Source organism: Amphiura filiformis, chromosome 19 (assembly GCF_039555335.1).
Source record: "Amphiura filiformis chromosome 19, Afil_fr2py, whole genome shotgun sequence".
In the NCBI taxonomy this organism is placed as follows: Eukaryota; Metazoa; Echinodermata; class Ophiuroidea; order Amphilepidida; family Amphiuridae; genus Amphiura; species Amphiura filiformis.
This window is the reverse complement of record NC_092646.1, coordinates 17,323,944-17,468,122: the sequence shown is the minus strand read 5'-3', so window position 1 is coordinate 17,468,122 and position 144,179 is coordinate 17,323,944. Positions and strand designations below refer to the sequence as shown.

At 38.0% G+C, this 144,179-nt stretch overlaps 5 protein-coding genes and 1 long non-coding RNA gene across 7 annotated transcripts; all 6 read right to left on the bottom strand.

Moving 5' to 3' along the window:
- Positions 1-4,527: 4,527 nt before the first annotated feature.
- Positions 4,528-12,000, bottom strand: LOC140140341 (uncharacterized). The gene is made up of 3 exons (XR_011857260.1): positions 11,826-12,000; positions 6,139-6,270; positions 4,528-4,639 (listed from the first exon to the last, which is right to left on the bottom strand). It is a non-coding gene; the product is annotated as an uncharacterized lncRNA (long non-coding RNA).
- A 20,519-nt stretch (positions 12,001-32,519) lies between these two features.
- On the bottom strand, positions 32,520-34,829 carry LOC140140416 (uncharacterized). Its single transcript, XM_072162176.1, has one exon. The coding sequence runs from the start codon at positions 34,827-34,829 to the stop codon at positions 32,520-32,522; it is 2,310 nt and encodes a 769-aa protein (XP_072018277.1).
- A 19,447-nt stretch (positions 34,830-54,276) lies between these two features.
- On the bottom strand, positions 54,277-74,480 carry LOC140141009 (uncharacterized). 2 transcript variants are annotated; one of them, XM_072162785.1, is made up of 7 exons: positions 74,243-74,480; positions 69,800-70,056; positions 66,345-66,407; positions 64,502-64,693; positions 61,668-61,811; positions 60,389-60,491; positions 54,277-57,235 (listed from the first exon to the last, which is right to left on the bottom strand). In XM_072162785.1, the coding sequence occupies exons 2-7, from the start codon at positions 70,037-70,039 to the stop codon at positions 57,051-57,053; spliced, it is 927 nt and encodes a 308-aa protein (XP_072018886.1). In that variant the 5' UTR covers positions 70,040-70,056; positions 74,243-74,480; the 3' UTR covers positions 54,277-57,050. The 2 variants fall into 2 exon arrangements, with proteins under 2 accessions (XP_072018886.1, XP_072018885.1); XM_072162784.1 differs by having other exon boundaries at positions 69,800-70,076; positions 74,243-74,479.
- A 2,428-nt stretch (positions 74,481-76,908) lies between these two features.
- LOC140141007 (uncharacterized) lies at positions 76,909-126,646 on the bottom strand. The gene is made up of 7 exons (XM_072162781.1): positions 126,523-126,646; positions 124,573-124,849; positions 123,195-123,257; positions 88,038-88,232; positions 87,282-87,425; positions 78,918-79,035; positions 76,909-77,988 (listed from the first exon to the last, which is right to left on the bottom strand). The coding sequence occupies exons 2-7, from the start codon at positions 124,810-124,812 to the stop codon at positions 77,708-77,710; spliced, it is 1,041 nt and encodes a 346-aa protein (XP_072018882.1). The 5' UTR covers positions 124,813-124,849; positions 126,523-126,646; the 3' UTR covers positions 76,909-77,707.
- LOC140141594 (uncharacterized) lies at positions 109,107-122,417 on the bottom strand. The gene is made up of 5 exons (XM_072163506.1): positions 122,376-122,417; positions 121,925-122,113; positions 120,885-121,028; positions 117,269-117,386; positions 109,107-110,732 (listed from the first exon to the last, which is right to left on the bottom strand). Exons 1-5 carry the CDS (start codon positions 122,415-122,417, stop codon positions 110,584-110,586), a joined length of 642 nt encoding a protein of 213 aa, XP_072019607.1. The 3' UTR covers positions 109,107-110,583.
- Positions 126,647-130,282: 3,636 nt separating the features above from the next.
- Positions 130,283-141,387, bottom strand: LOC140141008 (uncharacterized). The gene is made up of 7 exons (XM_072162783.1): positions 141,274-141,387; positions 135,058-135,340; positions 134,096-134,158; positions 132,912-133,121; positions 132,313-132,456; positions 131,011-131,137; positions 130,283-130,693 (listed from the first exon to the last, which is right to left on the bottom strand). The coding sequence occupies exons 2-7, from the start codon at positions 135,295-135,297 to the stop codon at positions 130,545-130,547; spliced, it is 933 nt and encodes a 310-aa protein (XP_072018884.1). The 5' UTR covers positions 135,298-135,340; positions 141,274-141,387; the 3' UTR covers positions 130,283-130,544.
- Between the last annotated feature and the right edge of the window lie 2,792 nt (positions 141,388-144,179).

Sequence of the window (144,179 nt, the reverse complement as noted above, 5' to 3'; positions counted from 1 at the left end):
TAATTTGTTTTGTTATGTTGCTCAAAAGTATGGATCAAAAAATGTTTTTTGTGTCTCCAGAACTGAGCAATTTTGCCCAAATTTGACCCATTCAGTTTCATCAAGTCTTTGCTATTCTAAATATGTATACTTTTATATACTTTAGAACAACGATTTATAAGGTATTAGGCCCAAAAGTTTTTATAATTTCAGAGTTAAGATTAACTTTACGAAACACAACATATACAAAGAGTACTGTTTTTTAAATGACTTGCGTGGAAATATACATGTATTTGGTATAAACACATAACAACTTTAAGTAATCATTCCATGAAACTTGCAAACTTATACTATAGTACCACCATTCATATAAAACAGAATGATTCCTTTCTGTGAGCGCAACGATTCCGAAACTTGATTTAAACCAACACTAACACCTCAAACACGCGACATATTTTTATACACTCTAGGAGTGTTTTTGTTTGGGCTATATAAAAGGAATCAGTAACAGTAGCAACTGATCAGTGATATTATATATTGCAACTTATTTACATATTATACAGCTGTATTGCAGACTATTGAGTGACAGTGATTGTCTTGGTTTTGGTTATCAAAAAACTTCCAGTCCTACCGGAAATGTGATAGGAAAGGGGTCTCTTAAAGGCCACAAACATAGAGGCTGACAGCTTGACGAGTTATCTATGGCAAGTTATAAAACACGACACATTCGATAACTCAACGGACAAATATAAAAGGGTCAGTCCATGTCGAAACAGATTGAGTGTACACCCACCCTCTTGGATTTTGCTCTCCTTTGGCTCAGGGGTACCTTTCATGGATCCCTAGGTGAGGTCACAAGAAAAAAATTTCGTTTGCGAATGGCGGGCAATCAAAGTTTGGCGACCTCGACCAAAATTGTGAATTTAAGGGGTCCAAATGACAAAGTGCTCTCTTTGAGGGGCACTTTCTTCTTAATTGAATCAGTTGTGATCCTCTTTTTGAATGTGGTCACTCACTGGCTGTGTCTGAAATACCTAAAAAAAAAAAAGATAGATTTCGGAATTTCGTTGGGATTTCAGAGGGGGTCAAAATCAGCACTTCGTACTGTTCAATCAAATTATCTTGATTTTGAAGGACCCATGATAATGTCACAGTGCACTTATAGGTCCTAATTATGTTCAGAATGGATTAACCATATGCCAATGTCTATGAGCAATTAAAAAAAAAGAAATTTCTAGACCCTACAGAATTTTAGGCCACCCCTAAAGTGGTTCAGCCACAAATGGCACTTAAAGTCGGCAAATTTTGACCCCTAATAACTTTAGGTGTACACCAGATATGAATTTCTAGTCTTTTGCATCTGAAAGAATGTAGTTTAATGTTACTAGGAACATAAGATTTGTTTTGTATTTTTGTGTTTTAGTATTAAGTTGACGCTTTCAAAAATAGTCATTTTTGCCTAACATACCATGCATACAGGATACGGTACAAAATGCCAATTTTAGTATATATTTTTAAATATTTTTGATCACTTTATAGCCATTTGTATTATTTATCCTGATATTTCAAGTTGCTCTTGAGTCAAGTAATAAGAAAAAACTACTTTCTAATCCTCTGTATGGATTTTTAAGGGGGTCAAAAATGCACTTCCTGGCAACGATGCACATGCAAAGTACAGGTTATGTGGGTCAAATTTTCAGAATGCTCCCAATTATGTCAAGTAATATATCAAATTACTCGTATGGTCATGAGGATTCCAAAATGTATAGTTTGTTATGTGTCAGACCTTTCAGGAGGGCGCTATGACGAAAAATGTTCATAGGTCAATGACCTTTTGAAAGTATCAAAACACAAAAAATACAAAACAAATCTTATGTTCCTAGTAACATTAGACTACATTCTTTCAGATGCAAAAGACTAGAAATTCATATCTGGTGTACACCTAAAGTTATTAGGTGTCAAAATTTGCAGATTTTAAGCGCCATTTGTGGCTGAACCACTTTAGGGGGGCCTAAAATTCTGTAGGGGGTCTAGAAATGTCTCTTTTTTTTAATTGCTCATAGACATTGGCACATGGTTAATCCATTCTGAACATAATTAGGACCTATAAGTGCACTGTGGCATTATCATGGGTCCTTCAAAATCAAAGATAATTTGATTGAACAGTATGAAGTGCTGATTTTGACCCCTCTGAAATCCCAACGAAATTCCGAAATCAATCTTTTTTGGCATTAGGCATTTCAGACACAGCCAGTGAGTGACCACATTCAAAAAGAGGGTCACAACTGATTTAATTAAGAAGAAAATGCCTCTCAAAGAGAGCGCTTTGTCATTTGGACACCTTAAATTCCCAATTTTGGTCACGGTCGCCAAACTTAGATGGCCCGCCATTCGGAAACGAAATTGAATTTGAATTTTTTTCTTGTGACCTCACCTAGGGGTCCATGAAAGGTACCCCTGAGCCAAAGGAGAGCATAATCCAAGAGGGTGGGTGTACACTCAGTCTGTTTTGACATGGACTGACCCAAAAAGAAGTCGTATAACTCGTAGTTTATCTCGGTAATTCGTCAATCCGTCGAGACCCTTTTGAGCCACCGTAGACTGACTTTAAACTTTAACAAAAGAGTTAACGAACGGTAAAGCACTGATTTTTAATCTGATTTGCGCAGACGCATTGTGTATAGCATATGTCTATATAAACATTAAACTATTTCTATCAAATCTTTTTCGTCATGGAAATCGTCAGAAGCTGTTTGGCCGTAAGATATTGTCACTTGACCGGTATCCGATATCGTTTGTTTCTCGTCGGGTGTAGTTAACGGCGTACCATCGGCATTCGCAGCGGTAAGTGCTGTGACGTTCGTACTTGGTGAAACAACTGTATTTTGGTCAGATTCAAGTATTGAAAGAATGAGTTAATTGTACAGTGATAATGTACATAGTTTAATCACGGAAATAATAAAATATTATTTAGTGCAAACTATCCTAATATAAACCCTACTATAACACGTTTACGGGACCTTTGGACCTTCTAAAACAAACTGGGATTTCCCTCCACATTTTCTTTTTCAAAGAAAGTTTTCAAGCTGGAAATAATGTCACAGATATTTTTGCTGCCAAGTTTAAAGATATGAAATACCTGTGTGATGGTTGCTGAAGGCTCTGATATCAACTATAGGCACATTCTCCGATAAAGTGTTCAAAATGCCAAATATGTGTCGCCTATATATATGATTCTTAATTACAAAGTATTGGCGATTGGCGTTAAACATGTTTAACGCCTGCATTTGTAATGCTTGTTGGGAGTAAACAAAATATTCTGTGTGCCTGGCCTGAACTAAAGGCCTGTAGTGCAAATCTGTCTATTTATCCAGCGTTTAGAGAATGTGTACTCAACCATTGCTGTCAAAAGACCTTTGATTCGGGATACTCGTCCGAGTGTTCAATGACATTGTACCATAATGCCTATTGCGGATGAGGTGGCATAGCATAATTCTCCACTGACGTATATAGAACATCATTAACAAACTTTAGTACTTCACGGACCTAAAGATTATAAGAGTTTATACACTTGGATGATGTTGTATTCATACTTCCATCTACCAGCATCTACTGCGACGTCGCCCGAAGCTAGCCTTTCGAATATGCTTCTCGTGTGGCGTGTGTAATTAAACGAATTAGGTATGACACATGCACGCAAGGTTAACATCGTCACACGTCTGCGCATGTCCGTAGGTGCTAGGCCAAGTATAAACTTTCATTTAACATTCTAACCAAGCACATGCACCTCAAATCTAGCCTTCTACCTCTCTTCCGGTAAACATAGTCCAAGGGTCCCTTAAACGTACTATAGTAAATATCGATTTTTTTTTCTATGGGCGGGATGGGGGACAATCGAAGTCGATAATGGGAAATTTAAAATTAACGTCTATATTATATTATCATGTCATTAAATTGTTGATTTTTAAAATGTTGTAGTGCTTCCGTAATTAAAATGTTGTAGTGCTTCCGTATTGGCCAAATTAAACGCATTCAACGATCGTAATCAGAGTTAGTGGGTCATTTCAATTAAGATATGTTACATGTAAATTTACGTCCGCCATCAGCCATATTGACTATTACATGGCATCTCGCTTTTCAATAGCTATAACACATATTGTACAAAAGACCTTTTATTTAAAACTCCTTGATGCAATCTATGCCGACTGCATGTATATAACATGCTAAGTGCATTGTATCTTTTCTTACGTAACGAGTCATTGTGACCGAACGCCCCGATGTGTCACTTTGTATATACTTGTGCCCACCAATTACTTTTATCTTTTAATTTTGTAAAAACTTTTCGAATAAGTCTAAAAATTCTTAATCAGTTTGCTCCAAATGGCCAATTGCAGTTGTAAATCCCTACACCCCCTGTGGAAGACGCGACCTCAATCTCCCACATAGGGCTTGTGAAATTTAAAAGTACATAAACAGGTGTAAGGATTTCAATTGAAATTGGAATTTGATACAAATACTTTTTCTTATTTCACCATTTCTTACTTAGTCCTGCAGGGGCCTGCTGTACCATCATAAGGCTAACTGGTTGATATCCAGACGGTGCATTGTAACCACTAACAGATACCAGTTGACATGTTCCATCTTGAGCTGTGTATTGCATCTTTGAAGATATAAAATATTTATTAAAAGATACAATTATGGTAAAGCGTGTTATCATTAAACTCACAGAGGGAGTGAAGAACGAGAGCAAATTATTAAATTACGGAATGAAATTAATAAAAAGAAACTATCTATCTATGCCGTCATTACTACCTAACTTTTATTATTGTCTGTCCAAATAACTTAGACACCCGGTTTTTAGGATATATTTCGAAAAGTTTTCACTTTGGCAAAAAGTCATGAAAGAAAAGTTGCTAAACACGGTCAGACCTAACAGAAATTATTAGTAAAGAAATAAAAAAATATTCTTCCTTGTCTACTTTTATTCAATTTTGACCGATTTACAGCAAGATATCTGGGTCCAGCCGAATATTCCTAATGACTTGAAACTTTTGATGGGATAATCTATTTACAGTAAGGGGTGTTTGAACATTGTAGTCATGCATATTGATCAGTGATGACACCCTTTTTCTTTGATCCTTTTACTAATTCACAATAATGGCGGTCTACTCAAATGCATCCAACAAAAGCATGTTTGCAATCACCGCGAGAGGTCGTCTCACACGCATAACAAATACACTACGATCAAATAGGTTGATGACAATATTTGATTGAATGGACTGTGGATTTCGGTGAAGGACACCGGTTCAAATCCTTTGTTTGGAGCCAATCAATAATTTCATGCACAACCTCTATAACTCAAAAGATGTCACAGTTGGTGCATTATAACAAATGATAGGGCAAGTTACTGTGCGTCTGGAGTGTATTGTGAATTATACTCCTCACCAATAACATCGGAACATTCATAGGGCATATAATTTGTATTTTCTTGGAATTGGGCCAAGCCAAAAGCATGCACAGAACAAGATTCAAATACCGAGCCGAATTGGTTGAGGGACAACTGGGATCACTGCGTTAATACACTAAGAATAAATATACCAATAAGAAACACTGTCTGCATTTTATGAACTGAATTATATTTTTCATTTTTATAAAATGTTTTTGGTGAGGAGTATAATTAATTTACTATTCATCCATTCACTATCCAAAATCACAATACCTACAAATCTGTATAATGAGACCTTCCAAAATAATGGTACCCAACTTCTACCGGATTATTTTTAAAGTGTTGAGAAAAACCTTCCAATTTCAATAGCATTTCTGGTAAACTCTCACTCAATGCTTTGGAAACACAAAAATCCCGTTAGGTCTCAGCGAATGTTAACGCTTTTCTTTCATGACTTTCCTTGAAAGTGGATATTTTTTCAAATAAGTAACAAAAACTGTGTGTCTAAGTTAATTGGACAGACAATAATCCATATTTTGATGTGTAACTGAAGATGTATCGCTTAACTAAAGAATATCTTCAAAATGTGACACAAAAATAAACCGATTTCATTTGTCCTCGCAGTTACTTTATGTCAAAAGCCATATAGCCATATTTCGTTATACATGTATGTAAAACCGAGTAATATGTGTACAAATAATTAAACCACTCACCACAACTGGCGGGGGTACAGGGCGACAGCACATACACGTCCCATAGCAAGTGAAACCCAAAGACACGATGGTAAGAACGAGTTGCACGAAGGCTAACAGTACTATCATGACATCCACTGCTATTCGTCCACTCTGAAATCATAGACAATGAATGACCAGGGATATGAGGTAAAAGTCAGTACCATAGAGTATCTATCCTTGAGAGGGCACTCTATTCACGTGGTTTCTTTTCCAACGCAAAAAGATCACAAATTTTGATGGTTTGCTAGTGAAGAGTGTCCACACACACTATCGAATGATTACGTAACGGTTATGAATAATTTATTAGGGTTTTCAATGCAATCGCCTCGACCAAAGTAGTATACGCCGTAGAAGTGACGTCATAATCGGATTAACTACCATAGCAATAGATGAATACAGTATTTGAATATACCGCGCTGCACTGCAGCAGGTTGCACTCATCACCTGTCTTCAATCACATAATAAATTGAATACAATACCGCTCTTTTCAAAGAGACTAATCTTACAGGTGCAAGTGATTAGCATTTCTGTGACATCTATGGTTCAATGCACCGGTACCGCATGAACGTTGTAGTGCAGGGCGATATAGCCAAAATTGTATTCATCTATTGCTATGGTAGTTAATCCGATTAACTACGTCACTTCTACGGCGTATACTGGCGAGTAGAAACGTTCAACTCGCCACATTCAATGATTTGAGACATTAAGGTATCAATTAATATCGAACGAGCACGTTCGAAATTAACGAGGCGTTCAAATTCCACGTCCGAAATTAATGTTTTGAATTATTCAGATTCTGGGACGCTCACTCGTCAGATCGATACTGAGACGACGTAATTTTTTAAAAACCGAAAAAAAAGTTTTTTCACGATGGACCGACTTATCTCGGTTCTGGGGAACGTATCCGGAGAATAAAGAGAGCCACAAACGTAAGATATGTACAATATTTTATTTTTTTATAAACGTTTCTACGTAGGATATTTTTACAATACATACATACGGCATAAATGTATATAATATTTTATAAGATCTACAAGCAACTCCCTATGTACGTAGGCCTTTATATTTACATTATTTTACGGTATAAATCAACACCCTATGTACGTATATACGATATTTTGAATATTTTACCCTATATTTCCAAAAACAATTAACTGGTACGTTCGAATGTTTCGTGGTGTTTCCTAGAATTTTTTCGACGTTATTTTGTCGATTAATTAAATACAAACTCCTTTAAAAATCGATACGAACAAATCCGACAGGTTACCATTGACTTTACACACGACGACGAGGAGATACGAAACGTTCGATAATTATAGAGTCATAAAAATCGATACGAACAAATACGACAAAACTCCATTCGCCACTTGCACGGTTCCGCCATTATGCACTATATGCGGGAGAGCCTCGAACTGGCAGCATACATGAAAGGAAGAATTACGTAACCTTACACAGAATGTTATATGACTGGTTCAATTCCCATTCATGTATGCTGCCAGTTCGAGGCTCTCCCGCACATAGTGCATAATGGCGGAACCGTGCAAGTGGCGAATAGATTTTACACGTGTCGACGAGGAGATACGAAACGCTCGATAAATATAGAGGTACAAAAATTGATACGAGCTAATATGACAAAATCCCATAGATTTTACACACGACGCCGAGGAGATACGAAATGCACGACTGGATGTATAGAAATCGATAAGAACCAATACGACTAAATCCCATAGACTTTATACACGCTGGCGAGGAAATACGAAGAGGCATGAAAATCGATACGAGCGAATCCGACGAGTTATCATCGAGTACGATAACGAGAGCCACCAGGGAAGTGAGCGAATGAGCGAGATTGCGTGTTTTTTTTTATTTTCATTTCTTTTTAATGAAAGAATTAAGGGTTTCCACTGCACGTGGGCCACAAGGGTGATACTAAATTAATGCTATATATATTTAAATGAATACGTATTCCGGGTTGGCTCTTTAGCGATTTCACAGAAAAGGTATTTCTAGTACAATGCGGCGTCGGACTCTAGCTAAGAGTGTAGCCTAAGTCATTATAGACTCCAAGAATGGCTCTCCATACACAAATGAACAAACACAAAGGAGGGTAGTCTCCTCCGTGACCAGCTTGATTTCGATGGAGCGGAACCAAATTGGCTGTGGAGGAGACGGATCATTTTGCCATGCAAATTTTCCAGTGTCAACCGCCTGGTCAGTACAATCAATCAGGGATATCCCTGAATCAATTAAGACGGTTAAAGCCATAACGTGTGATTTGCTGCACAGTGACGCCCTTCACAAATGTCTACTTTTTGCACGATTGTAATACTCGATATAGTACTAAAATACCATGTGAAAGACTAAGTCTGTAAAGGTTTAATTATAGTTAGGTGAAAATGTCCCTCGCGAAAATCCCGGCATTTTTCGCTTGAGGCCAAAATCCAAAATGGCCGCCGCCACCATTTTGAAAATTTTAAAAGCTTTGGACCAGAGCACCTATAATCATGCACAAAGACACTTTTTCGGATATGTCGAGTACAAGGATTCCGATTCTGACATTAGTTTGACATTACGGCATCATTTTCACCCAGAAATCCAAGATGGTGGCCGGCACCATCTTGAAAAATTTAGTTTTGAACAAGAGGACCTAAGATTGTGTACAAAGACACTTTTTTGGATAAGTCGACAAGGATTTCAAACTTGACATTACTTTGACATTACGAACTCATATTTACCCAGAAATCCAAGATTGTGGCCGCCGGCGCCATCTTGAAAAAAATAAGTTTTGAACCAGATTACCTAAAATCGTGTACAAAGACACTTTTTCCGGTAAGTCGACCCCAAGAAATCCGAATCTGACATTAATTTGACGTTATAACATAATGTTTGCCCAGAAATCCAAGATGGCCCCTATTTGGTAGAGCGTAAATGTGATTTTTGAATGAGAGCAGAAGCATAAGTGTGTCATTTCCGCCTTATCTGGGGTTCATGTCCCTTATATGGGGTTTAAACTGCCTTATCTTGAGTTTACATCCCTTATCTAGGGATAAGGCGCCTTACCTGTGGTTTAGACGGCCTTATCCTGGGTTTACGTTCCTTACCTGTGGCTAAGATGCCTTAACCTTAGCATATCGCAGTCTAAACCCAGATAAGGTATCTAAACCCCAGATAATGCGCCGTAACCCTTTTCTAACCTTTTATATTTTGCATTTTGTCTTTTGTAAAATGAAAACACCATTACAACAAATTCGTTTATTTTGGCTCGCCGTACATGTAAGATAAACGATTCAAAACAGACCATTACCATAGATAATCGGTGTCTTGTTGAGGTATGGTTCACATGTTAGTCGCTTGATGGGGTCTCGCCTTCCGAGCGACTAACCTGCTCACCATACCTCCACAAGACACCGATTATCTATGGTAACGGTCTGTTTCTCACCCTTTATCTACTACATAGAGGTCAGTGGTGCGATTATCTTGACTAATACATTGCACTCAATTAATTATCCTTATCTTAGTCACTAGTACACGCTGGAGAAGTGACGTAATAAATCGTATTAACGCCCAAAATGGCGCCACTTCCGGTTCAGAGGTCGCTTCCGGGTCAAAGGTCACCTCCAGGTCACGGGCCACAGGGCCCGGATTACTTCCGGGTCAAAGGTCATGTCAAAGGTCACGTAATGACGTCATAGGTCAAAATTGTCCTATAGTGCCGGGTATCACTTCCGGTAATTTTTATCGGCGTGACCTCTGCTGTTACATAACAAAATGTAGCAAATAAGCTGGCGTAAGTACTGTGTTTTGAAAAACACTCAAAAATGGAATACACGAGCCATTTCTCGCTTAATTTACACAATGAGGCCATAGATAAGATATGAAACATGAGTATAAAGCAAACAGTAAAGTGTAAAAGTTGAATTATTGCGGCAAAATTAATGTTTAATGTGCCCGAAGTAGCCTAAAATGAGGGAAAATGCATGTCACGATCACCAAAATGGTTATATCTACAACTGTGAGCAAACGCTGGTCGTCAGAATCGTTCGGTGATGTTTATTTATACATACAAAATACTGTCTTGTCTAAAGTGATATCAGCTCATTTGACTGAGGTACAAACAGTTTTAAAAAGAGTATTGTTGACTTAGACACTGAATGACAAATAAGTTTGAACAGCGTACGAATATAATCTAGCATTTTGATTTTTTCTCTTTTTTGTTAGGCCTATGAGTAGCTATGAGTGTAAGTGTGTAGCCCAGGCAGTTATAATTATTCGTAAAATATCTATCTAACCCGTTTGTTTTACCCCGGTCCTCACTGCAATGTTTTTCTTTATGCATACATATCAAATCACGAGATAGATTCAGCCATAATGCACGAATTTCAAACCTAATTTTTGGCATATTTGTAATTTGTACACAATGCCCAACTTACACCCCGTTTTTATTATATTTGAAATAACTAAACTTAAAATTTGCCCGAAATCGTATATTATAGAAAAATAAAAAACTAAAACTAGGATTTAAAAAAAATGAGTTAAAAATAAAATCAAAAATCAAACAGGGGTGCTAGCTTGGTTCGCACAAATATCGAATGTCCAAATATTTACCGCTAAGCCATACGAGTGATTCTTTATTAATAGCAATCTTATTCTCACTCAGTGGCTCACTCGTGCATTCTATCTCTGGAATGATATTAACACCGTCTAAATAATGTAACTCAAACGTTTATGCTGACTTTAAAATTATTTGAACGTTGGTAGTATTATTTTGAAGGTAAATAACCAACAATGGACAATTGACAATGAAAGTGTCTTTATACATGTTATGGGAAAAACATCGGCCGTATAATATATCGCGTGACAGTAGTCACGCACAAAGATAAACATTTCAACGTGTTCAATTATACGACTAGGAATATACCCCAACCAAATTTCATGAAATTCTCAGGCAAGCTAAGTTTCGTTTTTATTTAACATAACACCCATTTTGGCGCTTTTTCTTGCTTGATGATATGAACATTATAATTTACCTTTACACGTTATTTTTTTGCTGTAAACAAATGTTTGATATGTTATCTGTTCCATGGTACGTAAATGGAGATGGAGCAATATACGACCCGTGTCTTCCATTTCTGGAGCTATTTTGATAAAACGCGTTTGCCGGCTAAAATGTCAACATTGTGTTACGTAACACCGTGTTCACCAACCCGTATAAATTTTCTGTGGAACAAAAGAGGTCACGAAGTTGCCGTCGTACTGTATCGCGCTGCAGTACAAGCGGGTTGCACTCATCACCTGTGTATGTCTGCAATCATAAGCTGTGTTCACACATGCAGTTATTACCGGTAATAATTATTTTGTCTAGGCTCACATCACTTCGTCAGCGTATACGTCTTTACAAGTCACAACGTGAAGCCTCGCTCATTAACGATCGACAGGCTAACACGCATTGGCGGTAGCATGAAATAGCGATTTTCTTTGTTTTATCTAATTTTTAGATTCGAAATTAAAAGGAGACATACCCGGAGACATAATGTGATGGTGAAAACTAACATTTTCTGGAAAACATAATAAGAATCTATGTTTTATAGAAATCGCACATTATAGACTACGTAAATTTGTAAGAAATGGTCTGGTTTATGAAAATTCTATTAAAAAAAGCAACATACCGGACCGTATTCGCATTCTACAAAGTCCTCATCATGGTGATCGACCCAGTTATATCCGGCAGATGGGTCACACTTCACGACCCCAGTGTAGTAAGTGGAATGATGATCACGTACAGCGTTTAGGCTTCCATAGATCACCAGATGTCCGCACGCAATACATGTAAAGACGCTTAGTATCAAGTACATCACATTCTGAGAATAAGGAGAAAGAAGCTTGTGGAAAATTAAAGCCATTTTGTGGGCCATTTTGGTACTATTATTGCGTACAATATTAGTTTGAAGAAGCCGAAAATGGTGAAATGAAGGTCCACATTGAAGCCATTCGTTTTCTATTGTTTAAATTATGGCCTTTAAACATATAGCGTTGGGTTTCCAAAGCAGAAGTGAAAAGGGGGATTTGTTTATCCATACACAGGGGGGTTACAACTATTTATCAAAATAAAGGTCATATTGCAGTCACACTGCACAGCAAACATAATTCGACCTATTCCAGCAAAATCAATCGACTCTAGTCTCTCCTCCACATTGAATGGGGGACTGCACTTATGCCCAAATATGGCACTTGCCAATCAATAATCACCCACTTGAAATCCCTGACTCGCTGCACTGACCAAAGTTATGGACAGATATGGGAGCTGTTTTTGGGCGAAAAATGCGAAGCATTTTTCGTCCTTATTGCGATGGGTTTTGGCCTACTTATTTCCTCACAGCGTTGCAGAATAAAAATAAAATAATCATGCTGTCTATGTAATCAGGAAACTACAGAGGCGATAGTGTACATTTAAATTTGTCATTACTACTTCATGTTGATATTCAAACAGTGCTATAAAGTTGTCTTACCAAGGAATGTGTTTGTATTAAAAGAAATAATTGTTTTACAACTTGGATGAACTAGAATTACTTTTATGCAAATCCGAAAATTGCAACAGATATTTTTCATTTCTTTAAGATTTAGCGGTATTGCCAGATTGTACGTACAGTTGGGCTACATTAATAGCCTCATTATGGTTTTATTGATACTGGCAAAATACTTGCCTGTATGTGCTTGTTGGTGTGCTATAGCGTATAGAATCTGTTAATGATAACCACAGTCAATTAATTTATGTCAACATGTCTTTTTCACGAGGCTGTGTTTATATAACTGAATTCATTTATACAAACACAACCTTGAATAAATTAAACAGAGTACTTAAGGGATCTGGAATGGGCGTTTCGATAGTATTTTTTGTGGGACATGAGAGCACATCAGACATACCGAATTGCATTCCTAATACGAAGAATGTCTCTCTGATATCCAATAATTTTCATTTTTTTTGAAAATCACGATGTAATACAAATTTATGACAAATTATTAAAATTTGATATTTTTGATATATAACAGTCCTCGAAGTAAATTTTATGAATCTAATGACATATTCTTAAAGTGTATGTAGCTGGGAGGAAAAGCCGATCAATTGAAAAATTTTGACCTTCATATTGAAAATATGGATTTTTTTCCCTAAATGACCTAATTTTTTTGTGTTTTGGGGAAAAGATCCATATCTTCAATACGAAAGGTCAAAATTTTCAATTGATCGTCGGCTTTTTCATCCCACCTACATACACTTTAAGTAAAAATCATCATTTGCGAATTTCAAAAATCAAAATTATTTTATATCAAAAGGACATTCTTCGTATTCAGAATGCAATTCAACATGTCTGATGTGCTCTAATGTCCCACAATAAATACTGTCCAAACGTTCATACCCCATCCCTTAAATGGGGAAACTTAGGCAGGCGATAAAGAGAAAATATATTTACTTAACCAATCCTGCCAATTGAGACTTAATGTCTGTTAAGTGAGGGCTGTTATTTGAACAGTTATGGGATTAGTTAATAATATTATTTTGATAGGTTTCAGGTGGTGGCCGCAGTGCATTCTCTAAATTCAGTAAATTTCCACCGTCAACCGTGTAATTGAATGGGATTATTTTGAAATTTTAAAACGCTTGAAATATCACAAACAAGTAGGCCTATGTTAATAAATAATATAAATACAAGCTAAAACCGTTGGGGTTCGATAATGAACCCCACAAAATTAACCGAGTATATTGGAAAATGCCATACACAAGTTGCCGGCTCTATCATGCCACTCGCCGCTTGATAGGTTTCTACCTCTTACAAAATAATGTTATTCGGGTCAAATTTATTGTCAGAGCACGGAGATAAAATAGCATTGAAATAGAAATATATGTATCAAGGACGTTTATGACCATTAATAAATAGATGTATCGAGGATGTTACGTTTATGAGCATTAAGACATAGATGTAACAAATTGTTATACGTTTATGAACGTATAGAGGATGTTACGCTTATGAACATGATTTTCAACATTGTTAACAATATTGCTAGTATGTCAACAAATGAAAGTTCTGTAATTTGTTGAATTTCTTCAATCAGCTGTTCAATGCTAAATTATTTTGAATGTCATCAAATTGTAAATCTCTAGTCACATTTTCGATGTATTAACAAGTAGCTATGTAGCAAAGACGTTAACTTCATGCACAAAACATTAACGCTCTTATTTTGTAAACATTGTATACCCATAGCTACTTTAATCAACAATAAATGTTCTGTAATAATGTTCATTATCCTTCATTTCTATTAGACTTTCAGTGTATTGTATATAAGTAGATGTATATATGTATAACAGATGTTATTCGTTTGTAAACACTTTTTTTCATAAACATAGGATACCCAAAGCTACTTATTATGCTAACAATGAACGTTCATTGACTGTTAGGCTAAGTAAACGTTACAGGATAACATGTATTCAAATTCTGCCTCAAGGTTCCTGCTTAAATTGTGTTCAAGAATCAACTAAGATTTATTTGGCCCGCCTTTTGCCAGTAAATAGGCTGTCATGAATTATCCAGTGTATTTTTATTATACGTGCCCGGTCTTATCACTTGGTACACAATTAATAGCTCACCAATCTGAAAGCCTGTTTTAATCACAATGGTCAGAATTAAATAGTCAAAATGATTAGACAAATAGGCTACACTGTCCATACACTGAGTACAGTCTCATTGCAAGATCATGGGCTAAGTAGGCCTACCGTAGTCCTTGTCATTTGAGGTACGTAAAAACATACTCATTGTGATCGATGCGAATTATAGAAACAGTTCAAACAATAAAATAACTACACCTTTATCTTGACACTTCCTCATTTGCTCGCCCTGTTCCTTTTTAAAGGAATTTTTATTGCTGTTATCTGTCATTTACATATCAGGGAGGTACGAACATTTCCAGATGACCCACATACTCAATTTGTAGCCTATATGTAATGTATATACATTATTCTTGATTGACAGTAAGTATATACAAAAAATATCCGTCAAGTGGTTTAGCTTAAATGCCCTTCGAAAGAGAGCGGTCTAAAAGTGAGTGATAGTCATTAAAAGTTGCATTCGATTTACACAGGGAATTTTGCAGGCCACGCCGTGCCCTACTTACTAAAACACCAAAGTGTGAATATTTCCAAATATCTAAATTAGCTAAAAAATAAGGACATGTTACAAAACTATATTTCCTAGAATGTCAGAGAGTACAATAAATATTGGCCGGTTATTTTTCACACAGTGACGTTAACTTGAAATGCCCTATACCTCTAACATACACTGTTTGTAGAGGTCACATATCAATGGTGAGAGCACTATGTATTGTGTATAGGAAAATAAACAGTAACTGCAGTATGTCCAATTTTAAGCCATTTGGTGCATCACACTTTAGAATAGAAAATTGATTATTTATGTTCACCCAAACATCTGACACACAGCACACTATGGGTTTGATTAAAGTGGGGGGGGCAGGCCCCGGTCGAAAAAGTTTATGGCACTGGCCCCCTGCCCCCGGTTCCTGCCCTCGGTTCCTGCCCCCGTTGTTCATAAGTATAAACTCGATGATAATTCCTTTTTGAAGTGTTCATTGGTCTTGGGGCAATTTGACCTAGGGGCACTGATCAATAAGGTAGAAGTGTACGGTGCCGATTTCGATTAGGCAGTCAGAGGAACGGAACAACGGGTCAGGCTCATAAACTCAGAAAAGGGTTCTAAAGAATGAATCCAGTCTCTCCTTGCCTTTCTCCCCTTCTTCTCTTGTCCCATTTCCCGCTTCTCCGTCCCAATTTTAGGTGTCCGGGGGAGGTTGCAGTCTGCCCACTGCCCGCCCCTCCCCCCGCTGGCAACGCTACTGCTCAAAACCTAATGCCCTAATGATCAATATATTTTGTCAGGTTGTAGGATTCCTCTACAAATTTCAATGAGTCATTGCACATACGACAGTGCTTCTTAAACTTCTTTTCCCGTGATCCAAATTTCACAAGAAAAATATGGCGCGACTCACAGCATGATTCAAATGCTGTTATTGTGAGAAACCAGTGGCGTACCGGACAATTTTCCAAGTCGTCCCGCTGACCGGTTGCCTAGCGCGCAAAATGTTGGCACTTTAATGCAAAAATGGGTCAAAATGATAGCACGATGGTACCATGCTCTTTGACGCACAGAGATGCATTTTTTATTTTCTCCGGCAGGTCCCGTTAAAAGAGGCCGCGACCCCCAAAAGGATTATGACCCACAGTTTGGGAACCACTGACTTAAAGACATACGACTTTTTTGCACTCACATGACGACATGATAATACGAATACAGAGGCTAATATCGCTAAGACTTACCAAGCAAAGGCTATTTCCTTTCCAGTAAGTTGCTAAGCCAAGAATTCCCGTTGGTAGTAGGAACTGAAACGACAAATTTAAGCAAATATTGTCTTTGAAAACGGGACAATTGGTATTTTATACTTGATTGTGATTAAGATCGATGATTTGGTACAGCTTGAGTATCCTCATGGATTCACGAAATGCGCAACTTTAAGTTACTTTACTGCAAGCAACTATTCTTAAATAAATATAAACTCTGGTGATCTGGTGATTGTGATCTAATATACTGCGCCGAAAAATTATCCTTACACTTGGAAAAATAATCACAATTTTCAAACTGAACAATATTGGGGTAAAAAAATAGATGCACCATCTAATCCTGCACATAATGACACCCCATTGAATCCAATGTGACCTCAAGAAGTAAAGTTACAAGCAATTGAATAGACGAAGGTCCTGTTTTAAAAGTGCCAAACTGGCCTATACAAGGCGCAAAAATATTCCAACTAGCGCAACAAAGAGACAGCACAGTTTCTTCAATGAAGCTTTACTTAAAGCAGTTTTTATTTCAGTTTTTACTTCTCTGTACCTTTCATAACTTTCATTTTATTTGTCAGTTCTTTTGTTTCGGTTTTCTTTTGTTCCTTTTCTTTTAAATTAAAGGCACTCATAAATTAGCCATTCAAAACTCTCAAACCAGATGTCTATACTCCGTTGAGTTTTGAATAAGCCAGTTTGCTTTTTGCTTCTTGAAGTCACATTGGATTCAATGGGGTGTCATAATGTGTCGGATTAGATAGTGCATATATTAAATAAATAAATTTACCCAGATTTGGTTTAGTTTTAAATTTAGGATTTTTTTCCAAGTGTAAGGACACTTTTTGGCGCAGTATATACAATGAACATGACGAATGGGCATCCAATTAATCCTAAAACCATTTTTTTGACCTTTACTTGTGTATGTTCAATTAGTTATACGCTTTACTCAGGGGGGACGGGACAAGCTCCTGGATTATCTATACGAATAACATATTATACGATATGTATATTTTGATACATGCAAAACACTATAACGAATAAGATTTATTTTTTCCGTAAGCAGTTTTTACCGTCCTTTCCCCACTTTCCCCACAATACATTGCGTTTATTAAAATAAAAGTATGTACAAGAGTTCCACTCAAGTGATCGTAGTGAAAATAGTATAGCAAGAGGGTGAAAAGCTTCCCACAAAATTTCACGCGGGATATTTTATTTATAAGATGTGTATAAGAAGTCATTAATTAAAACGTAATGATTACGCAATACTCTAAATTGGTTTTTAATTAAGTAGAAGGGGGAGGGGCCTACGAGTCCAATTCTGTCATTTTCCGTGTAAATCGCCCCCAACCATCAAATACACAGTAAAATCACAGAAACCTGTGTAACTACCGTGTAAATCGACTCAACCATCAAATACACAGTAAAATCACAGAAACCTGTGTAACTGCCGTGTAAACCGACTCAACCACCAAATACACAGTAAAATCACAGAAACCTGTGTAACTGCCGTGTAAACCCCTACTCTTCAAATACACAGTAAAATCACAGAAACCTGTGTAAACCCCTACTCTTCAAATACACAGTAAAATCACAGAAACCTGTGTAACTGCCGTGTAAACCCTACTCTTCAAATACACAGTAAAATCACAGAAACCTGTGTAACTGCCGTGTAAATCGCCCCCAACCATCAAATACACAGAAAATCACAGAAATGCTGTGTAACTGCTGTGTAAACCTCCACTCTTCAAATCACAGTAAAATCACAGAACTCCCCTAACCTTAGTGTCATTTTTTCAGGGCAAAATACAGGGGAAAATTCCACAAAAATAACAACACAGGATTACACAGAAAAACAATTTACACAGGATTACACAGTAAAAAATTCCTTACAACCAAAAAAAATGCAGGGGAAAAATTCCCTGCATCTCAAAATTCAAAAATCCTCAAAAAAAAATTAAAATAATTTTTCCAAAAATTATTTTAATTTTTTCCCGATTAATAAAAAATAATTTTTGGTTTAAGAAAATCCCAATTAATAAAAAACAAAATGGATCAATTACAAACACTAGCTAAAATTACAAAATTCGGTTCACTGGAGTCACTTAGCTCGGGGTTATACTACCCTGTTAAGAATGATAATGATGAAACAGTTTACGTCTCATCACCCGATTATAAAAACATGGATAAAGTCTGTAAAGAATTTGGCGCTACTAGCTTTGACTGGGTGGTGAGGGGTGCAGCATACGGTGGGCACAAAAACATCGTCAAACTCTGTATAGAATGTGACGCTGCCGATTTTGACCGCGCGATGAGGGGTGCCGCATACGGTGGATGCAAAAATATCGTCAGACTTTGCAGAGAATGGGGTGCTACCTCTCTCGACACCTTGATGAGGGGTGCCGCGTACGGTGGATACGAAAATATCGTCATACTCTGCAAAGAATCTGGCGCTACCGATTTTGACGGCGCGATGAGGGGTGCCGCGTACGGTGGATACGAAAATATTGTCATACTCTGCAAAGAATCTGGCGCTACCGATTTTGACGGCGCGATAGAAAGTGCAGCGTTGAGTGGACGCGAAAACATCGTCAGACTCTGCAAAGAATGGAGCACTACCAATTTTTGACCACGTCCTGTATTATCGAAAAATAAATGGCTGATTCTCTATATTTTGAATGCTCCGATGATGAAATATTTTAACAATTAGAAGATGCGTCTAAGGGAAATTTTTTCATGTGGAATGGGACTAGTCTTAGAAACTTATTTGTCGCGGCAAGCGGGTACAATGGAGAAAAGGTTAGACATCAAGCTGTTAACTTAATATTGTGTTTTGTTAAGTGGTACAAAAATAGATATAGTATGAAATTGTGTTTAAAACCTCCCTGGATTTTTCTCGAGAGAACCGAAGAAATAAAAATATTGGAAAAGTTAATAGATTTTGTTACGAATGAACCACCGATTGAAAAAAAAGACACGATTGCGTTAAAAAATTACCGAGACAAATTTGGTTTTGTGGATAAATTTTATGAAATAAAAAGATGATAATTTTATTTTGGATTTTTACTAGTGCTCTTTTGGATTCTCCCGAGAGAAGAATCAGGATGGAAGCTAAACGCATGACAGAAATTTTAAAAGCCTACAACGATGCTAAAGAGACAGAATGAGTAGGTCGTGCAGAAATAAAAAAACCTCTTGTGATTATTAATCACAAGAGGTTTTTTTTGTCGTAGTTTACCACACCCAGTTTAAAATGGTTGTAATCAAGTAGGTTACTACAAATGCGGCGTATCCAGTAACTAAAGGATCCCGTCCAGCACAAAATTCCCACGGTTCTCTAGGTGCGCCGTCTTTGTATCTACCTTCAGCTTTTACTAATCCGTTTTTGTACCAACATGTTATATACGTGGGATAATTATCATCAAACACCATCTCAGCCTTCATTTTTGTTTTTTCCTCGTCATAGTACCATCTCCAAACACCGCATGGTTTTTTTTTTCATCATCCCACATTTCTTTCCGATACTCTCCGTACGCTTTCAGGTTCTCAACCCAGTTGTCATCCGTTAGATTTGGAAGATCCATTTTATTTAAACGTGGTTATTTGTACAAAACGAACTTAAATTCTATCTTAGGCAGAATGTTGTTTATGGCTTCAGAGTATCTCGGAGGCTCTCCAGGGCTTCTTTTTTTCCCCTTTCCAATCCAGCCTGTTCCGCCTCTGTGCGAATTTTACGTACTCTATCAGCCGTAAGTTCAATTAGATCCGCTCTGGTTCTGTGCTTGATTCCAGCCTTGTGACCTCTGTAGTTTTCCAACTCTCGCCGAATGTGGTGGAAGTCTTCGTTGCTGACCCGTCCGTCTTCGAGGGCTTTGGACACCAGATCATTTACCGTATTCAAACTGGACTCAGCCGTTCGTTTTACGCTTTCGTGCTTTTCCAATTTTTTCATGGTAGCCTTTCCAAGAGCTACGCATGCCGCGCTAACTAGACCACCAGCGATGGCGATTCCACCGAGTGGAATGCTCACGATCGCGCCAATTCCACTGGCCAGCGTCCCCACAGCCCCTGTTCCAGATCCGACCGCGATGAGCCCGGAAACTTGAGCCGTGTTGTAGAACATGTTCCACGCTGCCTTGTATTTTCTCCTCAATTTCTCCCTCTCGTTAACCTCGTTGTCCAAGAAATTCCTAATCTCTTCGATATTTTTTAGTCGGAATTCAACTCCTCGATCTTCGCTTTCCTGAGGAAGATCGGGATAAAGTGGCGGTGCGTTAGGTTTCTTCATGCTTATTTTATTTATATCACATTAGTAAAATTGTTAGTCCAGCAAAACTTCGTGCTCCGTAAAATTTGAGATGTGGTTTTCAACGAAATGCTGTATGATTTCTTGCTTGGTTAAATTTTTTTCGTAGAAGCTAAGTATTCCCAGTTGCTCAAAATTCATGTTGATTCCAAGGAGACTTACCAGGGCTTGAGTTTTGTAGACATCTGCTGAAACCCCGTTGATCCAAAAGCAAAGCTTATTTTCAACGTACTCGATCGAGACATGATGCATAATCGTAGTGTCCGTTTGAACGGATGTGGAAAAGAGGGTTTGCCGCGCGTTATCTAGCACTTTGAACGATATCGAGTCGTCGGTCCAAGTAATATTTAGGTACATGAAGAAATTCTGATTAGACTGAAACGTCAAAGAACAAGCGTTCGCTGGGGCGTTCGGCGGGTTCACTCCCGATTTTACCGAAAAGAGAGGTTCCAAGGCTGAGCAATAAAATGTGGGTTGTTGAAGAAAATTTCTAAAGGTCTAGTGAGTCGCCTGGGAGTCAAATCCTTTCCGGGCTTCGGCAAATTCGTAAACCCAGCAGTGATGCCAATTTGCATAGGCCTAGCGTTGAAAGTGTTGTTCATTCCGTTTTTAATTTCGATCAACTTGTCTCTCTCCAAGTCGATGTTTTTTTGGCTCGGATGGAAACATAGTGCGTTCCGTCTTCGTTCATCCATACCATGAATCTCCCCAAAACATGCAAGCTGGTATCGTGCTCGTGTCCAATTTGCTGGTCTACGTACTCTTTCGTCACAGCGTCCTCGTTGTCCGTGGGAGTTCGAGACCCGTGACTCTATTGCCGCTCATAGCGAGTTCGCCGGTCATCGAGTCGCCATCCTTCGAAACTTTTCTGTCGTTTAACCATGAGGTTAGGCTGGTCACGGAACCCATAGTAGCTGCATCTTGCGGCTCGGTTGGATTCATCAACCCCGTTATTTTTTTTCCTCCCATGTTAATCCTTCCGGTCATTCGCGCTCCAGTTTTTTTGACGTACGCGGAAAGATCTACATCTTCGCCAGCTATTGACGTCGATTTTGTTTTGATCGTTGGTCCCCAGATAGACATTCTTTCTTTTATTTTATCGGATTTCAAATTCCAAATCCAGCGGTTGATCGTGATTATCGAGCTTTCTCGAAGAATTTTTCCATTCTACTTTGAAGTCGAAGTCGAGCTCGTGGATGGTTCCGTTTTGCAGTTTTTTGAAACTCGGCTTTTCGTAGGTCGAAACGAAGTATTCTCCGAACGCGGCGTTTGAGAGATTTATGGACCCAAGAACCTGGCCTCCCTGCAGAACGTCGTCGTTGTCTACGAGATTGCCCGTGGTTGACAGCTGATTTAGGTACACGAGAATTCTTCGAGGTAAAAATTCGATCGCTCGATCTCCCGTGTATTCACCGGTCGCTAGCCACCCTTCGTCGTCCAATCCGAACATTTCTCGAACGCGGTCCGGAAACCAAATCTGATACTGCTCGGGGATTGTCATGTTGAGTTTCCCATCGCGTTTGTCGACTTCGAATTCGAAACCATCGATCTGGCTCGTGAATTCTTTTGCGAGCAGGTCAAAATTATACAGCCCCGGGCTTATTTTTATCGCTTCTTCAGGTCCCTGCCCTCCTTGAGTGTACCTCCATTCGAGTTCTTCTTCGACGTTGAACCAACCTACTCGACCCGAGATCCTTTTGATTCCAATTTTTAAGTTTTTGTCGTTATTGTCTATACTTTGCAACGGGCGATAAGGTTTTCCTTTGCCGGTGCCGGTAATTGTGACAAACATTTTTCTTTTATCTTTCAATAAAATGAGAACTGGAGGAGTATTCGAACCGACGCACGGTTTCAGTCTTGTGAATCAAGAAATTCAAGTCAACAAAAAAGGAAAATTTTACGTAAGATTTCCTAGTTTGTGGCAAAAGTACAAACTTCCGAGAGTCACGAAAAAAGAGGTGTACGATGACTGGCTCTCCAACCAGATGCAATTTTGGCAAAACCATCTGAACTTCGCGGTTTGGTGCGCCACGTCAGGATGCGGGGTGTCCAAAGAACTTCTTAGTCACAAAGATCCGATGATTCGATCCGTGTTCAGATTTCACGCATATTATCAGATCAGAAGAATCCTGTCGGAAATGTCCTGTCCACTACCCTCGGAGGAATCCTTCAATCCTCTGAACAACGGGATCGACACCTACGCTTACGAAAGAATTTGCAACGAATTCGGAGTGTCCGCGAGAGCTAATTGGAGACAAAAGTTCGATCTTTCCAACGGAATGGGCAGTTACTTCTTCAACAAACAATTTTACGACTGGAAATTCGTGACCACCAAAAAATGGTCGAAGCTTACCAACGGAGGAAACTACAGTCAGTTGATGGACTGGAAAGTTCACTTTGACGCGGACAGCTTCGGAGGTGTGGACAATCAGACTGACAAGATTCTGTACATTGAACAGTTGTTCGATCACGATCCGGATATAACCGACAGATCCATTCGGAAAGGAGATGCCATGGCTGCTATCGGAAGTTTCGTAGCAGACACTTGGAACGAGGGTTTCACACGTGCGGGAGTTTCGAGAATCAACGACTCCATCAGGACTTACACGTGGGCAATTCTCGGATCCCAAGCTCAAGCCAGATCCGGCATCCTGCGTTCTGGCAAGGCGTTCGACGCTCAGAAACAATTTCTAGCAAACGTCGAGGATGCGATCAACTCGGTCGTGGATCTTCCGGACTCGATCGACAGATACCAGAGAACTCTTCAGTACGCTCAAAGCAAACTGGATTTTGTCGTGGGTCACGGACTTTACTTGCTCCCGAGCAACATGGAAATCCTCGTGGGATCCGTAAACGGGTACAACAATTTCATCCAAATCGCCACGGATGACATGCAGATAGGGCTAAACTCAGACGTAAACACCGACTCTCGACCGAATGTTGGAGACAGTGCTCCTGAGGAAAGTCCGTTGTTTTTAGAGGCGGTTGAAAGTCCACCCTTGACTGAAAGGGTTGAAAGTCCACCCTTGACTGAAGAGCCACTAATGCATGATGAGAAAAAGCTTTCTCTATTTTTGGCAGCCGCTGCAATTTTCTTATTTTTCTGGCAAACGGTTTTAAAAAAATAAGTTGGACACACACAAAAAAATCTTCTCACTAAAATTTTAGTGAGAAGATTTTTTACTTCTTTTTGACAAATTCCATAACTGTAGTGTACAGCAAAATTCCAGCACCCAAAGCTAATGCCCAAAGGTGATTGGCGAGGAATCCCGCGACGGACCCTGCAGCCTTCAGAAAAAAACTTACGATGGATCCGATGATTCCTGGGAGAGCGACTAACATCTTGTCTCCGAGTTTCAGAAGTAAATTTGCTATTTTTTTCAGCTGATCCTTAATCCAATCGGTCCACGTTTTTGGTTTTGGCGGACCGGGTGATGGACTCGGACCCGGACCTGGTCCAGGTTCTGGCCCCGGAGGCGTTGGACCAGGCTTAGGAGTAACTGCTGTGACTGATCTTGCGGCTAACAAAATACCCTCGACGATAGTGGCGATCGTCATGCCGATGGCTGTGACCAACGAAGCTATGGTGACTCCTTGTTCGGTGAACAGAGTTCGAAGTTTTTCACCCAGAGTTTTGTCCTGATACAACATCTTATGAATGGTTTCCCAGATGGATACCAGCTAATTTCTTAGGACAGGTTTCAAGTTACCCATAACTTCTCGTTGAGTTTTGTTTTGCTCCTTAAGATCCGTGATATCTCTTTTTAATTTTTCTTGATCGATGTCGTCGTCGCCTCTTTGCTTTTTTAGATTTTCTATCATCTCATCATTGGCTGTTATTTTTGCTTGGGCAATTGTAATTTGATGGTTAACGGTGTTAATGCTCATATGAGCTCTTTCAAGATTTCGCACTGTTCTTGGGGTAAAACCTTGGAACTCATGCTCAATTGTCTGTGGTTGACCATCGTCTGATATAAAAGAAGTCTCTGCCTCTTCATTAATACTCTGTATTAGATTTTCACTAGATTTATTTATCTCTTCTATTTCTATTTTTTCTCCTCTGTCAAGGTTACGAATTTGATCTTGCGTGTTGCGAGACAGAGTTATAGCAGCGGCCTCTGTAGCTTTTGACATTGAAGTGTTCTTATCTCCATATTTTTCCACTCCAAGAACATCTCTAACAAAATCAGGTCCCTTTCCTTTTCCTAAAACAACGCTTGCATTATCTGCAATTGTCTTCAGTGCTAAAAACCTTTTACCTCGTTTGTGTGTAATACGTATATCTTTTTCTTTATAGTCGACATAAACTTCTTTTGAAGACGGATCTTTTTTTAAAGTTGCACCGCTTTTACCAAAAGCTGTTAGATCTACGTCATCAGGATCATTTGCAAAATCTGATTCTCTTTGTACATACTCATTAAATTTATGTATTTCCGCGTTAGTATCAAACGCAGTTGTTGTATCTTCACTCGTTGCTATGGGAGCTTTGCTATTCACCCCACCCCAAACTTCATCATAGGTATTGTTGGGATCAGCATAGGTGTCCTGTAACAAAGAGGTAGTTTCATCACCCTCGTATGCATTGTTTTCATAATCCACGTGTCTGCCGGCCATTTATTCTACGTATAAATAAAAGATGGCAACTGAATACGGATACAAATTGGATCCATACCGACAACTTCGTAATGCACGAGGAATCAATGATGATCGACGCAGCATTCGAAACACACACGTTCCAAGTACTATCGATCAGGGTGGAATCCTTACAGTGAGGTTCCCAGACCTTGGAAAAAATGATGTCATAGTTCCAGGGACTAGCAGACTTTCATTCAATGTTGATTTGAATTCTGCGGCTGGTGGAAACCAAGATGTTAATCGAACAATCGTAAATAATCTTGGAAGAGCGATAGTGTCAAAAATTGAGGTCAAATTGGAAGGACAGAGCATATACACCCTGAACGATGCTGACGTTTTCCTGTGCTATCAAGATCTTTGGAAAACAACCAAGGAGCGATCAAATGCCGTCTATCAGGGTATTCAATCTGGAGCAGGGCGTAAGCACAGAATAGATGCCGGTGACAAAGGTGCCGACGCCAAGAATATTGCCGTGAACAAGAATTATGGCAACATGTTCTGCATCCCGTTGGACTTTGAAATGCTGAGTTCCCACAACCCATTTTTCCAGTTCGAGTTAAAAGACAGACTTTCTTACGAACTAACTTTTAACAACTATGGGAAAGTGGTAGTTTCCACAGACACAGCTGCCAGTTACTCCATTTCTAACATTCACCTGGAGTTTGATGTGGTAAGCTCACGAGAGACGGCGACGATGATCAAAAACATGTACGATGGAAAAAGCGTGGTTATGTACGATAGAGTTATCAGACACAGCAAGGAGTCGCTGGACAAATCAAACACCGTCTGGAATATTGTCCTGGCACCACGAGCAAAGTCCATGAAAGGCATTTTGATTCTTTTTGTAGATCCCGCGAATGGAGGAGGCGATTACGCTCGAGATTCCGAGAAATTATACAACCCAAAAATCAAAAAAGTCTCAGCCACTCTAGACGGGAACCCAAACCAGCTGTATGCAAGCGGAATGTTACCTCACAACCATTTTGAAGAAATTCAAAAGCACTTCGCGGATGGAAAATTCAGAACCGTTCCACACGTAATCAAGGAAGCGGAATTGGCTGATGTGACCTTGCCAGATTATCTCACGACCAAGTATGGACTCTGGTTGGACATGAGAACCACGGATGATGACACGTTGCATGGATCTGGTAGGAAAATTGAAGGAGCTAGTCAGAGTATTCAAATCGAAATCGAAAAAAGAAGCCGAGGCTGCAGGAGCGTTGAACGCTTACGTGTACTACATACAGGATGCACAGGTGAATATCGAAGCCGGAAGATTGCAGAGCGTGAAATACTAGAATAAAAGATGTTTCCAAAACACGCGCACTCGGCTATAATCTGCGGAGCCACCGGCTGTGGCAAGACTGAATTTGTTTTGGATTTACTCGAGAGGGAATACAAGAATTTCTTTGAATACATAATAATCGTTTGCCCTACCTGGACGCGCAACAAAGCGTACTTAAACAGATTCTGGTTTTTTAAGGACGTTGATGTCATTCCAATGGATCCTAACTGGTGTCCAAAGTCCGACGATTGGCTGAACAATTGTTTGAAATTTGGCTACAAAACTTATGGAATACAAGACGGACACACACTTTTCATTATCGACGACTGCAGCTCTGACAGATCATTAACCAAAAAAAAACAGATGCTTTCTCAGCTAGCATTCTCGGGAAGACACGATAATTGCTCCGTTTGGGTGCTTACACAAAAATATAACTCCATCGTTACCGATCTCAGAGAGCAGACAAAATGGACAGCCCTGTTTTACACAAAAGATCAAGATAGTTTCGGCGAGACTCTAAGGAGAACGATATAATCCCAACACTGGAATAGAAGAAAGAGATAAAAAAAAAGCTAGCTAAACAAAAACATTCCAAACTAATTCTAATTACCGAGCAACCGACTGAGTACTGGTGGCAAAAATAATCTTAAGATAAAAAGCAAGATGACTGAAATTGAAGATATAGTTAACGAGGCGATGACCGTGGGCGTTCTGCCCACCCTGAGCGAAACGTCTACCATAGGCAAAATGTCTACCTTAGGTGGAATGTCTACCTTAGACGGTACGGCTACACGGGAGGAACCTGTGAGGGAGTCTGACGAAACGGAACAGCTGCGGGAACGGTTGATCAGCGTAGCAGAGGCAGGAAAAAGCAAAGAGTATTTGGGAAAGACCATAACCTCCGCTGAGATCGATAGGCTTGATCAAAAGAGCCTGATGAGACTCTACGCCAGATACGAGGCTCACATGGGTGGGAAAAATTTGGCGATTACCGATCGCGATGCTCTGGAAGAGTCTCTGAACGAAGGACCCTTTATTGATTTAGCTTTAAACAAATGGACCTGTGGGCTGTATCATAGTTTTGGACATATGCTAGCTCCGTTGGAGGCTATTCTGTTAACTAGCAACGGTGTTAAAAAAGTTGACTTTCCACCAGAAGCGAAGTGCACAGTAGACGACTCCCCAAGTATTGATGTGATTGATTAACCCTTTGAATACTAACGGCGACTCGAGTCGCCGTTAGTTAAAAGTTACAAAACAGTTTTTAAGATATAACTTTTTCTATATTCTAAAAATGCCATTTATTTCTTCGGTTAGCGATTTGATCGATTTTTCTCCAGAAGAAAACCCTAGTTGGAGAAAGAGTGAATTTCCAAGTATCAAAGATGCCATTCGAGAGATTCTGAAGTGCAAAAAGATGAATAATTGCGAGGTTCCAAAAGACTTTCTCTTGACAGAATTTGTTTATCATTGTCTAGACGAAGAATATCATGGATTTCAAAACCTATCGCAAACGCGAGAGTTTCTATCGAACCCTGACTCCGATGACACCTCCTTACAAGCAAAAGAAACGCTCAACCTACACGAAGCCTGCCAAAATTTAATGAGTTTGAAAAATGATAGCAATTTTGGGTTTCTAGAAGAAAACTTGATTAGACAGACCAACAAAATTGTGAGAAAAAATCTTCCGTTAGAATTTGGCGCAACAAAGCCCGGAGAGTATAGTCAGGCTCGGAGGTTTACAACGTTTATGGGTCAGAGACACGAGTATCGCATGCCTGAAGATATGGAAATGGCGGCAATCAACATTGTTGATAGATTCAATAGTTTGTTTATTCAAAGCAGGGAAGATCCTGACGAGGAAAAAAGATTGTTGAATACCTTCAAAGCTTGTGCATATTTTGTAGCCGAAATGCTCGAACTGCATCCTTTTTCGGATGGAAACGGAAGAACCGTAAGGCTGATGGCAAGCTACATACTTTCTTCATTTTCACCATTTCCGACTCCGCTTTACAACATTTTTAGCGAATCCAGCAAGGATGATTTTACAAGGGCCGTGATTTTAGGAAGAAGTGAATCACCAGCTCTGTTGACTACCATGATGATTGAATGCAATCTTTTTTTCTGGAGACAACTCGTAAAGCAACAAAAACCCGCCTAGTATGGAAAGGGTTAAGATCATGGAAACTAAAAAATTCAAGAGGAAGTATTTATTCCTCTTGAATTTTTTTTGGTTGGATTCCCATGGTATCTGAATAAATTGCTCAGGTGTTGCTCAGGTACTTGAGTAATTTGCTCAGGTGTTGCTCAGATGTTACTCAGGTGTTACTCAGGTACTTGAGTAATGTTACTCAGGTGTTACTCAGGTACTTAAGTAATTTGCTCAGTTTTTTTTCTAATAATAAAAGATGAGTGATCTAGAAACCAAATCAGTAGACATTCCGCCTAAGGTAGACGTTCCAGCAGCGGACACGACGCCTCCGACAAAGGTGACGGCAGGAGTGAATCAAGCAAAAGTCAAAAACCCGAACCGGGTTGCCGCTGGAAAAGCATTAGCCGCAAGAAACAAAGAAAGGGCAGCAAAAATGAAAGCCCCTGAAAAAATGCAAGCAACACCATCCAAAGATACACCTGAGACCATGCCTTCAGACATGTCAAACTGGTTGTCAGGTCCAGTTCTTGTTGGAGGAGCGGTCGTCGTCGTTGGAGGGATAGTGGCATATGGGTATTCTACCTTAAACGGTACGACTGAAAGCCCACCCACCGTGACCACAGTGGTCGATCATCAACCAAAAGTCGATCCTTTCGGTGATTTTTAGTTACAATAAAGAAGATGGCAGAAACCAATCCAAACGTAAAAATGATCGTAAACGGTGCGTATCACGCAACAACAATAAGCCTCGGTATATGGGCTAACTCGTTCGTTATGAAAAAGTTCCTAAAAATGAAGCCGGCTAATCTCTCGCAGCTTGATGCGGAGGATATCGGAAAGTTGACTTTGAGTGTCTTTTCGGCTACGATGCTCAGAGATTGGCTCGTGAATCAAGGAATTCTTCCAGATCAAATTATGGCTTAGACATTCTGTCTATGGTAGGTAGGTATATTAAAAAACCCTCTTAGCATTATTTGTGCTAAGAGGGTTTTTTTTTGTGAAAATAAAGAGAAAATGGCGTCACTCGCATTCATGGTTGGTGGAGCCGTGGTTAACGCTTTGGCATTTTCAGGGAGCAATTATTTGTTCAACTCTCTCAGTAGTTCGGAAGAACGCAAAAGCCACGATCTCGCTCTCGAAAAACTTCAGCACGACCGAGATTCTTGGAATTTAGCGCGTCTTTCAAGAATAGATTACATCAACGATCAATTAAAAAACAGGGTCACGCGGAGAGAACCTTTTCGGACGTCGATGACGCGATGAGACAGTATTATAATTTAACGGGAATTTTGATGGATTCTTTTCCACCCGAACCACAACTTTATGATGGAGAGTATCTCGACGAAGATCAAACAAAATCGATCCAAAATGGGGAGTTAGCTTTGATCGGACTGGGATTGCTCGGAACCGGTGTGGTCGCTTTCAAATATTTTGGATAAAAGTATTTTAGTGGGAGCCGAACCTCTAATCTCTGGAAAATCATCGAGAGTTACGGAATAATTTCTTCGTTTGAGTAGGTAGAAAAGAACATAGTGAATATTAAAATTATTTCTCTCGGGTTTATTTCGTAAATAAATTTTCAGTATATTATCAAGATCGCATAACAAATTAGCTCGATCATGCCAAAAATCGACGGGAGAATTGCCCGTAATTTCGTAGTAAATCTTGTGAACGGCTTTTGGGTCTGATCTCAAGACTTTTAACAAGTCTTTTTTACTCGGAGGGGACTCGAACAATAATTTTTTTTCGTTCAAATTCGTAACATTTCCTCGATAGATTTCGATGTATTCTTCAAACTGGTAGGTCTTGGTTTCGCAGTACTTTATCGATTGTCGAATTTGGTCGATGTTAACTCGGGGTGAGTTCTTGTTAGAGACGCGTCATTTTCCAAACCACAATCATAACACACATCGTCTACTATGTATTCTGAGTTGCAATTTTTACATTTTGGCAGGCTTTGCACTCGCGTGGGTTCTTTAAACAACTGATTAAATTCAGTACCGTATAGGTTGCAAATCGGTTTTTTGCTCCGAAGGCGGGTTTTCTTTTTACACAATTTGCAAAAACAACGCTTATATTTACTCGTACACTTCATTTTTGTAACAATAAAAAGATTTTTTTGTTGTTGGTTACGGTAGACTGTACGACTAGTCTGAGTCTTCGTCATGAATGGCAGGCTTTACAACATGTTCAAAACTGTGGTACATGTTCTCCGACGTTTTACTCATTTTTAAACCCGTAGGTTTAACATAAAGAGTGGAGAATTTATCTAGAACCAAGTTTTCTAGCGTTTTGGTTAGAAGTGAAGGACTCCAAACCCGGTTGTTATCACTAAGGGTGATGACACCGGATTTTCCGATTCTAGTCTCTATAAACTCAAACTTGGTAACTTCATAAATTCCACCTTCTTCTAGTTCAACCCATTTCAAAATATCTGGCAATTTTTGCTCTTCATACAATTTTTCAAATTCTTGCTTCGTTATGCTTGATTGTTTTGCCATTTTGTTCGCTTTTTTATTAATTAGGATTTTCTTAAACTGTTTTTATTTTCAAATCGGGCTAAAAATAAAAGATGGCTGAAACTAAAATGTCTAAGGTTTACTACAGTCCGAGAGGGTATTGGAAGGGTGTTTCTGCGATAGACAAGCTGGCGAAAGAGGCTGGAGTGACGAAAGAAAAAGCTAGAAATTTTTTTTTTTTTCAGACTCAGTGGCAAATTTACCTACCACCTCCAAAGTACATTCCCAGAGCAAAATTTAACGTAAGTGTACCTAATGAAGTTCATCAAGCCGATTTGTTGTTTCTCCCTCACGACAGACCGAGTAAAGGAAAAAAGCTTTACAAGTACGCGTTGACTGTGGTGGATGTCGCGAGCAGATACAAGGAAGCTGAGCCTCTGAGCTCGAAGGAATCTGGGGAGGTGGCTAAGGCATTTGAGAAAATTTACTCTCGAGTTTTAAAGTGGCCGAAGCTTCTGCAGGTCGATCCTGGAAGAGAATTTATGGGCAAAGTGAACGAAGTGATGAATAAGCACAAGGTCAATATCAGAAGAGGGTTGCCTGGTCAACATAGAGCTCAGGCAATTGTTGAAAGATTCAACAGAACTTTGGCTGAAAGACTGTTTGGCCATCAGTACTCGCAGGAAATACTGATGGAGGCTCGTGGTCGGAAAAATGTGAGGTCTACCGAGTGGGTGGGTAGGCTTCCGGATGTGATCAGAGCTTTGAACAGCGAAGAGACTCGGCTGATAGGAATGAAACCGGTTGATGCTATCAAGAAGAAAAAGATTGAAACGATGCCTTCAGCTCCACAGAAGTTGAAAAATGAGATTGAAATTCCAGGTAACGTGAGATTGAGATATCTTTACGCTCCCGGAGAGTTGGAGGGAGGTGAGAGAAGACGCGCAACCGATCCCATTTGGTCTCTGGAAACTTACACGGTTGATAGTATCGTGAGGACACCGGGTGATCCAATTTTGTACTATTTGTCGAAGGGAGCACCAAAAAGAGCGTTTGTTAGACAGGAGCTTATGATAGTACCCGAGGGTACACAGTTGCCACCCGACAGAGTTTTGAAGTAAAATTTCTTATTCAAGTTTTTTAACACAGTAACCGTATGCATGTGTGTGAATTTTGTCATCAAGTATCTTTCGTTTGCCATCGTGCGGATCTAGGGCAACTTTGTTGATGGTTTCAGTGTACACCTCATGCTTGTAACTCCTAATCACATTCATCGTTCTCATCAGAGGTTTCTCATCGAAGAGACAACTTTTATAATCATCGAAGGTAATTTTTCTTTCAACGACTGCTTTTTTGACACCCTTACATCTCTTTTCCTCTTTTCCCTCATGCATTCTGTAAGAGTACAACTTTGCTCTAAGACCAACAAATTCGGTGATTTGCTTTCCTCCGGCTTCGTCTTTGAACATGCCGGGAACTTTTTTGTTCTTTCCGGTCGGAATTTTCGACGGATGATCGACTGGGTAGTTGGATGTGTCAAAAAGCTTTTTCACATCACCCGAAATGTCAGTGTAAAAATCCTCAGTCTGAATTTCATAGGTCAGCGAGTCGGTATCAGTCATACAAAGCTTTGCCCTTCCACCATACTCCCTCTTGATGTAATTGTAGTGGAAGTCATACATCTTTGTCTTTGAGATATCCAGGATACTCATTCCAAGATAGATCGGCTTGTTGAAGTACAGTTTGATTTTCTTCATGTGAACAGCCACAAGATTTTCATCAAAGATGGTGTATCGGTCGAAGTTGGGTCTTGAAATTAACTTCCGAGCTTTGGCTTCGTTGGTTACAAGATGGACGTTCACTCTGTTTCGAATGTTTTCCATCGTTTTCCCAAAGACGCTGTTGTTCATCAATTTGAAAAAATCCTTCTCAAAATCCGATTTGGCTTTTGTTCGAAGTCTGGTATTCTTGTCGATGTATGATTTCATGAAGGCTTCCTCTCGGTATTTTATCCCTCTGTGAACCTTGGTCAGTTTAAGACCAAGGTTCAAGTACAGCTTCAAAGCCACGTGGTGGACGACGTATTTTTTCTTGTCGTTCAAATTTGGAATTAGTTTTTCCACTTTGTTCACGAGAAGTCTTTCCGGAGCTAGGGGATAGTCGTTGTGGCGATCGTGTAGCTCTTTAGGGTATTCCAGATCTACTTCAAGAGTGCATGGGATTTCATCCCAGGAGTCTAGCTCTTTCGGAGTCATCCACTTGAAATCACCGACCGGGAGCGGCTGACTCATCGCCCAGCCGTAGAGGTTGTTCGCGTCGAGGTATATAATATACTTGGAGGGTTTGCTCGGATCGTAATCGTCACCCATATACTTGTTGTTGGCTTTGGCATATCTGGTTGAAATCATCGACACACCACCCCTGGACTCTTTTTCAAAAAACATAGTCATGTTGTAATCCGTGAGGAGTTCCAATTTTACATCCGCCGTTTTCAGCATGCCGTCGTTGGACAATCCGGGGTCTGTGTAATACCAACAAGGATCCAGTTCGTAATTTTCCAGGCAGAGTTTTCTGAAATTTTCGAACACGTCGGCTAAAAGGAGAACGTCCGACTTGAGATACAGATCGTGGTACTCCCTCATGGTTTTCATCTCGAAGGTATTCCAAACATTCTGCGCGTGCTGATAATCCTCGTCGGAAATTTCCGATTCGTTGAGTTTTGAGTAAAACGCTTCTTTGGAAGGGAGACTAGTTTCCCGTAGTTTCTCGAGAGAGTTGACGTGATCGTAAGGGTATACTCCTTTTCTCAGGAGAAGTTCTAACCATTCATCTTCAAACAATTTTGAAATTTCAGAAAATTCTGAAAGATTCGCTACGAGTTTATCCAAGCCGGCAGACAGAAACTTAAAGCTATCGAGAAACCTGATTTCATATTTGATATTGACTGGTTTAATGCACTCTTTGTGAGCTGCTCCTAAAAATTCTTTCTTAGGATATGACACATCGGCTACAGTTGGATTTTTCTTGTCTTTAGGGGTTAGAGGGTCTTCGCAAATATAGCAGTGGGTGAGCTCGTCTTCCTGATCGATGGGATCCCTTTTCGGAACGAAGGAATCTACCACGATTTTTTTGCTGAAGGAGATGTACTTTTCCTCGTTGTTTGGAATACAGTCAATTTCACCCTCTGTCTTACCAAGATTTTTGATGAAGAGGTGGGAGTCATAACCCGAGAGGTTGTGAAAAAATACCGGAAAGAACTTTGGTACTCTGTAAGCGAGATTGCACTGATTGTGAGCGGCTCCTCTAAATTTTCCAGTAAAGTGACAGTGATCTCTAACGGTGTAGTTTTTCTTGTTACTTGGGGTTAGAGGTTCCTTACAAATGTGACAGTGTGTGGACTTCTTGTAGATCTTTTGCTCTTTGGAGCTAATGATCATATTTTTTGCATATATGTATGGATTGTTTTCCAGTTTCCAAAACCTGTTGTAAATTTTTTTAACGTTCTCCTCAAGTTTGTTCACGAAGATTTGAGATATGTCCTTATCCTCAAATTGTTTGGTGTACACAACCGGATCTTGGGAGTACACGGAATCATCGAAACACTTGATGTAGTAGCAAAAGCCCGAAGGTTCGTGCTTTTGGTATTTTGTCGTTTTTTGAAGGACTTCTGGTTGGCAGGTTTGAATCGGTTTCGTAAAAGATTCAAAATCGGCGTAGACGACAAAGGGACGTTCTGAGATTTGAAATGATGTTTGAAATACTGAATCGTAAAATCGTTGTTTTCCGTTACTTTAGGCATTTCAATTAACACGGTCTCGTTATTTATACAAACTTCTTCATGCTTTGTTAGACGTTCTTCGGAAGTGTAAGATGTGTAACAGTTTCTGCAGTAATATCGTTTCGCATGTTTTTTATAATCTTGTCCACGCAAAAGTCTGCTCATGCTCTTAATCACGCAATAGTGATTGGTTTCATCCCCATCAGAGTTTTTTCCCGAAAACAAAAGAAGATCGACGTGATGCTCTCGACCGATGTGAGGACTCTTTCTTAGAGGAGAGATAAGATATTCATACTTTGTGTCTCTGCACGAACCCTTTGGAGTAAATCCCGCTACATTTATGGAAATTGTTGGATTGTTCCTTTCAAACTTGCCAATTTCTGAAAGAGGAGTTGGAAATGCGATGTCATCCCAGTTGAGGAGATCCGCTTTTGCTTTAAGTTTTTGTCAATCCGATTTGGTTTTTGTCAACTGGATTGAGGGCTCGAGTAATAGCCCACTTGAAACACTGATCATCGCCATTTTTAAGATTGATGATCGCTTGCTTTTTGGCTAGAAATTCTGGAAGTGGAATATATGAAGCTCCTTGCATCGGTTGGTACTTGGCCATGTGAATCTCTAGGGATACGATCTCCTTGAATATCCAACCACTCCCACTGTTTTGGAATGTGGCGATATTCTCTAGAATTTGACTCGTCGTGGTTTCGTAAAAATCATCGAGATCCGTACCTGCTAGAATCTCCTTCGTGGTAGAACGAAATGCGCTACTTATAGCATCAGTTTCACCAGTTTGCAAGTTTGTTTTTTCAAACAGACACTTGAGAACCAAAAGAACTTTTTTCTGTCTGTTGTTTGAAAAAAGGCTGATGATGCTTTGCTTGACAGTTGCAAAGAAGGTGTTGGGGTCGTAACCATCGTGTCCACCAATCGTGTACTGTTCGACGAAGTTTTTAAGAGCTGAATCGATCTTTTTGGTCTTGAATGGATGACGAGGTTCTTTGGAAGGTTCCTGGATGTCGAGAATGTTAGAGGAAAGGATGAAATTTTCCTTGAGTTTCTCATTGAGAACATCTTTGCTCAGTTTTGAGTATCCTCGGAGACCGGCATTTTTGCGAGCGTGTTTAATTCCTTTCTGGTGTACTCTCCTCTTTGCCGTCTTTCTTCATTTTTGCTTCCTTAATCGCCTTGTAATCCGGAGGAGGCTTGCTGATTAATTTTCTCAGCTCTTCCTTTTTCAGTTTGGAGTATCCTCGATATCCGGTTTTTTTAGCGTATTCGCGAAATTCTTTCGCGGTTGAAATTTTACGAATAATCATTCTAGCTTTATTCTTTATTATATTATTTTTTAATCAAATTTATTTTTAAACCAGAATATTTATTTTTCTAAATTAATTTTTTTTTTCTGCTTTCTTTTTAGCATAATATTTTTTAGAAGCCATTTTATATGATTCTTTGTATCTCAAATATAGCTCTTTCGAATATTTAATCGGATTATGCAGTCCAAGTTCAGTACACAAATTTCCATCATATCGATTAATCATCGTATGATAACCAAAAAATCTATCTGGATTTTTCTTGTAACTAAGTTGAATCCACTGATCCTTGTAAAATACAAACAAATGCTTGTTTTCAACTTTTGACTCAAGAGTAATATCTTTTTCGATATTGTGATATTTTTAAACGCTTCCATTTTTATTATAAAATTTTTTATTATATCAAAATTTCTTAAATTATTTTTTTAAATTAGGAAAAAATCTAAAAATAGTGTGTGCCCTCTCCCAGCTGGTATAAAAACCTCTTGTGATTATTAATCACAAGAGGTTTTTTTTATTTCTGTACTCATTCTGCTTCTTTAGCATCGTTGTAGGCTTTCAAAATTTCTGTCATACGCTTGGCTTCCATCCTGATTCTTCTCTCAGGAGAATCCAAAAGAGCGCTCGTAAGAATCCAAAATGCTACGATCATCTTTATTTTAATAAAAATGGCTGATTCGATTTATTTTGAGCTCGCTGATGAGGAAATATTCCAACAACTGGAAGACTCTTCCAAAGGAGATTTTTATATGTGGAATGGGACTAGTCTCGGAAACCTGTTTGTTGCTGCTAGCGGTTACAACGGAAACAAAGTAAGAATCCAGGCAATCAACCTTTTGATGTGTTACATTGGGTGGTATAAGGATAAATACAGGATGAGATTGTGTTTAAGACCACCTTGGATTTTTCCTGAAAGGACAGAGGAGTTCGAGGTTTTGAAAAAGACTCTTGAGTTTGTTACGAATGAACCACCGATTGAAAAAAAAGACACGATTGCGTTAAAAATTATCAAGACAAATTTAAACTGGTAGATAAATTTCAAGATTTATTTATTTGACAATGTTAAAAGTGAAATACCGCCACCACTCAATAATTGCTCCATATCATTTCTGCTACACTCATTCCAATCATAACCCCCTCAGGAAATTAAATAATCACACAGTTTGAACCTTTGACCTTGAATGTCTGGCTGAGAACAAAGAACTAGCTGTGTGTCAGCATGAATAATCATACCCATCCTTAAACATAAGGAAAATTACCCATGATGCTTTCAGGATGATTGTTCATACCTTACCATAAACATAAGAAATGAATATTACCCATGATGCTTTCAGGATGATTGTTCATACCTTACCATAAACATAAGAAATGAATATTACCCATGATGCTTTCAGGATGATTGTTCATACCTTACCATAAACAAAAAAATATTACCCATGATGCTTTCAGGATGATTGTTCATACCTTACCATAAACATAAGAAATGAATATTACCCATGATGCTTTCAGGATGATTGTTCATACCTTACCATAAACATAAGAAATGAATATTACCCATGATGCTTTCAGGATGATTGTTCATACCTTACCATAAACAAAAAAATATTACCCATGATGCTTTCAGGATGATTGTTCATACCTTACCATAAACAAAAAATATTACCCATGATGCTTTCAGCATGAATAATCATACCCATCCTTAAACATAAGAAATGAATATTACCCATGATGCTTTCAGGATGATTGTTCATACCTTACCATAAACAAAAAAATATTACCCATGATGCTTTCAGCATGAATAATCATACCCATCCTTAAACATAAGGAAAATTACCCATGATGCTTTCAGCATGAATAATCATACCCATCCTTAAACATAAAAATGTAAATGCCTCCAGGCTATAGGTTTGGAGTTAGATAGACATTCTGCCTATAGTAAACAAAACAAACTAGATTGTTCCTGCTTAGCATAAAACCACTTCGTCTCACTTCCTGCAACTCAACAGTGTACATAAGTGTGCTAGTCAAGGATTTGTGAGTTGCCTCCAGGCTAGGTTTCCGGTTAGACAAATTGATTGTTCCCCTACTTGGGTCAGCTCAAGGTCATAATAGTTGAAGACAGGATATGAGATACAGGGGGATTTTTTTCTGTGTAGAATATCAATTTTTTTGATTTGAGATGCAGGGGAATTTTTTCCCTGCATTTTTTTTGGGTGGGTTGAAATGCGGGGGATTTTTTTTGCGTAATCCTGTGTAAATTGTTTTTTTGTGTAATCCTGTGTTGTTGTTTTTTTTGTGTAATCCTGAGTAAATTGTTTTTCTGTGTAATCCTGTGTTGTTGTTTTTTTGTGTAATCCTGAGTAAATTGTTTTTTGTGTAATCCTGTGTTTTTTTTGTGTGTAATCCTGTGTAAATTGTTTTTCTGTGTAATCCTGTGTTGTTATTTTTGTGGAATTTTCCCCTGCATTTTGCCCTGAAAAAATGACACTAAGGTTAGGGGAGTTCTGTGATTTTACTGTGATTTGAAGAGTGGAGGTTTACACAGCAGTTACACAGCATTTCTGTGATTTTCTGTGTATTTGATGGTTGGGGGCGATTTACACGGCAGTTACACAGGTTTCTGTGATTTTACTGTGTATTATTTTGAAGAGTAGGGGTTTACACGGCAGTTACACAGGTTTCTGTGATTTTACTGTGTATTTGAAGAGTAGGGGTTTACACAGGTTTCTGTGATTTTACTGTGTATTTGAAGAGTAGGGGTTTACACGGCAGTTACACAGGTTTCTGTGATTTTACTGTGTATTTGGTGGTTGAGTCGGTTTACACGGCAGTTACACAGGTTTCTGTGATTTTACTGTGTATTTGATGGTTGAGTCGATTTACACGGTAGTTACACAGGTTTCTGTGATTTTACTGTGTATTTGATGGTTGGGGGCGATTTACACGGAAAATGACAGAATTGGACTCGTAGGCCCCTCCCCCTTCTACTAATTAATAGCCATTGTATAACAACACAGGGTGTTTTGGACACAGGGTGTTGGACACATGGTGTTGTGTTGTGAGGTAGATTAGTAGTAGCATGTAGTTTAGTACTTGCAATTTTCTGCTTTCAGCTTCTGCCGCTGGCTAGCCGTAAGGCGAAACGGGAAGCAAAGTAAGTAAGCCTTCCCCTGCCAGTACACAGCCTCTTCTACGTCAAGACTCTTACAGTGCCTCCCAGCGACAGCACACGGTAGCTGGGTACCCCAGTACCCACGGCCTCAGGCGAAACTGTAAGGGATCTCGGAGCAGCTTTGGACCCCACAGATGCGGTGTGCAGGCCCACCGGCGTGTGGACATGCCCTGACGCCCATCAACCAGGCCCCAGCTATGTGTCAAATAGCTGAGGTAGTTCACTACCTCAGGCGGTTTTGAGATGCAATATCTTGTCTCCGACAGAAGGGCGTTTCATAATAGTTAATACTGCATGGATACGGTCAGTGAACACAAGCAGGGAGTCCTGAGACCTGTACAACTTACCACATCTGGTTGGAGACGGAAGTGGTAAGAGTGAAGGGCGTTGATAAAATGATTTGTTATACAGCGGCCACAAGACAACTGTGAGAAGGTAAACTCCTATGTTAAACCATTCTGTAGGAGTTGCGACCGCAGAATTAAGTAGCAAAAGAAAAACTTTGACAGCAAACCTAAACTACACTAGGGTTAGAGTCTCTACTAAAACACCAACTCCTAGAGCTGACACGGATTCTGAGAAATCAAATGATGGCTTGTCCTCAAAGCCACAAGGAAATATGTGGAAGCAAAAGGAGTAACCTTATGAACTGCAAGAAAATTGTCACAATCTCCACCATGAATGTGAGGACCATCAGAGAATAAAGATGCAGCGAGGAACTAGTGTGCAGCTTAATGGCATACAACATAGACATCCTGGGGATACAGGAACATCGTATAGTCCACAAGGAACCAGTCAGATATGAGAACATCCTTGGCCAGACGCTAATTACAACTTCAGCTTTCAGAAATAGAGCAGATGCAGCAACTGACGGAGTTGGCATCGTTCAAAGTTCTAGTACAAAAAGCTCACTAGCTAGCGTGACACAACGCACAGACCGTATCCTGGCTGCCAACTTTCAGGGTAACCCAGCAACAACAGTAATAGTTACCTATTGTCCAACTAACGTGGACAATGAAGACAACATTGAAGCACACTATGACAACTTAAGAAGGGCCATTGATTCCATCCCAGATCACAATGTCCTTGTAATAGTAGGAGATTTCAATGGTAGAGTTGGAACTGGAGATGCAAATTATACCTATCATGACACAACCAACAGAAATGGAAAGTATATAGTAGATTTGGCAATTGAGAAACACCTCGTTATTGCTAATACCTACTTCCGAAAGAGGAATGGAAAGCTGTGGACGTACATGAGCCCAACGGGAAGCAAATATCAACTGGACTATGTTCTGATTCGGAAAAAGTGGAAGAACAGTTTGCTGAACGCTGAAGCTTATAGCACCTTTTCCAGCATAGGATCTGATCATAGGATCGTATCAGCAAGGATCAGACTAAGTCTAAGAAAGAGCAAGGCTTTGTCAAGAAAGAAACACTACGACTGGAGGGTCCTGTGTTCAAACAACAAGTTACAGCAGCAATACACAATTGAGGCACGCAACAGATTCCAGCCTCTAGAAGAGATCAATGAAAATGCAACCGAGCTATATGAGAGATTCATTGGCGCCACTGCAGAAGCAACAGAGAAGATCATCCCTGTTAGAAAGAAAATCAGGAAGGCGTGCTTGTCAAGTGACCATAGAGTAACAACAGCAAGACAGAAAATCAAGAAGGCTTATGAGACATATCAAGAATGCACAATCGAAGACAACAGGCTCAGTTATAATCAGGCAAAGTCTGAACTAGCAGGAGCCTATAATCAGGCAACAGAGGATGATCTCAACATCAAGCTGAGAGAAATGGAAATGGCTCATGACAACTGTAAACACAGTCAGAGTTGGAGACTAATTAATGACATTACAGGAAGAAAATCGTCAATGATGGGCCAGCTGAAAGGAGACACTCAGATGGAAAGGGTTAACAACTGGTATTATCATTTCAAAGACCTACTAGGAAGTTCCCCAGATAAAGAGGGAGAAGATGATATGATAGAGCCCATCACAGAAGTCTGAAAGAGATGCGACCTGGATGACCTGGTGCTAGGAATTTGCAACGATGCATTGCTAAAAGAACGAATGCCTGATCAGTGGTCTATTCTTAACATAATCCCAATACCAAAGTCAGGAAACCTAAGTCAAGGAGGTAATTACCGTGGCATCAGCCTATCCTCAATAGTGGCCAAAACCTTCAATAGGTTGATACTTAACAGAATAAGACCCAAAGTTGATGGAAACAACCAGAATGGCTTCAGAGTGGGAAGAAGTACTGTCAGCCACATACTGGCTCTTAGAAGAATAATAGAAGGAGTGAAGGCCAAAAATCTACCAGCCATTGACTTCCGAAAAACCTTCGACACTATTCACCGAGGCAAGATACTACAAATCCTCGGAGCCTATGGGATACCAAAACAACTTGTGGATGCCATTGGAAGGACATACAAGAAAACCAGAGCCAAAGTGATCCCCCCCTGATGGAGAAACTGAGCTGTTTGACATCGTAGCTGGCGTTCTACAAGGAGATACCCTTGCCTCGTATCTGTTTGTGATGGTGCTTGACTATGCCTTGAGAGTGGCTATATGATGGCAAGGAAGAAGCACTAGGATTCCAGCTTGAAAGGAGAAAGAGCAGACGAGTTGGGCCAGAAGTGGTAACCGACCTGGACTTCGCTGATGACATCGCCCTACTGTCAGAAGAAATAAAACAAGCTTAGGAACTGCTACAAAGGGTAGAAACATCAGTCGGAAGAGTCGGCTTAAAATGAATGCTACCAAGACAAAGTTCATGTCCTTTAACCAAGATCAGCAAGTTAACATCAGCACAAATAATGGTACAAAGCTAGATAAGGTGAAAGACTTCAAATATCTCGGAGCATGGATGGCTAGCACAGAGCATGATGTCAAAACACGCAAGGCAGCCACTTGGAGAGTATGCAACAGCCTAAGCAAGATCTGAAAGTCTGCTCTACCAAAGAATTTCAAACTGCGGGTCTTCAGTGCAACAGTGGAGACTGTGTTAACGTACGGATGTGAAGCCTGGACCATAACTCCCAAACTATCTAAAGAGCTGGACGGCTGTTACACCCGTATGCTTAGGGCAGTGTACAACATCCATTGGAAACAGCACATAAGCAACAAAGAGTTGTATGGAGACCTCCCAAGGCTCTCAGAGAAGATCAGAGAAAGGAGAACACGCTTCGCTGGCCACTGCTTCAGGAGCAAGTAGACCACCCCTTACATATGTAGATGTACTCAAGCAAGACACCGGACTGGAAGCATCTGACTTGGGAACGGCGATGCAGGACAGGAGGCCATGGAGAGCTGTTGTGGTTCGGGAAAACCACCCGAAATAAGCAAGTAAGTAAGTATAACAACGAAAAAAGCAGAAAAAAGCATACAATTTATGTAAACACCTGTAAATTACAGAAGTAATTCATCCCATTCCCTACTCGAATGAATGACCACTATTCCAAAAGGTTGACGGTGTACCAATTTTGGGATAGGCATTCAGAGCAGAATTTATTTCTGCGCATTATGACAACCTCATTTGTTACAATGGTCCATATATATTGATACCGCAGCAGTGTTCCCAATATTGATGCCGCAGCAATGTTCCCAATATTAATGCCGCAGCAATGTTCCCAAAATTGATGCCGCAGCAATGTTCCCAATATTGATGCCGCAGCATTTCTGTGATTTTCTGTGTATTTGATGGTTGGGGGCGATTTACACGGCAGTTACACACTGTGATTTTACTGTGTATTTGAAGAGTAGGGTTTACACGGCAGTTACACAGGTTTCTGTGATTTTACTGTGTATTTGAAGAGTAGGGGTTTACACAGGTTTCTGTGATTTTACTGTGTATTTGAAGAGTAGGGGTTTACACGGCAGTTACACAGGTTTCTGTGATTTTACTGTGTATTTGGTGGTTGAGTCGGTTTACACGGCAGTTACACAGGTTTCTGTGATTTTACTGTGTATTTGATGGTTGAGTCGATTTACACGGTAGTTACACTTTGCCAATTGAGATTTCAATGGTAGAGTTGGAACTGGAGATGCAAATTATACCTATCATGACACAACCAACAGAAATGGAAAGTATATAGTAGATTTGGCAATTGAGAAACACCTCGTTATTGCTAATACCTACTTCCGAAAGAGGAATGGAAAGCTGTGGACGTACATGAGCCCAACGGGAAGCAAATATCAACTGGACTATGTTCTGATTCGGAAAAAGTGGAAGAACAGTTTGCTGAACGCTGAAGCTTATAGCACCTTTTCCAGCATAGGATCTGATCATAGGATCGTATCAGCAAGGATCAGACTAAGTCTAAGAAAGAGCAAGGCTTTGTCAAGAAAGAAACACTACGACTGGAGGGTCCTGTGTTCAAACAACAAGTTACAGCAGCAATACACAATTGAGGCACGCAACAGATTCCAGCCTCTAGAAGAGATCAATGAAAATGCAACCGAGCTATATGAGAGATTCATAAGCGCCACTGCAGAAGCAACAGAGAAGATCATCCCTGTTAGAAAGAAAATCAGGAAGGCGTGCTTGTCAAGTGACCATAGAGTAACAACAGCAAGACAGAAAATCAAGAAGGCTTATGAGACATATCAAGAATGCACAATCGAAGACAACAGGCTCAGTTATAATCAGGCAAAGTCTGAACTAGCAGGAGCCTATAATCAGGCAACAGAGGATGATCTCAACATCAAGCTGAGAGAAATGGAAATGGCTCATGACAACTGTAAACACAGTCAGAGTTGGAGACTAATTAATGACATTACAGGAAGAAAATCGTCAATGATGGGCCAGCTGAAAGGAGACACTCAGATGGAAAGGGTTAACAACTGGTATTATCATTTCAAAGACCTACTAGGAAGTTCCCCAGATAAAGAGGGAGAAGATGATATGATAGAGCCCATCACAGAAGTCTGAAAGAGATGCGACCTGGATGACCTGGTGCTAGGAATTTGCAACGATGCATTGCTAAAAGAACGAATGCCTGATCAGTGGTCTATTCTTAACATAATCCCAATACCAAAGTCAGGAAACCTAAGTCAAGGAGGTAATTACCGTGGCATCAGCCTATCCTCAATAGTGGCCAAAACCTTCAATAGGTTGATACTTAACAGAATAAGACCCAAAGTTGATGGAAACAACCAGAATGGCTTCAGAGTGGGAAGAAGTACTGTCAGCCACATACTGGCTCTTAGAAGAATAATAGAAGGAGTGAAGGCCAAAAATCTACCAGCCATTGACTTCCGAAAAGCCTTCGACACTATTCACCGAGGCAAGATACTACAAATCCTCGGAGCCTATGGGATACCAAAACAACTTGTGGATGCCATTGGAAGGACATACAAGAAAACCAGAGCCAAAGTGATCCCCCCCTGATGGAGAAACTGAGCTGTTTGACATCGTAGCTGGCGTTCTACAAGGAGATACCCTTGCCTCGTATCTGTTTGTGATGGTGCTTGACTATGCCTTGAGAGTGGCTATAGATGGCAAGGAAGAAGCACTAGGATTCCAGCTTGAAAGGAGAAAGAGCAGACGAGTTGGGCCAGAAGTGGTAACCGACCTGGACTTCGCTGATGACATCGCCCTACTGTCAGAAGAAATAAAACAAGCTTAGGAACTGCTACAAAGGGTAGAAACATCAGTCGGAAGAGTCGGCTTAAAATGAATGCTACCAAGACAAAGTTCATGTCCTTTAACCAAGATCAGCAAGTTAACATCAGCACAAATAATGGTACAAAGCTAGATAAGGTGAAAGACTTCAAATATCTCGGAGCATGGATGGCTAGCACAGAGCATGATGTCAAAACACGCAAGGCAGCCACTTGGAGAGTATGCAACAGCCTAAGCAAGATCTGAAAGTCTGCTCTACCAAAGAATTTCAAACTGCGGGTCTTCAGTGCAACAGTGGAGACTGTGTTAACGTACGGATGTGAAGCCTGGACCATAACTCCCAAACTATCTAAAGAGCTGGACGGCTGTTACACCTGTATGCTTAGGGCAGTGTACAACATCCGTTGGAAACAGCACATAAGCAACAAAGAGTTGTATGGAGACCTCCCAAGGCTCTCAGAGAAGATCAGAGAAAGGAGAACACGCTTCGCTGGCCACTGCTTCAGGAGCAAGTAGACCCCTTACATATGTAGATGTACTCAAGCAAGACACCGGACTGGAAGCATCTGACTTGGGAACGGCGATGCAGGACAGGAGGCCATGGAGAGCTGTTGTGGTTCGGGAAAACCACCCGAAATAAGCAAGTAAGTAAGTATAACAACGAAAAAAGCAGAAAAAAGCATACAATTTATGTAAACACCTGTAAATTACAGAAGTAATTCATCCCATTCCCTACTCGAATGAATGACCACTATTCCAAAAGGTTGACGGTGTACCAATTTTGGGATAGGCATTCAGAGCAGAATTTATTTCTGCGCATTATGACAACCTCATTTGTTACAATGGTCCATATATATTGATACCGCAGCAGTGTTCCCAATATTGATGCCGCAGCAATGTTCCCAATATTAATGCCGCAGCAATGTTCCCAAAATTGATGCCGCAGCAATGTTCCCAATATTGATGCCGCAGCATTTCTGTGATTTTCTGTGTATTTGATGGTTGGGGGCGATTTACACGGCAGTTACACAGGTTTCTGTGATTTTACTGTGTATTTGAAGAGTAGGGGTTTACACGGCAGTTACACAGGTTTCTGTGATTTTACTGTGTATTTGAAGAGTAGGGGTTTACACAGGTTTCTGTGATTTTACTGTGTATTTGAAGAGTAGGGGTTTACACGGCAGTTACACAGGTTTCTGTGATTTTACTGTCTATTTGGTGGTTGAGTCGGTTTACACGGCAGTTACACAGGTTTCTGTGATTTTACTGTGTATTTGATGGTTGAGTCGATTTACACGGTAGTTACACTTTGCCAATTGAGATTTCAATGGTAGAGTTGGAACTGGAGATGCAAATTATACCTATCATGACACAACCAACAGAAATGGAAAGTATATAGTAGATTTGGCAATTGAGAAACACCTCGTTATTGCTAATACCTACTTCCGAAAGAGGAATGGAAAGCTGTGGACGTACATGAGCCCAACGGGAAGCAAATATCAACTGGACTATGTTCTGATTCGGAAAAAGTGGAAGAACAGTTTGCTGAACGCTGAAGCTTATAGCACCTTTTCCAGCATAGGATCTGATCATAGGATCGTATCAGCAAGGATCAGACTAAGTCTAAGAAAGAGCAAGGCTTTGTCAAGAAAGAAACACTACGACTGGAGGGTCCTGTGTTCAAACAACAAGTTACAGCAGCAATACACAATTGAGGCACGCAACAGATTCCAGCCTCTAGAAGAGATCAATGAAAATGCAACCGAGCTATATGAGAGATTCATAAGCGCCACTGCAGAAGCAACAGAGAAGATCATCCCTGTTAGAAAGAAAATCAGGAAGGCGTGCTTGTCAAGTGACCATAGAGTAACAACAGCAAGACAGAAAATCAAGAAGGCTTATGAGACATATCAAGAATGCACAATCGAAGACAACAGGCTCAGTTATAATCAGGCAAAGTCTGAACTAGCAGGAGCCTATAATCAGGCAACAGAGGATGATCTCAACATCAAGCTGAGAGAAATGGAAATGGCTCATGACAACTGTAAACACAGTCAGAGTTGGAGACTAATTAATGACATTACAGGAAGAAAATCGTTAATGATGGGCCAGCTGAAAGGAGACACTCAGATGGAAAGGGTTAACAACTGGTATTATCATTTCAAAGACCTACTAGGAAGTTCCCCAGATAAAGAGGGAGAAGATGATATGATAGAGCCCATCACAGAAGTCTGAAAGAGATGCGACCTGGATGACCTGGTGCTAGGAATTTGCAACGATGCATTGCTAAAAGAACGAATGCCTGATCAGTGGTCTATTCTTAACATAATCCCAATACCAAAGTCAGGAAACCTAAGTCAAGGAGGTAATTACCGTGGCATCAGCCTATCCTCAATAGTGGCCAAAACCTTCAATAGGTTGATACTTAACAGAATAAGACCCAAAGTTGATGGAAACAACCAGAATGGCTTCAGAGTGGGAAGAAGTACTGTCAGCCACATACTGGCTCTTAGAAGAATAATAGAAGGAGTGAAGGCCAAAAATCTACCAGCCATTGACTTCCGAAAAGCCTTCGACACTATTCACCGAGGCAAGATACTACAAATCCTCGGAGCCTATGGGATACCAAAACAACTTGTGGATGCCATTGGAAGGACATACAAGAAAACCAGAGCCAAAGTGATCCCCCTGATGGAGAAACTGAGCTGTTTGACATCGTAGCTGGCGTTCTACAAGGAGATACCCTTGCCTCGTATCTGTTTGTGATGGTGCTTGACTATGCCTTGAGAGTGGCTATAGATGGCAAGGAAGAAGCACTAGGATTCCAGCTTGAAAGGAGAAAGAGCAGACGAGTTGGGCCAGAAGTGGTAACCGACCTGGACTTCGCTGATGACATCGCCCTACTGTCAGAAGAAATAAAACAAGCTTAGGAACTGCTACAAAGGGTAGAAACATCAGTCGGAAGAGTCGGCTTAAAAATGAATGCTACCAAGACAAAGTTCATGTCCTTTAACCAAGATCAGCAAGTTAACATCAGCACAAATAATGGTACAAAGCTAGATAAGGTGAAAGACTTCAAATATCTCGGAGCATGGATGGCTAGCACAGAGCATGATGTCAAAACACGCAAGGCAGCCACTTGGAGAGTATGCAACAGCCTAAGCAAGATCTGAAAGTCTGCTCTACCAAAGAATTTCAAACTGCGGGTCTTCAGTGCAACAGTGGAGACTGTGTTAACGTACGGATGTGAAGCCTGGACCATAACTCCCAAACTATCTAAAGAGCTGGACGGCTGTTACACCCGTATGCTTAGGGCAGTGTACAACATCCATTGGAAACAGCACATAAGCAACAAAGAGTTGTATGGAGACCTCCCAAGGCTCTCAGAGAAGATCAGAGAAAGGAGAACACGCTTCGCTGGCCACTGCTTCAGGAGCAAGTAGACCACCCCTTACATATGTAGATGTACTCAAGCAAGACACCGGACTGGAAGCATCTGACTTGGGAACGGCGATGCAGGACAGGAGGCCATGGAGAGCTGTTGTGGTTCGGGAAAACCACCCGAAATAAGCAAGTAAGTAAGTATAACAACGAAAAAAAGCAGAAAAAAGCATACAATTTATGTAAACACCTGTAAATTACAGAAGTAATTCATCCCATTCCCTACTCGAATGAATGACCAATATTCCAAAAGGTTGACGGTGTACCAATTTTGGGATAGGCATTCAGAGCAGAATTTATTTCTGCGCATTATGACAACCTCATTTGTTACAATGGTCCATATATATTGATACCGCAGCAGTGTTCCCAATATTGATGCCGCAGCAATGTTCCCAATATTAATGCCGCAGCAATGTTCCCAAAATTGATGCCGCAGCAATGTTCCCAATATTGATGCCGCAGCAATGTTCCCAATATTGATGCCGCAGCAATGTTCCCAATATTGATGCCGCAGCAATGTTCCCAATATTGATGCCGCAGCAATGTTCCCAATATTGATGCCGCAGCAATGTTCCCAATATTGATGCAGCAGCAATGTTCCCAATATTGATGCCGCAGCAATGTTCCCAATATTGATGCCGCAGCAATGTTCCCAATATTGATGCCGCAGCAATGTTCCCAATATTGATGCAGCAGCAATGTTCCCAATATTGATGCTGCAGCAATGTTCCCAATATTGATGCCGCAGCAATGTTCCCAATATTAATGCCGCAGCAATGTTCCCAATATTGATGCCGTAGCAATGTTCCCAATATTAATGCCGCAGCAATGTTCCCAATATTAATGCCGCAGCAATGTTCCCAATATTAATGCCGCAGCAATGTTCCCAATATTGATGCAGCAGCAATGTTCCCAATATTAATGCCGCAGCAATGTTCCCAATATTGATGCCGCCGCGTACATTTGAATGAACGTAACCCAAAATTTGAAAGTTGCCGTAAAATCCTAATGCTTTATACGCAGTATCCATTAAAGGAAATATGTTCAGCTCTCATTAGATTAGCCTTTTCATGCATTTGGAGGGAATCAAAACTTGTGATAATCAATAACAATAATTGTCATTATTCAGTGATCATTATTCACGTAATGTAAAATTGAATTATGAAGATTTTAATATTTTTCTGACCAACAAAGTTTTAAATGGCTTACAATAAGTTGTCCTTTCAGTGGTAAAGCTAGATTCAAAATTTCCAATATAGTTTTGTTCAATAAAATAGAGCGGGCCAGACAAGCAAAATAACAGAGATACTTACCAATAGCCCACTCCAAATCGGAACACCGACGTAGGAATCCCATGCTTCTATTACAATGGCGACTATTCCCAAGATGCACCATAAAAACGCGATCACTAGAGTTGCAATAGCGAAGAATCTCACAGCCGGAATCGGCCGAACTTTCGGGTTTGTGCTCTGGAGTACTTGCTGTGCCGTGGGGGTATATTGAGGTAGCGATGGATATTGATGTCCAGTTGCCATGGTGAATTGTTAGTTTCCTTCCAGATAAAGAGATAACCTGAAAGGTAATGTTGTCAAATTTGTAGATTAGCAAAATTCATGAACCTGTAGTGTATAATGTTAATAGTAAATACGCTTTTAGGGACGTTTTCTTCCGGGTCACGAGGTCAAAGGTCAACCAGAAGTGGTCAAAGGTCAAATGGAAGTACCGCCATTTTGAAAGGTCAACCGGAAATGTCGCCATTTTGAAAGGTCAAACGGAAGTGCCGCCATTTTGAAAATTAAAAAAAAAAATAAAAAATAAATTTGAAAAAAAAATTCCCAAAAAAAATTTGAAAAAAAAAATTCCCAAAAAAATTTCAAAAAAAAAAAAAAAAAAAAAATCATACAATTCGTCAGGTGCATCACATACTGGTCTATCTTGAATTTTTGACTTTTTGAGAAAATTGGTATATAGTTCTTTTTACGGAGCTCTTCAAATACAACAAATTACAGACCTCAATTTTTCCTAGATAATTAGTTATAAAATGTTTAATTTAAACTATCTATGATTTTTTCAAAATACGTATTTTCACATACTGATCTATCTAAAAAAACACGCATTTCTAGAAAATCGCAATTGAAAATCTTCGTATTAAGTTTACCTTTCTATAATTTAATTAGACTACGGATTTTCATGAAAGTGGTTTTAAATTAAAGCATATACTTAGCAGATTTATTAAAGTGGAATCTTTAATTATATTTATGTATGTAATATTGCTTAAAACTACACTTAAGTTGTAGTTCTGTATGTGAAATCGTTAATTTCCCGATATCGTATTGAAAGTGCATTACATACTGGTCTATCTCGAGATAGACCAGTATGTGATGCGTCTAAAGTCACATCATTGTTCGCGAAATCGAGATAGCCCCCAAGATAGACCAGTATGAAACGAATTTTAAATACGATATCGGGAAATTAACTATTTCACATACAGAACTACAACTTTAGTGTAGTTTTAAGCAACGCTGCATACATAAATATAATTCAAAATGTCAACCCGTCAAATTTAGACCGATGTTTGGCCATCGTTCTCTTCACAGCTTTGTCTACCTCGACACCTTTCTCCATTTTCTCCTCGAGATCATCCGTGATCTCCGTATAAACGTCTTCGTCTTTGAGACGCGCGTGTCTTCGTAGAAACGTGCTGTACTGGTCAAAAAAGTCACGTTTGGCGGCCCATACCGTTTCAGGTAGGCTTTTTTCCTTAGCCATCTCCGTGTCCATGCCGTCTTTGATGTATTTTTCATATCTTCCGTAGCTTCTTTAGCTCCCTCGTACCATTCCCGATAAGCCTCGTTGTCTGCCAGTTCGTCGTTGTCTTCGTCCGACACTTCGCGCTCTTCGACCTCCGAGTCATTATCGTCGGAATCCATCTCCTCCTCTTCATCTTCCTCTCTTTCCTTGGAGTGTACGTGTCGTTCGTGTCTCTCGAGATCGTACTTGCGTGAGAACGTCCTGCCGCACAGGGAGCAAGAGTAAGATTTGAAGGTATTCATGCTGACTCTTTGAAGGTTTGGATCGAAATGACCGAGAGGTTGAAAATAACCGGGGGTGGGGGTCAAGGGTTATCATGATCTCCATCTCCCTTTCATGGTTTGGTCATGCAGGTCACTGTCCTATAACCTTTTTCACATCACTTTTTTGTTCAAAATTGGACCACCTTGTCACTCCGTCCTCCTGGTCTGAGAGCGGGAGCCAACGTGTCTGTCACACCTAGGCGGGTTATGTTGTTTCGTGTGCCGCATGCCGGGGTGTGGGGACACGGTGGTCCTCCATTTCTTTACATTGTTTGTGTATTTTCGATTTCCCCTCTTAGTGACCTGCTTGACCAACTATGTTTTAGAGCCTTTTCCCAGTCTTTTTTTCATTTGGCTCTTTTTGGCACTTTTTGTCTTCAATTTAGGCTCATTCAGCCCTGAAGTCATGGAAATCTCTCATTTTCACACAGCACTTAGTAAACAGTCATATAATTATTTCAAAGTTAGTTTTGTTGGTACAAAACGAAACCTTACGATGTTATGACGACATGTTCAGAGGGGGACTTATTTCTTTTGAGGTGTTTATAAGCTTCATTGCTTTATTTGCTTACCTTAACTCTTCGTTTGAGGTACACACAGTATTTCTCGTTCCGTTGTTTGATGATGTACATTCACCGGTCAATGTAGTTGTTTGCTGAATCGGAAACCGAATTCAGCTGCGCCACTGATTCTATACGCCCGTCTGGTATAATTGTTATTTTCAATATTTTACATGTGAAGAGCTTTGTTTCAAAACATCCAATTGAGCAATTTTGAGAACACATCAACAAATCATCAAAAAAAGTACTTATATATGGGGGTTTTCAACAAAAGCAGTTTTTGGCGGGATGCTTCATGCTTGGGTATGATGAGCATCCCGCCATAAACTGCTTTTGTTGAAAACCCCTTATAACAGTGATTTTTTTGATGATATTTTGATGTGTTCTCAAAATTGCGCAAGTGGATGTAAGGGGTTTTGAAACAAAGCTCTTCATGTATAGCTACATCACTAATGTACTCTATTCATCACGGATAGCACTTACAAAAGAACATGGATGGTTTTACCAAAACATTTATCCCAATTACACCCACTTTGATTATTTCAAGGCATCCAGATTGTTACCTTTTTACTTTATTATTATATTTGGCATATATTATTATTATAAATGTATTATAATTAACTCTCCTGATGCAGTGATGACCACTTCCATTTAATATCAACAAACGCAGTTACACCTTTACGCTTGTTATTGCTGTCAAGCAGCTTAGATCAAAATTGTCACAACGAACCCAACTTGTGGCTAAATTGAGAATTTGGCAACACGCTTAGGTAAACATTATGGATGTTGAGTCACAATAAGGACAAAGGTCAAGTTTATGCTTTAGCACTTATAGCCTCATGACCTACTTAGGGGCTGTGCAATAATTATGAGGCCCGGGGGGGGGGGTAACATTTCCAAATGGCTCGCCAAAAGCGGTTGCCCCCCCCCTCTCGGCCCGCCAAAAATCGCTTGCCCCCCCTCTCGGCCCGCCAAAAATTCTTTACCCCCCCCTTGAACATGCCAAATTTTTTGGATCCCAAATTGCAAACTTTAAATGGTCTAGATGTATGTTGCGAGCGCAGGGAGCAGGAAAATTTGCATATTTAAGCGTCCCTGTAGGGTTTTCCTAAACCTATTTAGAGCGTTTTATTTAAAAGGGGCCCCAAGAATGTGTGCCAAAATCGCTTGCCCCCCCTCTCGGCTTGCCAAAATTGCTTGCCCCCCTCTTTCGGCTCGCCAAAAATGTCTTGCCCCCCCCCCAATTTTACCCTCACCCAGGCTCATAATTATTGCACAGCCCCTTAAAATTACTGGACATCCAGGTTCGTGAGGATCTGGAATTTTTGCGGATAGAAGTTAGGCAATACCGATTACCAAGAGGAGTATCTGCTATAACTTTCTGTTGTGTTAACATAGTATCTGAGTCCCCTTATCGGCCTGTTTTCGAGAAGCACCTTATCGAAACAACTATCTATCTTCGCACTCGTTATCCTGAAATGACATTCTGTATTTCTGGTGATTTCACTCAACGAATGAACATAAATGCTATACCCGTGGTAATGACCTTAATCAGATAATCACATTTCTTACTCGAGGTCAGGCAACCCTGGATCTCATTCTAACTACATGTACATGTAATATCCAAACCAATATTTACCAGCATTATGCTCTCTTATCAATTGGTAAAAGTCATCTTGTATGTGTTCTATGTGCGATTTTTACCACCCGGGAAGGGTGGGGGGGGCTCATAATTATTGCACAGCCCCTAAAGGGATCTCGTTCCCAACATATAGATGGCCACACCACCACCACCAAGATATTCTTCTCTGCTTTGGGGGTATAAGAAGAAAACCGAGATGTTTACTTGTCATGGGGATGGTTTGCTAATGATACCAGCATCAACATTGGCGAAAGATAATATCCACTTCGTGTATTTTATTAACTATAGATCGAGCGTTAGTCATAAATATTGTGGGTAATTGGGTGGTAACAGATATGCTAGTCTTACTTAATTAATTTTGACAAAATCAATTATTTCAACTACAATTATTACAGGCAAATATCATTTATTATTTTCGGGATATTATTATCATGTACAAAGGCTTTGTAAAAAGTAACAAAATACAACGTTGTTTAAAAAAGTTTGTTCCTACCCAGCTCCGAAACAAACTCTGCATTTAATTATATTTCTATTAAGAATTCACTTGCGTGACAACATTTTACGATTACAGTCTCAAGTGTATGTACTTTTTTACAGCTGAAAGTTATGTTCTATACGGCATGAATATCTAACTGTTCCCTTCTACACCAGGAACAAAAGCGCGATAACATTTTATTTACATTAGTTCATCTGTGTTGGTAGTAGATATAAGTTAGTGGTTTAAACCTTTGATCATTTTATTTACATGTTAAAGAATCGGATAGCAACCTTTGCACAGTATTTTTATAGGACCTGAAGGCACATGAATACGAGGAATGTCCTGATATCAAATAAATTAGATAAAATTTATGGCGAATTATTAAATTTGTATTATTTTTTATATTTTTGTTATTTTACATTATTTGAAGTAAATTTGATGAATCTAATGATATGTACTTATAGTTTTTGTAGCTGGGATGAAAAGCGTCCATCATATGAAAATTTGGACCTTTCGAATTGAAGATATACATTTTCCCCAAAAGACCTCAAATTAGTAGGTCTTTTTGGGAAAAAATGTATATCTTCAAAACTCTAGGTCAAAATTTTCAAATGATCAGTGTACTTCGGTTATATATATAAATACGCTTTTTATATACATTTCATCTTGTCAAAACCAAAAGTTATTTACTGACCTGACAGTTTCGACCATCTTGGGCGATGGCCATCTTCAGAGTGATGTTTTTCTCTCCAACTTCTGTTTACCAACAGAGGGCGCACCAGCGCCAAGAAGTGGATCGTATACATGACTAAGATAATGGGTCCCCTCGTCTCTGTTCATTTTGTTCGGTGCTCTCTTCCTTATCCAGATAGCTTCTCTGATACGGCGGGCTCCCGAATTACATTCCTTTTGAAAGTACTTTGGCATCTTTCCAATTAATCACATGATTTTGTTGAACGGCAGGGTCCGCGATAGCAGATTTGGACTATTCACTAGCCGATTGTTTTCTTGTTTGTCGAGTAAAGATTGACGTACAAAAATTCCACGGAAATAACCAAAGGTCTTGTGATCATACCTTACGTTCAAAAAATGACAGAGACAGCCACTCGCATTTTCAGAAAACACGGTATAGCCACTGCAGTACGTCCCCACACCACATTAAGATAAATGCTGGTGCATCCAAAGGACAAAAGAGTACCACGGACTGCATTTATGAGATTCCTTGTGCTAATTGTGATAATACTTATGTAGGTGAAACTGGGCGTCGATTTGAGACAAGACTGAAAGAGCACAAAAAGAAACAGAGAAAGTAGCGCATAGTAAAGGAACCTTTACTCGTCAAACAAGAAAACAACCGGCTAGTGAACAGTCCAAATCTCTTAATTCGGGAGCACGCTGTATCAGACAAGCTATCTGGATAAGGAAGGGAGCACCGAACACAATGAACAGAGACGAGGGGCCATTATCTTAGTCATGTATACGACCCACTTCTGGGCGCCGGTGCGCCCTCTGTTGGTAAACAGAAGTTGGAGAGAAAAACATCACTCTGAAGATGGCCATCGCCCAAGTTGGTCGAAACTGTCAGGTCAGTAAATAACTTTTGGTTTTGACAAGATGAAATGTATACAATGAGTTTCTACAAACCTAATGAGCCTCTCCAAGAATATAAATGCGCTTTTATAAATGCGCACGTGACCACCTCCGCGCTGCCATAACAGCTTATAGACAGAAAGTCTCTAAGTGACCTTCTAAATAGCGAGTGGTCTTTCTATACATTTCAATGCAAAGGCGGAACAACATGAGACTGCTGTGCAGCAAAATTGTCTATTTTGATCACTTTTGTGAATATATTGTAAACGTTTCCGTCGTTGAATAATTTTTCCGCGGTCAAATGCTTTCAAAATGTTGTTTTTGATAATATACTACAAATTCGGAATTGCAAAATGTGTAAGAGTAATAATTTTGCAATTCAATTAATACTTAAATTTGATGATATTTATCTACAGAGTTCCTATCCCTTTCTGTATAGTGGTCAATGCACGAGGATTTGGTCACGCTTGCTGGTCTTGGCATGTCGTGCCCATGGGTCACGTGCGGATTTATAAAAGCGCATTTATAGATATAACCGAAGTACACTGATGATGGACGGAGTTTCATCCCAGCTATACTTTAATAAGTACATATTATTATATTTATAAAGTTTACTATGATGATTGTTAAATGTCCAAAATATCAATTCTTAATAATTTGCCACCTTATGAAACACTTGTGTTTAAATAGATTTGGTATAAAAATATAACAACTTTACACAACTTTCAAGCTTACAGTGCCAATCATATAAACCTATCAGAATAACTTATGTGAGCGCAACTATTCTGAAACATTTAAAGCAACACTGACCATTGCTGACACCTCAAAAAACGCGACATATTTTTATACACTCTTGGAGTGTTTTTGTTCGGGCTATATAAAATGAATCAGTAACTGTAGCAAATGATAATTTCAGTGATAATGCAACTATTTGAGTCATATTGTGACTATGACTATGACCGGTGTCCGATGTCGTTTATTTCACGTATGGTGTAGTTAGCGGGGTACCATCAGCATTCGCAGCGGTTGGTGCTGTGGGGTGGACAATACCGGGTGTGGCATTGATTGGTTGCTGAACATATGTTACCGGGGGAGCACCAGCTGGTATGAAAACTGGTTGTGTTTGCGGTGCTTGTACGACGTTCGTACTTGGTGAAACGACTGAAACGAAGATTGAAGCATTGAAAGAATTAAGTATTTGCAAAGTGATATTGTACAGAGTGTAGTTACGGAAATAAACAAAATATTATTTAGTACTCACTAACCTGATCGAAACGCTACTACCAGGAATTTTTTTTTCTGTGGGCGGGGCGGGGTGGAGGAAAAGTAAAGTCGATGATTAATAAGTATAGGATAATGGCAACAGATTAGAACATTCGTGGATAAGAATGACCGATCCGTTTGCGGCGAGGTCATTCCTATCCACGAATATTCTAATCCGTTGCCATTAACCGACTTAATACGCATCTATGACGTCGCGCTATTGTTTTACCGTTCCATTATTTTCCACGAATTGAGCGTTATTGAAATAGTTTGCTCTTCAAATAATGATCGTACAGGTGTTAAAAAAAATACACGGACTAAGCTTTATGTAAAATTTCTATAGAATTACGATCCAGGTGTTTAGTTCAAATCAACTGCATGCAAATGCACAGAGTAATACAATCACCTTTTGAATTGTTATAAAGAAACGTAATTTAAATATCAATCAGTCGCAAGTAGACAATTTAGTAGAACGCGCTCAGTAATAACCCCCCACACAAACCTTAACATGTTTGCACAAACCATGGAAGTTACCCCTGTATTTGATGCATAAAGTAATAAAATTACCAATGATAGTCATTTATCTATTGGTCGTTATATGACTATCATTTGAGGACTGAGTTATGATACATTCCAACGCACTGAAGGGTCTATTGTTCTATTGTGTCCGATTTGAGCGCTGACATATTGGAAAATGTTGCCAATTAATATTCATGAGAGTGTACATTCAACGTCCAGTTATCGAAATTGGGTGACTTGTGTTGGGCAGTTGTGAAATACAACTGACTGGGTGTTTTAATTACGTAACGCATAAAGGTTTTGGCATCATTGAATGGCTGCCTAGTGCTGTTATATGCTTAGTTTCTATAATAATAATTATTATTTTCTTTATTTTTTCCTTTCTCTGCACTACTTTAACAGTGGCGTAGAATTCTTTTTGACATGGAACAATTTTGACTATGAAAATTTTTACCATAGGTCCATTGAAACTAAACTGGTGAAATATGGGACAAAAGTGGAATAAATTCGCGCGAAGCACTAAAGAAATGGCATTTTTGTGGCTAACATGGTCAAATTATGAGGTTGATTTCGACAGAAACCCATACACAGGCGTCAACATGGGAGGGGAGGGGGTGATTGTATGGATCACCCCTGGCAAAAAATTTGGGGGATCCCCCCGGATTTATACGCCTATGCACTTTAGAGACCTGTCACTCCATCATTCTCCTTCTCCCTCTCTCTCTCCTTCTCCCCCTGTTCCTTTCTTCTTTTTGTCTTCCTCCCCTCCTTACAATCTCGATCACCCATCCGCTTCTCCTCTTTGTCGTGATATTAAGAAACCCATTTGAGTTTATTGAACAGGCCTATAACCATGATAACAACATATAGGCCACTGCGAAGGAGTTAATTATAGAAAGTGACACAGATAGACTTATACCTAGCAGTTACGGGTAATCGATCAGCAACTCTATTGTACGGTGTACCATCTCCGCCAATTTCGCTTTTAAATTCCCCCTTTTTTTAATTTCCCCCTTTTTAAAAATCTAATTTCCCGATTTTCTTTTTAATTCCCCATTTTTTATTTGATTCCCCGATTTTTTTAAATAGAATTCTCCATTTTAATTCCCCCATTTTTTAATTCCCTTATTTTTGTTTAATTCCCCCATTTTTTTTAATTCCCTCATTTTTACCGACCACGGTAGCGTGGGTATTTAGCATTGGAATATATGATTGGTAGTTTCTTTAGATCTTCTGCCGTCTATTCAATGCAGTTCTTTTACCAACCAAACACACAGTTTCGGAGAACAAAAATATACTTTGTGAACTTCCCAGTCATGAAGTCATCACATCCTTTTGGAAGTTGGAAGTGCATGTTACACCCGACTAGCCTATTTTAAGGTATAGTCGAGGCACAGCGAGCACTTTTACTGCACCTGGGCTTTATAACTATATTACCGTGAGGCAAGTTTACGCGAGGTATAGGCACGATTCTATGTTGTATATTAATGTATGCACACTTGCATGAGAGATCCGAGAGGATAATCGTGCGGTTTGGTTTCACGGAATCAAACTAAAGTGTTTATAGGCCACGTTTTATGCATGTAGGCTTTTTATTAATATGGTACGAAAGACCAGAGATGGTAGTCGTATATAAATATTATGAGCTTACAATAGCTTTTGCACGTACGAGAGATCCGAGATGGATATTTGTACTGTTATACTTGGTCTTTTATTAATGTACAGAAAAGGTACATAGATTCGACATGTCGAATTTATTTATGTTGAATTCTAAGCATGGTCATTAGAAAAATCTAGACCTACATATACAGTGCAACTGACGAAGGAAAAAATTCCAGAAACGTGTTTTTGTTAACAGCCTGCATACAGCTGGCAAAACACGTCTTGCTAGCTGTATGCTTTCTAGCAACGGTTTTTAGCTTGTCCTAAATTGGATAGAATCAAGTTGATTACCGTTATGAGTGGGAACTTTGTAAAAGCTCTAGAGGCAAGAGATTGTATTAGGGCTTTGCGGTTTACCGATTTTTTTCTAGCCCTGCAGGGCCTATATAAAACAAACTCACTTGGAGTGTTTAGTCGACGTATGGGAGTCCAAAGTGCATCTTTTCTTCCTTAATGAGTCATTGTGACCTAACACCACGATATGTGACTTTGTAAATGTAACCAATTGTCATGATTGTATTACAATTATTAATATTATGTTTTAATTTTGTGAAAAAAACGCTTTTCGTTTAATTAAAAAAAAGTCTTGGGGAACTTAAAAGTTTATTTTTAATCAGTTTTCTCCAAATGGGCTATTCCAGTTGAAATTTATACATTCCCTGTGGAAGACATGACCCGAAACTCCCTCATATGGAGTCACCCAGTCAGCTAATTGTATAATAAATTCGCACTTCGCGTGTCAAAGATTCAAGGTCATGTCTTCCATAGGGGGCGTAGGGATTTCAACTGGAATTGCCTAATGCAATAAAGCAGCACATGCAGTAGAGTTTTATTATATTTTGCAGATACATTTTTAAAACTATTTCTTACTTTGTCCAGCTGGAGCCTGCTGTACCATCATAAGGCCAGCTGGATTATTATAATCACCAACAGATACCAATTGACATTGTCCATTTTGAGCTGTGTATTGCATCTTTGAAGATATAAAATAATATTAAAAGATACAATGGTAAAACGTGTTATTATTAAACTCATAGAGGAAGTGAAGAAAGGGCAAATTTAACAATTTGCCCTTGTTAAATCAAAGAAAAGAAATGAATAGAAAATGAATGAATGAATGAATGAATGAATGAATATACGAATGAAAGAATGAATGCATAAACGAATTATAATGAAATGCAACATTTATTTATAGTGTGAAATCCCGCTATGCCAAACCAACATTCCCCTAGTCACTTTAAAATGAATGCACGAGGAAATGAATGAATAAATATTAAAAAGGAAGAATAACTGCAAAGATAATAATCTGGTGTAATTTTTTCCTGACAAAAGTGAGGGACCGTCCCACTTGCGCACGCTACTGCAATCCCCCTTCGCAGTGGTATCCGTTTCAGTTTGGAGTCAAAAATTCTCAATAAACCGGTCACACATGTAAGTAAAATCAGTCGGAACTCGGAAGAATTGATGAGATATACAAAGGAAATATTTCCTTTTGTTTCTTTTTGTTTTGGAAACTCTTTAATTGCTCATTGCTCTTTGGAACTGGTTGTTCAAATTCAATGGGATTTTCTGCAAATTGCAGCTTTGTAATTTTGTTTTACTATCCTATAGGAAACTGAAAATTTAATTTTTCCAATTTCCGACTGATTTTGCCTGATCGCATCACATATGTGTCCCGGGATATGTGTTCATCTCATAACGAATTTCATGCATGTGGACCAAAACGTTGGAACTTTTTGCCATTGAACATTTGTCATGCAACTTCTCTTACTCAATTTCTCAATAAAGACTTCCTTTTCCCAAGAGATATGTAGCAGTTTGCAATTTGTACATGTATACTATAAAGCGCTGTGGTCCTTCTACATTACTTGCTTGCCTTACTTACTTACTTACTTACTTGCTTACCTACTTACTAACTTACTTATTATGCTTTCTTACTTCTTATAACTAAAGTATACTGTGTGATTGGAAAATGTATTGCTTTATTTCTCATAATTGAAGAATATCTTCAAAATGTGATACAAAAGTAAACCGATTTCATTTGTCAAATTCTCACAGTTACTTCATCTCAAAAGTCATAGAGTAAAATTTCATTATTTTTAGAATGAGGCACATTTCTATTATGTGTACACATAACTAGACTACTTACCACAGCTGGTGGTGGTGTGGGGCGACAGCAGCGGCAACAGCACATACACATCCCATAGCATATGAAAACTATAGACACGATGGTAAGAACGAGTTGCATAAAGGCTAGCAGTACTATTATGACATTCACTGCTATTCGTCCACTCTGAAATCATAGACAAGTAAAGACTAAGATAAAAGTCAGTGTAATCAATGATGACGGTTAAAGTCATCAAGTGTGATTTGCTCCACAGTGACGCCTTAATTTTTTTCTCAAATTTCTACTTTTTGAACATTTGTAATGCTCATAGGGTCCTAAAATAGCATATGAAAGATTAAGTATGAAAGGGTTTAATTACAGTGAAAATTACAGGTAATAGTAAAATAAAAATCGGGATCCCAATTTTATTTACCGTGTTTACCGATCGATGATGGCTGAAATGTCTCGTGTATACGCGTATAAACTGTGTGTATCCGTCTTTAGTTATACGTCTTACGTAAACGTCACAGTTGGGACCAAACGTTATAAACTTACTCTACATAAAGAAACAACGTGATTTCATTGGACAACCAGGAATCATCCGCGCAGTTGTTTTTGGACCGTAAGTGTTAAAATTTGACCGCAGGGGACATGCAAACTTTCTGAGTACGTACCACTTTTAAGGAGCCATATTTTAAGCTCCTCCCATGTTAAAAAAAATTGCTATATTGCAAGTGTATTTCAGCTGTGGTGAATTCCAATTGCTGACGAAGTTTAGGGAAATATCACCCCAAACCCCTATAAATTTGATAATAACAGAACAATGTTGCATAAAGTCCGAAACGGATCAGGTGTATAGGACATGTACTTTGAGCTACTTTGGTCTAACATTAAATATTCATATCTAACCTACTCTGCACTTATTCGACAATAAATAAGTGATATGAGGCTTAATAATGATACCTGCGTCTTGACTCTGGAAAACAATATTTTTAAAAAACCTCATTTTGCATTTAGTTTTTTAAAGGGAAGCTGCACCAGGATTGTTGTGAAATAGGGGTATTTTAGTCTTTTTATGTTTTTTCTAAATTAAAAATCTATAGAATTTTGGCCTTTATTTGCTTTTTATTTCATTCAAATCGGACATTTGGTTCAGAAGTTGCAAGTTATCAAAGGGAACAACGTGACGCGAAAAAGTCGCGAATAGAATTCTGTCCTATACTAATACACGTAATGTATTTCTTATGTATTGTATTGTTTTCAAGGGGCGATATTTAAGGAATTTCCAGCAAAAAATTAATTTCTGAATAATGTAATATGTTTATTGTCTATAAAGAGTGCTAATAATTAGTATAAATGTTATTGTTGTCAGAAACATGATTTTATAACATTTGATATGCATAATTGCTGCCTAATTAACATATTAAGTGTTTCTAGACTTAAAATGCCATTTTCTGCCAGATGTTGTTTCGCGTCATTTTTTACCTTGCGCGTCACTTTTCTTGGTAATGGTGTATCTGTTTGAGGTTATCTTTGGCAAGTATGTTGGACATACCTGTATCTAAATTTTTGTAGAAGGAAATTTTGAAAAACATCTGGTAACCATGGAAACGACCCGTTTTTGTAAATTTTCCGCCAAAATGCGCAAATTTACCAATTTTAATGCACCGTAGCGTAACCGTACAACCTTTTTTTGAAAATTCCCTCTATACATTTTTTAATTAGACCTAAATTTATCAAATAAAACAAAATTCAGAAAAAAAAAATACCAAAGAACGACTGAGAAAAATGACGCGCAACGACATCATGTGAAAATCCAACATGGCCGCCGTTACCATGGCAACCGTTATAACGACGATCATTTTTTGGCTGGAATCGCTAAGTTTGATCAGCACACACATTCCCACCAATTTACAAGTGCACAGGTCAAATACTTTAGAAAATCACTTTTTTTCAGTGCAGCTTCCCCTTAAGCTACCTCGGGAGTACAGGATCTCGTTTTGCATTTAGGTTTTTATTGCGTTGTAGCAAAACTTTCTTTATATATGGCCCAATTCGTCCCTGGAAAAGGCTATCCCCTCTTATAACCTATCGAAAGGTCTGATTTCTATAATGAGGTGTCACCGGCTTTGCAAGAGATAATAATACCAAATCTAAACACCATGAAATTTACCACATCACGACCACGCTCACATTGGGCGCCCCATTCCTTTTTAAAGGAATTTTTATTAAGTCACCTACTAGGAAACAAATTTGGCTATAACTACGAAGAAAATTTTATCACTAAAGTAAACAAATTACACAGCTTGCTCTTGCTAGCTTTTGTCAGGGTCAGGGATATTTGTCTCTTTATAGTCTTTATGAACGCCAATATTATACAGGTTTATACACATGTGTTATTACAAGAGTCAATAAACATTGAATTAACTATAGATAATGGACTTAGTTTTGTGCAATGTAGTAATTTTAAGTAAATCACATGCACAGTTTTCTATACAGAATGATATGTTTACTTTGTAATTAGGCCTGGCCATGACCTGCTAGTTTTGATTAACCAATCAGTTATGTGTATTATCAGCATGTGATGGCTATAAGCCAATTGCAAACATTTTTCTAAAAAAGGCTAAAAAATTCCTACACTGGACAAACTCTTTTCTGGGTTAGGGCTAATTAGTAAGTTGTCATGTGGGGCAAGATTAGATAATGGCATACAAACTAGGGTATGAGATATTAGGAATTATTTCCTAGACTCTTAACAACAGGGCTGGTGGGCTACAATACCTATTCATGACACAGGATATGTAAGGGAAAAACTGTGCATATGAGATGTGGGGGAGAGTGGCATAATTTCACTGCCGTGAAAAAATGTAACATACCGGACCGTATTCGCATTCTTCAAAGTACTCATCATGGTAATCGACGTAGTTATATCCCGGCCATGGGTCACACTTCACGACCCTAGTGTAGTAAGAGGAATAATAATCACCTGCAGCGTTACTGCTTCCATAGAGCACCAGATGGGCGCACACAATACATGTGATGATGCTTAGTATCAAGTACGTCACATTCTGAGAATAAGGAGAAAGAACGATAATTTGGTTTTATCAGCAGCAGCATAAACATAAACTCGATGATAATTTACCCGGGAATTCCTTTTTGAAGTATCCGTTGGTCTTGGGGCAATTTGACCTAGGGGTACTTGCCTCTGAATAAGGTAGAGGTGTACGGTGCTGATTTCGAACAATCAGTCTGAGCAGGCCCGTACGCAGGATTTTATTTGGGGGGTGCTGATTTTGAAAAAGTGGACTTTTTTCCAAGGGGGGGGGGGGGGGCGATTTTGTGAAAAGTGGAATTTCTTCCCCAAATTTGGACTTTTTTGACCCAAAAAGCGTAAAAAACTTGATTTTTTTGCTCGCTACGCTCGAAAATTCTTACATTTTGGGACTTTTTGTATACTTTTGTAAATTTGGGGAGGTGCGGTCGCACCCCCGCACCCCCCCTGCGTACGGGCCTGACTGTCTGAGGGACGGAACGTGGCTATGCACTCTAGACGTTTTTCTTTCGAGAATGTATAACAATAAAATTTTAAGCCATTTAGAACTAGAAATTCAATTTTCGGGGTTTCTGTGGCACTGTTTCAGCTCTCACCCAAAGTTTCCATTTAAGAAAAATGTCGTGTTCTCACCCAATGACCTCATGTTTTTTACATTAGTTGCTCTCACCGAATGCCCCTTACTGTGAAAGCCATTTAGAACTAGAAATTCAATTTTCGGCGTTCTGTGGCACTGTTTCAGCTCTCACCCAAAGTTTCCATTTAAGACAAATGTCATGTTCTCACCCAATGACCCCATGCTTTTTTACATTTTGCTCTCATCGAATGCCCCTTACTTTGAAAGTGTCAGCCCTATACCTATATTCATTTCATATTGTAGTACCCCCGTGTCACGTACAGACTTAATATAGAAGGAACCATAATTCTGCTACTATTTAAGTATGCCGACTATAATTGGATACTTTCAATAAACCTCATTCAGCAATCATAGGTCAAAATCTGACCTCCGGTGACATCAACATGTTCTTGGCTGATCAGAAGATTAGTTTTATACAGTATACATTGCCTACGTCTTCTCAGCTATGTGAAGCCAAGGTGGGAGCAGTCATGTGACTTCCATATGGCCTTTAAAGGCCAAATTTCATTAATATGGCGCGAACCACAACATAATACAAATGCTCTTATTTTCAGAATTTTTCAGCAGGGTACCGGGCAAAATTTCCACACAATTTCAAAGTCGTCCGGCTGTAGCCCTACTATAGGGTCTTTTAAACACACTATATCCGAGAACCGCTAAAACCCACTAACCGCTCCACCCGAAAAAAGGGGGTGCAGTCTTTGGTTTTAGCAGTTCTCTGGATATACAGGGCCAGGGTTTTATGATATACCATGGTTTTGGATCACCACAGTCAAAAGGCTCTATACTAGTAGGGCTATCCGGCTGACCGGTTGCTAGAATGACTTAACCGAGATAAATGTTGCAACTTTAATGCTAAAATGGGTCAAGATGATAGCGCGATGGTACCATGCACTTTAATACATTATGTATTTTTATTTTCTCCGGCAGGTCCCGTTAAAAGAGTTTGGGAACCACTGACATACTAGTTTTTGCACTCACATGACGAAATGATAATACGAATACAGAAGCAAATATCGCTAAGACTTACCAAACAAAGGCTGTTTCCTTTCCAGTAAGTTGCTAAGCCCAGAATTCCCGTTGGTAATAGAAACTGAAACGACAAATTTAAGCAAGAAGTATGACATTGTCTTAAAAAAACGGGACAATTGGCTGAAGTATTATACTTGATTGTGATCAATATCTGTGGTGAACCACCCGACATCCACCCAACCACCACATAACGACATGTCGCATAATTATTTGCCAAAGACATAGGTGATTTGGTACAGCTTGATTATCCTCATTGATTCATGCAATGTGCAACTTAAATTAACTTTACTACGAGCAACTATTCTTAAATAAATATAACCCCCAGTGATCTTGTGATTGCGATCTAATATATAAAAACAATGAATATGATGAATCGGCATCCATTTAACTCTCAGACTACAAGTCTCTTTTTTACCTTTACTGATGTATTTTTAATTATTTATATGTTATTCTCATGGGGTCAAGTGGTTAATTGTTAGGACAATCCCTGGATTTTCTACACGAATAGCCGTAGATCTTGTAAAAGATATTTGTATTTAACATGAAAAACACTAACGAATAAGATTGGATTTTCCGTATACAGTTTTTACCGTCCTCTCCCCGCAGTACGAAGGTGGCACAGTATGTAATGAGAGTTGACCTTTGACCCCATATATTGAACATTTGGATGGATTTTCTTTATGATCCCATAAAGACTGTACCATTGTCTTTCAAACAACACATGTAAAATTATTTCACACACTTGAGTATGTAACAGCATTAGCATAAAATCAATGGTCTACAGTCACTGGCTGAAAATGAATCGTTTTTGTAAGAGAAGAGAAGATGCTGAAATGAGGTATTGTTGTAAGGTTTTAGTTTATTTATAATGTGTGGTCAAAAACGTGGACATGTAATTTTTTTCTGCCATTTCTGTTGACTAATCCCCAAACATTAAAATGGGAGTCTACCTAGAAAATATTTAAAACTGTAATACATACTGACCCACCCTCGTACATTAAATAAAAAAAGATTTTCACAAAAAGTACTTGGACAAGAGTTCCACGCAAGCGATCGTACTGAAAATGGTATAGCGGAGTAAAGTGAAAGGCTTCCCAGCAAATTGCACGCGGGATATTTCATATATAATATTGGTATAAGAAGTAATTAATTAAAACGTAATGATTGTGTAATAGCTTAAATTAATAGCTACTGTATAACAACCAAAGAAAGCTCCAACAATTGTTGTTAACACATACTTTAGTATACCAAGAAGTAATTACCCCTCCCCGATTGAATGATCATTATTCCAAAACGTTCGACGGTATGCCAAATTTAGGATATGCAGATTTGTATTTCTGCTCATTGTGACACCTCATTTTATGCAATGGTCCCCATATTAAAGCCGCAGCATACATCTGAATAATCGTAACTCAAGATGTGAAAGTTGCAGTAAAATCCTATTGCCTTGTACCATGTGTACTTTTAAAATATCCATTAATGGAAATCTTTTCAGCTCACATTGGATTATGCTTTTTGTTTCATGCATTTGCAGGGGATCAAAACATATGATAATCAATAACAACTGTCATTATTGACATCAGTGATCATTATGCACGTAATTTTAAACTGGAACATGAAGATTTCAATATTTTTTGTGACCAACAAAGTCCAAAATGACCTACAATTGCAAGTTGCCTTTTTAGTATTAAAGGTAGATTCAAACTTTCCTGATTGGGAGGTGTTACCAACAGATCATGTAACCCTTCCTTGGTCTTCCACTTTTTGTGACCTCCTTGGTCCCAGAAAACATTAAACTTGTCATATTTTAATATGGGTGAAAGGTAAACAATGACTATCATGTGAATTTATTTTTATTGATTATCACTATATCTTTTGACCTCCTTCAAATTCAACAAGAATACAATGTAATCCAGTGAGAGCCAAAAACCTTTCTTTCCATTGCAACTGAATCACGGTTGTTTGATGTATATAGAATTGGCTTCATTATTAACTAAATGCAAACTATAGATGGCGCTATTTATCCTAAATCATATTTCTTTATTTGCAAGGGTTTGGTGATTAATACTGCCATTAAAATAGTTGGAATAGGTGAAACAATCAACAAGGAAATTTTATAAACATATTTTATCAAACAATAAAAGGAATTATTTGTATTAAAAGCTTGAAAGGGTCATTTCCAGTAACTAAATAGCGCCACCAATTTTGTCATTAATAGATACATTTTTATCCGAAAAAGCTTTAAAAAATACTATAAAAGTGAATGATTTTGTAGAAGAGGGGAAATTAAATCATTTTTAGCTGTTTAAGCCTAAAATTTGGTTGTACATGATGTTTTGTTTGAAAAACTAATAAATGATCCCATCAAACAACCGTGGAATATATTGTGTTAAACTCATTTGAATGTACACTGCGACTTCATGTCTTGCATGTATGTGACTGAAAACCCTGAAAAAATCTGAAAATGCGCGTGAAATTGGGCAAAAAATACCAAAAACAGGCTTAAATTAAATACACGTACGGAAAGTTTGACTAAAAAACCCTGAATTCAGTTTTAAAACTGAAAATTCTCATGCCGGATATTGGGACCATTGCAACAAATGAGGTGTCATAATGCACAGAAATAAATTCGGCTTCGAATGCATATTCCAAATTTGGCCTACGATCAGCAGTTTAGGAAAAATGGTTTTAAATTCGCGGGGGGGTAATACTTATTGATATGGAACTCTTATCAAAGTACTCTTTGTGAACCTCTTATCTTTTACTTTATGTATGTAGTTTCTTGAGGTTTTATAATGCTTCATACATGTTCCAGGGTGAAAACTTCATGAAAGGTTGTGAAAGATTTGTTTTGGCCCCTTAACATGTATAAAACATTACCAAACTATACGAAACTTTACGCAACTTGAGTGTATACATGTTGAGGGGCCAAGTGGACTTACGGTCTTCTTGCGCTCAGATCTTCGAATATCAATGGGCGTCACTTACCTTGAGTTTGAGTTTGACTCTTTACCCGACCCCCAAGTTGACAGGTTTTTTTATAGCCAAAATGAGCGCACTGGATAATCCGAAGATTATCCCAAGCTATCTTGGCTTATTTGAGCGTTGCTTTATAAAGCGCACTGGAATGATCCCAAGACCATAAACTTTTACACATAATATAGACTAGTAAATTCCAATGACGTGATTGGGGCTCGAGCAAACTGGCAAATGAAAATATTGAGAGAGAAAAAATCAGGACTCAGCGGGGATTATTATTTCTCGGGCTTGCATCGTTTATTTCCGATCCTCGCATATATTAATTTGTGTTTCGCATTGTCTTACGCCCTGCCAAGGTGAAGCATATAGGCCGCCTCCTTCTCCCGGCTCCTTCTTCATAATAGACTATTAAATTCCAATAGTTTTGTTCATTACCAAGACAACAGACAACAATATACAGACATAGAAACTTACCAATAACCCACTCCAAATCGCATTACCGATGTACGAATCATTTGCTTCTATTACAATGGCGACTATCCCTGCGATACACAATAAAAACCCGATCGCCAGAGTCGCAATAGAGAAGAATCTCACAGCCTTAATGGGTCGAACTTTGTCGGATATCGGGCTTGTGTTCTGTGGTACATTTTGTACTTGGTGTGTCGTGTTGGTGTATTGAGTTGGCGATGGGTATTGTTGTCCAGTTGCCATGGTGAATTGTTAGATTGCTGCCAAATAGAGAGATAATCTGAGAGGTAATGTTGTCAAATTGTAGATAAGCAAGATATTTAAAGTACATGTATCTCATCTGTAGTATATAAATACAACATGTGTTGAGGGGAAGTAGTCAAAACTACTGGTCCCGTGGTATTAGATGATTTGAGTACGTATTTCAAAGTAGTCAAATCATCCAACACCAAGGAACCAGTATTTTTGGATACTTCCCCGAAATGTAACATATTTGTTTTAATATATCTCATAAATAGTTTCACTATCGGTAAAACGTAAACAAAAGTCAAAACACACCGTTTTAAACCCTAAATGTACGATTTTCTTCAAATTTTAATTTTGTTATTCTTTATTCAAAATGTTGAAATAATATTAGTAATAACTGCCAGAAAGGGTTGCTGTCAATTTTAAGCTGAAATAACAAGGTATAGTGAAAGAAACCCACTGGTTATTTTGGCCATTTAACATGCAGTTTTATGGGAGGACATAAAGTTATAATTTTATATAAAATTATGGCTTTATGTCGAACTTTGCTCTGTTGACCAACAAAGACAACAAAATAATACCGATTTCATTTAGGTGCAAGTTGGAACATGACTTGTGTAAACATTACAAATATGCAAAAAAAAAAAAAAAAAATCAGGTTTGAAAAAATTATCCAATTTCATATTATAATGCTCAAAATTTATATACATAAAAAAATTGAAATGAACTTGGTGTATTTTAAATGTATTCCAGCTCCCTTCTTAGTTGAGCACTTTATTGTGGATGATTTACTTTAACTGGATTTATTTATACACAAAAATATGTATTCTGCGTAATGTGCGCATGGCAACAAAGCAACGAAGCGAAATGTATACTAGTATAATAAACATCTCAAAAAAAGTAACTAACCCCCCCCTAAATAATGGCCATTATTCAAAAAGAGGCTATTGTATTGCAAATCTGTAAAATGCGTTGGAAGCGGAATTTATTTCTGCGCATTTTGACACCTCATTTGATACGATAGCCCAAAAAACAATAAAACACCGGTCAATTTAATGAAGTGAGGTCCAGATATGAAAGTTGCACTAACATACAAATGTTTACAATACAAAAACACTCAGATATCATTACACAGATTTCCTTCCATTACACTGAATGCAAAATCAATACAATTTACTGAAACTTTCAAATCTTAGGCTACATTGATTTAAATGTACGCTGTGACGTCAATATTTAGATAATTGCTACAAATGAGCTGTCAAAATGAGCAGAAATAAATTTTGCTTCCAACGCATTTTACAGATTTGTAATACAATCACCCGTTTTTGAATAATGGTCATTATTTAAGGGGGGTCAGTTACTTTTTTGAGATGTTTAGAAGCTAAAGCTCAATAATAATGTTGTCATTTGAATACATTACAACAATACATGTTCATGATTCATCTGTTATGTATGATAGTGGAAATTTCAATCAAGCGATAAGTATTGATGCATTTTAGCCCTAAAATATCTTGACGCATAAAATATTTCTGAATTCATGGAATCAAGTTTGTATAAAATGCCGCATATTTGGTCAACATTACCTAAAAATTCTTCAATTGTTTTCAGAGAAGGGGCGGGTAGGTTTAGGATTATAAAGGGGCAAGTCAGCTACATTGTCCTTTTACTTTATGATTATAACAAGTGACCTCTGTTTCTTTATAATGTGTATTTTGTAAATTTTTTACATACATTTTGGATATATATCAGCTAAACAACCCGGGTAAACAACATACCATTACCCCCAGTCATTCAAATTGTTTACATCTAATTTCAGACATCTCAAAAACATTACAGGCTATGGTTGTCATGTTTTAGCATTTTTTAAAATATTTGGAGAAAGTCGGGTTTAGTTGCAACCCCCTAATTTCCAATTATAAATATCATATACCGCTAAATTTGGTACCAATGTATGGATAATATACTAAAATAAGTACTCAGATTCCCCACTTAATGTCGCTATGACGTCATAATGTGAGGACACCCATGCAAATTTTGGGAAATTCTGACTATGTACAGAATAATAGGCAAAATTGATTTTCGGCTAAAAATTATACAAAAATGCGATTGTCACCAAATTTTCTCCTCAACATCAAAGGAAATGACTATTTCAACCTAACTGATAAGTAAAAGTCAGTAGCTCTTGCAATAATATGACCAGAGTGAAAAAAAAATTATTTTACTGTAGAAACCAATGGTGGGCCTCACCACCACCCCTCTATGATCATCTTCGTCCGGGTAAGGTGCTGGGGTAAAATTTTTTTCACTAAAATGAGCGCAAACGATGGATCTACGATTAGCTTCTAGTCGTTTGGCCGTAAACGCGTGTGTTTTTTGTGATGGATAAAAAATCTTAGGGGGGATTGGTACAACACCCCCTTCGTAGTTCTAGGGTTAAAGAAAATAAAAGAGTATCCCCTTTGTCCCGTAGATAACGGGTTCAAAGCCATACTGTACGACTGTATAATATATAGTTTCGTACCTGATATTTTTTTTTTCAAACCTGATTTTTTTGCTATATTTGTAATATCTACACATGTTACAACTTACACCTAAATGGAATCAGTCAAATTCGTTGTGTTTGTAGGTCAACCATGGACGTCAATGAGCAATTTCCGACCAACAATTTCTGACATAATAATAATGGAAAAGTCAGACATTAATTACCCTACTATATGTAAATCTTCAACGGTTTAAACGGCCTAAAAGTACTCTAACTAGAAGGAAGAACAACCTAGGAAGAACAACCTAGGGTTGAAGTGGGCCCACCGTGGCTAAATAAAGTTGAATCTGAATCTGAATCTGAAAAACAGAGCAGCAAATTGAGTCACATTCAGATCCATTTACGCATTTTATTGCTTTGTTCCCTTTTTACTAAGTATTGAGTAATTTTGCAATTGCAGTGCAGTGGAGTTTCTTTCACTATACTTCATTATTCCGCCTTTAATGGACAGAATCCCTTAATGGCATTTATTACTATATTATTTCAGCGTTTTGGGTAAATACTAACAAAATTAAATTTGACTGAAATCGTGGATTATGGCTTTAATTAGTTACACCACTAGGAACCTATTTTCTCATTAGGCTATTGCAGTTGATGTAATCCATATTCTCCTATTATAGATAGAAGACATGACCGTAAATCTTCTCCCTATGAAATGATCAATGCAATGTTTGCCAAAGCTCACTACCATTCGCAAGATGCTGTGAACTACCAAATCGCAACAGTTTAAAATAAGTGCTAACCTTTACTTATTATCTTTTGCTGAAATCTGTTTCCCTCTATGTCATCTTCTATCTCAGTCGCCCTCATCTTCTTCTGCTTCTTCTTTTCTCTTTTCCTTTCCTTTTCCTCTTTCCCTCGTCCTTTCCTTTCCTCTTTTTTCTTTTCCTACCTATTTTTTTCCTCTCAAGGCCTTATTTGCTCAATTTAGACTGTGGTTACCGCTCCCGCACAATTTGCATCCCTGATACATCATAAGGCGAGATACGGCGCTAATCGGAGACATGCATAATTGTAATCTTAAAGCTATTCCTGGATATCCATCAAATTTTGACTTTGTTATTCTTTACCCTAAATGCTGTAATAATATTAATTAGTAATAAAAGCCGGCAAGTGTTTTTGTCCATTTTAAACAGGTATAGTATAGTGAACGAAGCCCCCCTCCCACAAAACTGTTTAAGTAGAGGGTATAAACGTTCTAATAACATTCAGAAAACATCATTTTGAAAACATGATTTAAAACATTGTGCCACAGTGTCATTAAGTGTTTTCCAATATTCTTGCCAACAAAATGTTACAATAACAATTCGACAACACTTTAGCTAAGTAGTTTTTCATTTGAATCGATTTAAAATGTTTTCACGACCCTTATATATTCCGACATTTAAATGTCAAAACTAAATAGAGTTGGAGACATCACAATTAAGACATTGTGATTCCCCTGTTGACCTACACACAACAAATTTGACTACATAATTTTATTTAGGCTTATTACATGATAAACATTCGGACCAACGTTACAAATAGGCTATGTAAAAATGTCAGGTATGAAACAAATTAACCAATTTAATATTATAAAATCGAACATAATATGGCAATCGATACTGTGGCTCATTTCACATTATTATTCTTTCAAATTTCAATATTCCGTTGCTTACCAATTCAATAATGCTGTGAAACGCTGTCTTCTTTTGGCGTACACACCGTCATTAAGTATTAAAATGTTCAGTATTTCTCGTTCCGTTGTTTATGTACATTCACGTGTCAACTATTAAATGTATTTGTGTGATGAATCGGAAACCGAATTCAGCAGCGCCACTGAATCTACGCCCGTCTGGAAAATTATTATTTTCAATATTTTACATTACATGATGACATCACTTACATGATTGTACTCTATTCATCACGGATACCACCTATATACAAAAGAACATGGATGGTTTTACCAAAACATTTATCCCAATTACACCCACTTTGATTATTTCAAGGCATCCAGATCGTTATCTTTTTACTTTATCATTCAATTTTGCATATGTTTAAATTAATTCTCCTGAGGAACACTACAATTTCATTTCAACAAACGCAGTTACACCTTTTCGCTTGTTATCGCTCTTAGGCTTATATCATAATTGTCAAAAAGAACCCAACTTGTGGGTAAATAGAGAGTTTGGCAACACGCTAAGGAAAACATTATGGATGGTGAGTCATATTTACGTCAAGGTCAAGTTTATGAGTTAATTATAGCGCGGACATCTTCATGACATTTTTTAATTGGTATAACCAGGCGGTGGTGGATGCGATATCGTCATTTTTGACGTCGCCATTAGATTAACAAATAATCATGAAATCTTCACAAACAATTCTAAATTTGTTATGTGGTGTCAAAACAAAAATTATCTTACTCTAACACCGTTGAGGTACGACAATGTACCACACTGTAAGTATGTTGTTTTTCAATTTATAACTGCTAACCGTGTATTTTGAATGGGGCTGTCAGCCTTGTATTTTCGGCAGCTGGAATTGAGTACACACTTAATTAGTTGATACCATTTACGTGCTTCAGTCTATTGCAATTGGGTCACTCTGTTCGCATTATAATTTACTCTAGCTTTCCCAATTTCGCTTTTCACCTCATTGCGCAACTGACGCCATTTTGAGATTTCATGAGCTTCAAATGCTGCTTGACGTTTTGATATGAGTTTCTTTATACGTATAATGGGGATCCACGGTTTATCAGTCCGAAGGATTTTGAGATATATAGTAGGAAAGTAAAGTTCTTTACCCTTGTTTAAAACAGAATACAGAGCATCAGTTTTTTTAGTATCTTTGCATCCGTGGACCTCACTTCATTTCTGACCTTGAATCCATCTACCAAATGCTCTGATATTATCATCACGAAAAGATCGGGTAATCATGGTCTTAATATCTTAGCAGTGGTGATTCACTGATTTTAGGCTTCAATAGAACAAATGCATGATTATTTTTAGCAATTGATGAGAGAGCATATGCTGGTAAATAATGGATTTGGATATTACATGTAGTTACATGAGATCCAGGGTTGCCTGACCTCGAGTAGGAAATATGATTATCTGATTAAGGTCATTACCACAAGGTGTAGCATTTATATTCATTCGTTTGAAATCACCGGAAATACAGAATGTCATTTCAGGACAACGAATGCGAAGATAGTCAGTTGTTTCGATAAGGTGCCTTGTGAAAAAAGGCTAAAAAGGGGACTCAGTTACTATGTAAACAAAACAGAAAGTTATAGCAGATACTCTTGGTAATTGGTATTGCTTAACTTCTACGGACAGACATTCCAGAACCTCAGGAACCTGAATGTCCAGTAATTTTATAGGGAACTCTATCCCACACTACCACCACGATATTCTTCTCTCTGCTTACAAGAAGAAAACTGAAAGTTTACTTGGGGATGGTTCGCTTATGATACCAATATCAATCTGTTATTGGCGAAAGATAATATCCACTTCGTCTATTTTATTAACTATAGAATAATCGTGAGTCATTAATACTGTGGGTAATTGGGTGCATATTTTGGAAGGTTATGCTGTCTTACGTTATGTGAATAAGTTGAAAGAATGATGATCACTGTCCATGCTTGAAGAGTACTTGAGTAGATTGGAAAGCTTCTGATAAAAGTAATAAATCTGATAAAACGTAAACCGATTCGCGATTTATGCATTCTAAATTTTGGAAAAAACATTTCACTGTTTTATATACAAATGTATTGACAGTATTATTGTAGCACAAACCCACTACCCAGTGCACTGGTCTCTAAGTGTGATTTAGATTGCTGATTAGAAACGAAATTCTTGGATGATAGGCAAAAAAGTGACAAAACATTAATTAATTTAGACAAAATCATATTATTACAGGCAAATATCATTTATTATTTTCGGGATATTATTATCAAGTACAAAGGCTTTGTAAAAAGTAACAAAATACATCTTTGTTTTAAAAATAAGTTTAAATGCATCCTGCTTAAGATTTCTGTTTCTTTCTTACTCTGCATTTCTATTAAGAATTCACTTGCGTGACAATATTATACGGTTACAGTCTCAAGTGTACTTTTTGTACAAGCTGAAATCTATATTTTATACAGCATGAATATATATTCCCTTCTACACCAAGTACATAAGCATGATTTTATTACTTTAAACATGTTAAGAAACACAAAATATACAAAGAGTACTTTTAAATAGATTTGGTATAAAATATAACAACTTTAAAAACTTGCAAACTTACAGTACCATTCAGCATGTTCAGATAAGCAAAGTATCAGAATGATTCCTTTCTGTGAGAGTAACGACTCTGAAACTTCATTAAAGCCATAATGTACGATCTTATAATATGAAATTGGGTTTTATATTCAAACCTGATTTTTTTGGCATATTTGTAATGTTTACACACGTCCCAACTTGCACCTAAATGGAATCGGCCAAATTTGTTGTCTTTGTAGGTCAATAGAGAAAAGTTCAACATAAAGTCATAATGTTTTTTTTTATTATGACCAGCTTTATGTCCTCCCATGAACTGCATGTTAAATGGCCAAAATAACCACTGGGATTTCTTTCACTTTACCTTGTTCTTATTTCAGCTTAAAATGGACAGCAACCCTTCCAGGCAGTTATTAATGACGAATGACAAAATTAAAATCTGACAGAAATCGTACAGTATAGCTTTAAACCATCACTGACACCTCAAAACACCTGACATATTTATATACACTCTAGGAGTGTTTTTATTCGGGCTATACTCGTATAAAAGGAATCAGTAAGTGTAACAACTGATGATTTCAGTGATATTATATTATTGCAACTAATTTACATATACAGCTGCACTACAGACAACTGAGTCACATTGTGAGTTATAAAACACGACACATTCGATATCTCATTACAGACAACTAGCATGAAGAAGTAGTTTATAACCCGCAGTTTATCTCGTTTATTAGTCAACCCGTTGAAACCCTTTAGGGCCACCGTAGAAAGGCTTTAAACTTTAACAAAAAAGTTAACGAACGGTAAAGCACTGATTTTGAATCTGATTTACGCAGATGCATTGTATAGAGGTCTAGATGTCTATATAATATAATCATGTCATTAAACTATTTGTATTAGATTTTTTTTTTCTTGTAAATCATCAGAAGCAGTTTGGCCGTAAGATAACGTCACTTGACCGGTGTCCGATGTTGTTTGTTTCTCATCTGGTGTAGTTAGCGGCGTACCGTCGGCATTCGCAGCTGTTGGTGCTGTGGGGTTGACAAAGTTACCGGGGGTAGCATTGATGGGCTGCTGTACATAGGTTACCGGGGGAGAACCAGCTGGTATGAAAACCGGTTGGGTTTGCGGTGCTTGTACGACGTTCATACTCGGTGAAACGACTGAAACGAAGATTAAAGCATTGAAAATATGAGTTAATTTTACAGTGATAATGTACAGAATGTAATTACGGAAATAAACAAAATATTATTTAGTTCTCACTATCCTGATCTAAACCCTACTACTAAATACCGATACACCAGGACTGTGGACAGGGTGGGAGAAAAATAAAGTCGATGCGGGGGAATTAAAAATTAACGTCTATATAATATTATCATGTCATTACATTTTTTTCGTCATCGAAATCGTCAGAAGCAGTTTGGCCTTTAAGATAACGTCACTTGGCCAAGAATCGCGATTCAAGACATTTTAGGCATGTTCCATAGAAACTAACAAAGTCACTTATTACCGGTAATAAGTCACTATTACCGGTTATAAGTTACTTATTACCTGTAATAACTCCCTTATGCCCGACCGTGTGAACTCGACTTAAGTGCAACTTTCAAAATTGCATCTTTTCTTACACAATGAGCCATTGTGACGCCCCTGATGTGTGACATTGTAAATGTAACCACTTGTGTTACCAATTACTTTATGTTTTAAGTTGTGTTCACACGGTCGGACATAAGTGACTTGCTTCCGGTAATAAGTGATTTATTACTGGTAATAGTCACGAATTACCCGTAATAAGTGACTTATGTCCGAATTTCGAATAATTCTAAAAAAGTCAGGATGACTTGGGGATCCTTTATTTTTAGAGCGTTTTATTCAAATGGGCTATTCCAGTTGAAATCCCTACACCCCTGTAGAAAACATAACCTCAATTCACCCATTAATTATAATATGAAATCCACACTCCCTCTGCCAAAGATTCAAGACTATGTTTTCCATAGGGGGTGTAGGGATTTCAACTGGAATTGCCCAATGCAAAAATGCAGCACATGCAATTACAGTATTCTTTGCAGATACTTTTTATTTGACTATTTCTTACTTTGTCCTGCAGGAGCCTGCTGTACCATCATAAGGCTAACTGGTTGATATCCAGATGCATTATTGTAACCACCAACAGATACCAGTTGACATTGTCCATTTTGAGCTGTGTATTGAATCTTTGAAGATATGAAATAATATAAAAAGATGTTATTGAAGAAAGAGAGCAAATCATTAAATTTTATGGAAATAAATGAATAGAAAATGAATGGATAGACGAATTGTTATGAATTTCAACATTTATTTATAGTGGGCAATGATCCCCTCTGGGCAATCCAGTAATGCCAAACCCACATACCACTACTCACTTTACATGTAGAATGAATGCATGAGTGAATGAAAGAATAGAAAATTGAAATGGCGAATAACTGCAAAGATTCCCTGGCAAAAGTGAGGGACTGTCCCACTTGCACACGCCAAGTCTGCAAATTCCCCTTCGCCGCAGTGGTATCCATTCAAGCATGAGCATTAGGAAAACTTGTATTGTCCGTTAATTTTTCTCCAGTTTGAAGAACCAAATACTAATAATTATAATATCTGATTAATTATGGTGTCAAATGTGTGTTACAATACGTATGCATGACGTTGAAACAATCATGATTAAAAAACACCAATGATTTTAAATACAGTCATCGCCAATGACTCAATAAATCGTATTTCTTTGATTTATATCGTGAAGCTGATCTTTCACCCTCTGTCGTTAATTACTCTACATAGCGCCCTCTGTTGATTGTAGGCTAATCGCCAAATTCCAGCCTCGGAGTTTTGAGACCAGAATCTTGATGCCGATGAAATCAAGGAATAATTACGATGACGTCATCAATTTCTATCGGGGTTTACTGCTAAATACGAATGGGTGTGCAACGGCACAGATTTTTATCTGCTAATTCTGTCACACGTTGCTATGCCAATTTTGCGTTGCTATGTCAGGCAGCTTCAGGCCTGACGTCAGCAAGATCTTGCTGATCAGAAAGCTGATCGGCGTGACGGTACTGCAGTAAAGATGGAGGCAAGGAAGAGAAAATGCAGTAGTCCTGCAAGTGAAAGGTGGGTATAATTCTTTCTTTGGAAGTATTTTGTAAACATTTTTCTTTCGTTGCGGAGTAATATTACATCTATGGATGTCTATTCAAAATTGCAATAGTGGGAATTTTGAAATTACATGAAATTTCGGTAGTATTTGAGAGAGGTAATCGGTCCCTTTCTCAATTCTATGGTGTTAAAACGTCAATGTCACGAATTTGCATCACTCAAATTGCTTGACCTGGGTCATCGGTCATGTCGATTCTTTTATTATTTAACCTGGTTTGACCCAAATTGTTTCGAATGCACGATCGAGACAAAAAAAAAAGATATTTGAAGGTATTTGGTGACGATAATGCAGCGAATACGAGACAAATAGCTGGTAACAGTTGTGGAAATAATGGATTGCAATTGTGAGCAAATCGCTGCAAAAAGTTCCAGTCCTGGGCTCCAGTTCAATCCAACTATGAATCATTGAATGTGATCTGTGAATGATACGTGGATATCATGACATGCAATGCATGTACTATTAACGTCAACTGCCATGACTGTTTATTAATTTACATTCATGACATTGTGTATGATGTGAATAGTAATGCATGGATGCTGTGCATTTCGACAGTCTCACTGTAAGTCACACCAGCCTGCAGGGTAGGCCCGGATTTTGCAGTACGGTAATCAAACTTGGATTGGAAGTCTTGAGTCTTGCATTTGCATGATAAATGCATGTCATGCAAGTTGTTTAAAAAGAAAAGTAAGCTTTTAAGCATAAAAAACATAACAAAACCGTGTACGTACTATAGCTAAAATAATAGTTTCTCGATCATAAGAGCTCAATAGGCACGCAATGACAATTGCGTCGCCGTACAACGCCTACCACACACGCTTTGGGTAGCGCTGCATTTCCTGTGCGTACACAATTGATCGCGCTATCGTGTCATTCCACTAAACTTGCGACATTATTACGCAGTGCACGCAGTACATTCATTCTCTCATGATCGAGAAACTATTATTTTAGCTATAGTACTGAAGTTTGTTCGGCTTATCTTAATACTAATTACGGCGTGTCCGTCCCTCTTTCCGCGCGCTATCGCGTGCGCGTCCGCGCGGTTGGCGTTCACGCGGTGCACTATCGCGTGCTCGCGGTGGGCTATCGCGGAGTATCAACGGGAGTGTGCGCGGAGTACAGTGCGCGCATTGGAAAAGCATTACAGTGTGACTAACAGGTGCATCTCATCGGACCAATAAGTATAGGCCTTATTTTCAACACATATTTCAATACCGAACACGTGCACACACCAAACACGGGCATTATAGGCCTATTTCCGGAATCCTCCAGAATGGTTAACATAAAAATTATCCGTTGTGTAAGGCCTATAAGGCCGTATAAAATTAATGTTTTGGTTCTCGTCCAGAAGATTTTCATGAATTGATGAGGGAGGGAGGTGTTTTTTTTTTTTTTTTCAATGTAAAATTAGCATTGTCAGTAGTTTTCGGTCTTCTCCAACAGTGCTCGAGGAAACGATGAGGCCCTTTTTTTTTTCAAATGTGAGATTCTGAGGGATAAGCCCCCTAGAGTACCACAAAAAGACTTGGAAGTGATGCTTGTTCTCTAATAAACTTATTTTTATGTATGAAGATTTCATAAATCATTCCAAAGTCTAAAAAATTGAAAAATCTAAAAAAAAAAAAAATCTGACAAATCCCAGAAATTGAGGAGGGAGGGACGAGAACCAAAATATTAATTTTACACGGCCTAACCGTTTTTGCGTTCACGTTTCTCGCGATTGATTTCATTACTTTCACGGCCTATATCCACGTCCAGATACTAATTACGGTTTCTCTAAATGTGGTAGCAGGACAGGGCTGGGAAGAAGCGAATGATTGGTTCCAGATTATGGGTAGGCCTACCTAAGTACCGAAGAAGCCTAAGCATCACAGCTACAAAACAAACAGAGTTGTTGTGTCAAGTTGGGTCTTGATCATTGAGATACTTATTTCATAGTAGTTTTTGGTAACGGGTGTTGGGTAATTAGAAATAGGCCTATCACGAGAACCGCCCGACCGAGAACCGCGAAATCTAGTATTACAATAAAGCCGGAAAAATATGACTCATAACACTGTTACTACTTACGCTAGTTGTGCATTGTGTATTGCGTGACTAGCGCACGCTATGTGAATTTACGCGAGGCTGAGTTGGGACTTTATTGACGCATGCGCAGTACGTAACGAAAGCCAAATAAATTCCGCCTTGTATAAATAAGCCGAACAAACTAAGTTACAGGTAAATTAGTAATTCTTGGCCAAGCTGGAACGCTATGAAAACGTGCGCACATAGCGCGGCAGAGAAGAAAGCATACACACGCCTTGCATTTTCTGATTGTGTACACGCTTATACTGCACTGAGAATTTCAATTGAATGAACACAGCCTGACGTAACGTGACGATTTTTTACGTACAATGTGCGATGTATGCCAGCGTGTGTGCGTTATACGGAAGTGAATCCTACCATGCCAACGCACTCGTGATTGGTTAGTAGACTTAGTACCGTATTGTATCCAAGGTTGTGCGTTTGCCTTGTTGTTTGAAATATGCGATATACAATTGCGGTTGGGTCACATACAGCTGTTGAAAGCTGTGTTCATTCAATTGAAATCCCATTATACATGTAGTACCCTACATGAACGGCATTGAACGCAACACCCATGTTCCAGCTTGGCCAAGAATTACTTATTTAGTAGTACGGTAGGCCTACTATGTCTATGCAATACCATTTTTCACCTTGCATGTGTGATGCGGCAGTGACGTCAGTGTGCATTTAATTGGCCGCATCCTCAAATTGCTAGCGTTCACTCACAACGCTGGCGTACTATGTACACAGACGCTAATTACCTTAAAGATGCTAACCCAGAATGCATATGCGCGAGCGAATTTCAGCGAAACAGCTGCCTCAACGCGTTGACGTCAGTGCCACACCAGAGGGAAAGTTTGGCCTATAATTGCATCGCTCATAATTACGATCAACAAGTACGCGAGCTTACTCGCTGTGATTACGCGTGTTTGTTTGCGCGTTTAAAAGAACCAAAACACAAATTGTGTGCAACATTAGAACAATACACATTTTGCGGTCAATTGTGAGATATTAATGACCTCGATTTGCGTTCGCGGTTTTACAAATAACTAAATGTGATTGGATAGCACGCATCGCGTTTATTAATGAGGTTATGAATGTTTACTTTTGAACAATTACGCATTTTGTGGTCAATTGTGAGATGTTAATTACCTCAATTTGCATTCGCGTTTTCACAATTAACAAAATATAATTGGATCGCATGCAGGACATTCATAACCTCATGCGCCGTCAGGTGAAAAAATCTAAACATTTTGCGTTGGACTTTAGAATATCCTTGGGTTTCAAAGGCAAAATGTAGAATTTTGTTTCCTACCAAATTTCATCCGGATCATGGTCCAAAATACTTTCAGATTATTTTGAAAAAATAATTGTCACAACCTCAACTACTGAATATCAAATGGTCCGTCCCTAATTCTGTTCCTGTTGAAATTTTTTTTTCGATGTGTATTAATAACCAGACTTAGGATTTGTATATATATTCTATGGCGTTTGTGTGTGTTTCTGCGAGTCTGGTCTTTAGGCCGTATAAAATTTATGTTTTGGTTCTCGTCCAGAGGATTTTCATGAATTGATGAGGGAGGGAGGTTTTTTTTTTTTTTTTTTTCCCCAATGTAAAATTAGCTTTGTCAGTAGTTGGGTCTTCTTTTTTTTTTTTTGAGGTTTCGGATGGGCCCTTTTTTTTTTTTTTTTCAAATGTGAGATTCTGAGGGATAAACCCCTAGAGTACCACAAAAAGACTTGGAAGTGATGCTTGTTCTCTAATAAACTTATTTATATGTATGAAGATTTCATAATTCATTCCAAAGTCTAAAAAATTGAAAAATCAAAAAAAAAAAAAAAAATCTGACAAATCCCAGAAATTGAGGAGGGAGGGACGAGAACCAAAATATTAATTTTACACGGCCTTATCACAAAATAGCGTGTTTTCTTGGCTATTTCTCCACAAAAAAGCATTTTATTCTTGCTAGTCACTAAATATGACATCATGATTATATAGATCCGACCTTTGAGTGCTGGATGATCCCGGGTAGATAGATGATTACCGTGGTCGAGGTCCATTTCAGCATTTATTTTACATAAGGGACTGTGCAATAATTATGAGCACTGCAGGATGGTAAAAACTTACGCATCTTTTAGCCAGCCAAATCAGGGGGGGGTGGCAAGCGATTTTTGGCACACATTCATTGCGGGCTTTGACATTCATCAGGGTGCCTTTTTAATAAAATGAAAACAGTGAAACAAGTAGCAAATTTTCCTGCTCGCTGCTCTCACTATTCGCCGATCATCTCGCTATTCGCCGATCATCTCAAAACGAGGTTCTACCCCGGGGAGGCACTCGAATATGAAAGTGCCCACAAGCGTACTATTGGTGTAGAAATTTTCTGAAAAATTGGGTCATTCGGTGTCGACAATCTCAAAATGGGGTGATTTTGTATGGGAGCGCCCAAAATTTCACATCGTCGACAATCATAAATAGCTTTTTACCCCGTGCTTTTTACCCAGTTTTACAGTACAAAATAGACAAAACTCATTTATTTCGCTCAAAATGTATGTCACGCACCGAAATTCATGTGGTGAATGACGTGCATTCTCTAAATTCAGTAAATTTCCATCGTCAACCGTGTAATTGAATGGGATTATTTTGAATTTTTAAAACGCTTGAAATATCACAAACAAATAGTGTTTTCTGTTTACATCCCCTCGATGACCTTGAAATTTGCGTTTTTTTCACAATGACGCGCGCGGAAAAAAAGGTCATGGAACGTGACAAAACTGTCAGAAAATGAACGGATAAAATTATGTATTTCACGTAATATGATTGGTCAAAGTGGGTCACGTGATAACTTGTTGCATACCCCTTCGTATTATAGTATGGTAAGTAAGATGCTGCTGACGTCACTGTAACTCTTGTGTAACTCTTAGTCGTGAAAAATCGCTTAGCAAATTTGGCATGGAAGAGTGTCATACATTCAAATTAAGTGATCTCAGCCAGGGTCGGCAGATGCCCTGCTTTGTCGCCGAAGTCGCCAACAGAGGGCAGTATTTAATTAGTATTAATAGAATGATACTGCCCTCTGTTTATCATTTTAGCGATCGATAGAGGGGAAATAGGCAAATTTTACTGACAGTGGGGGTATAACAGTAATTTATACATTAAAAATACACATTTTGACACCATTATTTTTATTTTTATTAGAATTTTAATGAGTTTTGTTCAACATAATTCGGAGAAATTGACGGATAATACAGGTTTCCTAAAGCTCTTGATTCAAGTGTGGACTCAAAAATTCTCAATAGACCAGTCACACATATGTGCAGTGGCGTAACCAGACCTGACCTTGGGGGGGGCAAGACTTGAAAATGTCCCAATTTCTGATCAAAAGTTGTATTTATGTTGCCGCGTTAAATGGGTGGGTCCAGTGGCCCGTCTTAGGGCCCTGGTGGGGTCCAGGGGCAAAGCCCCGGCGGGGTCCATGGGCGGACTCCCTGTAAACTCATGATTTTTGGCATATTAGAAGCTAAAAAATCAGTGATTTAGAGTACAAATTTCTAAATGAATATAGCATAGATTTGTTTGAAGCTTCTCCTTTCCCTTTCTCTTGTTCCCTCTTTCTTTTCCTTTTTTCTCTTTTCCCTTCCTTTTTTCTTCCCTATTTTTTTTTCTTTCCCATTCTTTTCCCTCTTTCTCTCTTTTTTTCTTCCCTCTTTTTCTCTTATTTCCCCTTCCCTATTTTTTGCTCTTCTTCCCAGTTTTTTGTGTCGGGGGGGGGCGCCCCTCCTGGTTACGCCACTGCACGTGATATTATTAGTTATTAGGTGAGGTTTTGTGGTGATACGGATTATATCTAGTCGAGGATATGTGTTCATCTCGTAAAGGAGTTAATGCTTCTGGACCAAAACATTGGAACAATTTGCCATTGCACATTCGTCATGCCGCTTCTCTTACTCAAGTTTATAACGACTCACCTCTTCTAAGTGATTTGTTGCTGTTTGTAATTTTTATGTGTATTGTACAATGCTGTATTCCGTAAGGGCACTATATAAATGCCGTCATTATACTTAGCTACATTGGGCTATACCAAAAATAGGTGCACACCCCTATAGAGGAGTAAATTTTCAATCAAAGAAATATCCGGATTTCCATGTCTGTTTTCTGAAAACGACTGGAATTCCAGTTGCCAATGTTACTGGAAAAAGCTTGGAAATCCAATCAAATGAAGGAAAAATCACGGAAATGTTAAAAATGAGTTCTCAAATTGAGGATTTCTGATTTTGAACTATTGTTCTGCCGGATTTTTTTGCCTTTGGGCACTTTAAAAGTCTGGATTTCCAACAGTCATGACTGGACAAAAAGTCCGGATATCCGAACTCCTCTATATAGGGGGTGTGCATCTATTTTCTGGAATAGCCCATTACTTGCTTACTACTTATTTACTTCTTTACTTAATTAATCACTCACTCACTCACTCACTCACTCACTCACTCACTCACTCACTCACTCACTCACTCACTCACTACTGTATTGCTTTATTTTTCGTAATTGAAGAATATTTTCAAAATGTGGTACAAAAATAAACCGATTTCTTTTGTCCCATTGTCACAGTTACTTCATGTCAAAAGCCATGTAGTCAAATTTCATTATTCGTAAGAACGGGTCGATCCTTCATGTAATTATTTCGTGTAAGCTAATCCTAACCCTAACCCTAATCCTAACCCTAATCCTAACCCTAAACTAACCATAACCCTAACCCCAATTTCGTGTATAATTACATGAAGGAGTAATAAGAAGGAGACATATTTCCTAATACATATGTGATGCGATCAAATAAAATATGGACCAAATAATGTTTGTAGGGGGTGGAAAATCAAAATTGAATTTTTTTTGCAAAAATGGAATGGAAAAATGTTCTTCTTTCACATGAAAATATTTTGATGAAATTCCGAAGGAAAATATTTTTAAAAATGACTCTTTGTATTTACATGTATATTAGGTGTGCTAAAAAGATAACTTTAAACTTGATTTTCTCCGCTTCTATCTTTATAATGTACCGGTGTTTAAAGATCGTATTGACATGGAGTTTTCAGTAATGTAGAGCTTTGAATACGCTATAAATGAAAATCTAAGAGTCCCAAAATTGACCTGGCCCTACTTCAGGCTGATTTTGCTTGATCGCATCACATATGTGTACACATAAATAAACCACTTACCACAGCTGGCGGTGGTGCGGGGCGACAGCAGCTGTAACAGCACATACACGTCCCATAGCATGTGAAACCCAAAGACACGATGGTAAGAACGAGTTGCACAAAGGCTAACAGTGCTATCACGATATTCACTGCCATTCGTCCACTCTGAAATCATAGACAATGAATGACTTGTAAAAGTCAGTGCAATCAACGAAGACGGTGAAATCCATAACGTGTGATTTGCTGCACAGCGACGCCCTAAATTTGTCTCAAATGTTTACTTTTTACACGATTGCAATGCTCAATAGGGTACTAAAATATCAAGTGAAAGACTAAGTCTGAAAGGGTTTAATTACAGTGAAATTTAATAGTTTTATAATAAAAATCAGGATCCAAATTTTATTTACCGTGTTTACTGATCGATGATGACTGAAATGTCTCGTGTATGCATGAATCATTGACGTATAAACTGTGTGTATAAATCATTAGCCGTCTTTAGTTATACGTCCTATGTACATGTCACAGCGTGAAGCCCCGCTCAATAACGATCGGAGAGCTGGTGATAATTATTGGCGGTGGCATGAAATATTGATTTTCTTTGTTTTATCTTGTTCGGTTCGAAAATTAAAAAGAGACATAATTATGTGATAGTGAACTAACATTTCCTGGAAAATATAATAAGAATCTATTCGTTATAGCAATCACACATTATAGGCTAAGTAAATATTTGAGAAATTGCCTGGTTTATGAAAATGCTATTTAAAAAAAGCAACATACCGGACCGTATTCGCATTCTTCAAAGTAATCATCATCATGGTAATTGACCCAGTGATATCCGGGCCATGGGTCACACTTCACGACCCCAGTGTAGTAAGTTGAAAAACGATCATGAGCAGCGTTAACGCTTCCATAGATCACCAGATGTCCGCACACAATACATGTGAAGACGCTTAGTATCAAGTACATCACATTCTGAGAATATGGAGAAAGAACGAGTTATTTGGTTTTATCAGCAGTGTAATAATAAAGTGATTCGGAGAGATATACTACAACAATCATTTTGAAGTGTACATTGCATGGTCTTGGGGCAGTTTGACCTAGGGGCACTTGCCTCTGAATAAGGTAGAGGTATACTATGTAATGTTTTATTTTTTATAAATCAAAGCATAGGAAGTCCAGATTTGTTAACTCCAACAGCATTTTTAAGGCTCTTATTGTACTCTTTTCGCAATTTAAAAGGAAAGGCAGTGGGGTACAACAGGTTCCAACGTATTGCATTGCATAATTTGCTAACCATTATACGCGACGGCTTCGCTACGCTTACCTTCATGCGCGGCGCAACCTATGAAAGCACAGATCGCCCACGAATCTCGTGGGCGAATGACTCGTATTACTTGACTTGAGATGCTTCCATGACTTAAAAGCTCTTAAAGCAGTATACGTACAATATGTACGTTATTTAATCTATTGCCATTCTATTTCCAGTAATGTTTAAGTTCTAACGAATGTTTGATGACGTAAAATCGATAATATATTTCTGCTAGATATTGTATGTAACATATTATCGATTTTTTGTCATCAAACATTCGTTAGAACTTAAACATTACTGGAAATAGAATGGCAATAGATTAATTCTGATCGGAGTCTGTATACGACTTTAATCACACGAGGAGCAATCTCAAAAGTTACCGATCAATATATATATATTGTCATGTTTTAGGATTCCTGTATAAATACAATTTCAAAACCTAATATAAATCAGCCAAAGTATTTCAACCTTTAAACCAAAATGGGATAATTTGAAACAAAGTAGGCACATGAATTTGCTATCATTAAAATTATTTTGCAGGATAATGCATAATATCTAATTAATGGATTTGCAGGCTACTAATGTAACCTCTCACCCCAAGACAAAATTCATACCACTATATTCAGCAGTGAACTCTTTGACTCTACCCACAGACTGGATGGAATAGTAACCTCATTCCCCATAAAAATTATCCATAGAGTAGCCTATGGTGAAGTTATCTTTTTGACCTAGGGATGATGTAACAAATTTAAAAAAATAAAAACTGAAAGTTGACAGTTTAATGTCTGGAAGTTTAAAATCATCACCATGGTCATTAATTCACGAATTTGCATTGCTGTTCTCATCATGTACAGACTTAACATAAACTCCTCAAAAGTTTGGAAATTTTTGAAATCTATCTCCACATTGTTTCATATCAGTGAAAACATTGTTCTTTCCTGTCAACAATGACACCTCATTTGTGACGATAACTTATTCCACGGCTGAGTAACTATCTTTGAAAGACAGAGAGGTCTAAAAAATGTGTCAAACTGACCATTATCTGCGCTCATCACATTTCTTTGAATGAATGAATGAATGAATGAATGAATGAATGAATGAATGAATGAATGAATGAGTGGGTTAATGCACGAATAAAAAAATGAATGAAAAGTCGTTTGCAGTATATCATTTCTGCAAACCCTTGGACCGAACGCTGTTCTACAGGATGATAACACTCGACCACACACGGCTTCTAAATGACTTCCTGCAAGAAGAAGTAATTCAACGCATGGAGTGGCCAGCCAATAACCCGGACTTAAATCCTAAAGAACATCTCTGGGACCAACTTGGTCAGGCTGTGCGCACTGAGACAGATCTGGCTTGAAGAGTGGAAGTGGAATGCCACCCCTCAGGAGCGCGTGGTCAGGATGATATAAAGAAGCATGAGAAAAAGATGCAATGCTGTTGTGAGCGAATATGGGTACTCTACTCGTTACTGATTTTGTTTTAATGAAACAATGTGATATTCCTTACTCCTGTTTAATGATGCAAATGGCGCAGACAATGGCAGATTTGGCACATTTTATTTGAGACCTCCTTGTATTTCAAAGACAGTAAGTAACTCAACCATGGAATAAGTTATATTAACAAATTTGGTGTAATTTTTGACAGGAAAGAACAATGTTTGTATTGATATGAAACAATATGGAATTAGATTTCAAATATTTCTGATATATAGCAGTTTTGGAAAGTTTCCAAACTTTTTTCGCGGAGTTTAGAAGGAACCACAATTCTGCTACTATCTTAAGGTTGGTCTGAACCCTGGAATTATGGAAACTTTCGGGCCTCATAACTTCTAAATTGTTTGTCTAAAGTATATAAAAGTATACATATTTAGAATGGCAAAGACTGGATAAGTTCATCTGTGAGGTCAAATTTGGGCCAAAATGGCACTTTTATTTAAAATCTAAAAATGACGGTTTTGGCCCACTTCTTTTGTGCACCGTAACAAAAAATTCTTGAGCCAAAATTTAATTTTATTAATTTTTAAAAACTAGATCAAAATATCTAGGACCCGTTTTTCATTTTTTTAATTTTGACCAATTTCACCAAAAATGTTTGAAATTTGTGCCAAAATCGGGCTTTTTATGATTTTTTGAAAAATCAACATTTTTTGACCATTTTTGGCGCAAATTTCTCAAAGTTAGTCGAAATTCAAAAAATGAAAAACGGGTCCTAGATATTTTGATCTAGTTTTTAAAAATTAATAACAAACAAATTTTGGCCCAAGAATTTTTTGTTATGGTGCACAAAAAGTGGGCCAAAACCGTTATTTTTTGGGATTTTGGGCAAAAGTGCCATTTTGGCCCAAATTTGACCTCACAGATGAACTTATCAAGTCTTTGCCATTCTAAATATGTATACTTTTATATACTTTAGACCAACAATTTAGAAGTTATGAGGCCCGAAAGTTTCCATAATTCCAGGGTTCAGACCAACCTTAAGTATGCCGACTATAATTGGATACCTTCAATAAACCTCATTCAGCAATCATAGCTCAAAATCTGACCTCCGGTTGCGGAGTGGGAGTTCTTTGAGAATTCTTGTGACATCACTATGTTCTTGGCTGACACCATGTTCTTGGCTGATCAGAAGACCTGTGTTTTATACTGCACAAATTGCCTACGTCTTCTCAGCCATGGTGGGGGGGGCAGTCATGTGACTTCGATATGGCCTGGACACTCACTTTTTAAGGGTTTTTTGAAGCAACGCCCCCGGGCGATGTTTCCCTATTTAATTTCACCGAAATGGCTTACATACGATTTTGGCTATATCCCGCAACTTTTTTGATACACCATTGACAATGCACAGCGGCGAGCTTTTAGCACGATCGGGTACCTTATGCAGCGTAGTCACATGCCCACTCTCTATTTGGTATTGGTTTGTTTTACATGTCAGTAACTGACTGAGAAAGAGATTACATGAGCTTACATGAGAGTGAAACCTCCATAATGCATTGCGAGTCAAGCATACTAGCGACTGAGCAACAGCTGTTACGTCATCATTTTCATGTTGGTCGTCAGTTGATATAAACAGTCGTATCTCTCACAACTCTATACGAAACGAATGCCTTGGTTATCGATTGGCAAAGCATTCTTCAATCTTCGGATGGTTGATGTTTATGGTGCTCATGACGGGGCTCATGATTGTAGTTTGATGGAGACGATGGGGTCAAAAACTAGGTTGAAAATGGTATTTTATCGTGCCGCCAGTTCATGTCATGTCATGATTGTACTTTGATAGAGGACGGGAGTAAAAAACTTTTATTAAAAAGTGTTATAAACACAAGGAAAAGCAAGGTTATCGGAAATATTCAACATCATATTCTCATGATCATACACGATACAAAATATACGTGGGGAGTCTATCTGGTTGGAGGTATACGGGAATGTGCCACGGTTTTAGGGTATCTTTTCAGCGATTTTGGTATATGATTGTGGGTGTGTTTTAAGTGCATTGAACCAATATTTAAATGATAAATCCTGGGCGCTGCTTAACCCTTTTAAAGTTTTTTTTTATTAATCCCGTAATCCAAATTTCATTAGAAAAATATGGCGCGACCACAGCATGATACAAATGCTGTTATTTACCAGATTTTATCAGCGGCGTACTTGGCAAAATTTTCACACAATTTCCAAGTCGTCCCGCTGACCGGTTGCTAGAATGACTACCAAGGTAAATTTGGCAACTTTAATGCTAAAATGGGTCAAAATGATGGTACCATGCACTCTAATGCACATAGATGTATTTTTATTTTCTCCGGCAGGTCCCGTTAAAAGAGGGGAAAAGGTTTGAGAACCACTGACATACTATTTTGCAATCACATGACGACATGATAATACGAACAGTACACAGAGGCCAATATCACCAAGACTTACCAAACAAACGCTGTTTCTTTTCCAGTAAGTTGCTAAGCCCAGAATTCCGTCGGTAATAGAAACTGAAACGACATATTAATGAAGAAGTGTAACTAACGGGACAATTGGCTTAAGCACTATATAGAGGTTATCCACTTCACGTAGTATTCCTCATTCAAACCAATTCAATGCACGACCTCGGAGTTACTTGCGTGACTTTGGCGGGCTATTTTGAAACAGTTAAGCAAGAATGAACGTAACTCAAGATTTGAAAGTTGCAGTCAAATCCTATTGCCTTGTACCATGTGTACTCAGTATTCATTAATGGAAATCTTTTCAGCTCACATTGGATTATGCTTTTTGTTTCATGCATTTGGAGGGATCAAAACATGTGATAATCAATAACACTTGTCATTATTGACATCAGTGATCATTATCTACGTAATTTTAAATTGGAACATGAAGATTTCAATATTTTTTCTGACCAACAAAGCCCTAAATGACCAATTGCAAGTTGCCTTTTCAGTAGTAAAGGTAGATTCAAAATGTCGTGATTGGGAGATGTTACCAACAGATCATGTAACCGTCCTTGGTCTTCCACTTCTTGTGACCTCCTTGGTCCCAGAAAACATTAAACTTGTAACAATATCTATCATGTGAATTATGATTTTGTTTTCTATTGATTATCACTATGTTTTGACCTCCTCCAAATTCACGACAAAAGAATACAATGTTATCCAATGAGAGCCAAAACATTTCCTCCCATTGACACTGAATACAAAGCAATTCAGTTTTAAAACTGAAAATTCTCATGCCGGATATTGGGACCATAGCAACAAATGAGGTGTCATAATGCGCAGAATTCGGCTTGGAATGCATATCTCAAATTTGGCATACGACCAGTAGTTTAGCAATAATGGTTTTACATGGATTTGGGGGGTAAATACTTATTGATTAAGATTATCCCAAGCTATCTTTGGCTTAGGGCTATTTGAGCGTTGCTTTATAAAGCACACTGGAATGATCCAAAGACCATACACTTTTACACATAATAGGTTATTCGCTATTAAATTGCAATTAATAATGTTGGTCATTAACAAGACAACAGACAACAAAATACAGACAGAGAAACTTACCAATAACCCACTCCAAATCGCATTACCGACATAAGAATCATTTGCTTCTATTACAATGGCGACTATCCCCAAGATGCACAATAAAAACCCGATCGCCAGAGTCGCAATAGAAAAGAATCTCACAGCCGGAATGAGTCGAACTTTGTCCGATTTCGGGCCTGTGTTCTGGGGTAGATTTTGTACTTGCTGTGTCGTGGTAGTGTATTGAGGAAGCGGTGGATACTGTTGTCCAGTTGCCATGGTGAATTGTTAGTTTGCTTCCAAATTAAGATACAATCTGAAAGGTAATGTTGTCAAATTGTAGATAAGCGAAGTACATTGTACAGCCCTATGTTAAACCAAATTGTCAAATAGTATTAGACCTTACCCAATGCTACAGATATCATTTGATGACGTACTACCATTTATCCTACCATTTCTGCATAGACGGCCAGTGCATAGACGGCCAAGTTCAGTTATCTTTAAATTCCACCAACTGATTACACTTTCAAACTCTGATACGCCCATCACGTCATTTTATAATATGAAATTGGTAATTTTTTTCCAAACCTGATTTTTTGGCATATTTGTAATGTTTACACATGTCCCAACTTGCACCTAAATGGAATCAGCCAAATTTGTTGTGTAAGTTCGACATAGAATTATGACATTATGTCCTCCTATAGAACTGTATTATGTTAAACGGCCAAAATAACCAGCAGGGTTTCTTTCACTTTATCTTGTTATTTCAGCTCAAAATGGACAGAAACCCTTAACGATAATTATTACTAGCATTATTTCAACATGTTGAGTATAAAATAACAAATTTAAAATTTGAAGGAAATCGTACATTAAGACTTTAATTCGTAGATATCTATTGAATCATACCCTAAAACAAAAATGAACTTACTCCACACTCGGCAGAAGTTGTTACAATTTTTTTGTTTTCATCGAATGATTAATATCGCAACAACGGTTTGATGTTTACGCGTAATGATTGTTGTCATGTTGTGAATGTCAACATATTGATCTTTCATTAGCTAGTCAGAAGAAGTCGAGCCTATTTTATTAGATATATAATAGGGCCTAATGATCGAAAACGTACATTCTGTAACAACTTGGCTGCAATGCTGGTCTCGCCTACCCTAACCCTACGGCGTCATGTCCATGTGGATTCAAGTACCGTATATCTGTATCATATACAATGATGCACACAGGAGCCCGGTACTGCATGATTGACTGTGCATGCATAATGAACAAAAGAAAACATACACTGGTTCTGGAAATACCGGGCTCCTATATTTAGTATTTAAAGGGGCATTTCGTGATCCACAGCCTCATCCCCCACTTTTCCCAAAAAAGTTGAGATTTTTACACCACTGGATACCTCTGGCTACATAATGTTTATGTACCAAATATTTCTTGCAGATTAATTCGTTTAGCAAAAATATCGCCAAATTTGAATTTCGTTCTGGTGCACCAGAACAAAATTACAACACATTGTCTATGGAGCAGTGTAAATCAAGCATAACTCGCAAACGCAATTTAATCGGAATCAACTGAAATTTTGGAAATAAGATTTTTTCGTGGATATCTACTGAAATATGTCATAAAAAGAGGATGCTAGGATCACGAAATCCTCCTTTAAAGCCATATTATAACATGTGCTGAGAAAGACGCCCTCACTGAATTGTTAAAATTCCTTTTTACACGATTAAATTGTACTTTATTAAACCAATATACCCTGCAAAAATCAAGACTCTAGGTGCTGTAGTTTTGTCAAAATCCGAGATTTTGAATAAAACGCCGGATTCGGCGCTTTATTATTACGATGGAATTATTAGTCGAACGCATACACGATGTTCATAACACACAGTACGTCACGGCGTGTGGGACGGTGATATACACAACAAAGGGTCGTACCACAACATGACCGACGGCGGGGTCGGTATTGGCGACATGTGCGCTGGTAGTAAATTCAATTTTCTTTGCTTTGCCGTAGTTGTTCGGCTCAAAAATAAAAGGGATATATCTGACAGTAAAAGCTAATATTTTACGGCAAAGAAATGCTAATCTATTTTGTTTGAAAATGTTATAATATGGCTTTAAGTAGACATTGAACGATAACGTTCATTTTGAAACTTTACATACTCATTATACGCACACAGTAAAAAATTTACCTGGCAACTAAGTTGACAGCACTCACCGTATAATTGGCATATCTACGGTGTATTGCCGTAATAGTACGGTAGAATGCCCATAACCCTGTATAAAATACGGTAGAAAGCATGTCAATTTTACGGTAAAATACCTGGCAACTGGGTTGCCAACATTCTACCGTTAAAATTACAGTTGTTGCCGTAACTATACACTGCACATTGTACAAAATAGCATTTAAACACAATCTTCTCAGGACAATACGGCTATTTACTTTAAAAAAATTGGAAGATGGCAACACTTTACAGTTACACACACACAAATAAACAAATCCAGTCTAACGGTACTAACATGCCTATTTTCAGTGAAATAGTAATTCAATTTTACGGTAAATAACCGTAAAGTTTACAGTTAAGTGCCGTAAAATAACGGTAATATTTTACAGTGCATGCAATAAAGCACACGTAGTGTCCCTTTAAGTACTTCTATGTAATAAAGGCAACGTGCTTAATGAATTGAACACGTTTTACTATTTACTGTAGATAAAAAAATCTAAAATATTGGACAAAACAGAATTATATTGTGAAGAAATGCCATTTTCGTGTTCTTGATTTCTTGTTCCTTCTATTTTTTTAAAATAATAAATGTATTTGACATTTTACATGGGAATACAGAGCATTTTGTCCCCATTAATTTATATATATCATTTATGTGCGATATAATTTGATTCTTCAAGAACATAGAAAACATATTAAAGTGAAAGAGTGTAAAGAGTATTTCGTCATCCTAGCATCCTCTTTGTGTAACATTTTTTAGTAGATATCCACGAAAAAAGCTTATTCTCAAAATGTCAGTGGATTCTGATTAAAATTTCACGATATTTTTGCTAAACGAATTAATCTGCAAGAATTGTGTGTACATAAATATTATGTAGCCATAGGTTTCCAATGGTATAAAAATCTCAACTTTTTTTTAGAAATGTGGGGGGGTGATGCTGTGGATTACGAAATGCCCTTTTAAACTTCATGTCTTTCAGTTTTGAAATGATCCTTTAAACATGACAAAACTTTGTTAATGTTTGCATGATAATCTGTCGAACATGCCTCTACTTTGTGGGATCAATTTCTACAAGCAAATTCAAATTCAGAAGTCTACAATCATGATATTCATCATAATATGACGAATATTATTACACGTTACTGAAACATAAAGACTAATAGTACAAACAGAGAAGATTCTTGACATTTATCATCTATGTATAATGCTATAGTATAGTCTGGGTCAGACGGAGATACAAGCATGCGCTAGGATCCACAACATGCTCATTAATCAATGCACAGTTCTTTAACCCCAATACATTTGTACATTCATTGGATGACCTTTGAAAATTTGGTTACATAAACTCATACTCTGCAACTTGAGGTCAGATTTTGCCCTATTATTGTTTTATTGAGGTTACGGAACTATGTCATTGGGCTGAGGTCATTGTGGTCCATAGTGATGCAGCGAGAGGATCCACATCATATTGGAGAAAGACTAATGGTACTGAATAGAGACATGTATAGCAATCTTAAAGCTTATGATATCCGTCAAATTTTAACTTTATTATTCTTTACCCGGGTTTTTGTCCAATTTAACCATAAGGTAAAGTGACGAAACCTCGAAACGTTTAAATGTCGGGTTATACATGTAAATGGTTAATAACGACTAATACTTGTATGCAATATTCAGAAAACATCAGTTTGAAAACATGATGCAAAACATTTAATATGACATAATGTTATTAAGTGCTTTCCAAAATGTTTGCGAAAAAATTGTTAGCATAACAATTTGAAAACACTTAAGCCTAGTGTTTTTTCATTTAAAACGAATTAAAGAAATTTTCATGACCCTTCTTATATAACATGACATTTAAATATTATTACAACGTTTTGAACCCCCCCCCCCCAAAAGACATTTTTCAGTAGATATCAAAGAAAAAAGCTGATTCCCAAAATTTCAGTTGACTCCGATTTTGTGTTTGCGAGTTATGCATGATTTATGTTGATTACACTGTTCCATACAATGTGTTGCAATTTCGTTCTGGACGAAATTCAAATATTTTTGTAAAACAACTTATTCTGCAAGAAATTTTTTATACATAAACATGTAGCCAGTTTCTAGTGGTATAAAAATCTCAACTTTTTTTTAGAAAAGTGGGGGATCATGCTGTGGATCACGAAATCCCTTAAATGTCATGGCATTTACAGATATTATCATTATGGCAAAATTGCTCAGTTGACCTACTAGACACAACACATTTGGCTAATTCCTTTATGTACTGGCGTTGCAAATCATACTCATAGGCTATTGCCGCTATGATTAAAATAAGGTTTAAAAGAAATTAACCAATTTAATATTAATAATACAAGATCGTACATTTATGGCAATAGATACTGTAAAACGCTCATTTTACACATTCTTTTAAATATCACCATACCGTTGCTTACCTAAATAATAAACGCTGTGAAACGCTGTCTCCTTTGGCGTACACCGTGCAAGCATATGTGCCAAGTGTACACATACGTCAATTCAGTATTTCTCGTTCCGTTGTTTATGTACATTTACATGTCAAGTATTTCTAATGTATTTGTGTGCTGAATCGGAAACCGAATTTAGCTGCACCACTGAATCTACGCCTGTGTGGTATAATTATTATTTTCAATATTTACATGTTCATGACGACATCACTTACTCTATTCTTCACGAATACCACATTGAGCTTGATGGTGGGAAGAGCATGGTTTTACCAAAACATTTGTCCCAATTACGCCCTCTTTGATGATTTCAGATCATCCAGATTGCTACCTTTTTTACTTCATCATTAAGTTATGCATATGTTTAAATTAACTCTCCTGGTGACCACAACCATTTAATTTCAACAAACGCAGTTACACCTTTTCGATTTTATCCCTCTCAAGCTTAAATCAAAATTGTCAAAAAGAACCCAACTTGTGGGTAAATAGAGAGTTTGGCAACACGCTAAGGAAAAACACCATGGCTGGTGAGTCACATGTCATTTTCGCTTTCTGAATTAGGAAAAAGGTCAAGTTTACGCTTTACCGCGTACTGTGCATGTAATGATAGCTTCATGACCTTTTAAATTGGTATAATGCTTGGTATTTGCAAGTACGCCATCTCGGTGGTGTATTATTTTCTTCTGGTTGTAGTGGCCTGGATTTTATATATTGGTAGAAGGGTGGTAGACAGCTATTCTAGAAATGCATTTTATAGTATTAAAGTTGTGTATGACTTGCAATCGCTGCCATAAATAGAGAAACTGACATACCCAGCAAATTACGTTTTTAAAACGTTACATTATAAACATGTTTCCGCGTTTTGGTTTTCGCAACATTTAAATATTGGGCTATACATGTATAAAAGGCCATGAAAACATTTTTGAAACGTTTTGTATGAAGAAATGCATTTTAAACTATTTGTCGTAGGAAGATTTTCAAGATTGGGGGGGGCTGAAACTTTCACAAAATTATTGTGGGCCACACTGTGGAGTGCGCGCGAGGATTCCCCCTCGCAGTCAGAAAAATTTTGCAATATATAGGTCACAAAGACCCATTTATGCGCTATATAATACATTAGAACATATTAGAAACACTTTGACCAAGTTTCAGGGCAAAACTATGCAAAATAAAAGTACCCTGAACATTTATGCATTGATTTTTAGCAAAATATTGGCAAAAATTACATATTAATGAGCCTTTCCACTCCTTTTAGCTCATTAACTATATTGATTATTAACAAAAACAACTAGAATTCAAAGAAAATATAAATTGATATATGAAAACCGTATGTCCGATTTGTTCCAAACAAAAGGTATATTGATCGGTGTACTTTACCCTACTCAGTTAATGTATTTAATACATGCTCAGATTAGAGAGGCAATTTGGATCGGGCGACGAGGGCGAAACATCATGAACAGAGATGAGGGAACTATTTCTTACCTAATATTATCGACCAGCTTCTGGCGCCGCCACCGACAGCAACTTCAGGAAAGAAGAAGAAGCAAGGTTGCCAGTCTGATGAAGTGCTGAGTCTGATGAAGTGTTGATGAAATGGATTTGATGGTATGAATTCCCAGCAAACAGTTATAATTGACAATCCAGATGAACCTAATACAGCACATGCTCAAAGCATTTCATAATTTCTAAAAAAAAGCCTACATTATCACCTTAATGGCTTTAGCCATTGCTTTGTAGTTAGCCCTATCCACTCTAGGATGTGCACGTCAAGATCAGAATTGCTGGAATTAAGCATACACTTGAATTGTTGATACCATTTACGTAGTTCAGTCTGTTGCAACTTTCTCACTCTGTTCGCAGTATATACTTTACTTTAGTTTTCTCAGTTTCCCTTTTCACCTCATTACGCAACTGGCACCATTTTGAGGTTTTATGAGCTTCAAATGCTGACGACTTTTTGATATGAGTTTCTTTGTACGTTTATCAGTCTGATTGATTTTGAGTTGGTGAGGGATCTCGTTCTTAACATAGATGGCCACACCACCACCAATCTTCTCTACTTTGGAGTAAAAGAAACCCCATGTGTTTTTTTTGGCATGGGGATAGTCCAGGCATGAACAAGTATTCACTAATGATACCAATATCAATCTGTTCTTGGCGAAAGATAATATCCACTTCGTCCATTTTATGAACTTTAGATTGAACGTTAGTCATAAATGCTGTTGCTAATTGTGTGGTAACAGTTTTGGGAAGGTTAAAGCTGTCTTAAGCTGAATTTATACAACATCGCTAAGCGATAGTGAATGGTTTTTAGCCAATGAGGTGGAGCGCTCTTTGTTGCATTGGGAAAATCACGCTATGTCATTGGTCAAATACCAATCGCTCGTCGCTCAGCAATGGAGTATAAATTCATTTTTACTTTTTTCCAGAATCACGTTTACCCGATGACGCCAACGCTTCATTTCAGACATTTTGTGTCCAATAAAAGGTATATCATGATGGTGCATCATGCAGGGTTGACGAAGACGATTGCTGATAGTGGTTTCTGCTGATAGTGGACATGTATTGTATTCAGTACATAAACCATGCAAAAATTAGCTGAATACTAAATTAACTCTCTTCACGCGGGTGTCGACTGCAGGCGACATGTTTCAAAAAAAAAATTAAATTAAAAAATTTCAGAAATGTAAATTTTCAAAACCATATTTGGAATCAGCATGAAAAATGCATTAAAATGAGTACAAACAAGCCTAGTATTGTGACTGAAGAGGTTCATCAGGTGTTTAGAGTTTATTTGTCAAGACCAAGTGAAAAACTTACGTTTTTCTGCTGACAGTTTCGCCAGAAACCTTCTGGCTTTCTCAAAGCATTGATGATGTTATTGATCCATCTGCTTGTAGCGGGAAACTTGACCGGATGTTTTGGTTTTCCCGGAAGTAGTAGGCCTACTCCTGTCTCCAGCGGTGGTCTTGAGCAGAGGATCAAAGATGTGACTTAGAAAGAACGTGCCCTCGTCTCTGTTCATGGTCTTGTCCCCTCTTTTGCGAGTCCAAATCGCTTCCTTCACCCATCTTGCTCTGCGATTTTCTTCTCTGTCCCAGTCTATGATATGGTTTTCTCTTGACACATGATCAGTAATTGCGGATTTATTTATTTCCGTAAGAGATTCCGTTCTTTTGGAGCGTGTGTATTTAAGCTGGCCCGCTTTCTCTGCTTCCCGTTTATGCTCGTTCATACGGACGCCAAATTGCCTTTTGGTCTCACCGATGTATGTTTGGGGACAACTTTTGCACGGGATCTCATAAACACAATTGGCAGTTCTTTCTTTTTCTTGTTTGTCCTTGGGGTGAACAAGCATCTTTTTGATGGTAGTATGGGGCTTCATGGCCGTCGAGATCCCGGGGGGGGCACATCAAAAATATTTGGTGGGTATGCTCCCCCGGAATTTTGAGGTGGTGGGTCTTTGGGAGCTGACGGCGTACCGGTAAAAGGGGGTCTTTCGGAGCTGCGAACCGGGCTGTGAACAAGTAAAATGGGGTCTTTTGGAGCTGCGAAAAGTCAAAATCAAGGGTCTTTCTTGGCTTTTTGGTTGAAAATCGCCTGAAAAAACAAGAAATATGAGGAATGAGCAATTTTGGGGTCTTTTAGAGCTGAAATTATCAAAATAAAGGGTCTTTCGGAGCTTTATTTTGGTCAAATATAGGGGGTCTTTCGGAGCTGCGAAACCCAAAAGGGGGTCTTTCCGGGGGAGCATACCCGTATGGTCATTTGTGTTGAGTGCCCCCCCCGGGGTCGAGATGTTGTGCATTTTCATGATACGGCTTATCTTTTCCGATACGCCGGCTATGTATGGGATCACTACGCATCCTTTGCTCTTTTCCGCATTTGGGTTGTCTTTTTTGTTTCGCTTAGTTTTGACTTTGTTGGCTCTGTCTGTTTTAACTGTTTCTATTATCCACTTAGGATAACCGCACCTTTCTAACGCGTTCTTGATGTGATTCTCTTCTGCGATTTTGTCCTCATCCTCGGTGATGATCTTTTCACCTCTGTCTAGCAATGTGCGTATGACACCTTATTTGTGGTGTAGGGGGTGGTGAGAAGAGAAGGACAGATATTGATCTGTGTGCGTTTGTTTCCTATAGACGAGCAATTTCACAGTATTGTCTGGTTTTCTGATGATCAAGGTGTCAAGGAATGGAATTTGCCCATCCTTCTCGGTTTCATACGTAAACTTTATGCTCGCTGTGGGATCTACTTTGTTCAGGTGCTCGGTAAGACTATCCGTTGTGCCCTCCTTCACTATTTCCAGAATGTCATCAACATATCTTTTCCACATGCGTGGTCTACAATCTAAGGGGGCGGTGTGAATGGCCTGATTTTCTAACCATTCCATGAACATATTTACCGCGATCGGGCTTACCGGTGATCCCATTGCGGCACCGAACTTGTGCTTATAAATAGCGTCTCTGAACTGAAAGTAAGTTGTAGTGAGGACGAAGCTCATTAATTCCATGATGTCCTCGACTTCAAGCAATGTTCTGTTTTTAAGATCTTGGTCGCGAGAAAGGTGAACCAAGCCTAGTATTGGTTCAGTAGTTCTTAAGGGATGTGGCTGTAGGAACAAAGACCAAACAAACATATTCTTGTTTACGCCGTAATATTGTAGTATTTCAACCATTTTACAACTTCAGCTGTGTAACTTGCAAAAATTCCCGCTAAAAAGTGGTTCTTTGAATTTTTTAAAATACATTAAAATTCGCATTGGACTTTTCGTACTGATTATACTATAATGATTACCTGCCTATAATGTTCTGATCACACTATAGACTGGGATTATATGTGACCCCATTGCCAGGCAATTTGTTCCTATTGTTCCTTGTCTGGAAAAATTCAGGGACCGTGCTTTTAAATAACCCGCCAGAACACAATAAGGCCATTGACCTGTGTAGTGGTCATACGTTGTTCATTCGACCATAAAAGATTTCTAGTCCCTCAGCAACTCATTAAAAATGCGTTGCATCAGGTCAGGGATTCTATTATAATAATTCTAATCCTTTCTTTGAGGTGAATAGATAAAGAGAGTTCTTGAAAAACAGGTGTGATGTTGTAGATAATATATTATCATCAAAGTTGCTGGCATATATGACATTTCGTGGAAGTGGCGCTTATTATATATTTCTTGTAAACACAATCTAATGTGGTACTCGCTACATGGAGAAGGTCGGTCTGCAAATGTCCATGCATGAAGCTATATAGTAGAGATATTATAGCTTCATGTTCAGTGTAAATCAATTAAAATACTATACCTGGATATCAAAAAATCGTGATGCATTCCTTCTTGTTATGGACGATATTAATTTTGATATTACTGTGACAAAATCCATTCCCTTCTCAATTGATTAGGCTCCAGTCTTAGGCTTTCTTTTCTAAAAATAAATCATAGGGCCTAAAGGCAATTAAATATGGGCTAAACCCATATTCGGTATGCGGAAAGTTTTCATAGTCATCTATTACCTATACCAGGGGTCCGCAAATAGCGTGGCTTCCCGAGTGGCGCGAGGCGCCGTTTAGATTTAAAATAAATAAATAAATAAATAAATAAATAAATAAATAAATTCCCATGTTCTCCGTGTAAAGACAGGCTAAAATAGTGCAAAATATTGCACCAAATGGCGTCATTGCACCGCAACTTAAAAAAAAACCACGTTAACTTCACAGGGGGCACCCCTCTGACTCCCACGGCAGTGCTAAAGCACCGCGAAAGCTGCTTCGCAGCCATTGAGTGGCGCTTTTCAGTCTTTATTTCATGTGGCGCTTCAACAAACCTATTTGAGGAAGCCTGACCTATACCAGTTTTCACCCCGATGTGGCAGTGACGTCAACGCGTTGAAGCAGCTGTTTCGCTCGCGCATCTATGCGGTGTCTTTAAGCGCGTGCGAGTGTACACCAGCGCTTTGATCGAACGCTAGGGAGTGTAATGAAATTCATACAGTGCTGATGTCACTGCCATATCAGTAGCCTGAATCCTTCTGGCCTCTAATGACGGCGTCTTTTATTTACCCACAATCCGTCACTTTGCCTTATTCACCAACAGCACAACCCGATGACCGTGCGTAGTTGTTGAAAAACTGAAGGCTCCAGTCTACCACATCAGGGTGAAAATGGTATAGCTTATCGCAAACCAGCCAAATTTGTATATGTTTGAATAGCTATAGAATACCCGTGAATATAGTGTCAGAAACTCTCACACATCTTGGGATAACCTTGTCATTAATGTGAGACAGAAAGCAACGCCATTTTGGGGATATATTTGAACATTGCGAGGAAAACATTGCGGTAAAAAGTAAGTTAATCATGAAAATCGTTTAATTCTAATAATATCAACCAGTAACGGACACTTAGCCAAGACTATGTGAGAAGTTTGGGGTATGTAAAGCATTTTCTTGTTATAAAAACAAGGAAAAAGCAGTCCAAAATTAAACAACTCGATATTTTAAAAAGTACATTTTGAGAAGGCCTACGCTGGTTCTTTTAATTCTAGTTCAAAATCTGTTCATCACCTGCAGTCCGATTTGGTATCTACGGTTTCATAAAAGTATTGGGAACTCTTTTGGATGGTATTTTGATTTAAAAAAACGATACTGTTAAAAATATCGGTATTTATGCCAGCGACATTTCTATTATGTAAAATGCATTGAAAATTGTCGGCTAAAAAGTGCATAAATTAAAATCGCGAACAGTAATAGCAACAACAACTATCTACATTCCAAGCGGAAACGCTTTTCAAAAACATACCACCTTTTTCGGGCAATCGCTGAAACCGAAATATGAAATTCTAGGCCATCTGTAAAAAGTGCGTGAGCAGAAATGACCATGAACTTGGGTCACCGAAATAAGTGTTTATATTGGTGTCAGGCCTTTCATAGTGATACAACAATTAGCCCCCAATAATGGCTTTCATTTGAACCGTTATTTGTTAAACTGCGATTTTCACTTTTTGAGAAATCAATGAATGTATCAAAAAACTTTTCGAAAGTCGATTTAAAATGGCCTAACCCGTTAAGATAGCTCTTGATATTTTGAGAAAATATTTCAAAACTTCAACTTTTTCCGTTGAAGCGCGTGGCTAACACGCAGAGCATTAATGCATTTGAGCCAATGACATGCATTGCTAGGATAAGTTGAAAAAATGATGAACACTGTTGACTGTCTTCTGGTGAGTAGATTGCTAAAATGTAAACTGATTCGTGATTTATGCATTCTAATTTTTGGAAAACACATTAACCCCATGAGAACTACCTGCCGATTGGCCAAAATGAACATTGAGTCCAATTTTGAACCAATCAAGGAGGGTATTAATAAGATCATCTGCAAATGCAAGTTTGACCATAAATAGTTTAAAGCGTAGTCATTATTGGCTATTGAAGTTGAGCATTTCAAGTTATCAACCAATCAAAAATGCTGTTATGACCAGTAGTGTCTAGGGGGTTAAGATATTTAAACTATCAAAACAAAACATATTACACTGCTGTATTGACAGTATTATTGTCGGACAAACCCACTACTCAGTGCACTGGTCTCTAAGTGTGATTTAGATTGCTGATCAAAAATGAAATTCCTCACCAATGGGAAAAAAGTGACAAAACGTTTATAAATTTTAACGAAATCAACTATTACAAATACATTATTATTACAGGCAAATAAATATCAATTACTATTAATTACGGGATATTATTATCATGTACAAAGGCTTTGTAAAAGTAACAAAATACAACTTTAAAAATAAGTTTTTCCCAGCCCAGCTTTGAGACAATTGCTTTTTATATTTAGCCAAACCAAAAAATGCTTAAGATCTCAGTTTCTTTCTTTATTCTGCATTTCTGTAAGAATTCACTTGAGTGGTAATATTTTTCGATTACAATCTGAATTGAAGTATACTTTTTGTACAAGCTGAAAGTTATATTTTATACGGCATATCTGTTCCCTCCTACACCAAGTACATAAGCATGATAACATTTTATTTCTATATACAAAGACTACTTTTAAATTGATTGCATATAGATTTGGTGTAAAAATATAACAAGTTTAAGTCGTCAATTACATGTACATAGAACTTGCAAACTTACAGTACTATATAATACTAGAGCCACATCCTGGTGATAGTCTACTGATAGACTGTAAATTAAGTTGGGGGAGGTGGACCCTTGACCTTTGACACGACTCCTGCTAAATGTTCCAAACTGTTCCCTGGTGATGAGCTTTGTTGATCAGAGCAACTTAAAATTAGACTTTGACTTGACCTGTGACCTGGGATGACCTTTGCGGGTTTATTCTCTCCGGGAGTCAGGGATTATTTTCCGCAAGTTACAGCCCAATTGGAACAACTTCAAATTTGACCTGATCTTTGACATCGGATGACCTTTGCGGTTTTAGACTCCCCGAGTGTTGAGGATGATCATTTTCCCCGAGTTACACCCCAATTAGAGTAGCTTCACATTTGACCTGACCTTTGACCTCGGATGACCTTTGCAGTTTGGTAGGGATTATTTTACCCGAGTTAATGCTCGATCAGAGGAACTTTAAATTTGACCTGACCTTTGACCTTAGATTACCTTTGCGGTTTTATACTCCCGGAGTGTCTATCCCCGAGTTACAACCCGATTGGAGCAACTTTACAAATTGCATTATGGGTAAACAACCGCTTCACATTGCATTATGGGTAGGCTTACACAACCACTTCCATACCCTTACCAACAGACAGAAATGACAAATCTGTACCATTTGCAGACCATTCGGACAAAGTTTGAAATTCAAAAATAATGTGCAGCAATGAATTCTGGGTAGACATTACGGTGCATGCATGTGTTACTTGAACTCTTTCTCTAGTGACTGCCAGAGGTATGTTTCCACTACTACTGCAGTTTTTCCACTACTACTGCAGTTGAACATAGAAGTAAGTCCTGCATAAATAGTTTTCACTCTCCTGACCTTATAACCCACTTAGCCATATTTCTGCCAACTCACTCCCCTAGAGTAAAGACAGAGATATTCACAGACCCACAGACCCACAGACCGAGAGCTCTGTGTTAGTAGTTTGATACTAGAGCCACATCCTGGTGATAGTCTACTGATAGACCGTAAATTAAGTTGGGGAGGTGGACCCTTGACCTTTGACACGACTCCTGCTAAATGTTCCAAACTGTTCCCTGGTGATGAGCTTTGTTGATCAGAGCAACTTAAAATTAGACTTTGACTTGACCTTTGACCTGGGATGACCTTTGCGGGTTTATACTCTCCGGGAGTCAGGGATTATTTTCCGCAAGTTACAGCCCAATTGGAAAAACTTCAAATTTGACCTGATCATTGACATCGGATGACCTTTGCGGTTTTAGACTCCCCGAGTGTTGAGGATGATCATTTCTCCCGAGTTACAGCCAAATTGGAGTAGCTTCAAATTTGACCTGACCTTTGACCTCGGATGACCTTTGCAGTTTGGTAGGGATTATTTTAGCCGAGTTAAAGCCCGATCAGAGGAACTTTAAATTTGACCTGACCTTTGACCTTAGATGACCTTTGCGGTTTTATACTCCCGGAGTGTCTATCCCCGAGTTACAACCCGATTGGAGCAACTTTACAAATTGCATTATGGGTAAACAACCACTTCACATTGCATTATGGGTAGGCTGACACAACCACTTCCATACCCTTACCAACAGACAGAAATGACAAATCTGTACCCATTTGCAGACCATTCGGACAAAGTTTGAAATTCAAAAATAATGTGCAGCAATGAATTCTGGGTAGACATTACGGTGCATGCATGTGTTACTTGAACTCTTTCTCTAGTGACTGCCAGAGGTATCATGTTTCCACTACTACTGCAGTTGAACATTAGAAGTAAGTCCTGCATAAATAGTTTTCACTCTCCTGACCTTATAACCCACTTAGCCATATTTCTGCCAACTCACTCCCCTAGAGTAAAGACAGAGATATGCACAGACCCACAGACAGACCGAGAGCTCTGTGTTAGTAGTTTGATAGAGCCACATCCTGGTGATAGTCTACTGATAGACCGTAAATTAAGTTGGGGGAGGTGGACCCTTGACCTTTGACACGACTCCTGCTAAATGTTCCAAACTGTTCCCTGGTGATGAGCTTTGTTGATCAGAGCAACTTAAAATTAGACTTTGACTTGACCTTTGACCTGGGATGACCTTTGCGGGTTTATACTCTCCGGGAGTCAGGGATTATTTTCCGCAAGTTACAGCCCAATTGGAACAACTTCAAATTTGACCTGATCATTGACATCGGATGACCTTTGCGGTTTTAGACTCCCCGAGTGTTGAGGATGATCATTTCTCCCGAGTTACAGCCAAATTGGAGTAGCTTCAAATTTGACCTGACCTTTGACCTCGGATGACCTTTGCAGTTTGGTAGGGATTATTTTACCCGAGTTAAAGCCCGATCAGAGGAACTTTAAATTTGACCTGACCTTTGACCTTAGATGACCTTTGCGGTTTTATACTCCCGGAGTGTCTATCCCCGAGTTACAACCCGATTGGAGCAACTTTACAAATTGCATTATGGGTAAACAACCACTTCACATTGCATTATGGGTAGGCTTACACAACCACTTCCATACCCTTACCAACAGACAGAAATGACAAATCTGTACCCATTTGCAGACCATTCGGACAAAGTTTGAAATTCAAAAATAATGTGCAGCAATGAATTCTGGGTAGACATTACGGTGCATGCATGTGTTACTTGAACTCTTTCTCCAGTGACTGCCAGAGGTATCATGTTTCCACTTTCCACTACTACTGCAGTTGAACATTAGAAGTAAGTCCTGCATAAATAGTTTTCACTCTCCTGACCTTATAACCCACTTAGCCATATTTCTGCCAACTCACTCCCCTAGAGTAAAGACAGAGATATGCACAGACCCACAGACAGACCGAGAGCTCTGTGTTAGTAGTTTGATAAGCAAACTATGAGAATGATTCCTTTCTGTGAGCGCAACGATTCTGAAACTTGACACCTCAATAAACGTGGCATATTTTTATTCACGCTAAGCGTGTTTTTGTTTTGGGTTGAATCTAAGGTAACAGTAACTGTAGGAGGTCCGTACGTAGGGGTGCGACGCACCCCCCATTTGGAAAAGTATACAAAAAGTCCCAAAATTTCAGATTTTGCGAGCGTACCGAGAAAAAAAAATCAGGTTTTAACGTTTTTTGGACAAAAAAGGTCCAAATTTTAACCCACTTTTCACAAAATCGCCCCCCCCATGGAAGAGTCTACCTTTTCAAAATCAGCAAACCCCAAATGTAATCCTGCGTACGGGTATGAACTGTAGGAACTGATAATTTCAGTGATATGATATATTGCATCTAGTTTACATATACAGCTGTATTGCAGACTTTTGAATCACTTTGTAACAGTGATTTTTTTGTTGCTTTTTTAAAACTTCCAGTCCCCCGGAAAGGTCACATACATAGAGGCTGACAGCATGACGAGTTGACAATGACGAGCCATAAATAAAACACGACACATTCGAATAATCAACGGACAACTCGCGATGTCGTCGAAGAAGTCGTATAACTCGTAGCTTATCTGGTTAATTAGTCAATCCGTCGAGACCCTTTAGAGCCACCGTAGAGAGGCTTGAAACTTTAACGAAAGAGTTAAATGATAAAGCGCAGATGTATTGTATAATAGGCATACGTCTATTATATGATCATGTCATTAAACTGTTTCTGTAGTCAGACGCAGTTTGGCCGTAAAATACCGCCACTTCATGTTGTGGAGCGCCAGTGGATTATTTAAGTACTTCCCATCATGCACTGTAAAATTGTTATTACAAGAGTTTCAATTGCCACTTGACTTTTTAAATTCCATTGATGTTATTTTAAAATGTGTGTGTGTTGGGGGGTGTCTTTATTACTTGGTCGATTTTAGAACAAAACCGATGTGTAATATAAAGGATAATTCACACCTTCTGTAGATAACATAAAATGTTAAATCGACCAGCATATTGACAGAGTTGTTTTTAATAAACAATGTGCTTAAATTTGAATTTGAATTTGGATAGTTATGTTTATTAAACATAACTATCCAAATTCAAATTTAAGCGCATCATCAACACCAGATAAATCATTATTTTGTACAGGCAGTTAACAATCGAAGCTCATGCCTCTATAAAAGGTGGTGTGCGTACAATTGGTCCTTTTCAGGAAAAATACGAATGAAAAAATTGCAGGTGTCAACTTGCAATGCAATAATTATTTTCTTTCAATAGGGTTAAACCAGTGGGGTGTTGGGTAGTACTTAAACCATCCTCTGGTATTTACCGGTGCCCGATGTCACTTGTTTCTCGTCGGTTGTAGTTAACGGCGTACTTTCGGCATTCGCAGGGGCTGGTGTGAAAACCGGTTGTGCTTGCGGTGCTTGCACGACGTTCATACTTGGTGAAACGACTGCATTTCGGTAAGATCATTGAAAATATGAGTTAATTTTACAGTGATAATGTACAGAATGTAATAACGGAAATAAACAAAATATCATTTAGTACTCACTATCCTGATATACATGTAAACCCTATCACTAAATACCGATCCACCAGGACCCAAGTCAGCCTAGTGAAGTCGGGGAAGAGGGGAATTGAAAAGATCAAAAAAAGTTTTTGGTGAATTTTTCTTTGGACGGAGCACAGTGTCAACACCCTGTATTATAAATATTTTTTTCCATACAGCTCAATACTCCGTTGAAATCAATATTCTATTATTGACACAGATAAAGGAAGTTTACATATGCATTGTGTTATAGGTCGTGCACCTGGAACTTAACTAAATGGGCTAAACGCGTTCCTTTATACCTATAAAGTATAATTGTCATTCTCAAAATTAAATATATCTAAATTTTTACATTGGATTCCAAATGTTTTACATTAAAACTGCAGTAAAAGATATCTACAGCAAGCTGCAAGGCCCCGCTAATTAGTGTACTGCTTTTCGAGTGAGCATGGTGAGTGTACTGGAAACAAAACCCTGCTTTTACCTGAAAACAAATTTTTTTCTTGTAATAGAAACATCATATGGGGGTACTTGAGCATGCACAAATCGTAATAATGTGTAGAATATAGAAACGCTGTGGTATCTCATATGATAGTCATGGTATGCTTAGCCTGAACAAAATCGCGATGCGTAGCTGTTAAAAAACGAGAGGATTCGCTGTACTATCACGGCAATTTTTAACACGAAGATATAGGGATGATGACGATGTGCGGAGGGCAAACAAGGGACAAAGCCATTTCCTTTGAGTGGGATGGGGCTTATGGGCAGATGCCCGCATAGCCTCCCTTTCCGTCGCCACTGTCCTTTGTGACCCAATCCTAATCCTAAGCCACTGAATCGCGTTCTTAATTGGTGTATTACGCGAACGCAGTATCGCGTGATCATTGAGGTGCCGTTGTGTGGCGATGCGCGAACTATCTTATATCACTATCCACTATTGAGTGATATTATCACACCCGAAAACCAATCAAATTGCCTGAATTCTTTGCAAGTCACATCAACTGAATAAGAATGGAAAATATTAGATTTAGATCATTGAAATGATAGTAGTATACGCGTCTGTAGGGACGTGTTTCAAGGTCACACGAGCTCATGAATATTAATGAGGGGGTGTGGCTAATTAGCATATATGAATATTCATGAGGGGCGTGGCTAATTAGCATATATGAATATTAATGAGGTGGGCGTGGCTAGTCGTTCAAAAAAATTTCAAAAAAATTTCGAAAAAAAATTTTGAAAAAAAATTTCGAAAAAAAAATTTTGAAAAAAAAAAAAAATAAAATTTTGAAAAAAATTTTGAAAAAAAAAATTTCAAAAAAAAAATTAAAAAAAAAAAAAATTTAAAAAAAAAAAAAAATTCAAAAAAAAAAATTATAAAAAAATTGAAAAAAAAAAAAAAATTTAAAAAAAAAAAATTTGAAGAAAAAAACAATTTTGAAAATATTTTGAAAAAAAGAATCATGAGGACGCGGCTAATTGCCAGATGGATATGAATGAGCGAATGTAAATAAAATACCGGCATTTTGAACCGAGAAGTTGATATTTTACCAGCGTTCATATTTAAAACTGGGCAGCACGTCTTGTATTTGAAGTTGACCGAAAACACTCTGCGGGTCCACTTTTGAAATCACTTCATTGGCTGCCAATACGCCAAAGGATCATTTTCAAATTACTTTTGCTTGTATATAAATGTCTTCATAACCAAGGACCAACATATTTGTCAAATTGCTTATCATTGTATGTTCCTAAGAGACAACTCCGATCTTGCGATGATTATCTTCGTCTTGACTATCCCATGACTAGAGTCTTAGCTGGTGATAGAACTTTTACAGTTTTGCATCAAAAGAATGGAATAAGCTACCTGTCTATATTAGACAATCTTCATCAACAAATGCATTCCAAAAAGTGCTTAAAACTTATTTGTTCCCATAACATGTTCTTATTGATATTGTAATTTGTATTATTTTTAAGATGCACCTTCAAAATGTAGTTTTAAGTTGTAGTATTAAGGTATTTTAATTTGTAAGCGCTCTGAGCCTTATGGAAATGGCGCAAATGCTCTATGTATTGTATTGTATAGGGACGTATTTATGGATGTTAATATTTAGGGACGGTGATATGAGTCGATGAGCATTGAAATGAGCGAATGAGCATTGAAATGAGCGAATGAGCATTGAAATGAGCAAATGAGCAGGAAAATGAGCAAATGAGCATCGAAATGAGCAAATGAGCATCGAAATGAGCAGGGAAATGAGCAAATGAGCAGGAGAATGAGCAAATGAGCAGTGGAATGAGCAAATGAGCAGCGAAATGAGCACTATGAGCAAGGAAATGAGCAAATGAGCAGTGCAATGAGCAGCGAAATGAGCAAATGAGCAGCGAAATGTGCAAATGAGCAGGAAAATGAGCATGGAAATGAGTCAATGAGCACGTAAAATGAAATAAACAAACGTAAGATTCTATCTTTTAAATTTTTATTAGCAACTTCCAGAAAAGTGCGGTCGATTAACGCGCTTTAGTCATCGCTTTCCATCTCGACATCCTCTTCGTCCTGTTGGAAAAGCCCGGCGAATTGAGATCGATGTTTAGCCAACGTTATTTTTACCGCTTTGCCTACGTCCGTGCCTTTATCCGTCTTCTCTTCGAGATCGATCACGATATCCTGATGAGTTTCGTCATATTTCAAATGGACGTTATGTGCCAAAAATGTCCCGTAGCTGTCAAAAAAATCACGTTTAACGGCCCATGCGGTTTTCATATTGGCCTTTTCTTCAGCCAGGTCTGCAGCCATACCTTCGTTGACGTACTTTTCGTATTTTTGGGCCCTCATCTCGCGAGTAGCTACTCGGGCCCGTTTAAGCCATTCTCGATACGTGGCATTATCCTCCAACTCCACGTCGCTATCTTCTCCTGATGCCGCGCTTCCCGCTCGGAATCATCCGGCTCCGAAATTTCGGGTTCGGAATCGTCCGTCTCAGAGCGTTCCTCCTCTTCGCCGTGCATCGTTTTCATGTGTCTCCTCAAGTTGAATGATCGAACGAAACGTTTGTCGCACGCGTGACAAGGGTGGGTTTTGAACGCTGAAATAGAAGCCATGCGTCGACTCCTCGAGAGCTGATCTCCAAATGACAAGAACGGGGTGAAACAGGCATTTTTATAACCTGCTCATTGACTCATTTCGCTGCTCATTTGCTCATTTCACTGCTCATTTGCTCATTTTACTGCTCTTTGACTCATTTCCCTGCTCATTTGCTCAATTCCCTGCTCATTTGCCTGCTCATTTGCTCATTTCGCTGCTCATTCGCTCATTTCGCCGCTCATTCGCTCATTTCGCCGCTCATTCGCTCATTTCACTGCTCACTTGCTCATCAAAGGGCACAAGGTACTGTCCGGGTCAAAGGTCAACCGGATATAGCGCCATTTTGAAAAGGTCAACCGGAAATGCCTCCTCATTAATATTCAGATATGCTATTTAGCCACGCCCCCATCATTAATATTCATATATGCATGAGCTAGCTCGCGAATATACATGAGCTCATGCATATATGAATATCATTCAACTTGAGGAGACACATGAAAACGATGCACGGCGAAGAGGAGGAACGCTCCGAGACGGACGATTCCGAACCCGAAATTTCGGAGCCGGATGATTCCGAGCGGGGAAGCGCGGCATCAGGAGAAGATAGCGACGTGGAGTTGGAGGATAATGCCACGTATCGAGAATGGCTTAAACGGGCCCGAGTAGCTACTCGCGAGATGAGGGCCCAAAAATACGAAAAGTACGTCAACGAAGGTATGGCTGCAGACCTGGCTGAAGAAAAGGCCAATATGAAAACCGCATGGGCCGTTAAATGTGATTTTTTTGACAGCTACGGGACATTTTTGGCACATAACGTCCATTTGAAATATGACGAAACTCGTCAGGATATCGTGATCGATCTCGAAGAGAAGACGGATAAAGGCATGGACGTAGGCAAAGCGGTAAAAATAACGTTGGCTAAACATCGATCTCAATTCGCCGGGCTTTTCCAACAGGACGAAGAGGATGTCGAGATGGAAAGCGATGACTAAAGCGCGTTAATCGACCGCACTTTTCTGGAAGTTGCTAATAAAAATTTAAAAAGATAGAATCTTACGTTTGTTTATTTCATTTTACGTGCTCATTGACTCATTTCCATGCTCATTTTCCTGCTCATTTGCACATTTCGCTGCTCATTTGCTCATTTCGCTGCTCATTGCACTGCTCATTTGCTCATTTCCTTGCTCATAGTGCTCATTTCGCTGCTCATTTGCTCATTCCACTGCTCATTTGCTCATTCTCCTGCTCATTTGCTCATTTCCCTGCTCATTTCGATGCTCATTTGCTCATTTCGATGCTCATTTGCTCATTTTCCTGCTCATTTGCTCATTTCAATGCTCATTCGCTCATTTCAATGCTCATTCGCTCATTTCAATGCTCATCGACTCATATCACCGTCCCTAAATATTAACATCCATAAATACGTCCCTATACAATACAATACATAGAGCATTTGCGCCATTTCCATAAGGCTCAGAGCGCTTACAAATTAAAATACCTTAATACTACAACTTAAAACTACATTTTGAAGGTGCATCTTAAAAATAATACAAATTACAATATCAATAAGAACATGTTATGGGAACAAATAAGTTTTAAGCGCTTTTTGAATGCATTTGTTGATGAAGATTGTCTAATATAGACAGGTAGCTTATTCCATTCTTTTGATGCAAAAACTGTAAAAGTTCTATCACCAGCTAAGACTCTAGTCATGGGATAGTCAAGACGAAGATAATCATCGCAAGATCGGAGTTGTCTCTTAGGAACATACAATGATAAGCAATTTGACAAATATGTTGGTCCTTGGTTATGAAGACATTTATATACAAGCAAAAGTAATTTGAAAATGATCCTTTGGCGTATTGGCAGCCAATGAAGTGATTTCAAAAGTGGACCCGCAGAGTGTTTTCGGTCAACTTCAAATACAAGACGTGCTGCCCAGTTTTAAATATGAACGCTGGTAAAATATCAACTTCTCGGTTCAAAATGCCGGTATTTTTATTTACATTCGCTCATTCATATCCATCTGGCAATTAGCCGCGTCCTCATGATTCTTTTTTTCAAAATATTTTCAAAATTGTTTTTTTTCTTCAAATTTTTTTTCAAAATTTTGTATTTTTTATTTTTATAATTTTTTTTTTGAATTTTTTTCAAAATTTTTTTTTTCATTTTTTTTTTGAAATTTTTATTTTTAAATTTTTTTTTTTTTTTTTTTTTTTTTTTTCAAAATTTTTTTTCGAAATTTTTTTTCAAATTTTTTTCGAAATTTTTTTGAAATTTTTTGAACGACTAGCCACGCCCACCTCATTAATATTCATATATGCTAATTAGCCACGCCCCTCATGAATATTCATATATGCTAATTAGCCACACCCCCTCATTAATATTCATGAGCTCGTGTGACCTTGAAACACGTCCCTACAGACGCGTATACTACTAATGATAATGATATTTTCAAAATGAAGATGAATACCTATATCCCTTCATATTAGCCTAGTCTTGTTTTAAGGGGGTACTACACCCCTGCACAATTTTGTGCCTATTTTTGCATTTATCTCAAAATTATAGCGCATTGATGACAGTAAGATATGTATATTATAGGGGCAAGGACTACAACTACTGCACTGAAAATTCTATTTCAGCACAGACAGCAGTTGTGGAGTTACAGTCAAAAATGAGGGAAAACCACTATTTGATCAATAATTCAATAACTACTTGCCTTGAGTTGCTGAATTTTCAGCGCAGTAGTTGTAGACCTTGCCCCTATAATATACATATTTTACTTGTCACCAATGCGTTATAATTTTTGAGAAAAATGCAAAAATAGGCACAAAGTTGGCCAGGGGTGTAGTACCCCCTTAAAGCTTAATTCTTTTATTTCAATTTGATGCTAATTAATTGTATGATCAATTAAGTTAACGAACTTGCAGGGTGGCGGATTGGTGAACAAGGATACGGTACCGTAGCAAGTCTAAGGAAAAAGTTCATATCAGTGTGACGAAATTTCGTATCAATTTGATATCGATAATTGAAGCAACTAAATAATCATGTACTTTGTGTAATTTCAGCTAATTAATTAGACCAATGAGCATGTTTACAGAGCTGGCTCACAAAAACATGCTCTATGAGCCAATGTGACCGAACACCACGATGTGTGACAGTGTAAATGGGACCACTTGTGTCAAACAAAATGTGTTACTTTAAGTTTTCTAAAAAGTCTTAGCGGATAACTTATCACGTTACTTTTTCATCATTTTGCTCTAAATGTGCAATTCGGGCTATTCCATTTGAAATCTGTAACTTTAATTTGACTTGGAATAGCCCATTTGCAGACACCTTTTCTTATTCGACTATTTCTTACCTTGTCCTGCAGGAGCCTGCTGTACCATCATAAGGCTAACTGGTTGATATCCAGACGGTGCATTGTAACCACTAACAGATACCAGTTGACATGTTCCATCTTGAGCTGTGTATTGCATCTTTGAAGATATAAATAAATAACATTAAAGAATGCAGTGGTAAAATGTGTTATTAACATACGGTGGAAGTGATTAAGATAAAGTAAAAAGTAAATTAAAGGAAAGTGAAGAAAATATTCGTCATCCCGCTTCAGTAATCCTAAGACCCACCTCTTCTAAGTGATTTGTTATTGTTTGTAATTTTTATGTATTATTGTAAAGCGCTGAGGTACTTCTGTAATAGTCCGAAGTTGCTCAGACTGACAATCTCCAATATTGGAAGGTCGATATATCTGGTCTCAGAACATATGTGACGTCATGTCAAAAGGAGACACTTTTGGGCAGGTTATCAATTTTGAGGTTTTTACATATCTTAAATATAGAGATATTTTGCTCCACAATGCCGTTTTCCCCAATGAAATCGGACATTCCTAAGCGAAGATATTGAGTTCGTAAGTTATGATATTATAAAATTGGAAATTGAGATATCGGCCTTTAACAATATTATGGACAATGTTTAGAGTAGGAATTACCTAGAAATATGTCTCAAAAAACACAAGATGCCAGTCTGAAACTATCAGACAATATTTTAAACATTAATAACATCACAAATTCGCAACAAACCCAAATTGTGGAAAAATCACCCCGGGCAGATTTTTGCCTATTTCTCCATTTACGATCCTGCCCAAGTGTCTCCTTTTGTCATGACACGTCACATATACACGTGACAATGCAGGGTTTTTGGAACCCACACTACTGCACTTTTTAATCAATGTTTCAAATATAAATCTGGAATGGTACAATCCTATTTTCCACATTCTAAACTGCAATCCAAATACTAGTTGGCACTTTTCTGGTCTTTAATTATCGCAAAATTGACAAGAAAACTATTCCCAACACGTAACGCGGAAGTGAAGACAAGATGGTGACTTTTTAGCGAATTGGCGAACCACAGAAAACCATCCTAATGACATGGAAAATATGTGGACGTTTTTTAATCAATCATGAAATATCATTTTAAAGCCATATTTTTACTTTATTATACAAATAGATTAGCGTTTCGTTTCCATAATGTTAACTTTTATTATCAGATATGTCCTCTTTTAATTTTGAGCCGAGCAACTGAGGTAAAGCAATGAAATTTGGAATTTACTACCCGCGCAGTGTCTCCAACGGCGTGTCACTCCGTCGGTTGTGTTACGGAACGATCCTTTGATGTGTATATCCGTCCCGCACGGCATGTACGACTGTGTTATGAACATCGTGTACGCGTGCGACTAATATTTCCATCGTAATAATTGAACGACGGTTCCTGCATTTTATTCAAAATCTCGGATTTTGAGAAAACTACCAAAATCAGAATTTTGAAAAATATTACGGGCGTCCTTCTCAGCAAATGTTACAATATGGCTTTGATCTTGATAATCTATGATATCGATGCTTGCCAAAAACAGTTGAGTAGATGTCGTAGTTAGTAAATTAAGCTTTCTTCTCGGGTATTATTGCCGACCAACCTGCCGGGTCGAGTAACCATGGGCGTCAATCCCGGGGGTGGGGACAGGGCGACATGTCCCTCCACAGTTTGAGATGGGGCGCAATATCAAATGTCCCCCCCAATCAGCCAAATAATGCTAATTTTTTTGAGCGCTTCGCGCGCAATGAAGCGAGTATGTATCAACTTTCTTGGGCAACTTTCACTTCAAACAGTATGAAAAAAAATCCAAACACGCCACTAGAATTGAACTGCAAACGGCTTCAGTTGGGATTTCATATAGAATATTAATTAAATTTTTACACATTTTACACAATAATAGTGCAAAACGTGTCCACCAAACGGCTTAATTTGGCGCCTATTGTGTATTTTTTTTCCAACGAACGGGGGGCACATCCCTCCTCAGACAGTGGTACAATTATTGTGGTTTCATTTGCTGGGGGCACTTACATTTTGTTGGTAGGGGTGTGTCATCGCCAGTTTTGAACTCGAGGTCTAGGGAACTGATCCCCTGCAAAAATTTAGTATAGGGAACTGATTGGCCGGTCACAAAAGGGGGTCTTCAGAACTGATCAACCGACAATGGGGGTCTCTAGAGAACTGATCCAGGGTAATTTTTAGCTTTTTTGCATTTTTGTCACAGATTTTCGACATAATCGATTGTTGTCAAAAATTGTACATCGAATAAAGTATATCAGGATCAGAAAAACTATTTCAATCACTAAAAGCAAAATGTATCTCAACATATCTGGACTAGGATCATTTCGTCGGACGCATCACATACTGGTCTATCTCGAAAAACACGCATTTCGAGAAAATCGCAATTGAAAATCTTCGTATGAAGTTAACCTTTCTATAATTTAATTAGACTATGGATTTTAATGAAAGTGGTTTTAAATTAAAGCATATACACCTATCCGACTTCGCCATTACTGCGGTGTCCCCGATGTAAAACTGCGGTGTCCCGAGGTCGGGGGTTCCATCCATTATTTATTGTGTGCTATACAGAATTGTACCCGGGAATTGTACACAACAGTGATATTCAATACACAATCATGAGTATTGAATTACGAATTAAATCTCCCGCTCTGGTACATCTGTGTTGCCGTCAATAGAGGGCCAAATACAGTAAACGCTTCTCGGATTGGTGTATACTTAACAAATTTATTTAAGTGGAATCTTGAATTATATTTATGTATGCAGTATTGCTTAAAACTACACTAAAGTTGTAGTTCTGTATGTGAAATAGCTAATTTCCCGATATCGTATTTAAAGTGTGTTTCATACTGGTCTATCTTGGGGGCTATCTCGATTTCGCGAACAATGATATGACTTTAGACGCATCACATACTGGTCTATCTCGAGATAGACCAATATGTAATGCACTTTCAATACGATATCGGGAATTAACGATTTCACATACAGAACTACAACTTAAGTGCAGTTTTAAGCAATATTACATACGTAAATATAAGTAAAGATTCCACTTAAATAAATCTAAGTATATGCTTTAATTTAAAACCACTTTCATGAAAATCCATAGTCTAATTAAATTATAGAAAGGTCAACTTAATACGAAGATTTTCAATTGCGATTTTCTAGAAATGCGTGTTTTTTTCGAGATAGATCAGTATGTGAAAATACGTATTTTGAAAAAATCATAGATAGTTTAAATTAAACATTTTATAACTAATTATCTAGGAAAAATTGAGGTCTGTAATTTGTTGTATTGGAAGAGCTCCGTAAAAATGAACTATATACCAATTTTCTCAAAAAAGTCAAAAATTCAAGATAGACCAGTATGTGATGCACCCGACGATTTATACTCCAAACAGATCTGCATCACACTTGAATCCAGATCATACAAAATGCCATAATTCCCTACTTGATTCACCTACTGAATAATTATAGCAGCAAACCAGAGAAGATCCCATCCTCACAGTTAATTCATATAGCAAAATATCATTATTTGTAAGAACGAGTCACATTTCCTAATACATATGTGTACACATAACTTAACCACTTACCACAGCTGGTGGTGGTGAGGGGCGACAGCAGCTGTAACAGCACATACACGTCCCATAACATGTGAAACCCAAAGACACGATGGTAAGAACGAGTTGCACAAAGGCTAATAGTACTATCATGACATCCACTGCTATTCGTCCACTCTGAAATCATAGACAATGAACTACTGGCAAATGGTGGTCATAGGCCACAAACCTAGCTGGGGCGTTTTGGTGTTGTGACCCCTGCCAAATGTTCCAAAAATATTCCCCTGGTCATGAGGTTTGTTATCACCGAGTTTGAGTCCCGCACATCTTACATAATGTCCAGAAAATGCAATTCTAAGATTTGACCTCTGCATGACCTTTGACCTAGCCCCTGCAAATGTTTCCCCTGGTCATGAGGTTTGTTGTCGCTGAGTTTGAGCCCCACACCTCTAACAGATGTCCAGATAATGCAATTGTAAGATTTTACCCCCTTAATGACCTTAATTCTGTGTACAAGCTATTTGTACTGGGTACAGCCGATGCATATGTGCACCTTTGACCCCAATTCTTTTTACACCCTATGGGCACTGGATATAACCGATGCTTATGTGCAAGTGACGTCATTGTAGAATGTTATATGTAGGAGAAGAAGCGTTTTTAGCTGAAATCGCATTTTTGGCCTATTTGATCCAGGCTCTGTGACCTTTAACCTACTAAAAGTCAGGTGATGTGTATGGTCGTGGTCAATGAGTGTTGTGACCAAGTTAGGTCAACATTGGTCAAAGGATATCTGAGCTAGAGCAACAAATATGCAGTTTGTTGCCAGAAGAAAGATCGGATAGCAAAACAGGACCTAGGTAATGACAAGGTAAGGGGCTGGGCAAAAATGTACGGTTTGCAAATTGGGATCCCACAAATTTTGCATGTTCCAAGGGGGGGGGGGGCAAAGATTTTATTGCACATAATATATAAACATAATGGAAATCGCACGATATATTGCTTTAATAGGGTATGTAAATATTTGAAAATTGCTTTAAATTGCTAATTGATTTCGATTTAAAAAAGCAACATACCGGACCATATTTGCACTCGTCATAGTAATCATTATCGTAATCGTAGTCAAATCCGGGCCACGGGTAACACTGCACTGGCCGGCCGTAGTAATAATGTTGTTCACGTACAGCGTTAATACTTCCATAGATCACCAGATGTCCGCACACAATACATGTGATGATGCTTAGTATCAAGTACATCATCACATTCTGAGAATAAGAAGAAAGAACGAAAATTAGTTTTGTCAGCAGCGAAATTTAAAGCCATTATTGTAACATTTCTATGAAAATAGATTAGTATTTCTTTTACATAAAATATTACAGATATGTGCCATTCTACCTTTGAGCCGAACAAGTGAGGTAAAGCAAAGAAAATTTGAATTTACTACTAACGCCAATGCGTGTTACTCCTGCGGTCGTAATACGGTACGATTCTTTAATGTGTGTGTATATAACAGTCCCGTGTACGTACTGTGTTATGAACATCGCATACGTGTTCGAATGATATTTCCATCGTCATAATAAACCGTCTCATTAAGAAGGTTTTCAGAATCTCGGATTTTGACAAAAGTACGGCACATAAAGTTTTGATTTTTGCAGGATATCTTTGTTTACTAAAGTACATTACAATCGTGTGAAAACCAGAAAAATGTCGAGGCCTCCTCTTCTGCAAATGTTACAATATGACTTTAAACTGATTATTCAGAGATATATGGTACAACAATAAACTGCTTCACGAATTGATCAATATAAACATAAACTCGATAATTTCTTACCGGTTATTTCCCAGCATTTTGGCATTTTTCAAATTTGAAGCACTGTTAGGTCTTTGAAACTGCCCAATAAAATTGAACGTGTATAATGGGCTGAATAAAGAAAATTGTGGGACGGGCTTTACGACGGGAATTCATAACAATTAGTGGGTTTTTTTAGCGGGTTCGCCGTCGGTTTAGAACTGTCAAGCTTTCGTCAGGAGTAGCTCTTCTCCTGACTTCTTCAGGACAAAATATATAAGAATAAGACATGTAGGCCGCCCCTTGCCTACTGATGGCTCTGAAAAGAACCGTTCACTGAAGACTGCCCCTTGTCAACAGAGAACAAGCAAATCTCACCTATCTGCTAATTTTAAAGGTTTTGGTGGCTCTGAAAAGAGGCGTTCACTGAAGACTGTCCCTTGTCTAAAAACCCACTAATCGAATAAAGCAATTTCAAAATCTAACATGGGGCAGCAATTCGACTTTCTCGACGACATGATAATACGAACAGAGATGCCAATATGGCCAAGACTTACCAAGCAAGAGCTGTTTCGTTTCCAGTAGGTAGCCAAGCCCAGAATTCCTGTGGGGAATAGAAACTGAAATAACACATTTGAGCAAGGATTATGACATTGCGAAGACAGATTGCGAAGACATGTTCACTGCTATTGCTACTACGGTTTAAGACCACATACTAACTCATTTTCGACTAGTGTAACATGCGGTTACCGTTCCGGTTTCACGTTTCACGTTTCACGTTAAAATCGCAATGTCTCCATTGTCTTTGAAAACGGGACAATTGGCTTTAAGCCATGTTGTAACATTTCGATAAATAATCAGTATTTTCTTTTTTACATGAAATGTTAGCTTTTACTGTCAAATATGTCCCCTTTTAAGTTTGAACAAATAAGGCAAAGCAAAGAAATTGAAATTTATTAACAGTGCAGATGTCGTCAATGCGTGTCACTCCGTCGGTTGTGTTAGTGTACGATCCTTTGATGTGTATATGACCGTCCCGCACGCCATGTACGTACTGTGTTATGAACATTGCGTACGCGTTCGACTAATATTTCCATCGTTTTGATTAAACGAAGTTTCCTGCGTTTTATTCAACATCTCGGATTTTAACACAACTACAAGTCTCGATTTTTGCACGGTATGTTAGTTTGATAAAGTACATTACAATCGTGAACAAAACAGAATTTTGAAAAATAGTGTGGGCGTACTCCTCAACGAATGTTACAATATGGTTTTAAGTGTTACTACTAGCTATACTGTTTAACACCGAAAATAAAACAAAAAATAAAATAAAATTTTAAAACCCAACATAAGATTTATGTCGATCGTTATTGTCTATCACATCTAGTCCGACGCCCAGGTCCGACGAGTAGGACCTGTTTTTCTTAGTTACCAACTATACTCTGATCAAGAAAGATTAACTGGACTTTCGCGATTTGTCTTTCTTGCGCCACATGTGAGACAGTGATCATAGTCTGAGATGAGTATAGTTTGGTAACTTAGAAAAAAAAGGTCCTACGTTCTCGTCGGTCTAATCACCTCTGACAGTTTAAATGAGACTCTGGTGACGCAACTCTGGCCCAAGGGCTTACAGAAGATTACGTATTTCTTTATTTCTATTTGCCTTTTTTATTTTATAAAAAAAGCCTCCAGGGCAGTGTTTTAATAATACAATTTTATGTTAATAATGTCAGAGCTGATACACTGTAATGTTCCACCGAAATCAAGAATGACAATTTGCGGTTAGATATTAATTATATAGCGCACTGGAATGATACCAAATTACCAAGACCATATATTTTTACACATTTATATAGGCTATTATATTCCAATTAGTAGTTGTGGTCATTAAAATACAGTCGGATAGACAAGCAAAATACAGAAAGAAAAACTTACCAATAACCCACTCCAAATCGGATCACCGACGTAAGAATCCTTTGCTTCTATTACAATGGCGACTATTCCCAAGATGCACCATAAAAACGCGATTACCAGAGTCGCAATAGAGAAAAATCTCACAGCCGGAATGGGACGAACTTTGTCGGATTTCGGGTTTGTATTCTGCGGTACATTTTGTACTTGCTGTGCCGTGGTGGTGTATTGAGGTGGCGATAGATATTGTTGTCCAGTTGCCATGGTGAATTGTTAATTTGTTTCCAAATAATGAGATAATCTGAAAGGTAATGCCCCGTAATGCTCAAGCAAGATGAGCAAACTACATACACATGTAAAGTCCATTCGCGCTATAAAGAGTGAAGGTTTTGACTGGATATGTTTACTAGGTTAGTGGTTTAATTCACCGACCACAAGTTCTAAAGGGGTACTCAAGAAGTCATAACAATGATAAGAGACGCTTGTCATGGGACAATAGTAGACTGCATACAATTTTTAAAAATATTTTCGGAAATGGTGTTTGTCAGTTTCACTTTATTAAGTAAGAAATGATACATAAACGAATAATGAATTATTTCGTAGGAATTTATCTCCAATAATGTGAATATCTATAAATTCTCATCATGTAATATCTTGAAAAAATTCTGTTTTTTTTCTGCAATTTGGTGCACAGATCACTGCTTACAATTGGAAATCCCCAATAGTCACAGTTTTGAAAAAAGTCTAAAATATTATGCTGCTTGTGGTATGCCAATTAATCAGTTGTTGACAGAAACCTCTCTGGTGTATAGGATAAATGTGGTTTGGTATTTATCAACATTGGGAATTGTCAACTCCCAACAAAACCTTCACAGTTAGCGCAAATGGACTTTATCTGTAGTGCATACTGTTTTACCACTTTGTCACAAAGTATAAGATCTAACCCAAATGCTACAGATATCATACCTCTTCCAATCATAACTCTTCCAATTGCCATCGGAGGTCTCAGATACACTCATCACTAAATATCATTAACTGATTGCTTTTTGAAACTCTTATATTTCCATCATGTCTTTACTTAAAGGAAGTGTCCGGTAATCACAACATTAAGCCTTATTTGTTAGAAAAATAATTATCAAGCACGAATCACATGGTTTTATTTCAAACAAACTCATATTAACCATAAAACGAATAAAACAGCCATCTCTCAACACGCGATATTCAAAATTCCCGCGCCGAAATTGTATAGAACAGTGACGTCCCAATAGTTCAATGAAGTCTGTCGACAAAATGAGCAAAAATAACCATGACGTCACTGCTCTAGAACATTTCGACGCGGGAATTTTGAATATCGCGTGTTGAGAGATGGCTGTTTTTATTCGTTTTTATGGTTAATATGAGTTTGTTTGAAATAAAACCATGTGATTCGTGCTTAATAATTATTTTTCTAACAAATAAGGCTTAATGTTGTGATTACCGGACACTTCCTTTAAACCCATGAAGACAATTAGTCACTTTTATTGACTAATTATTAAAAGGTTTGTTTTTACATGTAATTTACTCGCAATTTAATTTTTATCATCTCAAACCCAAATGAATTTGATAAGAACAAAACAATTTTGCATAAAGTCTGAAATTGTGTCCCCACATAGATCAAATTCCGCTCCTTTAAATCCGCAATTTTAGGCAAATGCACTACATTTTTATGAGCACCATAATGTAAAGTCATGGAAAGCACATTTTCTATCAAACAATTATTTTACACCATCTACCAACACACCCCAGTTAATATTTAGCCCGTGTGGTTTAAGCAGACCAGTAGTCTTGGCACTTCGTGAAAAAATAGTCCATACTAAAATGTCAAGCCTGTACATGTATAAACGTTACAAATAGGCTATGCCAAAATATTAGGTTTGAATATTAAAATTAACAAATTTTACACATACTTTCAAATTTCACTATACCGTTGCTTACCTATTTAATAATGTTGTGAAACATTCTTTTGGCGTGCACCGTACATGCATATCGGAAACCGAACTCAACTGCACCACTGTATCTAGTGTTATTACTTGGCGTCTGTGACCGTAGACTTGCAATGTGATTTTAATCATTAAACATACATAACTGAACATATATAATATAGGTCATACCATTTCGTTGTCAAGTGCGTGCATTTGTGTTGAGTAGTTATGATGTACTGAGCAGTAGCGCAGCTTCCGGGGGGGACCAAAAAATGAACGAAAAAAGTGCCCATCTGACAAAAAATGAAAGAGAAAATCTGGAAAGAAAGAAAACAGCTCCTTTTCCATCAAAATTCACCCCTATCGTGGGCAAAAATTAATAGTGTAAAATTGTAAATGCAAATTTTGTTGGACTGCGTCCCAATAAAGCCCAGTGGCGTAGTGTGGGTAATCCGAGTGGGGGAGGGGGGGGGTTGGCGCCGACCATGATGGGGGGGTGCACTGGGTCTGATGGGGGGGACATGCAACAATTTTCCTATGGAATTTTCTAATTGGAATGGATTTGGGGAGGTACGTACCACCACCCCCCTCCCCCACCCCGTGCCCCTATGACGCTACGACAATGATAAAACTTTTCTGGTAGCTCGAAGACATGTCTCTCTAAAAACAGGTACACGTATATCCCAGCAAACACAAAACGTTTTCGACATCATTCGCAAAAGGTTATAAAAGGTTGTCAGAAAACGTTTAAATGTCGGGTTATATAAAGGGTATATTAAGAGTATAAAACGTTTTCATAACCTTAAAAACATTTTTGATAATCTACTGCTCAGCAAACACAAATGTTTTACAGAAAACGTTTAAATGTCGGGCTATATAAAGGGTATAAAAACGTTTTAATAACATTCTAAAAACATTCTTGAAAACTTGACACAAAACATTCTAAACAGAATGTTATTTTGGGGTTGAAAAAATATTTTGCGATAACGTTTTTCAATGACGTTTATATAACCCGACATTTAAATGTTATTAAAAGGTTTTGAAAAAAACATTTTAAGAACATTTCTGTGGTTGCTGGGTTCAAATATTTTAATATAATGTTATTTAAGTATTGAGACAATCTTTGGCAAAAATGTTTGCAAAAATAGTTTACAATAACATTTTTGAAAACATTTAAAAATATTGTTGTAGTGTGTTTTCATACAAAACGTTTTAAAACGTTATCATGCCTTTTATATAACCCGACATTTTAATGTTATTAAAACGTTTTTACCTAAACCAAAAGCCAAAATATAACTTATTTAAAACGTTTTAAAACGTTTTTGTGTTTACTGGGATTGTATTGTATGATGCAACTGCAATTTTTATTTTGCCCCCTCTGACCAAAAAAAGCTGGCTACGCCCTGGTAGCTAGTATGATATTATGATTGTATTCCAATTACACACAGTTTGATGATTTTCAAGAGATCAAAGTTGTTACCTTTTCATTTTATCATTGAATTTAGCATATTTGTAAATCAACTCTCCATTTAATGTCAAAAAACGCAATAACACCTTTTCGCTTGTTATCCCTCCCTATATATAGCTGAAACATGTAAATCAAAATTGTCAAAGAGAACCCAATTTGTGGCTAAATGGAGAGTTTGGCAACACGCTAAGGAAAACACGCTGACTGGTGAGTCACATGTCGTATGTTCGCTTTCTGGAAAAGGGTAAGTTTATGCTTGACCTAATTTATGCGTAGCCCTACTTTCAGTTGAGCGTAATGATAACCTAGACCTTGTAAGAAGATAAATTGCTTAGTATTTGGAAGTACGCCATCTCTGTGATGATATTATTTTCTTCTGGTAGAATTTATTGCCCGGATTATTAATTGTTATACAGCTATTCTAGAAATTGCATTTATTAAGTTGTGTAGGGTGTGTGACGTGCATGCGCTGCCATAATTAGAGAAACTGACATAATTTTTATTATTTAAAAAGCTCTATTTCATAAGCGAGTTTCTTTATGATTTTGGGAGGAATTCCATCAGGGCCACTTCATGTTGAGGTTTTAACTCTCATATACATCCCATGGATAAAGAATGGGACAGGTCTCTCAGCAGACAAAAAGGTTGGAAGCTCAGAATGATCCAAAATGATTATATACACTGATATTTGGGAGGATATGCTCACATACTTGGAATTGATGGCTTTAGCCATTGCCTTGTAATTAGCCCTATCCACTCTGGCATGTGCATGCCAAGATCAGAATTGCTGGAATTAATCATACACTTGATTGTTGATACCATTTAGCATGTTTAGTTGTCCCCTCTGAAAATTAAGACAGTTCAAAACTTATCCGACGGCGAACCCGATAAAAACTAATTACCATTTAAGTGGTTCAGTGGTTCAGTCTGTTGAAACTTTCTCACTCTTTCCGCATTTTGATTTACTTTAGCTTTCTCAACATCTCGTTTCACCTCATCACACAACTGGCGCCATTTTGAGGTTTCATGAGCTTCAAATGCTGATGACGTTTAGATACGAGGTTCTTTATATGTTTATCAATCGGATGGATTTTGAGTTAACATAGATTGCCACACCAATCTTCTATACTTTGGGAGTACAAGGCATGGGGTGAACCTGGATTCGCTATTGATACCAATATCAATCTGTTCTTGGCGAAAGATAATATAATGTAACGAAATTACTCGCCAGTGGGAAAAAAAGTGACAGAACGTTCATTAATTTTGGTGAAATCAATTAGGCCTATTGCAAATTATTACAGGCAAATATCAATTATTATTTACGAGATATCATTATCATGTAAAAAAGCTTTGTAAAAAGTAACAAAATACAACTTTGTTTAAAAATAAGTTTGTCCCACCCCAGCTTCGAGACTAATGCTTTTTAGCCTAACCAAAAAGTAAAGAATCCTGTTTAAGATCTCTGATTCTTTCTTTACTCTGCATCTATTAAGAATTCACTTGTGTGACAATTTTTAATGATTACAGTCTGAAGTATACTTTTTGTACAAGCTGAAAATATTATATTATACGGCATATATGTTCCCTTCTACACCAATTACATAAGCATAATAACATTTTATTCCTTAAACCTGTTAAGAAACACAAAATATACAAAGAGTACTTTTTTACATGGATTGCGTTGGAATAAATTTGGTCTAAAATATAACAAGTTTAACTAGTCAATTACTTAAAACTTGCAAACTTACAGTACTATTATAAGCAAACTATCAGAATGATTCCTTTTTTTGCTTTTTAATACTTCCAGTCCACCGGAAAGGCCACATACATAGAGGCTGACAGCTTGACGAGTTGACTATGACGAGTCATAAAATACGACACATTCGATAACTCAATGGACAACTCACAAAGTCGTAGTTTATCTCGTTAATTCGTCAATCCGTTGAGACCCTTTTGAACCACTGCAGGGAGGCTTTAAACTTTAACAAAAGAGTTAACGATAAAGCACTGATTTTGAATCTGATTTGCGCATATGTATTGTATAAGAGGCATGCTATGATTAGTATGTCATTAAACTATTTCTATCAGATTGATTCTTTTCGTCATGGAAATAGTCAGAAGCAGTGTGCCCGTAAGATACCATCACTTCATGTTGTGGAGCGTATTGACCCAAAGGATGATTTAAGTACTTCCCATCATGCACTGTAAAACGTGTTATCACCAGAGTTTCAACCGCCACTTTACATTTAAAATTCTGTGCAAAAGATATTGTTTTACAATAGTGTGGGTGTGGGGGGAGGGGGGTGTGGGGTGTGTGTGTGTGGGGGGTGTCATTATTACTTGGTCGATTTCATTACAAAAGTGATGTGTATATAAAGGATAATTCACATCGTTCTGTAGATAACATGAAACCTGAAATTGACCAGCATATTGACAGAGTTTTTGTTGTAATTTTAACTTTCAAATTTAACCATACACTTCTATTCAGTAGCAGAACAGTGGTGTCATATTTACTCACACTGCTATGCTAGCTACATAGTTAACCCAGTGGGGGTGTTGGGTAGTACTTAAATCATCCTCTGGTATTGACCGGTGCTCGATGCCGTTAGTTTCTCATCGGGTGTAGTTAACGGCGTACCGTCGGCATTCGCAGAGGCTGGTGTGAAAACTGGTTGTGTTTGCGGTGCTTGTACGACGTTCATACTTGGTGAAACGACTGCATTTTGGTAAGATTAAAGCATGGAAAATATGAGTTAATTTTACAGTGATAATGTACAGAATGTAATTACGACAATAAAGATAAAAGATAAAAGTGCCCCTTTGACAAAAAAATTTAGAGAAAATCGGAAAGGCTTGCACTAATCACTTATAAATTTTTCTAAAAAATCTTAGCAGGGAGTTTATCTTATTTTTAATCATTTTGCTCCAAATATGCAATGCAGTACATAGGGCTATTGCATTTGAAATCAGCAACTTTAATTTTAATTGGAATAGCCATTTACAGATACTTTTTGTTATGTCATAATTTCTTACTTTGTCCACTTTGTCCTGTAGGAGCCTGCTGTACCATCATAAGGTTAACTGGTTGATATCCAGATGGATTATTGTAAGCACCAACAGATACCAGTTGACATTGTGCATTTTCAGGTGTGTATTGAATCTTTGAAGATATAAAATAATATTGGAATATACAGTGATAAAAGGCGTTATTAACTTATTATTACGGAGGAAGTGATGAACATAAAGTAACAAAGCAAATTAAAGGAAAGTAAACAAATTGAATGAATGAATGAATGAATGAATGAACGAACGAATGAATAAATGAATGAACGAACGAAAGAATGAACAGTAAAACGAATTATTATGAATGAATAATTATTTTATTTATACTGCGCTAAGCCAAACCCACATCCACTACAGTACAGTCCGACATCCACTACTAAAAATATTGGACCTGCCTGTCGTTACGGTAGAGGATAGTAAAACAAAATTCATATCGTTTATTCTCTAGATATTCTAGTGTGAAGAACATGTGTACTATATAGTGCAATGGCAATGCTTCATCAAGTGTCTGTCACTTGTAAAACCATAAATTTTCATAATATTTGAACCTATCACGCATCATAGAATTTCACATCAATGAAACAACTTGTCAACATGCCGTCCGTGCTTTAGTAATTTCCCGTCTGGACTATGGACTGTGCAAAGGCCCTCCTACATTACAAGGATCTTGTCAAAAAACAGTTGTCTTCAGTCACTCCAAAAGAAGGCCGCAAAATTAAGTTTGGAAAAAATATCTGTTAGCACCTTTTCATTGTTCCGTCAACGAATTCAATTTGAAACTTTCACCATTGTTTTCAAATGTATTTCTGAGATTGCAACTTCACATTTTACAGACTCATTGTGCCATATGATCCTCTCCGCAGAGGTCCCCGTTCCAGGTTGGACTTAAAAATACATAATAGACCAGTCACACATAATGTTTTCATCTGATAAAGGATTTTATAAACCTGAACCGAAAACTTTGGAACAATTTGCCATTGCACATCAGTCATGCCACTTCAGTAATCCTAAGACCCATCTCTTCCAAGTGATTTGTTGTTCTAATTTTTTTATATGTATATTGTACTGTGGTACTTTTGCAAGGGCGCTATATAAAAACCGCCATTACTTGCTGATTTACTGTGGTACACAAAAAATGTGGTACACGCATAAAAAATATTTATCTCTTTCTCACAGTTACTTCATGTCAAAAGCCATAAAGTCAAATTTCAACATTTGTAGGAACGAGACACATTTCCTAATACATGTTGCACACATAATTGAACCACCTACCACAGCTGGCGTTGGTGTGGGGTGACAGCAGCTGTAACAGCACATACACGTCCCATAGCATGTGAAACCTAATGACACGATGGTGAGAACAAGTTGCACAACGGCTAGCAGTGCTATCACAACATTCATTGCTATTCTTCCATCCTGGAAACATAGACATAGATTTAAGTAAGAGTAAATGTCAGTTGGCCAATAGCTAGAGCTACTCCCGATTCCAGAAAAATACTCTTAAATCGTAGACAGTTAATGACTAATGTAAACTTGGTATAGGTCAGCAGTACTTTTTGTAGTACTAAAATCCCATGTGAAAGACTAAGCCAGTAAAGGTTTTTTCTTCTGACGAGTTGTCAGCCTTTACCAAAATCACATAATATACAGGGTGTCCCAGAAATATTTACCGGGCGAATGAATTTGGACATCAGAATCCAAAAAAATTAAAAATTAGCGTGCAGCCCATCTTATTCTGCATCGTATACGCTAATTTGTTTTATAATAAAATCCATTATATATGGAAATCACACATTATTGCTTTAATAAGCCACGTAAATATTTGAGAAATTGTCTGGTTTATAAAAATGAGATTTAATAAAGCAACATACCGGACCGTATTTGCACTCGTCATAGTAATCATCATTACCATTATTATTGTAAGCGGATATGTAGTCAAACCCAGGCCATGGGAAACACCGCCGCGTACCGCTGTAATATACATAAGTAAGCCTGTCACGTACAGCATTAATGCTTGCATAAAACACCAGATGCCCGCACACAATACATGTGAAGATGCTAAGTATCAAGTACATCACATTCTGAGAATAAGGAGAAATAACGAGAATTTTGTTTTATCAGCAGTACAATAATAACTAAGTCTTTAGAGAGATATGCTATAACAATCAACGGCTCCATAGGCATAACCCCGATGATACTTTAATACCCGGTACATGTAATTCATTTCCCATTGGTCTTGGGGCAATTTGAAGTATTTGACCTAAAGGCACTTGCACTTTGACCTAGGGGCACTTGGAGGGTGGGCGCGACAGCCCCCTGGTGATCACTAAAAAAGGAAAAAGAAAGAAAAAGGGAGCGAAAGGGAGTGAGAGAGAAGAGGGTAGAGGAGAGAGGGGAGAGGGGAGAGGGGGGAGAGGGAATGAGGTGTGAGTGACCCTGGGCCCGGGATCTTATGGGCATTAAAATGCGAAGAAAGGATACCTTAATGGGCCTCTAGATCTCATATCTTTTTACGGACCCATTTACCTAATAAATATCACAACTTACCAGATGCTGCACCTACAACCCAAAGGTATCGCTTTCTTTATAGCTTTTAAACGAATCCCTCAAATATTCGAGGAGGGGAAGTGGTCTATGTAATCACACCCTCATAACTGCAAACGATGCCTATGTTTCTGACCGAATTATGCTATATGTTCATTATATCCCGGGCCCGAAATGACTATCGGTGGCCCTGTCAGTCCACAGACATATTGGGACAAAATTTGTATCTTCTTTTTGGACTATTTTAGAGCCAAAATGGACCCATTTAATTTAAAAGAACAAGGGGCAGCTATTCCACATACGACTTTCTTGACGACATGATATAATTGACGACCAAATTAAAAAGACTAGTTTGCGTATGACGTCCTGTCAACTAGACTAAAAATGCCGTACTGCGCAGGTCAGCAACCAATAACGTCGCGACGTTGCCCTGACGTCAGACGCAAACTAGTCTTTTTAATTCGGTCTTCAATTAATATAACTAGAGAGGCCAAATATGGCCAAGACTTACCAAACAAACGCTGTTTCTTTTCCAGTAAGTAGCTAAGCCCAGAATTCCCGTCGGTAATATAAACTGAAATAACAAAATTAAGCAAGATGCGCGACATAGTCTTTGAGAACGGTACAATTGGCTTAAGTATTATACTTGATTGTGATCATATCAATATCAGTGGTGATTCCACCCACCACTACCGCATAACGACATGTCATACATGTGCCAAACAGATTTTGAGACAGCTTTAGGGGGAAGGTAAATGGCGATTTAAAATGGGCGAGTTAGATGAAAAGCGAATTAGATAAGTTACCCCCTGCTGAGATTAAATAGTGACCCTGCTGAGAATACGGCAAGTTATTTTTTATTGATAACTAAGTACTGTATAGCCTATACTCAAAACACCGAAAATAAAATAAAAATAGAATAAAACATAAAAACCCAACATACAAATTATGTAAATTATTAATGTCTATCACCACTGACATTTTTATTGTGATTCTGGTGACGCAACTACTTGAAAAAGCTTTGAAATGCTCGGACAATTTAAAAGTCTGGATTTCCAACAATCACGATTGGAAAAAAGTCCAGTAATCCAAAAACCTTTGCAGATTCCTAGTCAATGTTGTGGCGAAATTATGCTTTATGCTCTGTGCATAATAGTTTTATCTAAAGATGATAGCGACTACCTTCGTTTAGTGAGGAAGGTCATCCAAAACAAGAAGAAATCACTTGAACTAAATTGCGATCAAGGCTGGAATTGCCAACCTTATATACAACGCCCTCATTCGACCAAACGTTGTATTAGTTGAATTTTTGTGCTGAAATTCAGTTTAAACTTTAAGAAATTGTTATCACCTGGACGTATGAACTTACATTCGAGTACAAGACCATACACTTTGCTATTTTATTCCAATTAATAGCTTTGGTCATTAAAATACAGTCGGACAGACGAGCAAAACGCAGACAGACAAACTTACCAATAACCCACTCCAAATCGGATCACCAACGTAAGAATCCTTCGCTTCTATTACAATGGCGACTATACCTACGATGCACCATAAAAACGCGATCACAATAGTCGCAATTGAGAAAAATCTCACAGCCGGAATGGGCCGAACTTTGTCGGATTTCGGGCTTGCGTTCTGTGGTACATTTTGTACTTGCTGTGCCGTGAGGGTGTATTGAGGTGGCGGTGGATATTGTTGCCCAGTTGCCATGATGAATTGTTAGTTTTCTTCCAAATTTCAATAAACAGATAGTCTGTAAGGTAATGTTATCAAATTGTCGATATTAAGTAAAGTACATATGTGACCGTACGCGGCGAATGAGCCGTAAATTCCTCCATTGGTCAATTGTGTTTTATTTTACATCATAAGCTTTATAATGGTATATCATTTGACTTCAAACGATATCCAGAAGCGGGGTTATGGTTTGTTAAACTTTGCTCCTAGTTTTCTTTCGTTTCTACACGTGTCTCTTTTTTCCAAATTGCTGGCAATAAATATGAAACACTCATAATTGGCGGCCATTTCAAATCATCCCCAAGTCAACGAGGTTTAAGAAAGTTCTCTCATTGTTAATTGTTGGTTATACATACCTATACAAAATACAATTCCTGGTAAACCACCACTTGAACAGGATTTAGCCAAAACAAAAAAAGACCAGAGCTATTAAAAATACAGCCATCTAAGCTAGAAGCTTATTATCCACTTCAACAATAGGATTATTGATTGGTGTTTGACAATCAAAATGAGTTACCGATGCATACGACTTTTATACAAATTTTACACTGTAACTCAGAATACAATTTAGGGAATTTACGGCTCATTCGAGCTGTACGGTCACATATATCTGTTATAAAAGGTTACCATTACAGCTCAATATGACGAAGGCTCACTATGTCGAAAATAAGGTGAATTTGATATTTTGAATATAAGGCATCAAATACCTTTTACCATGACTTCTGTGTAAAAACCCTTCATTTCAATAAATGTTTGTAATAAGTCCAACGGTGTTTTACCACGAGATGCTAGTTTGTATTCCTTTTGGTTTGTAATTATTTTTGACTTAAAATCCTTTAATTTTGACAAAACTACAGCACCTAAAGTCTTTTTGCAGGGTATCTTATAAATCGTGTAAAACAGAATTTGATAAAATATTAAGGGCATTCCCTCAGTAAATGGTACAATATGGTTTTATACCTGATTATGTATTATACAAGGTGTCACATAAAGAGGTTACATGTAGAAAATGAACCGCAGTTTGTGATGGTACAATAAAACAATGTCATTTTTTCAGATATTATTTATTCATTCTTCTTGTTACTGTTTGCTAAGTTTCAATTCCGTATTTTAAAAGCAACTTAACTTATGAGTGCAAGATGACAGGGGTGGGTTGAACACAAGCACAACTTTGTTTTCAGATGTTTTCTTTATTACTTTTTATGTTTCTAATATTTTTCATTGTTTAACTTATTGCACAAAAGAAACATTGAAAATTAAATATTGTACACTGAAAATAAACCAGTTATAGAGCTTCTTGACTCTTAATGGTAACAAATAAACATGATAAAGGAAGATGGTCATTACAGAAGAATACGTTTTTGGTGAAAGCAGTTCTGCACGCTGTATCTCCTGTCATCAACATAGTGAAATGAATAACAATCTTTTGCATTTAGGTCTTGTTTGGATTTTGTTGACTTGAAATCGAATCGCTGCTGTTTATTTTTACATTTCTGACTGACTGAACTCTTGAAATTCTTTGTTTAGCAGAATGAAATACTGCATCTACCATGATATGGCTGCCCCACCAAATGTACGGTGGCTGTGACGGTGGTATAATGAACCTTGCAGTATCATAATTATGTCAAGTAAAGAGCTTGGTCAGAAATGCCTGGAATGCGGGCTAAGTACGTAGGTTGTGAACTTGACAAGGTACTTGTAAAGGGTATATAGAGTATGTCATGAAGATGATATTTATAATTATGGTGAACATTAACTTAGATCATTTTCAAAAATCTACATGTAACCTTTTTTGGGACACCCGGTATTAGCAATGTGTACACGTCTAAATGGAATCGGCCAAATTCGTTGTGTATGTAGGTCAACTAAGCAATTTTCGACCGCCAATTTAAAAACGGCCTAATGTGACGTGTCATGTCAAAAGGAGACACTTTTGGGCAGGATCGTAAATGGAGAAATAGCCAAAAATCTGCCCGGGTGATTTTTTCACAATTTGGGTTTGTTGGGAATATGTGATGTTATTTATAATTAAAATATTGTCTGATAGTTTCAGACCGGAATATAACTGGCATCTTGTATTTTTGAGACATTTTTCAATGTAATTCCTACTCTCAGCATTGTCAATAATATTTTCAAAGGCCGATATCTCAATTTCCAATTTTATAATACCATAACTTACGAACTCAATATCTTCGCTTAGGAATGTCCGATTTCATTGGGGAAAACGACGCTGTGGAGCAAAATATCTCTATAGTTAAGATATGTAAAAACCTCAAAATTGATAACCTGCCCAAAAGTGTCTCCTTTTGACATGACACGTCACAAATATTAAAAGTTACTCAATGTTGAGTAATAAGGGAATAGAGGAACAAAATGAGTCATATTTAAGTCAATATTGATTACATTTTTACTCAAGTTGAGTACAATTTAATCAATATTGAGTTTCGTTTACTCATTTTGTTGCTCTATTCTCTTTTTACTCAGTAATTTTGCATTTGCCGTGTAGAGTTTCTTTCACCTCGTTATTCAGACTTTAATGGTTTATTTACTAATACTATTTCAGCATTTTGGGTAATTAATAACAATATTAAAATTTACCAGAAATCGTACAGTCTGGCTTTAATTAGTTAGGGCCTATACCGCTAGGAACCTATTTTTCCATATTCATATTCTCCTATCATTAAATGAAAGACATGACCATAATCTTCCTCTATGAATTTCAAATGGGGTCACCTGAATGTGTGCCTCCATGTGAAATCTGCACCACAGTGTGGGATATTATACAGGGTATCCCAGAATGATTCATACCGTGTTTGAACAAAATATCAAAAATATATAGTCAACAGTGTGTCTAAGCTTAATAAGTGCAATACAATGCCACACATGTCTCCTACTTATTCTGTGACTTTCATGGAAATAGCTTGATTTGTTTTCGAGTGACATTGCTATTACTGAAAATGGACAAAAACGGCATGTGATCCTTAATCACCATCGTCCAGCCGCACTGTGCAATATATTGGAGAAATCCTACATTCTTTTCATAGGAAATACACCATATTTGGCACACATGTAGAGCTTACAATGCTAAATAATTCTTGATATGGAATTAAGTGAAACATTTCAATATGACATCAGATATTTAGGTTGAAAATCATACTTTTTATGTGATTTTTACAACAATTTTTACCCAAAAATGTCATTATTACAGAGGATATAACTTCCTCAAGCATCCTCCGCAGTAAAATGTTATCTTCTTCATCACGTAGCTGTGGGTTTGGCAATATACGGTGGACATAAATGCATGCTGTGACACTAAGGACGAACCTTCTCTATACCTTTATGAAAACTCCATCTCTGCCGGCATTTCAAATGATGAAAATCACACACCGCAATAATTGGCTTCAAAACTGCCGCCAAAGAAAGAATAGTTTAAGGTCACTCAAGCATAGCAAATCCTTTATTCCATACAAGGGTTGCTTCGTAACATCATAAATAAACGATAGATATCGACTATTTAGTAGACGTAAGAACAGGACACAACAAATATACTGCATAACATAGGTTGTTTTGTCAAAACTTGGAATTCACCATTTTTACGCAATCCTCTCTAACTTCTACTAGAAACGTCCAATTTTTAAAATCTAAAAAATCTGAGAAAGCTAAATATATGTAAAACTTAAACTACAAAACAATATGACCAATAGAAATTCCGTTCATACCTAAACAATTCCATCTTTCTCGGTATAAATCATTCTGGGACACCCTGTATGTATTTATTACATGTGGCCATGCGTTTTGAGTTGGGCCAGTAAATAGGTGGAGATGTTACATGCGCGCGGCATTTTGGGGTTCATTTTTCTAATTTTCTCAGTTAATATGCAGCCTGTGTAGTTAAATTTGGTGTCAAATTAAAGCTTGTGGTGAGACCAATACAGTAAACATAATAAAAGTTGTAAAACGTTATTAACATTTGAATAATTAGCATCTAATTAGCATAATGTATGGGGTGGAGGAGGATCAGGAGGAGGAGGATCAGGAGGAGCAAATTTAATAAAAGGTGACCCCCAGGGGTCATATGATGCTAGAGGTCCATTTCTTTTTTCACATTTTACAATTCACATTACACTGCATACTATAACACCATACAATCATATTCCAGATAATTTAATTTGCTTTGAGAAGCAATTTTGCATATTTTATTTTCCGTTCGGGCTACACATTGAAGTCAATGGGAAAAATATGCCTTGAAAGAGGCTGGCGCAAAACCATTTTAATTTTATTGAACCCTATGATGTTATATATGTATTTAAAGCTCTGACTGAGAGGAATTCAAATTACATTTTTTCCCCATATCAAAACCTTTAGTAACATTTCAGAATCAGTGAATTCACGGCAGACTTGGCCATTCAAAACGCAACAGAAAACTGGCTAAAAATGACAAAATTTTTCTTTAAATCGCCGTCAATTTCGAACTAGTGAACTCAGAATTCTATACCCACGTTTATATTACCTTGAGATATTCTTTAACCCTAAAATAATTTTTTTGAAGCTGTAGGTGCTTCCATAAACCGGCCTGAATTTTTATTTATTCCATCTTTACTCATTTTGTTCCTTTCCCTGCGTGAGATCAAGTTTTTCTGGGTTTTCCTGTCAAACCTGCCCTGTTCCAACAGTCACTCTACGAAATAGCGCCACGTTATTAAAAATGTTCTCAGGTTAATCGACTGTATAGACATTTTCCCTAATGGTCATCTAAAAATGGTTATGATAGACCTGAATTTAGTCTCGCCGCATACAAAAAACTATGGGTACCCCCTAATCAGAAGTCAATTCTAGTCCCTTCGATAACTCGCTGGGTCTGCCAGTCTTAGGGGTGGTGCAATAATTATGTGTACCCCCGGGGGTGAATTATAGGGGGGCAAAGATTTTTGGCAGGCCAAAAGGGGGGGCAAGCATTTTTGGCAGGTCAAAAGGGGGGTCAAGCAATTTTGGCAGGTCAAAGGGGGGCAAGCAATTTTGGCACAGATATTTTGGGCACCGTTTCTATATTACGCACTACGCGTAGGAAAACGTTAGGAACACGTTCAAATATGCAAAATTTCCTGCTCGCTGCGCTCGCACTATATGATAAGACAATTTAAGGTTTTAAATTCGGGTTCCCCAAAATCTTGCATGTGTAAGGGGGGGCAAAGATTTTTGGCACATCAAAGGGGGGGGCAAAGGTTTTTGGCACGTCGAAAGGGGGGGGCAAAGATTTTTGGCACGGCCAGAGGGGGGGGCAAGCGATTTTGGCAGACCATTTTGAGAATTCACCCCGGGGGTACACATAATTATTGCACCACCCCTTAGTCACAGCCTATATGGCACAGCATAATTCGCATTACGTGAAATACGACCAAGCGTAGACTTTGCGTAGACTATACGATCTATTTTAGCATGACTCCACACAGCTCGCGTTCATCAAGGTCACTATTGCTTTTCATTGTGTAGTGAATATTATTTTGGGTAAAAAACATGTTACTTTTCACATAGAAAGGTTTTGATATGTAAAATATTTGGTATTTTCAGTTTCATAACTCCTTAGTGTCACACCCTGTGCCATTTTAAAGTGCATTTTTGGATTCCTTGGTTCATTTGCAGCAAGAAAATGTATACTTTTATATATGTTGGGTATAATATGTGAAAGAAATGGATATCTAAATGAAAAAACATGCAATTTTCATCTCGCGGAAACATGTAACGCATTACCGGCCCAACTCAAAACGCATGGCCATGTACACCCAATGTATAGGCTAAACATAACAAATAGGTTATGCCAAAAAATCAGGCTTGAAAATACAAACCAGTTTAATAATACAAGATTGTACATTATAGCAGCAGATACTCACCATACCGTAAAACGCCCATTGTACATATTATTATATATTCCAATTTCACTTTACCGTTGCTTACCTATTTGATATTGGCGTACACAGGGCATGCATATCCGAAACCGAACTCACCTACTGTGAGCTGCGCCACAATTATACGCCCGTCTGTTATGTTTATATATATCATATATTTCCATGTACGTGACGACATCACTTGCTCTGTGTTTCATGGATATATAATATCGCATGGTATGTTTGACCAAATAATCATTTCATTTTATCATTGTATTTGACATATTTTTAAATTAACTCTCCTGATGACCACTACAATTTCATGTCAACAAACGCAGTTACAACTTTTCGCTTTTTATCCCTCTCAAGTAATGTTAATTCAATGCATTGAAATCGAATTGAATTGAAATGAAATTTGGGCGATTTTCATTTCAATGCATTGGAATTGAATTGGAATCGAAATGAGTGGGCTTGGGCATGAATTGAATTGGATTGGAATTGAAATCATCGTGAGCAATGAAGAATTGAATTGGATTGGAATTGAAATCAAGTTGAGTGATGAAGAATGAAGTGGAATTGAAATGAAATTCAGCTTTGATTTCAATTCAGCATTTCAATTCACAAGCCGATGTCTGTGATTCCAGATCATTCCACCTGTAAAAAGTACCCTTCCCCCATGAAGTTCTGCTCTGTTTAAACAAGCAAACTGTTTTCTCTAAACATTATAAATAAAAAGAAACAGTGGTCACCATAAACTGGTACAAAACATAAACATAAAGTGTTACAAAACATATTGCAACTAAGTAATCTGGAAAGCTTTCATTTAAAAATGATAGCATAAAATACACATATATTGAAGAAAATTAAAAGTATATGATATCATTTCTCATACACAGGTATAGTTAAACTTTTTGAGACTTTTTGGAGTTCTTCTTAATCTTTCTTTAGAAGAATATCAACTGTCTCTCTTGTCATGTGGAAAATTATAGGTTCTATGTTCATAAAGACACTAATATCTTCTAACATGATGCAAATTGATTCTTAGCATTCCCAATCTTTTAAATTGCTTGATATGATCGATAATGTGAGTATGAGACCCCCCCAACTTGCCAAAGATCTCAAACTTTTGGCACTGATCATAAAGCCCTTATTTTTCTCAAGCTCCTATTTTTTATGCTCAAATGTCATTGTACATTTGAACAAATTTTGAGAAAACCATTAAAGAAAATGCTTAGGCCTATATCTTTGACAGCTTTTTTCACACTTTTCAAAAGTACAAGGATTTTGGGTGTAACAAGTAGGGGCTATGTAATAGTATCAAAACCTTGATTTTTGACATCTTTGAGGTCAGTGTGGGGACAGGGTCCCATTATCAATCATACCACACACCTTAAGTTAAGAAAATGATGTGCATGGTGGACAAGAAGTTAAGACAAATATTAGGAAGTCAGTCACCTAAGAACTAAGAAGCTCCAAAGTTTCATAAAAATAGGATCACTCGCATTGTTTGAATGTGAAAAGTGAGTATAATTGGTATAACATTTAAAACATGCACTGCAAAAACAGCGTCTAAATATTAAACACCATTCTAGACACCATCTTGTCCTCGATTTGTAAACATTGCTATTTGCTAAATATGTTTAGTAATTTGATTTTGATGCCTTGTGTTTAGATATTAAACACTTAATGTTTTGAAGTTTGACATTTGTGTTTAGATTTTACATGTGTTTACAAATCGAGGACAAAAAAGTGTTCAATCTCTACACTCTCAGAACATTGGTTAAAAAATTTAACCAACTTGGTTAAAATTTTAACCAACCATGTATTTACAGGTGAACAGCCCAACAGTTGGTTATATTGTTAACCAACCAGGGTTGGTTAACAATATAACCACAGGTTGGTTAAAAACATTGACCAACTACTGGTTAACATTACGGTAACCAACCAGTTGGGCAAAGCATGTTGGGCAAAATATAACCAATAGTTGGTTAAACACTATGAATGGGAAGTTCATTTCATTGTTCATATTTTATTTTAACCAATTGGAGACATTTGAAGGCAGGAAATTATATTATAAACATTTTATCGGGTAAAACACTTAGTTTAAGTGTGTGCGAGGCCAGACTGTGAGCAAGACTTACGATGCTTTATCGATGACAGCTACCACCACAACCGGTAAGCTTAAGCTTAAGCTTTACTGGTTGTGGTGGTAGTTGTCGTCGATAAAGCATCGTAAGTCTTGCTCACAGTCTCGGCCTCGCACACACTTAAACTAAGTGTTATACCCAATGAAATGATATACTTTATAATATAATTTCATACCTTCAAATGTCTCCAACAGATCTTGAAGACCCCGATCCACCGCTTTGCAGCAAGCCACTCATATCGGCCATCTTGTTTTCTGAAATGCATTTTGCCCAACACAATGACCAATCACAGTTCGCAAAGGAACACCATGTGACCATGGTTGGGCAAAACCATACTTTGCCCAACTTTATTGGCGGGAAAAGGATGTTTTTACCAAGGTTGGTTAACTATTAACCAACATTGTGTAAATACCATATTGACAGGTTTGACCAACCATGTATTAAACTGTATTTTGCCCAACTTCAAGAATCTTAACCATTGTTGGGCATTTTTTAACCAACTGTTTTCTGCCCATTCATTTTTTATCCAATGTTCTGAGAGTGTAGACACAATTTTGCAGTGTGCCTTTGGTCAATTAACACAAACTGCAACTGTATTGGAATTGGAATTGAATTGGAATTGAAATGAATGCTCAGAATTGAATTGAAATGGATTAGCTGTTAATTTCACTGCATTGGATTGGAATTGAATTGAAATGATTTTGAAATTGACAAATTGAATTGGAATCGAATTGAATTAATTCTAAAGCAAGGTGGATTGAATTGGAATTGAATAGGAAGACTCCAGGTATAGAAAGAATTGAATTTGAATAGAATTGAAATCAATTTT

Bases quoted from the DNA above. Each gene is read 5' to 3' on its own strand.
- LOC140140416 (XM_072162176.1), bottom strand. From the start codon at position 34,829: ATGATCATTAGCTCCAAAGAGCAAAAGATCTACAAGAAGTCCACACAC.
- LOC140141009 (XM_072162785.1), bottom strand. From the start codon at position 70,039: ATGGCAACTGGACAACAATACCCATCGCCAACTCAATACACCAACACG. The intron at 64,694-66,344 runs GTAAGTCTTAGC...CCTTATTCTCAG, and splicing joins AAGGAAACAGCCTTTGTTTG to AATGTGACGTACTTGATACT. The intron at 60,492-61,667 runs GTAAGTAGTCTA...ATATCTTCAAAG, and splicing joins CCACACCACCACCAGCTGTG to ATGCAATACACAGCTCAAAA.
- LOC140141594 (XM_072163506.1), bottom strand. From the start codon at position 122,417: ATGGAAATATCATTCGAACACGTATGCGATGTTCATAACACA. The intron at 122,114-122,375 runs GTACGTACACGG...TCTTATTCTCAG, and splicing joins TATGCGATGTTCATAACACA to AATGTGATGATGTACTTGAT. The intron at 110,733-117,268 runs GTAAGAAATAGT...ACCGAAATGCAG, and splicing joins GCAGGCTCCTGCAGGACAAG to TCGTTTCACCAAGTATGAAC.
- LOC140141007 (XM_072162781.1), bottom strand. From the start codon at position 124,812: ATGGCAACTGGACAACAATATCTATCGCCACCTCAATACACCACCACG. The intron at 123,258-124,572 runs GTAAGTTTTTCT...GTGTTATTTCAG, and splicing joins CGATTTGGAGTGGGTTATTG to TTTCTATTCCCCACAGGAAT. The intron at 79,036-87,281 runs GTAAGTGGTTTA...ATATCTTCAAAG, and splicing joins CCGCACCACCGCCAGCTGTG to ATTCAATACACAGCTCAAAA.
- LOC140141008 (XM_072162783.1), bottom strand. From the start codon at position 135,297: ATGGCAACTGGGCAACAATATCCACCGCCACCTCAATACACCCTCACG. The intron at 132,457-132,911 runs GTATGTTGCTTT...CTATGTTTCCAG, and splicing joins ACGAGTGCAAATACGGTCCG to GATGGAAGAATAGCAATGAA. The intron at 131,138-132,312 runs GTAGGTGGTTCA...ATATCTTCAAAG, and splicing joins CCACACCAACGCCAGCTGTG to ATTCAATACACACCTGAAAA.